This window comes from Mus musculus, chromosome 18 (assembly GCF_000001635.26).
Source record: "Mus musculus strain C57BL/6J chromosome 18, GRCm38.p6 C57BL/6J".
NCBI classification, from domain to species: domain Eukaryota; kingdom Metazoa; phylum Chordata; class Mammalia; order Rodentia; family Muridae; genus Mus; species Mus musculus.
This window is the reverse complement of record NC_000084.6, coordinates 29,384,915-29,529,093: the sequence shown is the minus strand read 5'-3', so window position 1 is coordinate 29,529,093 and position 144,179 is coordinate 29,384,915. Positions and strand designations below refer to the sequence as shown.

The 144,179-nt window shown below is 37.5% G+C and overlaps 3 long non-coding RNA genes across 3 annotated transcripts in view; 2 read left to right on the top strand and 1 right to left on the bottom strand.

Annotated features, from left to right (window-relative positions):
• Gm34136 overlaps nt 1–1,577 on the top strand; it is a 12,209-nt gene extending 10,632 nt beyond the window's left edge. Inside the window, exon 3 of the long non-coding RNA XR_386137.2 lies at nt 1–1,577. This exon is cut by the window's left edge and continues 921 nt beyond it. This is a non-coding gene — a long non-coding RNA (predicted gene, 34136).
• Nucleotides 1,578–32,677: 31,100 nt separating this feature from the next.
• Nucleotides 32,678–132,378, top strand: 4930578E11Rik (RIKEN cDNA 4930578E11 gene). Its single transcript, NR_045391.1, has 8 exons — nt 32,678–33,491; nt 57,159–57,253; nt 77,162–77,368; nt 81,004–81,153; nt 85,105–85,191; nt 88,345–88,438; nt 88,868–89,090; nt 131,909–132,378. It is a non-coding gene; the product is annotated as an RIKEN cDNA 4930578E11 gene (long non-coding RNA).
• Nucleotides 62,987–86,894, bottom strand: 4930527G23Rik (RIKEN cDNA 4930527G23 gene). Its single transcript, NR_045395.1, has 4 exons — nt 86,773–86,894; nt 81,218–81,329; nt 76,830–77,055; nt 62,987–63,107 (listed from the first exon to the last, which is right to left on the bottom strand). It is a non-coding gene; the product is annotated as an RIKEN cDNA 4930527G23 gene (long non-coding RNA).
• Nucleotides 132,379–144,179: the final 11,801 nt, after the last annotated feature.

The window sequence follows — 144,179 nt, the reverse complement described above, 5'->3', positions numbered from 1 at the left end:
AAATTATTTAAAATTTTTAGTATATGTTCTTTATTTCCCTAGTTTTGTTTTCATCTAACTTGGGCCAATTTTGAGCAGTTTTTTGTTATCTATGTCTTCTCTATTTTGTATTTTAAACAAACATTGTATGTACAGTACATAGTGGCTTCACCTAACTTTGCTCTTGGTGAGAATGTGTTTCTTGTTTTCCTGAGGGGGACGTAGTCCTTTACCATGGAATAGCTCTTTTATTTGTCCTTGGCAGGTGTAAGGGAAGGCTGTCAGCCTGGCATCCCTTCAGCAGAATTTATGACTGGAAGATATTAGAATAATCCAAGAGAGTAAAGCCTGTGTTCCTGTATCAGCTCTGTGCACATAACACTAGTAATTAGGGGTCTGATTTGTTTTGATTATCTCAGGTGCACAGCACATGCTCTGTAGCCTGCATATGTTCACTGAGTGGGCAAGAGAGGCATAAACTTGTGGTTCACCCTGAAGTTGAGGACAAGGCCTTTGGGATGTAAAGGAATTCTATTTGTCTTATTTATTCATTTATTTATTACAGTGCACTATATCTAGAGTCCTCACATATGGCACACAATAGGTTCAATCTTTTGTATCACAACCCTCTCCTAAGAAGATAGGCCGTGGATCCAGACTAATTTCCTTCAGATCTCAGCTCTTTTACTTACTAGTCTCATGTCCTGCGGCAAAACTATGATCTTTCCCTGCTTTAGCTGGAGGGACCTAAGACTGGAAGCAGGATATCTCTCACACAATTGTGCTGAGTGGGATGGCACATGCAAATCTTGTAGACAGGTTGAGACATACAAGTATTCAGTTGCTGTTAGATGAACTTAACCTTTCACACAAAATGATTTCTAGTCAGGTCTGAGAGTTGAAAGATATATTAAGCAATTCTAATGAATCTAATGTGATACTTTCAACACTTGATACAACACATCTGCAGTGATAATTTTAAGAAAGACATGCCAGAAACACTTATGGACAAAAGAAAATCAATACAAAGATAGGTGTATTCTATAAGGAAAAGTCATGAACAAAAGGATGTTAATAGTCATTTTGCCAATGGTTTCTAACAACTGAAGCAGACACAGACACACAACACAGTTCGACAGGCAAACAGACCTTACCAATCTAGATGCAGATGTTTGCAGTCAACCATCAGACTGTGCACGGGGACCTCAATGGAGGAGATAGGGAAAGGACTGAAGGAGCCAAAGGGGTTTGAAATCCTATAGGAAGAACAACAATATCAACCAACAAAGATACCCCAGAGCTACCTGGGACTAAACCACCAATCAAGGAATACACATGGAGGGTTCCATGCCTCCAGCTGCATAGGTAGCAGAGGATGGCCTTATCTGGCAACAATGTGGGGGGAGGTCCTTGGTTCTGTGAAGGCTTGATGCCCCAGCATAGGGGAATGCTAGGGCAGTGAAGCAGAAGTGGGTTGGTGAGCACCCTCATAGAAGCAGGGGGGAAAGGGGTAGAATAGGTGGTTTTTGAAGGGGAAACCAGGAAGGGGGTTTGAAATGTAAATAAATAAAATAACCAATAAAAAAAAAAAAAGAAAATGCCTCCTTAAGATCAGGCTATATGCAAGTCTATAAGGAATTTTCTCAATTAATGATCAATGGGCGAGGGCTTATCTGTTGGTAGGTGGTACCTTCCCTGGGCTGATGGTCCTGAGTTCAGTAAGAAAGCAGGATGAGCAAGCCAGTAAACAGCACTCCTCATGGCCTTTGCATTAGCTCTTGCCTCCAGGTTCCTACTCCTCTTGAGTCTCTCTCCTGACTTTCTTTGATGATGAACTATGTTGTAGAAGCATAGGCTGAATAACCCCCCCCCCCCAAAAAAAAAAAAACCCATATGTCATGAATTTGTGTGTCTGGCCTAAAATCCTTTCACATATCAAGTCAAAAGTTTGGAGAATTACTTATAGTAGAACACTGGTTTTTCCAACTCATAAGCTAAGGATATTTTCAGATAGTGTCTCTGTAGCAGAAGTCCCTCTGCTTTGCCATTCTATGTCTTCTTATATTAAAAAAATAAATAATTGTTACATTTTCAGGGTGAGATGCATTTAAGTCCAGAGAAAAACACAAATAAGCAGGAGGCACTAACACCTCGTCTTCTTTCATGGGTAGCTAGCACCTGCTTATCTAGGAGCATAGTTCATGCTAGAGTTGGAAAGTCACATGTAGTCTGCTACAGGCTTAAGGTCCTGAATCAGAAGAGGAGAGAATCACAAGGCCCAAGGTCCACAATAGATAAGACTTTGCATACTGAACCGACAGAATAGGACCTTGTGGAGGGAGTAATAATAGACATCAGGAAGACTGCACTTCTCTAAGGAATGCAGCCAATCAGAGCTACAAGTAGGTCTGTCTTGCTCTCACTATGCTCGGTCTCACTAAGCTCAGCCTCCTTGCTCTTGTGAAAGAAGAATCCCTGCTTTTCATACTAGTGATTCTACTAACACATTTGATACATTTCTGCATTTCTGAATTCCTTTTGCTCGAGGACAACAAAAGCTCACTCCATCATTTGCAGGTCAAACATGGTACTAGAGACAATGAAATACATCTGTGTTCCCAAGCCATGGCCATTCATATTTGCTACCGAATAAACTACATCTCACACTCTCTGAGATAAGATGTTTGTTTTGTATCAACACTATGTGTCCAATATATAAGAATTTAAATGTCTTTACCAAAATGTGTACTTTAAGCCTTCTGGTATTATAAATATGTTCTCTTCCTCTGGAGGCACAGTCAGGATTGTTTGATTTTATTGTCGCGCTTATTAGTGCTGTTGATTCAAACCTTGAGGTCTGGCCACCGTGCTCCGAATGCTCTCCCATGCACCTGCCTTTAATCACGGACAATATGGTTTGTGTTTAGAATCGAATGACTGTCATCATCTAGCAGGGACACTCTCTGTCACAGGGACTTAACAACTCATTTGGGGAACACTCTGAGAGACTCTCAAATTCAATATTCTCTCCAAATTCCTGGCATTTCATTAGCTTTGCCATTCAGGTTCCAAGGCATGACATTCCATGGCATTACTTTTCCAAACATACCATGGGGGAGAAGTGTTTTTATTTTCTTTGTAAAGTGCATATTTTGCATATATAAGCAGCTAAGCCCACTGCAGTTTCTATGTGGAAGTCTGTTCGTAGACAGCTGACATTCAGAATAGACATATCTGAGCTATAAAGTGCACTGGCCTCTGGGAAGCATTGCAAGTATAAATCACACAGTGGTACCAGATTAGGAACTGCTGTTGATCTTCTATGAGGAGCTCAGTTGGTGTTTTGCTCTATTTCTTCCTAGCAGTTGTCCTTGATTTATTAGTGATATTGCTGTGGATGCAAAAAGCCCACATCTGCAATGACCAAATAAGCTCACAGGTAAAGCAATCATTGTTACGATGTATAAATCCCTCCCAAATAGTCTTAAGATGCACCCGAGCTCTGTCCCTATCTGACTGTGAATCTGTCCAGTCTGTCTTTACATTCCTCAAATGTGTTTGCTCTTCACTTTCCCCTTGACCATCACTTTAGGAAATCTGCATCTTCTGCCCTGAAAGTTGACATTTAAAAAAAAAACAATAATTTTCCAAACATACAAGTGAGTCCCCTGAAAGTCATGCTTCCTGAGACACAAGATTAATCATCTCAACCACTATCCTTGAGTATGGTACTCCTATCTCAATCAAAACACAGAAAGAAGAAAATGTATAAGCGAGGAAGAGAAGTTTGGGGAATAATGATATAAATAGGAAGACATGAGGAGGGCAAGGACATTTCTGTAGGGAAAAAGATTAAAAAAAAAGGTGTCAGAGGATGCCCAGAGGAGAAGGCTCATGGGTAGTCTGTGGAGGTGGAAGGGTAGAGGTATTCTATGTCTCTCTAATAGCATTCTTGTTCAATAGGGCTCATTTTCCCAAAATAGAAACTTGTGCAGTTGATGATTCCCCTTCTCCACCTGTGTGTCTGTATCTGTTCATCTATGTATAAGGTCATTGCCACTGAATTCAAGCCCAGGGTGATTCAATTAGGCCAATTTCAAATTAATGGAATGCAAAAAGCCCCATTCTCTGTATCCCCGGTGCCCAGCAGGGGGCATTATTGGTTGCTATGTGATGAATTAGTGAGCTCTCTTCTGTGTGTGTTTATAGGTATGAGGCTGTGGAGGACAGACCATGCTAGTACTAATTATGTTACCTGCAGTTAGAACCAAGAACTGGGACAAGAGCAGTGCTAGGAGGCTTAAATTTTCATAGTGTAAAGAAGGACTGGTTTTGTTCTGGCGAGATATAGTTACTGTGTATTCAGAGAGGATATGGTTTCTTTAATGATTACAAAGGCTATCTTGCAAAAGAGTAGTTTATGCAGCTTTAAAATTCACGATTATAGAACGACTCAAATTTACACGAAAATGAAGTTGGAAATAAAAATGTAAGCACCTTTAAACAATGAAGGAAAGGCAGAACTGAAGATATTTAAGGTGCCTAGCAACACAAAACAAAAGCTTAAACGAAGAAGAATAGATCAGTCTTAATTATACAGCTTCACACACAACTCAGAATTCTGGCTCAAATAAGCGCCATTTAAAAAAGAATAAGACGACAGGAGAAAGGTCCTCCTCTCCCTGAGCCATCCATTGGCCATTGTTATCTTCTTTACTCTAACCACACAAACTTCTGGGTATACTGAGAAAGTGGTTGGTACCTTCTATTAGCCTCTCTTCGGGTCCTTTTCTCAGAGAGCTGTTTAAGTCTTCTTTGGCTCATGACAAACAATGTTGCTACATTTACAAGATTTCTCCTACCATTCTCAGGACAAAGACCATATGAAGCCGGACATTTCAATTAGAGACTCATGATTGTTTAATAATTTCGATAGAGAGCACTTTGATTTCAAAATACATGTGAAAATAGGCGGCTAGAAAGATTGTGTAGTGGTTAAGAGAATTTGCTACTCTTACAGAGCAGCCTGGTTGCTTGTGAACACTTACATGGCAGCTCCCCGCCCACCAGTAAGTCCAGTTCTGAGGAATCTGATGCATTTTGCCTTTCTGGCACTGAAAACAACTGCTAGGCTTATAAATGTAGGCGAAATTTCCATACACATAAAATTAATATTTTCAAATATATGTAAAAATGTAAGGATTGTTACAATTCTTAATCACACTTATTGTTTTCCATAACTTAATAATTATAAGTTGGGTTCTCAAATGCTTCTTTATGAAAAACCGCTGCAAGAGAATATTACAGAATCTTTGCCTTATGTCTAGTTTGAAGAAACTAACACTGAAGTTTTCCAACCATGAAAGATGGATGTAGTCCATTCAAGAGAAAAGGAAAATAAGATAAAACTCTAGCTAAAAGAAAAACTATTATTATTATCATTATTATTATTATTATTATTATTATCATTAAGTATGTGCAGATATGTGGGGTTTTGCACATGAGTTAATTTTCTGTGAATCCCAAAGGGCTCAGATATATTAGATATGGCCTTATAGGTGGTTGTGAGAGGCTGGGTATAGGTGCTGGTAGTGCCTCTGGCCTCTGGCAGAACAATATGTGTTCTTAAATGCTGATCTCTTTCTGCAGCATCCAAGAGAAAGGTTTTTGACAGCGTAAAAATTAAAACCTGGTAAACTGGTACAAATTATATATTTACTGTTAAAAGTTAGAATGAATGCAAGTATCTTTCCTATAATTCCTAGAACTATCTCAACCTGTTTTCTAAGCAATTTTGGATCTAAACCATATTATGCAAGAGAACTTCTAGGAGTTGCTGACATTTTAATTTTTACTTGGTTGAAGAATGTCAAGCACAATGCTTGTAACATACATGTAGATGTGTGGGGATTGCCCAATTTTCTGTTTCTCATTCTTGGAGAAAATGAAAACATAACTCATCATCTGTAACGGAAGCTGTCACCTCTTGCTGAGTGACAGAGAATAAAGTGGAGGCAAGTGATTAATGGAAAGCGGGGTTTATAGCAGTTGCTTTCAGGACACAGGGGATGGAAGTCCAGTAGTTTCTTGGAACTCCTGGGGGGACGAGAGCAGCAGAGAGCACAGATAACTGCAGGCATCCGACCCCCATGCTACCCAACTGGTTCTAGTTTGCTTGTTTTATAGTGAAAGCCAATGCCAGTGATTTCCTTTAAATAAATGATTTCTTGCCAAGAAAAATAATTAGAAAACTGTTGGCCTAAAGATTATGCTTTGGAAATTTAGCCACATATAATAGTAGTCTAAGTCATAAAATCAAATGGAGGATTAAATATATAGAAAAATTCAAAGAGCACTATGAAATAATACTAGATAAAAGAGAATAAGGGTAAAAAAATGCTAAACACATTTTACAAGTGTATACCAGAGAAAAATTATTACAGGAAAATCAGTCTTTTAACAAATGAGAGGAGCCACTAGAAAGCAATTACTTAAAAATTTTGAGATATTAGGCTTATTTAAATCAGTTTAATTATATCATTATAGAAAGATAAATCTGGTACATTGACTTGAACTAAAAACATCCCTTAAAAATTGATAATATTGCAGTAATGCACACCTGCCTCTTTCCCATCATGTCACCTCTAATGGGATAATGGAGTTTAGTTGCATTTTTAAAAAGTGAATCAGTTAAGTTTTAAATGAACAATATCTGGAAAAACAAAAAGTACACTCTGTAGAAACACAGACACACACACACACAAACAAACAAACACACAAAAACAAAACATGTTTTTGCTTTGGAAGTGGCACTATTGTCACAGGCAGTCATACAGAATATTCCTGAAATTCAGATTCAAGACATTCCAGGGTGTGGTACTGAACCCTGTCATCTGAGTCAAGAGCAAGTACAGCCCAGCCCTTGCTGTGCTGCATCAATTTTGTCTGGAATTCAGTCTTTGCTCTCATCGAGAAAGTTATCAAGTGCTGTGTAGCACAGGGCAGTGCATAGAGCAACACACATACTGTCCTTAGTACTGACTCATGTCACTCGGACATAAGTTTATAGTGAGTCCCACCTTTGTGGATGAGGATTACATTATCGAGTAATAAATCTTATTTCACTTGGAAATCCAAGCTCAAGGATAGCACCTCGTCTCTGAAGTTCGAAAACCTAGTGTAAATCTTAAAATATCTGTTTGTGTTTTTTCTTTTTAAATAAATTCTACTTTTTTGTCTTGTCTCCAACAGCATTTTAAGTATTTGGCAAATGTTTAATAAACATGAATTAGTTATTACTGAAATTATATTTTTCCTGATATTAAAGTTTTTGTCTGTTCTTGAATATTTCTTTCAAAAACTGTCATATAATTTAGCTATCATATGTCAAAAATAGAGCTAATTTTAATTCAATGATAAAAGCATCAGTGTAATGAAATAGGTTTTGTGAGTTAAATTAAGTTTCTTGACTGTTTTTGCAGAATACATTTCTATCATTACCTTCCAATGATTATGTTTCTATTTTAATTTTATTCATTTATTCTTCTCTCATACAATATATCCCAACAACAACCTCCACTCCATTCCATGCTCCCAGCACCCCCACCTCTGTATGCCCCAGATTCACTATGCCTCCATTTCCTCCCAGGAAAAGCAGGCCTGACAGTGCTATCAACCTAACTCAGCATAAAGAGATGTACTAAGACTGGCCATATATCCTCATATCAAGGCTGGATGAGGCAAACCAATACGAGAAAATATGTCCCACAAATAGGTAAAAGAGTGAGAGACAACCCTACTCCTGTTGTTAGGAATCCAAGAAAAACACTAAGCTAAAAACCCATAGGATATATAAAGAGGACCTGGTATAGACCCATGCAGGCTGAATACTTGCTAATCCAGTATCTGTGAGCCCATGTGAGACCTGCTTGGTTAATTCTGTGGGCCATGTTTTCGTGGTGTCCTCCACCTCTCTGGTTCCTACAATCCTATCTTCTATTCTTCAATAGAGTTCCCAGACCAACTCTACCTAATGTCTCCTGTTGATCTTCGAATCTGTTCTCATCAGCTCCTGGATGAAGCCTCTGTGATGAGGGTCAGACTAGCCACTGATCCTATAAGTATAGCAGAATATCATTAGGAATTATTGACTGTTTATTTATTTATTTATTTATTTATTTATTATGCTTTTGTTAGTTTGGTTCTACCCTACGTATCTGACCCTAGAAAGGTCTCTTAGTAATGGAGGTTATGGAGCCTGAACCAATCATCTCCTGTAACCAGGCTAGACTCTCAGTGGTGGGACTGGGACAACATATTCTAGCAACATAATCTATAACCCACAGCCTGCCTTGCCTGTAAGTTGTACTGAGGCAATGGTAGCTTAGAACTTGCTGGAATGGCCAATCAATGACTGTTGTAACCTAAAGCACACACCACAAGAAGATCATGCATGTGACTGCCGAGACTGCCAGCATCTGGAAGCTGGTTGGCTCAAAAACTTAGAGTAGCATCAATGAAAACACTAATGAAAGGTGTTAGCGCTCCGAAAAGTAATATCATGATTTCAATCATCTTTTCTTTCTAGGACTTTCTGTTCTTTCTTAGAGGATAAGTTCTCCCTGAGTTACTGAATCCTTGTAGTGACATCAGTGGTCCTTGTAGTAAAGTCACTTTATCTCTGAAATGACATCATCATATTCAGCTAGACTTGCATTCTTGCAAGGAGTGTACCTGGGTTTATTTTTCTAGGTTATAGGATCGGTAAGACCACTGAGGACTCTGAACCACAACAATGACTTTACATGTTGTGTGTGTGTGTGTGTTGATTGTTTTACTTTTCTTTACTTTTTACTTTTGTAAAAATCATAAAAGACATTGTTGGAACAAAACCTGATCAAGCACATTTTATTTAAGGAACACTCTAACTATAGTATGTAAAACTGGATGGAGAAAGGATTGAACATCTCCTGGCAGCTCTCCTGGCTGTTTTGTTGATTCTTTCCACATGAAACATACACATGGTTTTCTTTGGGTTTAGTTTGTAAACCAGTGCAGTTTCCACCTCTTCCCGAGTTTTCCCTTGAAATGCGCCACCTTGTGTGACAGTTCTAATGTATACTGATAGCATCTTGATTTTCAAATGTAAATCTTCAAGATGGGAATCTTGGCTGCTGCCATCAAATTTCCAGCTAAATATATTCATCTGCTTATGTACAAGGCTGCAGCAAAGATGCTCAAAATAAAGTAACACATTTATCTTTCACAGACCGACTCTCCCTAATTGTTTTCTAACAAAGTCAAAAACCTTGTTGGCATATGTGTGCCACTGTGGGTAAGGGCTTTAAGACCATCCTCCTAGCTTCCTGGAAGCCAGTCTCCTCCTGTCTGTCTTCAGAACAAGATGTAGAACTCTCAGCTCTTCCTATACCATGACTGCCTGTATGTTGCCATGTTCCTGCCTTGATGATATTGGACTGAACCTCTGATCCTGTAAGCCAGCCCCAAATAAATATTGCCCTTATAAAGTTGTCTTGGTCATGGTGTCTGTTCATAGCAGTAAAACCCTAACTAAGACACTTCGGAAGCCTTTATTCATCAGAAAGAAGGACTGAACTTAGGAAGATTTCTCTAAGCTGCTCAGATGTTTTAAGTAGCAGAGTCGAGAGGACCTGCGGAGAATCTGTGATGGGCCCTCCCTTCCCTGACACCTATTCCTTTGGGTTGACACATATTCCTACTTTATATTTAAAAACCTCATTCTTCTTTCATTCAGAAAAAGTATATATGTTTGCTATGGTATTATGAACAAAACTGGCATATGACATTACAAGCTCACAGCAATACCAAGCTTTATCTTAAGGCTAAGGATCATGCCTTATCTTATTTATACTTTTATACTTTTATAATACAAAAGGCAGCATTTTCTCATTTTAAAAGACTCTAACATATATCTCTGGAATGAATGAATAAATAATGATGGATAATCAATAAAATTATTTTAATTGATAAGATTATTAGTAAATTTAAATAGTAATTGGTTAGAAACAAAAGCTGAGACTAGTAAAGTGTGATTCACTTCATGAGAAAACACCTGTGGGGGAAATCAGGACCAAGCTCAAAGCAAATTGCCCAGAGAGACCAGAGTGGATTAACCAGGCAAGATAAAGAGTTAATTAGAATCACCCAGTAGAGGCTGCAGTAGCACTATTGGAATATGCAGCATTCAAGGAAAGAGGACACAGAGAGAGGTAAGTGATGAGTTGTAAGAATGTGAAGACTCAAAAACTCAGAAGCTTAATGAGGTTGGAGACACACAGCAGAGGACAAACATCATAATACAAGTTGTCAAAGTCCATGGAACACTTAGTGTGGGATTGGGACAGAAAATATAAGCCATCAGTGAGAGTATACCCTACTATACTTACAGAAGATTAGATTTAAGTTAAGATTTTTTTGTTTGTTTGTTTAAGATATTTAGAAAAAAATAAAACATCACAAATCAGTTTTGATTACAATTATCCAAAGGGTGTTCTGTCCTATCTGCTGAATCACAAACATTTTTCAAGCCTCAATTTCAGACTTGTTTGTAAGAAACAAAGTAAAAATCAATTAGAATTTTAGAATCAATGTTTTAAAATTAATAGTTGGTACAATAGTTTGATTTCAAAGAGATAAAAAATGCAAGTATGGGTTTTATTCTCATAAATCTTAAAGAGCAAGATGAAAACCTAGTGATTTCATTCTCTAAGATATTCAGGTGTGAACTGCCTATAGACAAGGACATTTTTCTTTTAGCTTTTAAAACTTTTATTCTTATTGTATGTATATATGTGTTGTGCCTGTATGTATGTATATGCACTGTATACATCCTGATGTCTGTGGAGGTCATAAAAGGGTGTTGGTTTCCATGGAAATGGAGTCCAAATGGTTGTCAGCCATCCTGAGAGTGCTAGGAATCAATCGTGGATCTCCAGAATGAGGAAAAGTACTATCTATGAAACCCTCAACAATTTTGTTTGGATTTATTGATTTAATTATCATTTAGATTATAGTCCAAAATAGCAGTTCCTACTGATGTCTTTAGACCATCTCTTTCCCAGAAGCATTCAGACTTTAAAAAGAAATTCCAGTCATAGCCAATTTATCAAAAACATCTCTTGTGAGTTGTGAGTTCCTGGGATGTATCCCTCAAGGTGTTTTGGTTTACAGAGATAGGTTAGTCACTTTTATATTATCTGTTTAAATAAAAATACAGTCCTCAGAATAGGTTTGTATGATACACTGTTTTGAGTGTACTCAGGGTGTTTCTTTAGCACACGAACCCACAGTCCTGTTGCCTGTTCCTCATTACACTATATCAAAGGATGCATGACTTTCATTTGATTATTACTAATATATCCATGCTAATTTTGATTATTGTGTTAGACTTCTCTAAAGATACGATATCTCTCTTTGTCAGTAAGGATTTTATGAGATGGTACTTTAATAAATCCATATATATTATATCCTTCATTAAGCCTTCCAAGATTTTACATATATATCCATACAATTGGTATTTTGTGTAACTGGACTTTCTCTGGACTCTTTTGAGAATTTATTTAAAGAAACTCTGTAGGAGGGACCAAGTTTTTGTAATTACTCTAGGTTTCTTTGAAGTTTCCCAAACTGAGAATCATTGCCAGGCTGGGTCTTCACCCCACCTGATCCTAATTATAAAAGTAAATGAGTTGAAGAAAATTTTGCATATTGCAAATTTTGGCTCTCATTTCTGTATTAGACAGAGTGCTTTAATTTGGAACCCAGTATATTTTTCTACTGAAATGCTAAAAGGGTTTTGAAAAAGAAAACCTACTGCATGATTGGAAGTTCACTCAGAAACTGCCCATGTAATTATCCACAGAAACATAGATAGCATGATGCCTCAGGTTCCTCTATGATACCTCTAACAATTTTATAACATGCAGAATAAACAACTGATTTAAATATGTTAGAGCTACATGAATAATGTGCTTAAGTCTGTTAATGCCCATTCAGGACACACTCCTTCCTGAATGTACTCAGAATCTTGATGACTGCTTGTGAAGAATTGTTCTGTAACATTTGAAATGAACTTAATGCTTGTTTTAGTTTGAGATTCTATTATTTCTTTCTAATAAGCAGATAAAGTGTTGACAAAGAAATGAACTTTTCAGTCAACTATGTCTAAGGGAGGGATTGATCAGAGTTATGGATGCGTTGTGGAGTTGCATGCTGTCCTGGTGCCAAATTCCTGTGACAAAACGAAAAGTCCATCCAGCCTTGTGAAACTTAATTTAATAGGAGCAGTGGAAAACAGTGGAACAATAAGCTATATCCTTTTCATATAAAGTGGGTGCTCTTAGCCACATGTTCTTCCTGTGTTTATGCAAGCACCTTGGGCATTTTTAAGCATAGTCTACAACATCCACAGTTAGGACACTCTCAGCCTTCTACCCAGAGCATTGAGAGTTTGAATGCTTTACTCTGACTCTGCCCATAGCATAGAGAGTAATTTTTCTTTTGCTGTTTGTGATTTTCCAAAATGGCACTGAAAGTTGCTCTTTGCAGAATGTTTGTGAAGGAAGAAAAGGGAGGTTATGGGGAAGAGAAAATGTCATCATAACAGAGTCGCAAAGGATACCATATTGCGTGAGGCACTGACATGGTAGATGGGCCTTATTCAACGACGAGTGAAGTGAAACCTAACGACCAGATGGTAGAGCTGAACACAGAAATTCCATATGTGTGATGGCAGCCAGGGACTGCCATTGACATACTTGCTTTCCAGCCAAATGCCTCCGCAGATGCAATTTTACACTTTAACATTGCAATATGGCACTCAAACCCAGAAGAGTTAGCAGAAAGATTCAGAGCAGATTTAAAGGGGCAGGGTTGAAATCCTAGCTTTCCTGTTGGGGTCTAAGTTATGAAGAGGAATTGAGGGGGCTAGTGCTTTTTCAGGTCCTGCCTCAGGTCTGTGTTCTTATTATCTAAAGGGAGGATAAACCTAGTTTTAGTAGTTACAATTATCTATCTACATCTGTCTATCCATCTATCATCTATCTATCTATCTATCTATCTATCTATCTATCTATCTACATATCATCTATCTAATCTATCTATCTATCTATCTATCTATCTATCTATCTATCATCTATCTATCTATCTATCTATCTATCTATCTATCTATCTATCTATCATCTACTTTTTCTCTTTCTCTGTTAGCTCATATTTATATAAGGGATCCTGTCTTTTATGCAGAATGGCTAGAAAACTTGTAAAAGAAAGTTATCCCAGGCTTTTAGGCTGTTAATAGCTATAAAGGTTTTTTGTTTGTTTGTTTGTTTGTTTTTTAATTATTAAGCTGTGGGCTGGAAAGTCAATTTTGCCCTTTTCCACTAAATCTCAGTTGTCTTTCATAAGGCAACACAACCAAAGAAAACTAAAGCAAACTCAATTTTCAAACACAGAATCAGTTGATTCTGAGGGAGAGATTACTTTTATTTTGTGTTAATTTAGGCCATATCTTTTTGTCATGTTCAAGGTTTTGAAAGCAACTGTATAGCCTTGGTCCTATTTCAGCTGTCTTTTGCCATAAATTGTAATATGTTGTTTGGAATAAGAATTGCATTCTGCAATTGCTGCCATCCCTTTCAAATTTACTTCTATTTTCTTAAATTAGCCTTAAAATTCAAATATACAAAACTGTGGCCCACTTAGGGTTTTTTTTCTTTTTAAATTATGTCAATGTTACAGTGATGGTTGCTTACACCCTTATTGTGATATTGTTTACTAGTGATTTCTTCTTGAACATGAATATATATGATTAATATTTCATAAAGACCTAGTATCAGGACTTTTACATCTGATGTCCTCATGATACCAGGGTCATTAAGATATTTTATTAGTCTCCATATAACTGATTAATGATGATAAGACTCATTGGGTCCATAAATTTCCCAACGGATGGACAAGAAATATCAAGAAACGAAGTGTAATTCATTATAGTAGGGATCTGTGGTAGAGTCCAAGGCACAGATCTTTAGTGGATGTTTGAAGTATATTTCTTGCTGCTAGGTAGTAACTTGTCCCTTATACTCCTCATGGAAGCATTGTACCAACCACATCCTTCACACCATAATCCAGTTCATACCTTATTTCCTGAATAGTTGTCATATCACTAATAAGGTAAATTTTCTCTCCTTTTTTATAATTTCATAAAGGCAACTGTTTAAGATTACAACTAACAACAGCCAAGTGTACTCAGAGCATTAGCCTTTAAGGATCACAGTATACTCTTGATACAATAGAAGGCATACATTATCTCACTCATAGCTACACTTCTAAGGAGTGGATGTTATTTCACCTTACTTTTATAGGATATATATATATACTTTTATAGGATATATATAATACTATGCATCTTCTGAAAACTTACAGAAGGCTGAAAAGTGGGGCTGAAAGTTCCATTAGTAGCACACCAGTTATACCAGCATTAGTACCTGAGTTCAGATTACAAGAACCAATATAAAAATGGGATACAACAGTGCACGCCTGTTGCTCAGTGCTGAAGAGCACTAAGCAATGCACACAGGAAGACTTTCAGAGCTCACCAACCTGCCAGCCTAGTTAAATCAATGAGCTGCAAATTTGTGCAAGCACGTATCTTTAAAAATAAATAAGATGGAGAGTGATCAAGCAAGACAACTGCTATTGACCTCTGACTTTGAGATGACTGTGCGTACTCCTGCATCTGAACATACCCAATACACCTACCCATCCATGTTCCTTTCCCTTATACATACGAATAACTAAATAATAAAAAGAATTAGAGGCTGCTCTGTTTATTTATGAAGGAAAAATATCTTAATTACTCTAGTGTTCGGATTAGTCAATATGATCACTATATTCCTAAGTCAATTTCTGCCCAAATTTTTACAGGCAAATATCCAGTTTCTTACTCTCTGCAGGCTAATATTCAAGGCATTTAAAGCTGGAGGAAATGAGACAAACTCTCTGATTTTTGTTGGAACATATCATGCATGGAGATGCGAGGCATCACACAATAGAGATTGATTTTCATATGCTCACACTTGCCTACTGTTTTCTTATTCATCTTGTTTCCAAAATCTACTACCTGCTACTAAAGATTTCTGCCGATGTCTGTGTCAATGGAAAAATCTCCTCTGACCTTTAAGTCCCAGGTAACTGAAATATGCTAACGGTCTTAAAGCCTGCCCACTTCTCCTCCTGGCCTACCAGCAACGTATCCAGGCCTGCCTGCCATCATTTCTCACCCCGAAGAAAGGTAGAAATGAAGGGCAAAGATGCTTTCCATTTGAACACTTTCATTTGCAGTCTCTTTGGTTCTTGTTCAGAAGTTTGTCAGAGCTGTACGTTTACCACCACAGATTGTTTCCTACAGTTTTTCTGCTTCTTTCCACAGCAGTTAGGTTACCTTAACTAGTAACTACATATTGCACCCTTTAAGGAATTCTTTTTGTTATGTTCTTGATTCATATGTCTTAATTTAAGTAGATGGAAAATGCCTTAAAGCATAACCACGCCTCCTTTCTGCACATGCAAGGGACCTTTTGCGTTTTGTGCCTACTTTCATTGAAATGCTATCCAAAGCTTGAAAAAGAGCCAAAGGAGTAAAAATCATGTTCTCTAAAGCCTTTACTTGAAAACTTACACAAGGCCTTTATCCAGGACAGGGTATCCATATCAAACTTTACCTTGTAATTAAAAACCAAGCATTTTTCATATATTTAGAGCATATATACAACTTTCAATTTTTATATATACTGGTTGATTCTCTTTAAATAAAAGAGAGAACTTTGGGGCTGGAGAGATGGCTCAGAGGTTAAAAGAACTGGCTTCCAGAGATTCTGAGAGCCATTCACATCAACTGCATGGTGACTCATAACCATGTATAATGAGATCTGTTGTCCCCTCTGGTTTGCAGGTATACAAGTAGGAAAAGTATTGTATACTTAATAAATAAACAAATCTAAAAAAGATAGAGAGATAACTCCAAGTAGTTTTGCTTTGTAAGACATTAGTGAATTTTATGTTTATGTTATCAATTATATTATGAACATTCCTATTTCAAAATATTTCCAATACATGTCCTTTTTTTTTTTCTTTTTTGTTTGTTTTATTTATTTTTTTGTTTTCCGAGACAAGCTTTCTCTGTATAGCTCTGGCTGTCCTGGAACTCACTTTGTAGACCAGGTTGGCCTCAAACTCAGAAATCCGCCTGTCTCTGCCTCCTAAGTGCTGGGATTAAAGGCTTGCGCCTCCACTACCCCACTTCTTAATACATGTCCTTTCAAAGGCCTTGAAAACAGCACCATCTGATTATTGACTCTTCATTAATGAGTTAGGAAATCTTTCAAGTATGTTTTTTCTATACTTGAATTAAAATCATGTATTTAGCTTCTACAGTTATATTCTTACATTTTAGTGCAGATGAGCTTGAATTTGGAAAGTTTACAGGTTGTTGAATATAGCTGGATGCTAAAGATTATTAACTTTTTAAAAACAAATTTCACAAAATTCCAACATATTTGAATTATAACTGTCTTATACATGCAAATACATTGTAATTTCAATTCACACAATTCAAAAGAATTTTTATTAAAAAGTACATTTGTCATTTGCAGACATACAGTGTGATCTTTTATTTATTCTTTATTATCATCTCTAAAGTATATGCTAGTCAGTGAATAAATTTTCTGTGATCTCAATTATATTAATCTGGATGAGAGCAGATTCATGGCCCATCACTTCTTTTCATTTTAGAATTATTCAATGAGTGCATGATAATGTAAATTTAGACTTTACATACTATGAATTTTCATTCACCTGCAATTGTCGCTGTCACTTTAGTGGTGTACAGTCAGTATGCAGTCTCATGTGCTGTGTAGTATTTCCTTTTCAACTCTGCCCATGCTGGCATTTCCCTTCGCTTCAAAGACATCCTTCCATGCTTCCTTTAGTGCAGTTAGAACCACCATCTTTTCACTTTTGACATTCTGAATTATTTTTCACACTTATTTTGAAGTTAGGGCTGTAGACATAGTTCAGAGGCTAAGAGCATGTCCAGGACCCACATACAAAATGTTACAATTTTCTTTAACTTCATATCCAGAGAACCTGATGCTCTCTTCTGGCTTTGTGGATACTGCACTCATGTGCACATTCTCACCCACAGGTACACATATATTCCTAAAAATATTATCTATGTTGAACTATGAAAGTTAGAAACATAATGCCTATAATCCTATAGGAACCCATAGTAAACACTTCAAGGCATACATTATTATTTCTGTTAAAAAAAGACTGGGAATTCTAATATGACACAAATATGTTACAGATTTTATTACAAATATGTTACAGTCTTATTTTCTAGATTTTTAAAAATTATTGGAACCAATTTGATTGGCGTATTAGATGAATACTGGCTTTCATGGAGGGACAATTATTAGCTGCACAAAATATAAAGGTTGTCAAAGAACAGTGAGACAAAATGGATATCATCAATTTAAAATAATATGCTCAATACAAAGGAAGGATCAGATGTGAAGTAATTACAATTTAAAATCACATTTCCATACCTTCCCTAAAACTACAAAGTACCACTGAGTGAATTCTATTTTTAACAATTAACAAACATTGGGTACACATTAAGGTATCTTTCTTAACTTCTGAGCACACAGTGGTACTTTTCACTTGAATTCCACAGGAAGTCCTCCTTTAATGATGACCATTGAGGGTGTTTTCTTATTTACAATAGTAATTTCTTTACCATACCAATCATACTAATTATAACAAGCAATTTGCTTACTGTTTTGTATGGATTTATTTTAAAACTCAAGTCTTGAATTTAGAAAACATATTTCCTGGCTGGTCTTCACTTTGCACTGAGCAGAGCTCTGCCACTTGGAGTCTTGCTGCTGCAGCACATTTCATTTTTGCTGAGTCTTTTCCTCATTTTGGCCAGTGGCATATATTGGAGTCTTTAAACTATGACTTTTCTGTTCATATAACCATGATGTATAACAAATTGGATCTCAAGCTCAGTGCTTGGACTTGCTTTATTTATTTATTTTGTTCACTAAACTAAACCAATCTAGTGATTATCTGACCTCTACTCAACTTTCAGAAAACTGGATGTATTACTGAAGAAACAGAAATTTGGCAAGGAAATACTTCTTGGTCTGTGCTACCAAGCAAAATTGTATACATTTACAGTTGGGAACAGAGAAGAATAAGAATAATAGTTGCAAGCTCAGCAGGTTTTGTTACCATAGACCACTAGTCATTCTACTTCAAGTCGTTGGCCTTGGCTGACCAAGAGAAGTCATCTTTTCTTCCTCTCTGAAACACCATTTTACAGTGGGATTTTCTAGAATGTATGACTATGAATAATAATTTATTCTATAAATGTAGATATCTTGAAAAAACACCCTAGAGATTATTGTGTTTTCCTTTCATTTATTGAGCTCTGAAAAACTATTCAAGTAAATCTACTATTCTAATTTAATAATAAAAATACCCTAAGCACTTTATGAAGTCTATTAAATGTATTCATGACCACTCTCTGCCTATGAAAACCATGTTATCTTAAGATAATCATGGGTTTAATGTTAGAAATATGGACAGTTTTAATGTATCTACATTGAGGGGTTATTAATAGTTCTTTCTAGGCTTTGGTACCCAGAAGCAAGGATGTCAGACACTTTTGCAAGTGACAGTCTCTCAGGAGAAGAGAAAATAAGACCCTAAAATATGAGATAATAGGTGGATTTTGAAGAATTTGGGGTGGAAGTAAATTTGGAAAAAGAAAAACAACCCTACAACATGCACTATGTAGAAGACAAAAATGGACACAAATGTGTTTTGATGCTTACGAGACAGAACTAGGCAAGCAGAGGTCAAGGATCCTAGAGAACAAAACAGAAATGGAAGGGCTTTGGAGACCATCTGATTCCTGAAATTTAGACAGACAATGAAGAGTCAGTTAAAAGCAAATTTTTAAAATATTTAAATATTAAAATATGACAATAAATGGCACTTAAGGAGAAATTCTCACTTGCCACACACATCTCCAATGGACTTTTTTATTCTGTTGTTCCAAAAAGAGATCAATTTGTCCTAAACTATAGTCCTTGTGACCCTTGGTATGAGAATCATACATTTGAAAGGTTTAGGGATATGTTTAGGTTGAGCTTGCTGTATTGCTGAGACTTGAGTTTTGATGGGGACAACTTCAGATACTGAACAAAACAGAAAAGGAAATTGCAAGAAACAAAAAGTATTCCAAATTGGGGATCTAATATCCCAGGGAACACATTGTCAAGAAAAGTGGCCTCAGTTCAAGATCATGTTCTTCCCAGCCATTTTCTCTCTGCAGAAGCTGTAGCTGAGGGCTGAGGCCACTAATGTTCACTACAGTAATGTGAAGACAAACACTATAATATGGGATTTCAAAGGTTTAATTCTGAAAGTAATCTCATGGCCAAATTTTCACCATTTGCATTTTCTTCTTTCAGGCAAACTTCAGACAGGTTATATATTTAATCCAGTATCAAATAAAAAAGAAGGAAAGACATGACAAAAACAAACAGGAATGCAGAGTGCCAGAGATATGACTCACCACATAAAGGCAACTGATCCTAAACCTGATGACCCAGAATTGATTCCCAGGGTCCTCATGGTTGAAGGAAAGAATTGACTCATGCATATTGTCCTCTGGTCTTTCTGTATTTGCTGTGGCATGCACATCTGTTCACACATCTGTGTACATACTCATGGATAGGTAAACAAATAAATAAATAAACAAGCAAACTTTGAAAACTGAATAAATACCAAAGAAAATAATTTAAAAACTGAATGGGGCTCATTGCCAACATGAAAATAAATTGAAGTCAAAATATTACCTCTATCTTTCCAGTGCAACTGTCCCTTTTCTAAGCACTCTGATTTTGTAACACTGGTTAATCCTAAATTTCCACACAGCACATCACTTAAATCAAATCTGTCTCTGAACATGAATCCATTCATCTGTCAACTCATTTCCTTAGCTGAAATATCTCCAAAATCATCCAAAAACAGATAACATATAAAATATATGAGTGGGCACATATCTAATAAATATCACATCTGCATTAGGTCTTTAGGGTGAGAGATTATCAGGAAGTATGGCTAGAAAAACAGAAAGCTAGGTAGATAGAGGAAAGTCTGCTGATGGTCCTAATGTAACATCATCTTCGAAGTCCTGTAAAGAAATGATGTGCTTCTAGTTAGGACATGAACGCACCGGTTCTCTTCCTCTTAAGCCACTCTAACATTACCAAGTTTAGGTACACATTTTCCTAAAATGCGTCTGAGGATAATTTTGAAGGTTGGAGTCCAAAAGCTATTTAAATTAAGTTCAATTGCATATCCTTATTGCTAATCTGGTTTCTGAAATTGAATCTTTCATAACTATCTGCTTATTGATAATTTCCACTTGAACATTTTTCATTTCCAAATAGGCCTCTGTGATGTAACTCATTATCAATGACCTTGTATCACCCATTCTGTAGACAAACAAGTCACTATTTCTACTATATAAGGATTGAAATTTTTCTAGTTGTTGCAAAAGTGTAGAAAAATCATGGAATAAAAAGTAGAAAATGTATTTAAAATCATTGTGCTGCCAGCTAAGAAATTTTTGTTTAACTTTCTTGAATCTCATTATAAGAATTACAAAATATATTTGAAAATACAATACACCACATACATTCCCAATAGGAAGTGTTATAGCCTCCTTGTTAACTACAGAGATTATCCCTGTGATAGTTTAGGACAACCTTACTTTTTCCTTGTAGAACAGAGTATCCAACTATACCCACTCAGCGAGATGTGGTGTTTTTCTCCTGAAATGCTGTCTACTCCCAGTACATTCCTCTTTTGCCATTGTTATTGCCTTCTTGTAAGCTATGCAGCCATTTGGAGGATGGAGGAATGGGTATGGAATTTACTCACACTTCGAATAGTGCTTTTAACTCACCATTTAACATTTATGATTGCATTAGATCATTTATTACAGTAGTGATTGGGTTCAACAGAGCATTTATGAAAAAAAAAGAAAATTTAAAATAATACAATAGAATCTTCACATTGACCTTGAGATGGTGACATTTCACTGTTGGTCAAACAAAAGTTGTGTTATGAGCTCAAGATGTGACCCAGCCAAAACTTCTTGGGAAATAGTATGTTTCTTCTTTTTAATACATCATCTCTGGTTCTTCGTTTGCAATAAACTCTCTCAGAGAAAGCACACATTCCAGAAAATAAAATGCTCAACCTACAAAATGACACCTCAATTGCTTGTGCACTCAATCATCCTTACAAGTAAAACAAAATTGATCAATAATGTTTGCCGTGGTGTGCCTTATTAAGCTGCTTTTCTTTCTATTCTATCTTCGTAAAGCTTTCTGTTCCCAGAAGGACAAGGATTGAAATAATAACACATATACATCACTGAGAAGGAGCGTACATGGTACTTATGCTAATCCTAATTTATCCCTCCAAAGTGAATAAAATAAGATGAGAAAGCACCCACTTCTCATTCAGGAGACTCTTTTTTCTCAGTAACTCATCTCTCCTCAGATGCATCTATAGGGAGCCGTAGCCATTGACTTGATATCCCAGGTGCTCAGTTTGCCCTTGGTCATTCTATTAAATTTCCCTGGTCATATAGATTGTTCATCAATCTATATAATTCAGTTTCTTTTTCCTTCATTTCTCTCTTTGTCATAGATTTTGTTGGAGACTTACCTATTATTTTGTGCAGTTACCAGAAAATACTTAGTAGGCCACCCAAAGTAATTTTATTCTCTCTCTCTTTTTTTTCATTTTCTTCCTACATCACTTTCTGATACATGCTTTTTCTTCTTCTATTTTTTTTTCAAGACAGGGTTTCTCTGTACATCCCTGACGGTCCTCGAACTCACTTTGTAAACCAGGCTGGCCTCGAACTCATAAATTTGCCTGCATCTGCCTCCTAAGTACTGGGATTAAAGGCGTGCACCACCACTGTCGGCCTTCTTCTATTCTTGACACTTAAAAATTATTTGTACTATTTTATGTGTATGAGTGTTTTAACTGTATGTACACCTGTGTACCACATGCATGCATGGTGCCTAAGGAGATTGTGAGTCTTCATGAAGGTGCTGAAAATCAATCCCTGGTATTGAAGAACAACAAGAAGTACTTTTAACCACAGAGCCTACTCTTTAGCCCCCCTCTTAGTTAGTTTTAAAATTGACAATAATAGCATTAAAAGTTGGTTTGCTACTTGATTATTGAAACTATATTGAATGAGAAGAAATGAAAAATACTATAAATCCCTTCTGTTTTATTATTAACTTTTAGTTTTCTTTCCTCCTAATTTCTCATCTCTTTTTCTTCTCTCTTTCCTTTGGATTTCAAAGCTTCCAAAGTTACTAATCCAAGTGTCAGAGAAGCAGTGAGTGCTGAGGAAACACGGAGCCACCAGGAATCAAGCCACACATGGGAGTATTCCATATTCCCTTTAGCATTGATTTTTAAGCCTTATCAACCTCATCTGACCCCTCAAAGCTTCACATCTCAGGAGGAAAATTGTATTTAATGTGGATTATATTTGGGGGCATTCATGATGTGCTAGGTACTGAAACTGTAGTAATTAATAAAACAACCACCATTTTGATGCTTTTATTCTCATGCAGGAGGAAATAAAAAGAAAGCACTAAGTATCCTTTGAATTGTGTTAACAATGGAGAAGAAAATTTCAAGAAAAATGTGCAGAAAATTCAGAATGAGGCCATGATTTCATATTGTCAGAAAATCCTCTCTGAAAAGGTGAAGGCTGTGCTTGCTTGTAACATGTTTATTAAGAATACTCATGGAACTGGTGTGTTTGAACCATATGTTGTGATTAAGGGACAGGAAAAATATTGAAGAATGATCTCAGAGAACAGTCCTAGAACTTCAGTGATGAGTCTTCGTAGGATCTGTAGAACCCCAGACTTTCTTGTTTTTTCTTCAATAACTACATTAGTTTCTTTTGTGTTGCAGTGATAAAACATCATGAATGCAAGCAATTTTTAAAAAGAAAGAGTTTATTTTGGCTTAAAGACCTAGAAAGAAAGTCCAAAATGTGTACAAAATTAGGCACAGAAGCCAGCATAAGGATCTAAGAGATGATATTCCCAGCTTCATATAGAAAACAGAGACCACTTCCAATGATATATTTTCTCCAGCACATCTGTCCTAAAAGCTTCTCTAAACAGTGTCACTAACTGGTGACCAAGTGATCAAATAAAAAAAATCTACTAGAAGCACCACAGTAACATAAACTTTTTTACAGTTTGACATCTCTGTGATGCTCTAATCTCTCTGTCTTCTTCTTCTTTCTTTGTAAACTTCTTCACTGATAGGCATCTCTGCAATAATGAGACTAGTGAGCTGTCTACACCCTTGCAAACATTGCTTTTAGACCTTCAAAGTTGAATAAATCAATATTTTTTGCTTTATTTATGTGCTGCAGCTATTTTATTATAATGATGCAAAACTGACTAGCATAGAAAATAATAGCATGATAGAGAGTTGGTTCAGTATTGTAATAATACCTAGAGGAATGGTGGTATCTTTTGAATTGACTTATAGGAAGGGATTAGAGGAGTTCAGGGAAACCCTATAACTTTGTATGCAGCGTTTGTGGTCAACTCTAGTGATACCTAAAAAGTTCAGGTGCTGTTGGAAATATAGCTATGCTGATTGGATCTGAGCCTGGTTGCTATGTGTTAATGTCCTAAGTCTGTTGAAGAATAACCTGAAAGCTGAGAGACAATTTATGTGGCATAGGAAACTACAGAATATGAAGCACTCAGTTTTATCATAGATATTATTTGATGTGCTTAGCCAAATCTATAGTTCTTGCGCGCGCCCTGACTAGGCAGCAAGAATGACGCTGCAACAGGATCCTTCTGCACACATTTATTGGGAGAGCTTGATTGCAGAGGTGAAGAGACCCCAAGCCCAGAACTGGTGCTGCTTATATAGGCCTAGGAGAGGCATGTCTCACACCCGGATTGGTTATGCATGGGTTATGCTTACCACCTCATTTGCATGCCTACATCTGATTGGTTAACTTCTCTCTCATCTGATTGGTTAACTTGTCTCTCATCTGATTGGTTAACTTGTTTCTCATCTGATTGGTTAACTTGTCTTTCATCTGATTGGTTAATTTTGGTTAATTCTCAAAACCTCATCTTGACAAAAAAAACCAAACAAACAAACAAAAAAACTTTACTGCCTATGTATGTGTGGTGGCCAGCGGAAGCCAGCACCACCCTGCAATGGCACATGTGGCTTCCCACATATAGTGACAAAAAATAGCTGAAATATTTTTCTACAAAAAATTTCCCTGACACATAAATCATAGAAGGCAACAGCACAAGTATGGGTGCACTAGCATCTAGACTAGTTTGCATGTGACCACTTAAGTCATGACAGAAAGGCTCAGTCTCCCTCTCCCCTCCCATCTATACCAGATATGAGTATTGACTCTGCATTTGCTATTATCATGATTGATGACCATCAGCCATTGTAGTCCAAGCAAAGGGATCATGCAAGCTTGGTTTTACACCTCCAAACTCTGAGATGAATGTAAGTTTTAATTCTACCTGTTATGTACCCTAAGTATGTGTTGTAGGGATGCAAATATGAGTCAAATATAAATCAAATGACCTGAGGAAGCTAGGCAAGCAAACTCTACCTCTGTGTTGTAATAAAAGAAAACTGAAGGAAGGTCCTGGCATGATTCTACTTGTGAGATCTAAAACAAACTCAAAGGCTGTATGTGCTTGAAGCAGAGTAGGAAAAGAATACTTGTTGAAGAGAGGCTGATGACTGTTTGCTCTTTCTTTATCTGTTCAAGACACTATATCACAGAGTATCTTATGCAGAAGAAATTTATTTCTTCCCAAATATGCAATCTGGAGTCTAAACTGGAGTCCAATTTTGATTTCTTCTTGGGGCTCTTTCTAGTTTACAGAGAATTGTTTTCCTCCTGTGTTCTTACTGAAGTTAGAGAGAGAGAGAGAGAGAGAGAGAGAGAGAGAGAGGAGAAAATCACTACCCTTGGCTTTCTCTTCTACCCAATGGTTCTTCTTCTCCAAAGAACAGGAGGTTGGGGGACTTAGGCACAATAGTGTGCCATTAATGTACATATTCTCAGTTACTAAGGTGCTAATAAGTTTGCTACTCTCTTGCTGTTAACCCCATATGTTCTATCCATGTATATAATAGGTGGGCCTTGGTTTTTATTGCTTAAGGATACAAAGGAAAGATTATTTCTTTTTCCTTACCAATTACATGAGCCATGGCTATTTTCCCCTATCAGAAAAGACAGACTAACAAGAGGGAAGTGTAACGTTTATTTGATCAAAGTTTTACATGACACAGGAGAATTCAAACATGCAAACTCAAAGAATGAGGGGAGCTGTCAATTTTTCCTGGCTAGATTCATCAAAGAATAGGCAGCTCTATAGAAGTGTCATCGTATAAAGAGGACATAACTGAGCAATAGTAACCTTGATGGGGGTGAGGAGACAAAGCTTGCCAAATTAGACCATTGTTTGCCTCTAGCAGTAGTCAGGAACTCTCTAGAAAAAGATTCTGGTCTTAAAGTGTGGCCATTCCAATACTATAGATGGAAATTGCAAAAATATTGGTGGCCAGACTGACTTTTAAGCTTTTGTACTAATCTCATTGCTAAGATAAGCTTAACTGTAGCATGTTCAAAACCCAAGTGTGCAACATCCTTATTAACACCACACATAATGAACAGCTACCCAATGCTTTATCTACAGGGATTTTTTTTTCTTATTTCTATGAGGGAAACCTTTGAAATCAGGATGCAATGAAGAATTTGCAAACTACGATTATAACAGTACATGTGATTTTCATATCCTATGTGCATTTTGTGTGTCTTTGTGTGTATGTTTAATATGAAAATAGCTATGACAGAAGCAAACATTTACACATAAGATGACTTGCTGCCCGGGATATTGTGTGATCATTCCAAAATCGTGTTTTCTCAAGGATGTGTTTGGATGAATAAAAACATTCCATGAATATTCAGCTGCTCTCTTTGGATAGAAGTGGCTATGACTCAATTTTGAGAGTTTATATCCATTTCAGTTTTTCCTGCATCTTGAAAGGCTAGCTCCCTCTTCAGAAGAGACCTTGATTTGTAGACTCTTCTTTGGCAAGTTGTAAGCAACTGCAAATTTATCAGTCAGAGAAATAGTTGCATTGTAGATATGTTTCATGCCTTTGAGCAATTTTACAGAGTCAAATATTTTCATTTTTGAGAAATTAGACAATCATTCTTATCTTTGTTTTCTGGTAATCAATCAGATATAGCATGATGCCACAAATATGTTTTATAATTTATAAAGTATATGCCATCTGTCAGATTTTTTAATGTAAAGTGTTTTATGAAAATACAATAGCAGAGCTACTAAACTGGCTTATAAAAGAAATTTATGGTCAATAATCTTTTATTAGTAAAATCAACATATTAGAGATATTTTACTTGAAAACAGCAAATAAAATATTTTCCTGTCCATTTCTTAACCCAATGGACTCACTTCAGGCAAGATGTTTCTGCAGTTCTTTGAATTATTTATCTAGATGGAAAATGACAAAGAATATTAGCCATACTGGTTTCCTGGGGACAGTCCAACGAGTGGTGATTGATACGTGAAATGTTTCTCATGGAATGGTATGTTATTTACACATTGAGGAATCCATACTTAATCATAGTTGGATTTTAGCAGATGAGGCTTTTGGAACGCCTTTGCTTCCAATTTTGGGAAGAAGAATACTTAAAATCTTCAATTTCCTGAAAATGGACAGTTGTACATACTGATAGACTCTCCACAATTTCTTTCTTACTTTCAAAACGAGGTCCTGGAGAAGGAAGTCATCAAGTCCCATGAATTGTACCTAGCTTCATTTTTGTCGCTTTCTGACATTCTCTTTTGCGGGAGGAGTAGGGCTGTACAGACATCTGGGGTCTCCGATCACTCTGCCTATCACTTGGCATCTCCCAGAATGGACCATATTAACATATCCCTGGACAGTAGACATTATCATATGCCTTCATAACATAACTTGCACATGCTGGAAGGCAATTCTGAGAACAGATTTTTTCAACAATGAGCATGCCAAAGATTTGACATGAAAAGTACTTATGCCTAATGTCTGTCATTCTCTCTCTGCCAGTTCATCTTTTCTGGGCTGGCTTTATGCCATATTGGCACCTGAAATGAAGCTAGCGATATTGCTGGATGCTGAAGGTGTGACCGCAAGTTGCACTTATCCTCTAAGCAATTACCATATGGTTTTCAATCCGGTTCTGCATCTCTGTGTATGATGACAGAATAACAGCAAAGACAATGATGCCATTTAATAATGCATTTTATCTTTATGGTCAGTTTTATCCCCATATCTCTGTGCCCTTTACTGAAGTCATATGGGGTACAGGGTAGGTTAGGCAAGCAGCAATGTTCAGACACTTCTTTATGGTGGATGGTTATTATGGATAAAGCAATTCTAAAGCAAGCTTGATGAAGGAAGGAAGTAGATTAGCATATTGAAATAGGATTAGGGAGAAATTTTACGAAAATAAAATTATCCATCAAAGCATGCTTCATCACAAAACTAGCCCTACATACCTGCTTCTAATTCTAATTATCATTCCTGTGGAATATTCATACAATAGAAAAAGAAATGCATTCTGGTGGTATTCTGCCCTCAGAAGTTTTTCTTGAGCTTCTCACAAAACCTGGTTGGAATTCTACCACTGTTGATATTATGAAACAGACCATAGGTTTTGTTTTCTTCTATTTTAACACATGTTAAAATAAAGAACATTGTACCAAATCTAAGATTAAAAAAAGAGTTACATTTGAAGCACTGTTCAAAGTTGACTTTAGACACTAAAGTAAATGACAGCAATGTGTGAATTTCCCAAGACTGTAGAGACTTTATTGCCTCTTCTTCATGATAGACCATGGAAAGAACATATTACCATATGAGAGGGGCTTCAGGGAATACATGTGTGTACCTGTAACATCTCCTTGCAGTCCATTTCATGAGGAAAATCAGAATTAAACTGTCTCTGTGTAACTGTTCAATGGGAACAGAAGGTGTAAGGATACAGACTCATAAGGAGTTGAATCTGAAGACAAGAATGAAGTATGGATACACAGCACACACATGTCCTATCTGAACCAGGAACAAAGCAGTTCTGAATTCCCTTCATGGTTGAAGGCAGATCATATGTGAGAAGGAGTCTCTACTTGGAAAGCTGAATGCAAACCCTGACTTTAATATGGACTCAGAGAAGTTCAGAGAAATGACATAGTCTGAGGAATGTCTAGGACTGAAAATTACTAAGACACATTTTATAATAACGAATGGAAAAATTTAAAGGAAGATCCAACTGAGGTGGGCTCTGATATGTCTCAGTAGGTGAAGCTGTATGTTACCCAAGGTTGATAAACTAAGTTCTTTCCCAGCACCCATATGGCAGAAGAAGAGATCATATAAGTTGTCTTCTGACTTTTAAGTGTACAAAATGGCATGATAACACACACACACACACACACACACACATTCACACACATGATTATAAATAAACTAATTTTTAAAATGAAAAGGGTGATTGAACTGTAAAAAAGAAAATGAATAAAATTTCCATTGCAGAGAGCTATAAAGAAGATCTATAGACTTTCCTCGTGTGACTATGTAGGCAGATGTGATATAATCACTGGTCATATATCCATATGTTTAGGGCAGATTTAGAGTTTTATAGCTGTAATTCTATCACTTACACATGGAAAATGATGTCTGAAAAAAATTAAGATTCTCACACAAAGTTATGCACGTAGTTAGTTGTTGCTAAACCAGACCATAAATCATTGTGAATTCTCCCCCCTGTGGGAAAATGTCCTTCATGTTGGGCTCTTCTAAGCTTCCCCCAAGTTTGCATTTCTGACCTCATTTGCCCTCCAGGTCGCACTGAAGTTCCATGATGTCTGAGCTCCTGGGTCTATTTTTCAGCCACCAAGACACTGTAAATGTTCTTCTTCCGGAAAGTTTTTCCTGTGTATGGATGCTATCATATATCACTGGAAGCAATGAGATTCTCTGGAAGGAAAAGCCCCACTCTGACTGCACAGTCTGGGGTAGGAGAGGATGGAAAGACCTGCAGCTAGGTAACATCTGGACGTGACCATGATATTCACTTATTTACATAGGTAGTTATAATTTATAGCCTGCTTACATCCTGAGAGGACTTGTTCAGCTAGCTAAAAGTTAAAATACTTGGGAAAATCCCATTTTGAAGTTCTTTGATGTGAAAATTATGCTGCAGAAGTTGGCACACTGAGAATTTCTCGTCTGATTTCTGTCTCCATGTCTGAGCCTTTCAGCAGTTCAATTGCTTGATGATTTTTTTTTTTAAAGAAATTTAACTGAACAACTCACTCTTGGAAATGCTTTGATTCTTGTTTGGTTTGTGCTCAGGGCAAAGACTTTCGTTCTGGTTTTCCATCTGTAATCGGAGATTTGCTTTTAGTAAAATGCAAGACGAAATCAATGTCCAGCTGAAAATTAAATGAAGATGAGCATTCCAGATAATTGAAGCACCCCAATTTCTGTAAATAGACCTTATCAAAGAATATGATGTGAACCTGGGGGTTTCTAGCTAGGAAAGGAGTGTAGGGCAGTAACTAGGGAGATCTGGGGATATTATTCTTCCCTACTGATGGCTAAAAAACATGGGGAGAGGGAGAGAGAGAGAGAGAGAGAGAGAGAGAGAGAGAGAGAGAGAGAGAGAGAGAGAGAGAGAGAGAGATTTTAAATGTGAACTAAATTCTATAATTAACATTAAACTGTCTTTCCTTTGAATATCACCAATTTGTGTTCATAAAATGAGGATCATAGTCAGAGATTAGCACACTTTTGTTGTGTTCATAAGGAAGTTTATGAACACAGTGATCTGCAGCCTGAATTCTTTTAGTTCAGTCAATTTATAAAGTTCTGTGCTAATAATACATTGATAAGATTGAAAAATAAAATTTTAACTAAGAAAATCAAATTTAATTCTTTCTTTGACTGTCTAAAATATGGGCAGAAGACAACATTCAGGAATCTTCGAGAAGCAAGCATCATAGTGTTTCTGTGTACCTTTTAGCATACAAAAATCACATGTCACACAATACATACTAAAGAAAGACTTTTAAGCCAAATCCTATATAGAGCCATGTAAAAATCTTCAAATGCTTATTATTGTGCAAAGTTTTATACTTCTTCAAACTTTCATTATCTGGTTAATTTATCACAAATATTTTTATCTGCATAGTAATTTATGGTAAAAGAGAAGCTAAGAAATTGTCCTGCTTCCTCATGTCTGTATTTGGGTTCAAAAAGTGAAAAAACTGTATTTGTCACATTACTGTCCACTTTAATTTATTTGAGTTTGAGATATGGACATTCTTTCCTGTCGTGTGTGTTCTCTTCTCTCACATTCTCTCTCTGTTTCTCTCTTCTTCCTCCTCTCCTCTCCTCCTGCTCCTCCTCCTTCTCCTCCTCCTTCTTTTTCTCTCCTCCTCCTCTTCTTCTTCTTCTTCTTCTTCTTCTTCTTCTTCTTCTTCTTCTTCTTCTTCTTCTTCTTCTTCTTCTTCTTCTTCTTCTTCTTCTTCTTCTTCTCCTCCTCCTCCTTCCTCCTCCTCCTTCTTCCTCCTTCTCCTCCTCCTTCTCCTTCCTCTTCCTCCTCCTCCTCTCCTTCTTTCTCCTTCTCCTTCTTTCTCCTTCTCCTTCTTCTTCCCTCCTCCTTCTTCTTCATTATTATTATTTAATCTTCTTTTTACAATCCAGTCTTTATTCCCCTCCATGTCTGTCCTCTGCCCTCTGACTCATCCCATTCTTCCTCCTCCATTTCCAAGAGGATGTTTCCACACCCCACCCACCCCACCAAACCTCTCCACTCCCTAGGCCTCAAGTCTCCTAAGGGTTAGGTGCTTCTTCTCTGACGGGGGCCAGAGCAGGCAATCCTCCACTAAATATGTGTTGGGGTGGGACCCTCATATCAGCTAGTGTATGCTGCCTGGCTGGTGGCTCAGTGTCTGAGATCTCAGGGATCCAGGTTAGTTGAGACTGCTGGTCTTCCTATGGAGTTATCCTCCTCCTAAGCTTCTTCCAACCTTTCCCTAATTCAACCACAGGGACCCCCAGCTCCTGTTTATGGTTGGATGTAGGTATCTACATCTGTTTTCTAAAGAGGCACGTAGTTAGATCTCCACTGTGTTAGGAAGATATCCACGAACAGATACTAGGCTGGGAAAATACAGTGTAACACTCATACTTAAACGCTTTTGGGGAGTTTTAATTGGCAATTATAGATGCATGTGAATGTCGTTTAGAACAAATAAATCACAGTAATGGAAGCAAGCAACATCTACTTAGTAATCATAAAATTTGAACAGTTTGTAAGGGATATATCTAAATCTACAGGGTCATAGCACTTTCACATGCATGTGTACATGTGAGCATTCGTGCATGTGCCTGTACCTCTGTGTGTGTGTGTGTGTGTGTGTGTGTAGTCTGTTCAATAGTTCTGCACCTTTTTCTTTCTGTCACTAAATGTGTAGTTGATTCTGCTAAGACTAGACCACCTGACAGCTCCAGGGTATTTCTGCCTCTGTATCCCTAGACCTAGGGTTAAAGGTACACGACATGATGAACAGCTTTTCTCTCTTTCTTTCTTTCTTCCTTTCTTTCTTTCTTTCTTTCTTTCTTTCTTTCTTTCTTTCTTCTTTTCTGTTTTTTCTTTTTTTCTTCTTCTTTTTAAAATTAATCATTCCATTCCTTTACATCTCAAATGATGTCACACTTCCCAGATAACCCTCCACAAGCCCCCATCCCACAACCTCCCTTTCATCCCTCCCCTCTGCCTCTATGAGGGTGCTCCCTGATCCACACACCCTCTTCCACCCTAGGGCATCAAACCTCCACGGAACCAAGGGCCTCCCTTCCCAATGATGTCAGACAAGGCCATCTTCTGCTATATACGTATATAGAGCCATGCATCGCTTCCTGTATACTCCTTGGCTTGTGATCTAGTGTCTGGGAACACTGGGTGGTCCAGCCAGTGATGTTGTTCCTCTTATCTTGCGCGCGCTCGACTGGCCAGGAAGAACGACGCTGCAACAGGATCCTTCTGCACACGTTTATTGGGAGAGCTTGATTGTAGAGGCGAAAAGACCCTGAGCCCAGAACTGGTGCTGCTTACATAGGCCTAGGAGAGGCATGTCTCACATCTGATTGGTTAACTTGTCTTGGCAAAAGAACCTTCACTGCCTATGTATGTGTGGTGGCCAGCAGTAGCCAACTGCCACTCTGCAACTGCCACTCTGCAACGGCTTCCCACACTCTTATGGGTTTGCAATTCCTTTAAGCTCCTCCAATCCTTCCGCCAGCTCACCCACCAAGGTCACGGAACTCAGTCTGATGGTTGGCTCCAAGTATCTACATCTGCATTGGTCAGTTGCTGGCTGAACCTCTCAAGGAGCAGCCACACCTGGTTCCTGTCAGCAAGTGCCTTGACAAGTGTCAGCAAGTGTCCGGTTTGGGTTTGACGTCTGCACACAGGATGGATCCCCCGGTGTAACACAGATTTACAGTGCAGGTGCTTGGTATCTGAACTCAGGCTTTCATGCTTTTATAGCTTAACATTTTACCAACCAAGACATCAATGCAGTCCCAGGGACTTAGCCGATTCACTTTACTGATCTACTCAATTTAAAGTCAGACTGAGCATGCCCACAATCATGACTAAGGGATCGGTTTAGAATGTTTTGGAGTCTAACAAAGTAAGAAAACTTAAAGAAACGAAGGAGAAAAACAAGACACAGAGGGAGATGGAGAAACTCAATAGAGTAATCTGTTCGCATAGTAGAAACAAGCTAGATGCCATGCTCCTTATGCCCAGAGACACCAAGCACCTCATACATCCCCGGTGCCCAAGCTACCCTGGCTATCTTGGGTTTTTTTGTTGTTGTTGTTTTTTGTTTTTTGTTTTTTGTTTGTTTTTGTTTTTTCCCTCTGTGTAGCCCTGGCTGTCCTGGAACTCACTATGTAGACCAGGCTGGCCTCAAACTCAGAAATCTGCCTGCCTCTGACTCCTAAGTGTTGGAATTAAAGGGATGCACCACCACTGCCCACCTCCTGGCTAGCTTTAAAGGCAATTTTACATTTACATTTATTAGTTGATGCCTTCCATAAAAAAAAAAATAGTTGTCAAAGTCAGTTTCTTGGATTTCAAAAGGAAAAGAGCTGAAGAGCAATTGTATATCATGATTTTCTCCTTCGATTTTCAGGTAAGCAAAGCTGTTCTGGCTTTATCCACAGCCCTATACCTGTGTAGGTTCTTAACTTTCTGTTTTTCCCTTTCTCGTGTATTAATTACATTTCAATTTGGTCTTGAGAGTTTGATTTTCAACCACTCACATATCTAAATCTGTTTATTCTAGAAAATTTGATGTGAGGAGTGTGTGTGTGTTTGTGTGTTTTTGTGTCTGTTTGTATTTGTATATATTGTGTGAATGTGTATGTTTATGAATGTGTATGCATATATAGGTATGTTTGCATATGTCTCTGTGTGGAAGGCTACTCATATATTTATAGATATGTGGGGGGGGGGGAGAGAATTGCCACACATGACAATGGATAGTAGATGCCAATTTTAGTGTCTTTCTCATTTTTAAACTTTTTTATTAATCATTGTATTTGTTTACATTTCATATGTTAGCCCCCTTTCCACTCTCGGCTCCAAAAACTCTCCACCTCATTCCCCACCAATTTTGCCTTTACGAAGATGCTCTCACACCCACTCACTCCAGCCTCAACCCTACAGCATCCTCTTATGGGCCATCAGGCCTCCACAGGACCAAATGCCTCCTCTGCTTCATATGTAGCAGGAGCCACAGAGTGGGGTATATATATATTGGTTGGGTAGTTAAGCTCTGGAAGTTCTGTGAGGTCTGGATAATTGATACTGTTGTTCTTCCTATGGGGTTCAATACCCTTCCACTCCTTCAGCCTTTACCCTAACTATTCCATTGGGGTCCCTTGGTTCAGATCAATGGTTGTCTATGAGTATCTGCATCTGTCTTGGTCAGGTGCTGGCAGAGCCTTTCAGAGGACATCCATACAAGACTCCTGTCTGGAAGCACATCTTGGCATCAGCAATAGTGTCAGGGTTTTGTGTCCAAGGATGGAATGGATTGCATGGTGGGGCATTCTCTGGATGGTCTTTCCTTCAGTCTCTGCTCCATTTTTTATTTTATTTTTTTGTCCCTGTATTCCCTTTAGACAGGGACAATTCTAGGTCAAAAAGTTTGAGATGTGTGGGTGGCTCCATCCCTCCACTGAGAGCCATGCCTAGCTATTGGAGGTGGTCTCTTCAAGTTCTATCTCCTCATTGTTGAGTGTTTCAGCTAATGTCATTGCCATTCTGCCCTGGGAGCTTCTTGCATCCATGGCATCTGGGTCTTTCTAGTAGATATGCAAGTTCACCATCACACACTGCTACTTATTTCTATTCATCCTCTTGGCCTTCTGGACTTGTCCTGTCCCTCCCCCTTTATACTCTTCCACCTTTCTCCCACTCAGGTCCCTATGTACCTTTGCCTCCCATGATTATTTTGTTCCCCGTTCAAAGTGGGTTTGAAGCATCCACACTTTGGCCTTCTTTCTTGTTAAGCTTCATATGGTCTGAGGGGTGTATCATGATTATTCTGAGATTTGGGGCTAATATTAACTTATGAGTGAGTGCATATCATGTATGTCCTTTTGGGTCTGAGTTTCCTCACTTGGAATATTTTTTAGTTCCATTTGACCCAAAAAGATCATGAAGTTATTGTTTTTAATAGCCTAGTAGTATTCTATTGTATAAATATACTACATTTTTGTATCCATTCTTCCATTGAGGGACATTTTGTATCCATTCTTCCATTTTGCTGGATTGGCTACAGCTTCTGGATGTTATAACTAAGCCTGATATGAACACAGGGAAGCAAATGTTCTTGTTGTGTGTTAGGGCAATATTTGGGTATATGCCCAGTAATGGTATAGTTGGGTTTTCAGGTAGAACTATTTCCAATTTTCTGAGGAAATGCCAGATTGTTTTCTAGAGTGATTGTACTAGCTTCAATCCTACCAGCAATGATAGATTGCTCTTTTGTTTTCTAGAGTGATTGTACTAGCTTCAGTCCTACCAGCAATGATAGATTGCTCTTTCTCCACATCCTTGCCAGCATCTGCTGTTGCATGAGTTTTTTATCTTAGCCATTTTTATTTGTGTACGGTAGAATCTCAGGGTCCTTTTATTTGTATTTCCCTGATGACTAAAGAAGTTAGACAGCTCTTTAGTTGTTTCTTGGCAATTCGATATTCCTCACTTGAGAATTATTTGTTTAGTTCTTTTTTTCCTTTATATTTGTTTTTTTATATATATTTTTTATTACGTATTTTCCTCCATTACATTTCCAAAGCTATCCCAAAATTCCCCCACACCCTCCCCCCCTCCCCACTCCCCTACCCACCCATTCCCATTTTTTGGCCCTGGCGTTCCCCTGTACTGGGGCATATAAAGTTTGCCTGTCCAATGGGCCTCTCTTTCCAGTGATGGCCGACTAGGCCATCTTTTGATACATATGCAGCTAGAGACAAGAGCTCCGGGGTACTGGTTAGTTCATAATGTTGCACCTACAGGGTTGCAGATCTCTTTAGCTCCTTGGATACTTTCTCTAGCTCCTCCATTGGGGGCCCTGTGATCCATCCAATAGTTGACTGTGAGCATCCACTTCTGTGTTTGCTAGGCCCCAGCCTAGTCTCACAAGAGACAGCTATATCAATTGTGTTATTTGGTTTTCTGGAGTCTGACTTCTTAAGTTCTTTGTATATTTTGGATATTAGCCCTTTATTGGGTGTAGGGTTGAAAAGGTTTTTTCCCAATTTGTAAATTGCTGTTTTGTCTTATTGAGTGTCTTTTGCCTTACAGAACATTTTCAGTTTCATGAGTTTTTTTCCTATTTGTCAATTATTGATCTTAAGGACTCAGCCATTGGTGTTCTTTTCAGGCAATTTCCCCTGTGCTAATGTGTTTAAGGCTATTTCTCACTTTCTATTCTATTAGATTCACCATGGCAAAGTAGGCTTCATCCCAGGGATGCTGGGATAGTTCAATATACAGAAATCTATCAATGTAATCCACTATATAAATAAACTCAAAGAAAAAATCACATGATCATTTCATTAGATGCTGAAAAATTCTTTGACAAAATATAACACTCCCTCATGTTAAATGTCTTTGAAAGATCAGGAATTGAAGGCATATAACTAAGGCTAATAAAAACAATATACAGCAAACCAACAGACAACATCAAATTAAATGGAAAATTGAAGTAATCCCACTAAAATAAGGGACAAGGCAAGGCTTCCCACTCTCTCTCTATTCAATATAGTACTTGAAATTCTAGCTAAAGCAATTAGACAACAAAAGGACATCAAAGGAATACAAATTGGAAAGGAATACGTCGTGGTATCACTATTTGAACATAATATGTTAGTATACCTAAGTGACCCCAAAATTCAACCAGAGAACTCCTACAGCTCATACAGAATTTTAGAAAAGTGGCTGGATAAAAATTTAATTCAAACAAATCAGTAGCTTTTCTCTACACAAAAGATAAATGGGCTGAAAAAGAAATTAAGAAAACAATGGCCTTCACAATAATCACAAATAATATAAAGTATCTTGGTCTAAATCTAACAAAGCAAGTGAAAGATCTGTATGACAAGAACTTCAAGTCTCTGAAGAAAGAAATTGAAGAAGACCTCAGGAGATGGAAAGATATCCTATGCTCATGGATTGACAGGATTAGCAGTAAAAATGGCCATCTTGACAAAAGCAATTGACAGATTCATTGCAATCTCTATCAAAATTCCAACTCAATTATTCACAGAGATAGACCAATTCTCAAGTTCATCTAGAATAACAAAAGACCCAGGATAGCTAAAACAATTCTCAACAATAAAAATACCTTCTAGTGGAATAACCATTGCTGACCAAAAGCTCTACTACAGACCAATAGTCATAAAAACTGCATGGTATTGGTACAGAGACAGACAAGTAGATCAATGGAGTAGAATTCAACATCCAGAAATAAACCCACATCTAAGATCACTTGATCTTTGACAAACCAAAACCATCCAGTGGAAAAATGAAAGTATTTTCAATCAATGGTGCTGGTCTAACTGTAATTCTGCATGTAGAAGAATGCAAATTGAACCATTTTTTTTTCTCCTTGTACAACACTAATGTGCAAGTATGTCATGGACTTCCACATAAAACCAAATATGCTGAATTTAGTATCTTTCTCAACTTTTTGTCACCTTATCTTTTGAAGTAGTGTCTCTTGGTGAACCACCAGTTTGGGTAGACTCTTTGGTCAGCAATCTTGAGGGATCTCCCCATTTCTGTATACCCAGTGCTGAGATTACATGCGTGCACTGTGGTTCTCAGTTTTCGTATAAACTCAGGTCAGCTTTTCTTTGGCTACGCTGTGTCCTTGGCCCCTTCCAATTTGTTGTCATAAAATTGCTTTTTCATTTTACCAAACCAGAAAACTTCTACACAGTTTTATAGGGACCGGATATTGTTGGAGTTTTAAGAAAAGTTGACCTCAATATTGAAATCCTGTTGTTTCAAATTATAACTTCTAGAAGAATGAAATATGCCCTCAAAATAAATATCAAGCCCTCTAAGGCCCAGCTGATCAGATCATGAAGGTAAAGAATCTTCTGAATTCACCATCCTATTATCTTCTGCTTATTGTGTCCTGAAGGTAGCAAATGAATACTTTTTTTAGTGGATCCCCACTCAACCTGTACTAGATAGCACTTATACAAGGACTGCTTCCTAGATGAATACCAGAGAGAAAATCGTACAAGCGGGACAATTCCCATTCATGTTCGTCCCAAGCAGAGAAGCTTGTGAGTGCACTCTACAAAAGACGAGGTCATTATAAAGAATCCTATGACTAATCTAGAATCCTGTTAAGCCAGGTATTTGGTATATACTTATTTATTTTACTCTCAAAAATTTATTCAATATTTTGTGTTTGTCTCTTGTGCTAATACTCTTTTGTTTGTTTGTTTTCTTAACACATGGGTAAACAAACCAAAGAATAAATTGCTGTCTTTGGGAAGCACAGCATATCAGACAATCTAGTCTTCCTGCTGTTAAGCTCAACACTGGGACTCACGCTGCTACAAAAATCTTGTTCATTTCATAGATATCATATTTTATTAAGTTTACTAAAGGTAATTATTAACATTTTCTCTGTGAGAGGACAATATATAAAACAGCTTTTAGGTTTGTACCTAAAGAAATTGGAATTGTCTTCTTCTGAAGATTTATATAACTGTTTCATTTTTTATTGTCTAATTATTTTTTAAATATAATATATATATATGTATATATTGATGACTTATGAATTAATACTACTCATGGCCAACTTTAATGTACATCTACTCTTCAAGATTGGCACCTGTACTCTCATGTTTTCATTTCATTCCATGTTATTTTTTCCATTTCATACATAGACATAAACACATGCACAGATACACAGAGACACACACAAACACAGACACAGACATGCACAGAGGCACATAAATACAAACACATAGACATACATGGATATACACAGAGACACATAGGGACACACTGACACACAGAAACACACAACATACACACATGCACAGATATGCATAGATACAGATACATGTATATAGACACACACACGGGCACACAGACATACACACAGACACATGTACACAGATACAGACACAGAGACACAGAGACAGACAAACAAACACTCATACTCACACACAGAAATAATGAAAAACTATAAATACCTAATAAAAATAAATAAAAAACTCCCCAATATCTGAAAAGCCTCCAAATCTAATGATGGCATTGACCATTCAGCTTCATGTAAAACAAACAGGATGGAACACTTAATGTCTACAATAAAACCCAGGATACTTAGATGATCAAAGTCAAGTAAATTGAAATTTGACCTGTTGCATACAGGTTAAAAAAAATATAAGTACTCCCCTCTTCAAATTACCTATAAATATCACAGGAAGTATTGGATCACCATGAACAGAAATGGGATAAAATATTCAATTTGATGAGCAAAACAAAGTTACAAATCAATATTAATTTTCTTTTCGCAACTTACCAAGTAGGGCATTTTGGGACATTCCTGTCATGCCAACACTTAGAAGGAGCTCAAGGGCATCTTCAGTTGCATAGAGGGAAGGAGGCTACCTTGGAATATGTGACAGATAATCTCTCTCTCTCTCTCTCTCTCTCTCTCTCTCTCTCTCTCTCTCTCTGTCTCTCTCTCTCTCTCTCTCTCTCTGTCTCTCTGTCTCTCTGTCTCTGTCTCTCTCTCTCTCTCTCTCTCTCTCTCTCTCTCTCTCTCTCTGTCGTGTTGAATGACTGGAAAGGACTTTAAAGCTACAAGTGAAGACACTCCTCTCCATTAGACATGCCTCATAAGAAATAAATATATGAAATACTTCAGACTAAACTAAAAAGCTTATAACCAGCACAAAAAGTTGGCTATCCTGACACAGTGGTATATAAAAATGATGCAACGTTAACATACCTATCAGTAGGAAAGGGTAAAAGTGATCAGAAACATAGACATTTACGGCAAATAGATGATTCAGAAAGCAGCAAGATCTGAACAACCACATGATGCACGTACTGTGGGAGAGGATATAGTGCTAAGATGCTCCAAGCTGCTGGACATAAGTTATTCGCAAATTATAGTGAAATTCTAGAACTAGTCAAGTTGGAAAATAAGCTTCACTGTAAACAAACAATGTATAACAAACAGAAAATGAGAACTGGAATAAAAACATACTGCTAAGACCAAAAAAAAAAAATCCTTAAAATGTATGAGATGCATTAATACAAAACACAAAGAGACGATGATATCAAAAAAATGAGAAATCTTTAATAATGAATCTAAATTTAAACTTCCTACATCTGAAAACAAGAAAACGTTAATAGGAATTTAGCAAAGGAAATAATAATTACAGCAAATTTACATGCAACCGATGATGAAAAATCAATTAAAATGCAATTCTTTATTTTAAAGAAAAACTTCCAAATATTCAGGTGTATTAAGGGAAAAAGGATGAAGAACTCATGTAAATTAGAACAAGTAGAAAAGAGATGATATAATGGCTTCCACACAAGTAGAAAATGAAAACATCATAAACACCAATTATGACCACATATATCAATAAATTGAACAACTGGAAGAAATGGATAAATTAACCAAATCATAAAACCTTCTAAAACTAAATGTGAGTACTTAACATGAACAGACAAATAATGAGGAAGAAACAGATGTGACTACTCACAGGCAAACCCCTCCTAGCAAAGTACCTCAAGACAAAGAACACAGACTAGGATGTAGCTCCAAACACTTGCTCTCAGTGCTAGCCTGCTGCTGTTCTTCTCATGTTTGCTCCTCCCAGGATTATCATCACTTCTTGAGGTTGAACTTTCTCCTAGAGTCCTTTAATTCTTCCCAGTATGAGAACATGACATTGTCACCATTGTTTAGGCATTGAAGCTTATGTGGAAGTGACAAGACATTTAACACTACAACATGCGTTCAAAATGAAAACAGTGAGCAATTTCTCACACAGGCAGGCATCACATGGATTTTCCACAGGGAAACAATCCTCTTTCCTTGAAACATATCTGACATTTGGCAGTGCTCTAACCTGAAGGACCTTTCTACCATCTATTATAACCCAAACCGGAGTCGACGCTTAGGCCATCCACTTCCCAGCAACAGATACCATGGAGTTTAGAAGATTCATAGGAGCCCTTGACATTAGTTAGTCTTGAGGAAAGGGGGCCATCACTAGACTGAAACAAACAAATAAACAAACAAACAACAAACAAAAACACTCAAAGCCAAAATGGTTGTTCATAATGACATCCATCTATACAGAAAGTTAAAGGAAAGAGCAAGTATGCTCAAGAGTCATAGAAGAAACAGGACATAAATTCAATACCCAGTGGTAAAAATTAACATGCTCAATGGAAAAAAACCCAAAGTGAGATTGAATATAAACAAATTGGAGATATCAGAAGAAAATAATTAAAATAATAACAAATCTAATATCTAACATAGAAATTATCAAAATAAAGTGAAAGTATTTTTAAATATAAGCAGAATAGCTGTAAGTTATAAATTTGGCCAGACAATCAGTAAAGATAAAGAAAATAACCATAACATTAGTCTTTGTTACTTTTTCCAATTAATCTTTTTTAGAAAATTCCTGCAAATTAAGTTATTTTCAATTTCAATGAAAAAATTGTTAGATTAATATTTTTCCCAATGAAATAACTCTCAGCATATATAAAATGATACAATCCATTATATACCTATTAAATGACGATACAATTAATTTAGAAATGAGTAATAACAAAAATAAATGAAAGAAAATAGCAAATATTTTGTGGTTAGATAACATGTATAGAAATAAAAATGGATTTCAAGTCAGGTGTTTTATTATAACTTTATCTGAAGAGAAACAAAATTTCAACATATCAGGGTCTGTTGAATTTAACTTAAAAATTAAGGGAATCTTATAGTGATACCTAGTAATACATAGAAATTTGAGAAAAATGCATTCATAAATGGATAATCAAATTTCAACCTTAAAGGACAAAAGACAAAGTCACAGATATACAAAAGAAATCATAAAGATCATAAGAAAACCTAATGAAAAAAATCATAAGATAATTTAAAGAATAAATAGCCAAAATATTCTTTGAGATATTAATTACAGTGATAGATCATTATCAATTATGAAAAATAAGAAAAGAAGAGAGATGTAATGAAATAATGTCAGTAATACACAAATTACCAACATCAGATAGAACCCAAGAAACAGATTCTACAGATCTTTGGATATATACTTTGAGCACTGCTTAAGATATTTAAGCATTCACTATTAAAAATGCCATCAACTACCCAAAGAAAATGAATAGATGCTCTTCAAAAACACTTGCACTTGCATAGAAATAGTTATTTCATATTATATTTTGTAATGGTCACAACTCAAAGAAGAAAGACATCCACTGAAATACATGGATGTGTTCTGTCAGTGGATTCTCTTCCATTCTAGTAGAAATGTTTGCCAAGATTTAGATGAGATCTGGAATGGTATTTAAGATAACAACAATTAGCTTCATCAAGGAGTTCAAGGTTTTTTTTTTTTAAATACACAAAATGAGCTAAAAATATTAAAAAAAGATTTTAAAAGATTATCAGTGTAGTGCCCAAGAAAATACAAACACAAGACTCATGAAAACGATGAGTCTACTTTAATACTTACTAATGAAATTTAATAAAGTGATAGAAACATTGAAGAGGACTCAAGATGAAATAAGTTGGAACTGGAAAAAAATCCAGTTACTCACTAGATACAACAAAAGAAAGAAAGCCTTACAAATTGAGTGAATTAAAGAAAAGTTAGAATATCAGGGTTGGAAAAGAGAGTAGTAGATCTACACCAAACAAACAAAGAATATCAAAAACTGAAACTATCAAAAACCAGGAAAGAAACATACAGAAAATTCAGGACATTATGTAAAGTCAAACCTTTCAATTTTGGTATAGATAATGGAAAAGAATCTAAAATCAATACCAAAGATTAGATCTTAAACAAGATCATTGATAACTTTGCCAAACTTTTTTTTTAAAAAAAGACAAATTCATACAAGTTCAAGAGGCAGCCAGAAGAGCAAATAGACTATACAAGGAAGAATATATCACAGTTAAACAGCTAAAACACTAATCACAGATATCAAGAAAGAAAATTGAAAGCTGGAAAAAAATTTAAATTTTCACTGCTCTAGAGATGTTGGGACTTGGGAGAATAGAGTTAAAGAATGCGGCAGACTCATGTCTCATGCAAGTGCCAATTTAATTTATTGCATCAGACAATTCATAGTCTGTAGCTTAAGAGCTCTTAGTAATAGTGAATATGAATTCTGAACTGTAGCCAGGTAAGGCTTCCAGTGGTGGGACTGGGTTACATTCATTTGAGTTGTTCAGGTGGTCCCCATGAAGACCACTAAACATCTCAAGCTGATGCTAGAACAAAATACAGCTCTGTCAAAACTGACAAGCAAATCTGATTGCTGATGACAACACACACAGAGCTCACTGATTGCTGGGTGTAGAGAGGTGGGGCTGGTGCAAGGATGGAGGCTTCATCTGTACCTTATAGTCTGTTTGATGTGAGAAGGTACTCTTCAGTGCTTGGTCTTGAGTCTCTTTTTTTCCCTCATATTTGGTTGTCTTATCCAGCCTCAATAGGAGGGTTTTTACCTTGTTTTGTACCTTGTTTTGTCATGTTTGGTCATTGTCTCTTGAGGCAGGATTGTTCCTAAAGATGAAACACATAGGAATGGATCTGCAGGGGAGGGAGGGCTTAGAGGATTGGAGGTAGAGAAAACTGTGGTCAAATGTATTATATTAAAGAAGACTCTATTTTCAAAAGAAAAGAAAAGATTCCATTATTCTAATAACTAAGTAGATATTGTATTAAAACTAACAAGGAGAGATAAATAGGGACATTTCATTATAACCAAGAGGACAGTCAATCTATAACACATTACAATCCTCAACATGTAGGCACCAAGCTCTGAAATACATAATTTCATAAAGAAAAAAATCAACTGTTGTGTTTTACGACATAAATTAGCATCAATCCAGTAACAATAGGTGATTTAAATTACTCATTTCATATCTTTCTCTGGTCTCTGAAAACACATCTGTATGGTACACATCCATCTATGCAGATAAGCATTTATATACATGAAATAAAAGCAAACTAATATGTTAACAAAGAAGTTATATTTCTTGTCTTTATAGAATGATTATTGAAAAATTCATAAGCATAATAAATGGGCAGAATATATTACTGAGTTTAAAAACTGATATGGCATATTATGTTAGATATAGACACTTTAATGAACAAAGGAAAAGGCAATCACTATAATAGAAGCATATACGGTAAACAGAAAAGGCTGTCTAAAATTAGGAATCCATAAAATGAGACTGTAGAGAGGAATCCTCAAACTATGTAATCATGAAAGACAGGAGTATCTGTGAAGAGATATGAAATTAAAGAATGCTTAAAGAAGTGCTGGGTGATTTCAGCGTGGGGGTGTGCACCCTGTTCTTTGTTTAGGTAGTTTTTTGTTTTGTTTTGTTTTTTGTTTTGCTTTGTTTTGTTTTTATAAGTTTCATGATTCCATTAACAGTGAGAAGCCAATTATTTCTTAGACATAAATTATAAGAACTTTTACATCTTTTGGAGTTCTTTAGTGAATACTTAAAGTTGCCCTTCAGAGTTTAGAATCCTTCTCAGGCCTGAAGACTGACTTCACCAAATGTGTTGACTACACATACAGAGACCTGTGAAGACTAGGTATTTAGAGTCAACAGGAGTCTATACCATACACAAATTTAGAACTTATAACCGTATGTAAATAGTAGATATTTTACAAAACAAATTACCAACAAAACTTTATAATTTACTTTTAGACTGATTGTATTTGAGGGAATTGGGAAAAACAGAGAAAGCAAGGATCATACTATATGTCTAAGGAATGATGAATACATGTCTGAGATTGGCACAATGAGGCAAGATTTTCCTATCCAGTTACATTAAAATATTAGTGCAGCAGGATGCCTGTGATTGAACAGGGAAAATGGAAATAGAGCTAAGAGTTGCAGAGACATAGAGCATCTCAGAAAAGAAGGGAAGTCAAGATGTAGGCAGTTGGACATGAAGAAGAACCTGAACCAGTGTGGCTTTAAATAGCCACAGGTAGTTATGATATCATAAAGGATAGAATAATTGGGATAACTTGTCTAATCTAGGTGGGCAGCTTTTATCATTATCAATTCTGAAGTTGGTGTATTGGCATCTTGTGAATTGAGAATTTATTGATACATAAATCTGATTGGTTAATTATAAGCTTCAAGAGTTTTGATTTAATTGAAGACTGGAATGTGGGACGGCCGATTACAGGGTTTTTGGGCTTAGAAGGAAGTAGTGGAGCCAGAGACAAGTGAGCCAAAGCTGGGAATACAGACCTGTTGCTGCCTGGGCTAGCTAGAGACAGAGTCAGCAGGACCATGTTAGGGCAGAGAGTTGTAGCTGACTGTCATTGCGTGGGGCTGGCGTGGCAGCAAAGGGAATTCCAGAACTCCATTCCCCCCTGAGAGTTGGCAGGCAGTAACATGGAAAGTCTGATGGTCATTTTTAATATTTTCCACAACAGGCACAAGAGTTTGGAGGCATGGCCATGAGAATGAATGGAAATCTCCAACTGACTGTGGTAGAATGGTGAAAGACATCTTCAGGATGATACCGCGACCTGGGATAAGGGAGGTGCCCAAGAAAAATGGGATTGACCTTAGCAGGACTCATCCTACAGCAAGGCAGGAACCCCAGTGGAGTGATATACACACCAACCCACCCACAAAACTTGCTTTTTATTTTTTTAGGTATTTATTTCATTTACATTTCCAATGCTATCCCAAAAGTCCCCTCCACGCTCCTCCACACACTCCCCCAACCACCCACTCCCACTTCTTGGCCCTAGCGTTCCCCTGTACTGAGGCATATAAAGTTTGCACAACCAATGGGCCTTTCTTTCCACTGATGGCCGACTAGGCCATCTTCTGATACATATGCAGCTAGAGACATGAGCTCCGGGGTTACTGGTTAGTTAATATTGTTGTTCCATCTATAGGGTTGCAGATCCCTTTAGCTCCTTGGTTACTTTCTCTAGCTCCTCCTTTGGGGGCCCTGTGATCCATCCAATAGCTGACTGTGAGCATCCACTTCTGTGTTTTGCTAGGCCCCGGCATAGTCTCACAAAAGACAGCTAGATCAGGGTCCTTTCAGCAAAATCTTGCTAGTGTATGTAATGGTGTCAGGATTTGGAGGCTGATTATGGGATGGATCCCTGGATATGGCAGTCTCTTGATGGTTCATCCTTTTGTCTCAGCTCCAAACTTTGTCTCTGTAACTCCTTCCATGGGTGTTTTGTTCCCAGTTCTAAGAAGGGGCAAAGTAGTGTCCACACTTTGGTTTTCATTCTTCTTGAGTTTCATGTGTTTAGAAAATTGTTTCTTATATCTTGGGTATTCTAAGTTTCTGGGTTAATATCCACTGATCAGTGAGTACATATTGTGTGAGTTGTTTTGTGATTGGGTTACAAATTGATTCTCTCTATAAGAAATGAAGGCATAGGTCATGGAGCAGAGAGTGAGAGAATGGCCAGTCAATAATCAGCCCATCTTGAGACCCATCCCTATGGCAAACACCAATCACTGATACTATTGATGATACACTGCTATGCTTGCAGACAATAGTCTAACATGGCTGTCCTCTGAGATAGCTGACTAAGACAGATACAGACACCCACAGCCAAACATAGAGCTTGGGGACTCCTTTGAAAGAATAGCAGGAAGAATTGCAGGGCCGGAAACAGAGAGGAACTCTACAGGAAGACCAAAAGAGTCAAAAACCTGGAACCTTGGGGCTCTGGAGATTGAACCACCAATCAAAGAACATACTCAGGCTGGAACTGGGACTCCCTGCACATGTGTAGCAGATGTGATGCTTGGTCTTTATGTGGGTTCTGAACAACTTGAGTGGGAAAAATCCCAAAAACTATTGCCTATATGTGGGATGCATTCTTCTAGCCTGGCTGGCTGCCTTCTCTTGCCTCAGTGGGAAAGGATGCACCTAGCCTTGTAGAGACTTGATGTGGCAGGGTAGAGGACCCAGAGGACCCTTACCTACTCAGAGGAGAAGGGGATGGGGAATAGATTGTGGGAGAGGGTGGTCAGGAAGGAACAGTGAGTGGCATGCAATATGAATAAGTTAAAAAAATATATAAAAAAGATATTGGAGGTAATATTTATCATTGCCCATATTTCCCAGTTTTATTGTAATACAGGTCACTGCTTGGGTGAAATTCTATCCTGCCAGATACTTACTTACTTCTTCCTAAGTTTTGAAAACTCTTACCCACTCCTAAGTCATTAAACAGCAACTTATTAAGCAGTTTAAGAAAGAAAGACCTTGAGCCAGGCCCTGCTGCAGCAGAAGCCCCACCTTGCTGCCTACCAATGGCTGACCAACACAGCTACCATCAGAGCCCAGATACAGCACTTTCAGTTAATGCAACTCAACATCTTCCCCATCTATGAGCTGCTGGAGCACAGGAAGGAACTGGTTATGCAGAAGCAAGCTCCAGAATCGTGTCAGCAGGATAGCTGAGATGAGTTTCAGCAATTGTCCAGTATTTATTGTGCTTCAGAAACCGGACATCTTGAACCAGACTAATGACTTGTTACCATAATTATATGTGTGTAAAGCTCTCTGGGCAAATTATACATACACATCAACATATGCATATTGATATATGTGCATGTACATGTGTACTTAGACACATGCATACAAATATATACACACTATCTATGCAGTTTTCATTACCACTTCAGAGACTGAGTATTTTGCAGTAGAGGTGGTAAAGATAGAGGAACAGAGTGGTGAATGGGAGGTGGAGAAAGAGGTGAAACTGGAGATGTGAAAGTGGTGATAGCTTCAAGAGAAGCCTATAGTGGACAGGGAATGTGGCATTGACCAGTATGGCCAACAGGAAAGAGTGTAGTAGCCTGAAGCTTACACTCTGACTCAGCCCCCAAGCTTGCTGCCCAGCCACATGATACCCTGATTTTGAGCAACGACTGGATGTTCAAGTTGAAGAATGATCATTTCTGGATTATACCTTCTTAAAAGATTTCTAGGGTCCATGCTGCTCCTGGAGGCCACTTTGGTATCTGAGGTCTGATGCCCCAGGCCATGTTTTGTGGATGCCTGAGCCCAAGGTTTGTGTGGATATCCAAAATTCTATAACAGTCAGGGGCTATATTGGTGTCCATAGCGCATGTTACCCCTGTAAGCCATGAAGATGGCTATGATCTGTGCTGGCACCTGAAACCATGTTGACTGCTGTGGCCCATATTGCTACTAAGGGCAACGTCTGGATCTACAGTTGTTCTGAACCTGGGTCTATGTTGATGTCCACTGTCTGTGTTACCACTGAAAATGAGGCAAATATTTGTGAGCTATGCTGCAACATGAAGCCATATAGATGTTCAAGTGACATGCTCCCACTGGTAGTCATATTAATGAGTGGCCTTTTCTTCCCCCTGAGGCCATGGTGATGTTCAGGTCCATGCTGCCACCACAGGCCATGCCTAGGTCCATGGTCCTTATGTGTCAGAGCGCCATGTTGTTGCCCGTGGCCAGTACTGCCAGTAGGACCATGCTGAGTTCTATGGCACTTACTGATGTCCCAGGTTTATGCTTTTTCCAGAAACTGTTTTCAAATCCAAGATCTATGCTCCCAATGACTGGATAAGGCAAGGAAGCTACTTTGCCATGCTATCAATGACTGTAGATTCAGAGTTGAAAAAGAACAACATAGAAGACTTCTGTGACAATACCAATCCCCTCTCATCCTATTCTCTTCCAAAAATGTAACAGCCTAGAAAGCCTCCAAAGGAAATATTAAAATTGTGATGAGAATGATGAAGTGTAGCTCTCTACAATTGATGGCTTCTGGCAGGTGTGCAGGTGGAGAAGGACTCAGTTTTCTTTAAGGGGCTGGACCCTGGGAGTTTGATCATGCTCCAGTGACTATAGGTGCAACAAAATTTGGAATTTTTTCTTTTTTTTTCTTCTTTCTTTTGGGGTGGTCACAAGGTGAGTGTTGGTGACAGACCTGGGAATACTGGGAATACAATGCAATGCTATTTGAGTTTATATTCTGAAATTCCCAAATAAACAATAAATATATTGTAAAAAGAAGACCTTACAATTAGGTCATTTGATAAAAATTCTAATTCATAAGGGATTGTGTAAGCTTTATGCTCTACAGTTACTTCTACTCCTAAGTGAACCCATCAAGATTAACTCTCTCTGATAGCCTAATAAATAAATGCATGAATCAGAGGAGCTCTGTGTAGAAGCATTTCTCCTTGTATTCATTCTAATTCATTTTACCAAATGTGACTTGGTTATGTACAGTTTTTCAAATGGTTGACACATACTGATATGTCTTCCTTTGATATTCACAAATGGACCACAGAAAAACACCTGTTGTGTTCAGAAGACAGAATCAAAGGAAGACATATCATAACTTCCTGATTAGATTAATTATTCAGTTGAAACTGCTGGTCTTATCTGTTGTATTACCTGTTTACAAGAGTGGCGTTTTTCTTATAGAGAACTCGGTGTGTATGTGAAAGGGGCTGCATTAGTTCCTTTTCTGTGCTGTGATAAAATACCATGACCAAAGCAACAACAGGAGGAAACATTTGTTGGGATTGTACAGTTTCAGAAAGATGAAAGTCCATGATGGTGGAGAAACCGTGGAAACAAGTGGCAGATGTGGTATTTGGAGCAAAAAGCTGAGGGACATGTCTTGAACAAAAAGCAGAAAGCAGAAGGAGCAAACAGAAGTGGGGTAAAGGTTTTCACCTGAAGGCAAGTTCTCAGTGACATGCTTCCTTCAACAAGACTACAATACATAAACATGCATGCTAGGTTTGATAAACAGTCTCTGGTCAAATCTGAACTTACTTTTGCAGAAAAGTTAGGCATCAGAAGAAGGTTAGGGCATCTTACTACTGTTTGCTGGACAAACAAGAAATTCTTCTCAGACCACACAGAGGTGAAAGATAAAACATAAATGTAAATGGTTAAAACTGAACAGAGGGGTCAGGTGTTCTGACAAACATGAAAATGCAACTGACACTTGCTATTTTTTTTCATTAGATTCCCATAGAAATCTGATTCATTCTGTCTTTATCTGTCTCTATCTTATGTCTGTCTGTCTGTCTGTCTGTCTGTCTGTCTGTCTGCCTGCCTGCATTTCTTTGTCTGTCTCTATATCTGTCCCTCCCTCCCTTTCTCCACCTGCACACACATGGTTCTGTTCTTGTGAGCTACATTCTGTTTTTCATCAATAGAGATGAGTCAAGAAGAACTACTATCCACCACTACTGTTTTTTTTTGTTTGTTTGTTTGCTTGCTTGTTTTGTTTAGGTTTTAATTATGGCTCTTAGTACAGGGTAAGTTTCCTGCTCTGTTTCACACCCACGTTAAGTAAAATACCAATGATGCCATGTACAATTGCAGAAGGACCTCCCCAGAGGACATCCAAGACTTCCCATGATGGCTGTGACTTCTGAAGAGAATGGGAATAAAGGACCTCTCTCTTTTTCAGTGGCTTGGTAGCTTTAGAATAGTATTATTATAAAGAATGCATGAGTGGGTGGTCCTGTCACATCAGATGAAAGCAGCAGATCTTTGTCCTTTCTCTACCCCTAAATTTACAGATCACTTTAAGGCTGATGTATTCTTTCAGTCATGCTCAGGAGTGAACTTGCTTAATTTGGTAAATTGAAGGCACTAACTGCTAAAAGAAATCTCAAAGTATGAAGTATATCCATAAGTTTTCGCTCATAGACTTGTACTTTCCATGTATATCTATCCAATGACCCCATTCAAGTCACTTCCTAATCATTTGTTATTCAGTTTTTCATCTAAGTAAATTTGTAATTGATGTGTGTGTGTGTGTGTGTGTGTGTGTGTGTGTGTGTGTGAGAGAGAGAGAGAGAGAGGGTAGGGAGGGAGAGAAATGGGTATAGGACCCACAGAAATATACTTAAGCATTTTTGCTCTACGAATAAAATAAAATGCAATGTTTTGAAATAGATTTTCACTCCTGTGTCCTTTTAGCTAGTAGTGCAACATTGAGAAAGATAATGGACATCAAAGTTCAAAGGTAAAATTGACAGTTGCTGATGCTTAAAATTTTTACTTGGTTGTTAGATGCAGATAAAATGATAAAAATCTCCCCGTGTGAATAGGGAATTTAGAATTTTATGTTTAAAGAAAGAACATATGAATTAGCAGAACAGTGTAAGCGTCTTCTAGTTTTTTTTTTTTAGAAGACTGTTGTGTGGCCCAGATGAGCCCATTAAAGCCGAGGGGTAGAAGCAATTGTAGAAACCAGTTCAAGGTTATCAGCACTTGATTTTCTTAAGAAGTATGTCGTCTTTGGCAGGCACTGAGGTGCTTCCCATCAGAGGTATTCAAGCTGAGTGATGACGGTCGATAATCACCGGTCTCTTTTGACACTGCATCAGTGATACACAAAGCATCCGCATGAAATCAGTTTTCCTATTTTCCTTGATAATAATTACAATTGTGTTCAAATCTCTGGGCTGGCACAATCAGAATCAACATCCCTAGAATTCAAGTGTTCCCTCCACTCTTTTATTTTCTTAGCTAACATAACTTCTTATTTTGAAGAAGAGGGGGAAAAAAGCCCAAAGGTACCATACACATCAAAATTCTCTTGAAATATAACATTTTGATGAGTTAAGAAGTAAAGCAGTAAGAAATAAGTATGGATTAAATGTCTCTTAAAAAAATGGGTGTTAAAAATTGATGGAACAGTACCTAGCACAACACACTAAGGACTTTGCCAAGTCTCTAGCGTTTGAAATATTCTTTGTTACACTTGACAAAGTCGACCCCACTGAGTGTCTCAAAAGATATTGCCACCACAGGCTGGCACAGCTACCCATAAATACACAGTGTGAGTTTTCAAACAGATTCTTCCATTCAGAAACAAAACATAGTCCAAGTCTGAGTGATGGAGGGTTTCCTGGACATCTTCCAACCAGAGAAAACAAATCTGGAATGCTGTAGCTATTGTCCTTAATAAGCTAGCAATCCAGGCTTTGCGTTTATGCAGTCCATTGTTGTGTGCCTATTGTGGTGGTTGCTGTGATGTTGATGTTGTGTTACCCTAAAGGAATCTTTTCATTGTTATGCCCTATTCTAAAAAAACAAAAAGATTCACAGCATTGCTTGGGTGACTTCTTAACCTCTTTCTGACTTTCATTTGCCACTTCTCCACTAGATCTTTCTAATATCTTCCCTATTCTCTTATTCTATCAGCCCCCTCCCCCATCTCCAGTTCATACTGTTCACACTTTTTCATGTGGAGACAAAACACTTCTTCATTTTACCCTTCTCTTTCTTAGTTACTACAACTATGGGCAAGTCCAGCGGAATCTTCAAATCTGCCATATGGAGAGGAGGCTGTAAGGATGGGCAACTAAGGTCTGAGATGAGCCATGAGCTGTCTCTTTGTATTTGGAGACTGTGGAGCCATTATTTTCAGCTCTCACCCTCCCTGAGAAACAAACTCGTGTATACTACAGTTAGTATGAACATTTGGTTCTGTGTAAAATCAAGTTTATTCTAATGGATTTGTCATTAGGATAGATATATGTTTGGGAGACCCAGAAGTGTGGGACCATGAAAGGCAGTCTGTGTTCTGGTCAAGTAAGGTTTACTCCAGAGACCCAGTAGAAAATCCTACAAGGGACAGAACTGTGAGCTATGCCCCCAGACACAAATGCTTGACATCAGGAGCCTTCAACTCCATCACTCTGTGGCTATCAGCCACGTAGGCTATCCAGACTTCACCCTCACAGTTACCTGGCAATAGCCAGGTATGCTCCTCCCTACAGTTACCCTGCAACAGCAAGGTTGCCCAGCCCACTATAAAAGGGGATGCATGGTCCCTCCTCTCCCTCTTGCCTCTCTTGCTTCTCTTGTTTTCTCTCTAGCCCTCTTGCTCCCTCTCTCCCCATCCCTTCTCGCCTCTCTCCATGTGGCCATGGCTGCCCATTGCCTCTCTTCTTCTTCTTCTTCTTCTTCTTCTTCTTCTTCTTCTTCTTCTTCTTCTTCTTCTTCTTCTTCTTCTTCTTCTTCTTCTTCCTTCTTCTTCTTCTTCTTTCTTCTTCTTCTTCTTTTCTTCTTCTTCTTTCTTCTTCTTTTCTTCTTCTTCTTCTTCTTCTTCTTCTTCTTCTTCTTCTTCTTCTTCTTCTTCTTCTTCTTCTTCTTCTTCTTCTTCTCCTTCTCCTTCTCCTTCTCCTTCTTCCCCTACTCCCTTCTCCCTTCTCCCCTTCCCCTTCTCCCTTCCCCTTCTCCCTTCCCCTTCCTCCTCCTCCTCCTTCCTCTCTGTCTCTCTGTCTCTCTGTCTCTCTGTCTCTCTCTCTCTCTCTCTCTCTCTCTCTCTCTCTCTGTCTCTCTCTCTCTCTCTCTCTCTGCTTTTCTACAATAAAGCTCTAAAACCATGGACTGTCTCTTCTCATTGAGATCCGCCATGCTGGAGCAATTGGTGCTTGAGCAATGGAGGGAGCTTCCCTCTAAGGAGCCACAGGTCTAATCTCCTACCAGGAGGTCTTCCTGTGTTCCAGCCTTGGCTGCCAGCCAACTCAAGCTGCCAGCTGAGCTAGCAGCCCAAGCTAGCCAGACTCTCTCATCCCTGTGGTAGTGGTAACCTGCTAGAGTTCTCCCCCTACATTCCCCTTCAGTCCCCCTGCCAGAGTTCGTTTGAGGGCCTGTTTTAAGAGCCTGCTCTTCTGAGACATACAGCAGTCTGGGATGTCCAAGAGAGAGAACCAGTCTTCCTGGGCCACTGTGATGCCTAGAGACACCAAAACCAGCTCTCCCACAGTACCCAACAGTTGGTGGTACTCAAGAGTCAGAGCAGAGAATGCACCTTCCTCAAACCCTGGAGTAGGCAGGCAGTGCAGCCTGTGAGGCCTGACACCCATCCCGGGAGATTCTGTTGGGTCCCGTGGCAGTCTTCCTGAGAGATTGGTGGGACATAGGTCTCTCCTACGTCTTTATTTCCATTTGCCTGGTGCCCCACACAGAAGAAATGGTTGGAAACACTTCTGGGATGGCTGAGTTATCTCTCTCCTACTATTGCCTATTGCCTGGGAATTATGAGTCAAGGGAACCACCAGGCTGCCGATAAATCTAAAGATTGGCCATGCTAGTTGTTAGCATGCACTACATTTATGAACATGAAGATCAGGCAAATAGGCACATTGTTCCTGAGAGGATGACAGTAGCTGATGATGCCACTTGTGCTAAAGTATGATCAGAATTCAGGTCTGAGGGGTACTAGAGTGTAAAAAGGATATGAGACACCTAGGTATACACACAGTGCTCACTAGTCACATATGCTACAGTACATGGCTTTCTGAGAGGCAACTGGTGACACATGAACAGCAGGTTGTGTAGACCTAGTGTGAATAGAAATGCAGTGTACCCACAAGTAATTTCGTACTGATTACATAGGAAACAATGTTTTTGAAGGCTATGTAATTATAATTAATTTTAACTTTGAAAATATTTTTAAAAACTATTTTATTCTTCTCAAACTTTAATTCATGTATATACTTTATGTAGAGCATATTCCTTCTCAGAGATACTGTCTGCACTTGGCTCATCCCTGACCACTGCTGCTGTTCTTCATTCAATGCTACTTTACTTCCTCTTTCATGAAATGCATGTATGTGTGTATTAATATGCCATATATATATATATATACATATATATATATAATTTATGTATGTACATGAAATCTAGGGGTAATAAATATTAGAATACTTATCATATATTAAATGTACATGTTAAACACTCTTGGCTCCACCATAGAAAGGCCTGCAGTTCACACCATGTTAAAGAACAAAGAGTATAGAAAGAAAGAGATCACACATGATGAAAAAACTTTCTGAGACAAAACGTGTTTCAGTTCAAAGACCTGAATATGTTTGTTCCCAAAGAGTGGGGGTTTGCTACTGTGTCAGTGAAAGAGCTCTGCACAGGACACTTGGGGTTGATGGTAGGCTATAAGAGGACTGGACTTTCTTTTATTGATACTTATTAGTTATTATTGGTATATTCAAGTAAAAATATCCCTGGAAAGAGAGACACAGGTATAGTGTTCAGTATCCTAGTCCCAAAGGAAGGCCAAATCATGCAAACACACAGCTGAGCACAACGAGACAGAAGTGGAAAGCTGGTACAACCAGAGACCATAAAGGATGTAGAGAATCCATGCCAAGGCATGGCTGATGGTACATTGCAGTGAAATCCTCGGTCAGCAGTAAACTTGGATTTTGAAAAAACAAAACAAAACAAAACAAACAAACAACAACAACAACAAAGAAAAACCAACCAACCAACCAACCAACCAACCAACCAACTAAACTCTTAAGAGTTTTAAAAAGTTGAATTCCTCTACATGATAACAACCAGTTGTGCCAGCACCAATTGTTGAAAATGCTGTCTTTCTTCCACTGGATGGTTTTAGCTCCCTTGTCAAAGATCAAGTGACCATACGTGTGTGGGTTCATCTCTGGGTCTTCAATTCTATTCCATTGGTCTACTTGTCTGTCAGTATACCAGTACCATGCAGTTTTTATCACAATTGCTCTGTAGTACAGCTTTAGGTCAGGCATGGTGATTCCACCAGAGGTTCTTTTATCCTTGAGAAGAGTTTTTGCTATCCTAGGTTTTTTGTTATTCCAGATGAATTTGAAGATTGCTCTTTCTAATTCGTTGAAGAATTGAGTTGAAATTTTAATGGGGATTGCATTGAATCTGTAGATTGCTTTTGGCAAGATAACCATTTTTACAATGTTGATCCTGCCAATCCATGAGCATAGGAGATCTTTCCATCTTCTGAGATCTTCTTTAATTTCTTTCTTTATTGACTTGAAGTTTTTATCATACAGATCTTTCACTTCCTTAGTTAGAGTCACCCCAAGATATTTTATATTATTTGTGACTATTGAGAAGGGTGTTGTTTCCCTAATTTCTTTCTCAGCCTGTTTATTCTTTGTGTAGAGAAAGGCCATCCACTATGCCCCTCCTTAGAATTGGAAACAAAACACCCATGGAAGAGTTACAAAGACAAAGTTTGGAGCTGAGACGAAAGGATGGACCATCTAGAGACTGCCATATCCAGAGATCCACCCCATAATCAGCTTCCAAACGCTGACACCATTGCATACACTAGCAAGATTTTATCGAAAGGACCCAGATGTAGCTGTCTCTTGTGAGACTATGCCGGGGCCTAGCAAACACAGAAGTGGATGCTCACAGTCAGCTATTGGATGGATCACAGGGCTCCCAATGGAGGAGCTAGAGAAAGTACCCAAGGAGCTAAAGGGATCTGCAACCCTATAGGTGGAACAACATTATGAACTAACCAGTACCCCGGAGCTCTTGACTCTAGCTGCATATGTATCAAAAGATGGCCTAGTCGGCCATCACTGGAAAGAGAGGCCCATTGGACACGCAAACTTTATATGCCCCAGTACAGGGGAACACCAGGGCCAAAAAATGGAATGGGTGGGTAGGGAAGTTGGGGGGAGGGTATGGGGGACTTTTGGGATAGCATTGGAAATGTAATTGAGGAAAATATGTAATAAAAAATATTTAAAAAATATGAAAAGACAAAAAAAAGTTGAATTCCAGAGACAAACATGTTTTATCATGGTAAAGGTCCAAAGAAGTTATGAATAAATAATTTTTGTGTTTGTCTCAGCTATTTGAATTGTCATTTTTCTATTAGCTGCTCATTAGTGTATTGATTCTTAAATAAAATATAATATGTAAAAATAAAGTAGTATAGGTAATGCAGTTAATAGAAAAATTTCAATATCTGGATAGGCATTGTGATGTACAGCTATAATCCTAGGATTCAGATGCTAAGGTTGTAAGATAAGGGATTCAGAGGATGTAAAGCCATCTTGTGTATAGTGTAAGACTGCATGCTAAATAAATAGATTAAATGAATGCATGAGTGAATGAATGAATGAATGAATGAATAAACAAACTTTCCATGTATGGATGTGTTTGTGGCAAGATATTTACTTTATTTTATTTTTTGTCAGTGCCACTGTAGACTAAGAATTAGACACATCATCTTATAAGCCTCCATGAGGGTCGGTATTGCTGCCTTAAAATCCTGGGTCTTCAGCAAACACAGGTAAGTTTTAGCTCAAGTAGAGGGTCCATGATCCCAGACTAAAAAATTGCAGTCAAGGTGGGGACCTACTGTGTGCATGTAAAGCACTCTCTGAGTAGGAACCAACTGTGTGGGCTTCCTCGTGTCTTTTCTTTTATACCTGTTGCTACATGAAATATATACTTGGACTCACTTATTTCCTCAAAGGGCTTGAGCAACTGAGCATGACAACCTTCAAGAGAAAGTGCCACTCACTTGCTAAGAAACCATGTATGAAAAATCGGATGGTTTTCTTTGACTGGATGGAGTTTGTACTTCAAACACTTGAAATATACTTAGTATTTCAGGAATTGTAGAAATTTTTGAGAAAGAAAAGCAGGGGGAGTGATAAGTGAAGGTATCTTGGATCTATGAAGCTCCAGTTGTGTGAGAGAAAGGTTTGCCATGCAGTGTTTTTCTGTGTTGAATTTGAAATACTGAGGATCAAAGTGTCAGAGAGTACCCAGTACTCGGGAGAATGTTCTACTACAGAAACGTTTACACCCTTGTATGGAATGTTCTATGGAAGTATTCATGTGGTCTTTCTTTTGCATCAACCAGAAACATGTTTTCACAGAAAACAAAGCAGAACACAGTCTACCTGCAAGCAAGCCAAATCAGACAGATCCAGAATAAAACCAGTGCCATTTAAATACATCATCCTAACAGTCAGCCACCTCCACCTTCCTTCCGTTTCCACTCATGCTGAAAATGAGGAAGAATGAAGCAGTTTGACAATTTTCTTTAAATGTAACCAGAGAAAAGAAACTCAAATATACAGGTGTAAAAGCAAAATAGAACAAAACAAAATTCAAGGCCATCTTTTCCCACGCACTCATTTACAAATGGAGAGACTCAGACTCTCTGAGGGAAAGACAAAAGGGAGATAAGTGATCGCACAGTATGATGCTCAGCGGCGCAATGCCCTATGGGATCATTTCCTGGGGCCTGGCAAGTGTGAGAGTCTGAATCTTTACAGTCTGGGAAAGGACGAGGTGCAGATCTGTAAACTGTAATTGGGCAGACTCAGACAGCTCTCAATTTAGCTGTTGCTCCACAAGCAAGCAGAGGCCTCCTCTGTTGACACTGATGATGGAGATGTTAGCAGAGGGTAGTGAGAGGCACTTGGCTGCCTCCCCTGGAGACCAGGCAGGGCATGCCTTCCTGGGTACTGGGAGGAAAATTCGGCTCATTAAAAACAGAAAGTTTTCTCTGACATTTTTCAACCCTCTCTACACGATTCCTCCCTTGTCTTCATTTCTCAGCCTGACCTTTTCCTCTCACCTTTGCCCCAAGGGTCAACGGAGCTTCATGGTTGATACAGATTTTTTTAACAGCAGCAATTTCAACCCAGTAAGAAGTGTCCCCAAAGCACAGAAGGTATCAGACTAAAGTGCCTCTCCAACAACTTGATACGCAGGCTAATTCACAAAGGCATAGAGGAAGGGATGTGTTGTTTTGTTCTTGACTTTTTCAAAATCTAGACATTCCCGTGGCCCTGCCTCACCCTTTGGCTTTTTACAAATAATCACCTTTAAAATGTGATGTTTCAGAATCACACTCACGTATCTGTCTTCGTAGTTTGGCCAGTGTAATTATCTTTGCACATAACTCTCGGTATAAAGTTCAAGTGACTCAAGGACTCAGCTCTCTGCTTCAGTTCCTTTAATATGCTTCAAGTTTATTACAGAAAATTTCAACATAATAGAAAGTGCAGATTATAGAACAAGCAACTTCCACAGACTCTTCAATCCTGTTAAACACTGACCAGTGCTATCTAACCCTGCTGCATCTCTAGTCAACTTCTAATCAGTCATCATCACACTTCCTGGAAATCTCAAATATTACATGTTTTTACTTGTAAATATACCAATATGTACATCTGAAATGTAAAGGGATTAGAAACACGTAAATTAAAGAACACATATATATTCCCTGACTAAAACTAACAAGTCCTCTTTCTAACCAGACATCTCGATTATGTTAAAAATAATATTTAACATTATATTTGTTGAGTTAAATTTAAGAAAAGTCTATTTCTTGTGGTTTTTGATTTCTTCTTACTTCTTGTTTGATCTATCCATCCTTCACATCTTCTATTTATGGAAAATTGTTTCTAAATAAGCACCCAGGAAGATGACTTAATAGGCAAAAGCAGTGATCATACAAGTCTGATAGTAAAGTCCAGAACCCAGGACACATATAAAAATTCTAATACAGTGCCATGTAACAGTAATCCCAGTTGTTTTCTTATCATGAGATGGAAGGTGGCCACAAGGGAATTACCCTGGGGTGTACAGCACAAGAACAGAACTAAGGTTTAATAACATGCTTTCCAAAGTCACCTTACCTTCATAGAAGTATAAGGGATATGTCATTATGTACACACACATACACACACAGACACACTCACACAAACACAGACACACAAATATACAAATATATATATATACATACATATATAATATCCTTGTAGAATGTCTGGTACTCTGGATTTTTCCTAATACAGTTCCCAAATGTGATATCTTATTTTCTCTGTTTCATTCTTTCTTTAATTGATGAAATTTTAGACAGATTTTCTTTCTTTGTCTTTCCTGATTTACTTACTGCATCTTCACTCTAAAAAAGTCCATTTCTGAGAAGACCATATTCAACGTGACTCCCCTATTTCAGCTCCAGAATATAGAGAAGATACTATTAAGTCAGGGTTAATCTTTGGATAGCGATAGTTGTAGCTGGGGAAGAGCATTTCCATCAGAAAGTTTATAAAATGTAGCTACATTTCTATTGAAAGTTGGCTTTTTATTTCCTCCATGTATTGAGCACTTCATGACCAGGATTGTTTTAAATTTTACTAGATAACATTAAGTTATTGTATCTAAACCTTAACTTCCCATTTCACACAAAGACCTCTTTTGTCAATGTGTTGTTTTCTGAAAAACAAACAAGCAAACAACCAACCAGACTAAACTGATAAGTAAGGCCTCCGATGGAAAGCTTCCAGAAGGATTCCATTTTAAAATGTTAATATCTGTGGTGATATGAATAAGAATAGGCTCATATAGGAGTTACAGAGACAAAGTTTGGAGCTGAGATGAAAGGATGGACCATGTAGAGACTGCCATATCCAGGGATCCACCCCATAATCAGCATCCAAACGCTGACACCATTGCATACACTAGCAAGATTTTATTGAAAGGACCCAGATGTAGCTGTCTCTTGTGAGACTATGCCGGGGCCTAGCAAACACAGAAGTGGATGCTCACAGTCAGCTAATGGATGGATCATAGGGCTCCCAATGGAGGAGCTAGAGAAAGTAGCCAAGGAGCTAAAGGGATCTGCAACCCTATAGGTGGAACAACATTATGAACTAACCAGTACCCCGGAGCTCTTGACTCTAGCTGCATATATATCAAAAGATGGCCTAGTCGGCCATCACTGGAAAGAGAGGCCCATTGGACTTGCAAACTTTATATGCCCCAGTACAGGGGAACACCAGGGCCAAAAAGGGGGAGTGGGTGGGCAGGGGAGTGGGGGTGGGTGGATATGGGGGACTTTTGGTATAGCATTGGAAATGTAAATGAGCTAAATACCTAATAAAAAATGGAAAAAAAAAGAATAGGCTCATATATTTGAACCTTTAGGCATCAGAGAGTGGCACTACTTGAGAAAGTTTAGGAGATTTCGTCTTATTGGTGTCATTGTGGCCTTGTTGGAGGAAGTGAGTGACCGAGGGAAGACTGAGCTTTCAAAAGCCCAAGCCAGGCCCAGGGGCTCTCTTTCTTTGCTGCCTGCAGATTCAGATATAGATATCACAGCTGCTTCCGCAAGGCCACATCTGCCTGTGTACTGCCATGATGCTTGCCATGATGGTAATGAACAAAACGTTTGAACCTGTAATCAGGACTTATTTAATTCTTTATTTTATGAGTTGCTATGGCCATGGTTTCTCTTCCTAATCATACAACACTAAGACAGAGATCGGTACCAGGATTAGAGCTATTGCAGCAACAGGACAGTCCTGACTATGCTGCTTATTGGCTGAATGTGGAAATTGGACTTTGGGTCAGGAAAGTGGGTAAATATTTTAGTGGTCATACTAGTAGAATCAAGGAACACAGTGGCGCAGAAGGCAATGTAGATTATGATGGCATAGCTAAAAGCATTCCAGAGGGGTAAGACTGTTCTTGTGATAGTTTAGTGAAGAATGTGGCTGCTTTCTACCCTTGTCAAAAAAAAATCTGCTTGAGGCTAAATTGAAAAGTTTCGAATTATTGACACTGGCAGAGAATTCAAGACAGTCTAGTAGTCTGCCGTGCAGCTTCATTAGTGGCTACTCTTCGGTAGGTCTGTAATGAAAAGGAGCAAGCTGTGCAAGGAAAAAAAAATACAAAATGTACAGTTTGAGAAGGAAATGAACAGCAGAAAGTATAATGGAGTTAAGACTGGTGGTGCTCAAAGGATAAAAAGTTTCCAGAAAAGTCTGATGTTAAATAGAATAATGGGAGTGGTAAACCCAGGGCAAGAATCCACTCAACTAAGCTTCCAACTCCTGAAAAATAAGAAAAGAAAATGTCAAGCAGTGAGGGAAACCAGCATAACCAGAAAGCTGATGCAGATGTAGCTGAGTGAGGGAGCCATGTTTCAGCCCCAGCAAGTAGCTGAACTTAGCAGGCTCAGCCAAATAGTTCTGGATTTACCATCAAAGGTACAAGAAAGGTGTTGTAGACACTCCCTCTACAGCTAAGGAAAGGCTCTGAGGCTAGGCATGTGTCAAGGGTATTCATTTATGGAGGCCCAGAGAGGCCATTACATGAAGCTGTAAAGGTGAAGCCTGAATTTCACTTGAAACCCCAAGGTGCTGGAGTTGCCCCAAGTCATGGGATACCTGCCAAGAAGAGCTTCAGACTGCATGTAGAACCAGGTCAAGAGAGAGAAGTGTGTTACACTTAACAAAACTGCAATTAGATGGTGCTCTGAAGAGTCACTTTTTTTTATCAGACATAGATGTGAAATTTAAAGTATGTCCTCCTGGTTTTTAGTCTTACTTTGGTCCAGTATTTTCTTGCTGCATCTTTGTTCTTCCACTTTGGAATGGCATGTATATTCTGTGGTATTATATATTACAAAGTGGTGATATACTTTTTATTCTGATTTACAGAGGGTTATAATTAAGACATTGCTATGAGTCTCAGGAGAGACTTTGAACTTTTAAACAGTGCTGAGATTACTACAGATTATTTGGAATTGTAGTTGAACTGAATGCAGCTTTGCATTATTTTATGGCTACAAGCCTAAGGACTCGGGGAGGAGCATATGATTATTTGAATAAAATGGCACAGTCATCAGACAGTGGCACTACTTGAGAAGGATTATATGGTGTGTCCTTGTTAGAGTCATTGTAGTCTTATTGAAGTATAGCATCAGGGGTGGACTTTGAGGTTTCAAAAGACCAAGCCAGGCCCAGTGTCTCTCTCTTCATGCGACCTGTAGATCTGAATGTAGAATGCTCAGCTACCATGTCTGCCTCTATGCTGCCATGCTACCTACCATGATGATAAACTCAGCCTCTGAAACTGTTAACAAGCCTCAGCTCTATGCTTTCTTTTATAAGTCTTGTTATGCTCACGGTGTCTCTTCACAACAATAGAGAACTGGTGAAGATAACACCAAAGAGGAATATGCCACATCTAGGATATTAATTATACTGCAGCTGAAGTTGAAAATTCTTTACTCCATTTTCATCCATCCAATCATGTGACAGATCCTACTTTAATGGTTCTTACTCAGCGGTGATGTTGAATCGCAAATGTCCATTCCTGTAATGGTTTGGAATCTAAAACCAAAAGACACAGATATCACACATATGAATCTAGAAACAACTGCATGTTCAGTGTTAAATTACACATATAGAGGCAAGCATGACAGCTAAGTAGCATGGGGTGAATATTTGTTTTTAATGTACCCTAGATACAGTGCCTAAATCACAGTCTCCACCACACTGCCATCAAGGCTTCCTCATACCTCAATTCAATATACCTCTTTCTTTGAATAGTTACACTAATATTGGCTTTTAATAATCAATTATTTGGCTAGCGTTTCACCTTCATGTAAATGGAATTGAACACTTTGTCTTTCATGTATCTAAATGAATTTCTGCAGTATTTTGTCTGTTCAAATAATTCTAGGTATTTATTGTGTGCACATTTCTAATGTAGTTGAATAATTTTATAATTACACAATATATCTATTTTATTATTGATGTATAATACAGCTTTCTAGTGTTTGGTGATTAAAAGAAATATGGTTCCTTTAAAACATTGAAGACACATTGCTAAAGACACAATTGTATTTTTATTTATATGTTGATCCTAGAACAAAATTTACATCATTGGGATCTAAGAGATGGCACAATGGGTGAGTTCAAACTGTAACCTATATGGGAAGGACAGAGATGACTCCAACATGATGACTTCTTGCATAATGCATGTGCCAAGACATATGGCCTGCCTCCCAACAAGCCAAAATCCATAAATGTTTTTAAACCTCATTATGTGTAAGACACATCCAACCTCATGTGTACCTGCTTCTGCTGGGAGGGATCCACAGCAGGTGCATCTACCTCAAGCAGCACACTGTGTGTTCTGAGCTATTTCAGGGCCTCACCTGCATTTCAAAATCTGACCTTACTTTTCAGGTGTCCTTCAGAGGTTTCTATTGCCTTCCAGAGGTGGTAATTTTCTCTTTTGAAAGTCTAGTAGAGCTAAAATTTCATGTTCTTGGGCAACATGGTTATTACCTCTAATGAGTTGTCTATTCAAGACTTCCACTCATTTTCTGTCATACTGTCTTTTGTTTTTATTGATGATTTAAACACTTTCTATTAAATTTTGAGATGCGTTACTACTTAATGTAAGTAAAAATTACAAGTACCAACAAACAAATGGTGTTTCACCATACATCTTTGTTTAATTTTTAAATGGTCAAACTTAGTTGATTAGTTACCTATTACCCTAAAACAAAAGATTGTTTCTCAGTGACAAAAAACTGTTTTGCCTAATTATTTGCATAACATTACATTTTATCTTTGTAGTATTCTATCAAGTAGTTTATTGATGCTGTTCCTTTGTAATCATTTACTTATAAATAGAAAATGACTACCAGAGTCTGATATTCATTTTTGACACTGAAAATGATTTTATATTTCATTCCTTCATTCATCTTCATCCCCAGTTAGATAGTCTAACACCAGGCATCCAGGTGACCACTGATGAATAAGCATAGTATATTTCCACACTAGAAGCATGAATACGTAGAAATCACTAGCATTTGTTTAAAGTAGACTTACAGAAACATATATTTTGTTAGACAATAAATCAGACAAAAACAAAAGGGAGAAATTTATAGTAAGTTGTGCCTAATGCTATTACTAGATACTTGTGGGCTGTGAATTAATTTTGATTCCCTGGACCAATGCATTTATGTGAATAAAAAATAAAATAGCAATTTTCTTACACTATTTAAAAATAAGATAACATCACACCCAGAAAAAATAGTCTAATGAAAGTGGCATTAAAGTTTTAGGGGATATCATTAATCTAACCAATAATTCATCAAATTGCTAGTGCTATAACTACAGTGGATCTTGGTAGCAGATGATTTTTAAAGTATGAGATCTATATTTAAATGAGTCACGTAAGAACTTTCTGCTAGCTACTCATTGAACTGTAAATCTTTTCCTCTTCCACTTATGACACAATGATGTGTTGTAACTATATCACCACAGTTTATTATGACTCGTGAGGGTTTGTTACTCCTCACAGAAATTGTGTGGGAACATCAAAAGAAAGAAAGTCCAAGGTTGGTAAACTGCTCCGTATTAGAAAATCAACAATTTAAACATAAGTTCTAAAGTTGAAATACAGTTTTTCCCCATTATTTCAGATTTAAAGAAGGGAGCACCATTTAGGAAGAAACTAAGAACTTTTTTTTTTTGATGTTTTCTTATGTGCCTAATAACAAAACATGCAAACCTTGATTTTTATGAAAAATTAGATGTTATCCAATGTACTTCTCCTTTTTGTGGTAGAGAAAATAGGATATTAAAATACAAAGGCATATATACTATTCATAGTGCTAAGCTCCCAGAAACCTTATATCCTAGCAACTGTTTTTGGACAACAGGAAATGATGATGAGCTGGAACACCAAAGTCACATTGGTAGCTGTGAGTCAGAACTGCAGCCATCACAGTAATAAGGTCCCATCCTTTATTGGTCATGGACTGCCTCGTCATATGGTCCATTATGTTGACTCATACAAAGCACGATACTGAAAAAAATAAAAGTATTTATTGCTTTTTGGAGTTGTATCTACAATTAGGAATGACAATGACTTGTGCAAAGACAGTTACAAAGAGTGTAATCCAAGGACTTGGAAACCATGAAGAAATTGTTGATGTTCAAATCTCAGAGAATCATGCAAGTAAGAAAAGTAGAACCATCAGGCTTCAGAGTGAATCTTTTAGAAATATGAAGCATAATATTAACACACAATGGTGGGATATTAATAAAAGGAAGGGAAGCAGTAGTAACAGAATACTAAGAATAAAGTCAAAGCAGTTAAATCAGACATAGGTGACCAATGAAACGATCATTTAGCTGTCTTGGAAATTTGGGAAACAAAATATAAAATACATGAAAAAATTGCCATTTCTGAATATTATCATTGGAGCTATGAGCAATTCTGAATCAGTATAAGATCAGAACATAAAGCGAGGGAAACTGTGATCTTAGTGAAAAGAGTGACTTTGTGATTCTAATGATCTTATTAATTTATAATTATGTTTTGTTTATTTACATTTTTAGTAACTGACTTTAGTGTTCAATTTTGTTCCCTTTTTAAATTGTGTTTTTGGTCCAAAACTTTTGTTCACATTTCTTGGCTAACATCTCTTTTAAATGTTGATGTTGTCAGTAGCTCTTGGTTACCATGTATCTTTCAAGCCACAAACTATATAAATGTTAATCTTTTAAAAAGACCTTCAAGGTGGCTCTCTGTCTTCTATAATGAAAGGTAGTTAGCTCAATCCCAGAATTGTCCTATAAAGCACTCTCAATGGGTGAGCCAAATCTAATATTAGTGAATTATAATCATCTCTTAATGACATATAAATCTTTTGGTTTTAAAATACCATTTTAAAGTTGTCATTAAACTAAGATATATTTTCCCTTCTTAAGACATTTAATGACTCAGGGTGGAATTGACCCAGTTGGAAGATTGATAAAGAATCAACTTATTTATGTCTCCTTAATGAACATTAAATGTCTTTCTGAAGTGATGAAGTAAGGATACTAAACTGGAGATCCGAAGACAGAAAAGAAAATGAACATTGTACTGCATGTTTATCTGGACCCCAGAACAATGTGTGATGAGTTTCAGGAGTGGTTAATCTCATGGGCAACTCTGCAGGGTTTGTAAACCCTACAAAACAAGAATGGACCTCTAATATCAGTGAAAACACAATGATCTCAAAACCCAGAATTTGGACATTACTCAATGACTTCAAATATTTTCTCAGTATCACCCCCTGAGTCATAGGGGATAAGGGCTGTCTCAACTCCTTCTATGGTATCTTGTCCTATTTCTTTCCTCAATGCATGCATCTATCTCTGCTTTCCCATATGTAGAATCTGTTTATTCCATCTCATGCATGCTTCTCCATCTTCCATCCAATTTAAATACCAAAAAAAAAAAAAAAAAAAGCAATCTGGTGGCAGTGATCACAAAATCTGCCTTTCTTTGTTTTGTATTCACTTTTCACTATCATCAGTAAATTCCAGAATCTCCAGTTTACTGAAGCTTTCAGGCCTCATTTCTCTCTATTATGAATATTCCACCTGACTCCAGAATCCAGATTACTTTTCCCTATATCATACTGTTATTCACACATGGGTGGATTTGACTTAACAATGAACCCTCATGAGGATAGGAAAACAGACTTAGATCTCAAGATCAAAGGAGACCCGTTTATTCTGGTCATCTTGAAGGGCCAATTGGTCCAATTTTCTATCCTCAACTTTTCAGTTATTGTTCTTCCTGCATCTACAATGAGCTTCTTTAACTCCAAAGTATTCTATGTTCCACAAATCACAAAACTCTGCAGGTGTGTTTTTCTTTGTCTACAGAGGTAAAGGAGGAAGATAAATATGACAACAGGAGAGCCATAACATAGCAGTGGAGAGGATAAAATCTCTATTCATTGAGACTTTTTTAGAAATGGCACCAGTAGAGAATAATTACACAATTACCCCCATATATATATTCATATCATAATGAAAAAAATGAGAGAACGACGTAATCTAGCATGAATCTCTCCCATATAATTTGATTCACAGGAATATGTTTTTGAAATTTTAGGGATGTTACCTCCAAAGTTTGCAGGGAACTTTGCAGGATGGAAGCTCTTGTAGGAGCAGATATTCACTGTGCAAACAGTCTGTCTTCTCAAAGACACAGCAGTATTGTTTATATGATATTTCCACTGGCTAGACAAAGATACCACCCAGTGAATGGCAAGCTTGTCTACTTTGGAAACTGGCTAGAGAAGTTCATCTCATCTGCAAAGCACCATTCACAGCATCAGCAGACTGATGCTTCCTTAAATAACCATTCCTGTAGCCTGAACAAACTGACATACACAGTGAGCTCACAGCTGGAATATTACTAGACTATGGGAAAATGGGTTCACACTAAAATATTCTATAATCCAGGATTTAAGAAATCAGCTGTGTGTAAGCCAGTAATATTTTTTGCAGGAATAGAAACACTGACTAAGACAAATTGGTACCAGGAGTGTGGTATTCCTGTGGCAACCGGACCATGTTTTAGTGACCATGTTTTAGGGAGGACTGTGGCAGGACTTTGAAACTTTGGGCTAGAAGAGTCATTGGATGTTAAAAACTCTGAAGGATATTCTGTAGGAGCTTAAAAGATAATGAGAACAGTGCAAATGGTAGAGGCCTGGCTTGTGGAAATTCAGAGGGAACATTAAAGACTCTTATCAGGACCATGTTGTTTTGATTGTGAAGATTCTGTGGTTTTGGTTAGCTGGGGCTGAAGTCTCAGCTGTGATTAGCAAGATACCAGAACTACTAAAGCAAACCTTTGAGTTACTGGGACTATTGATGCTGGTTAGCTGAAACTAAAATTTAGTGGTGCTTAAGAAGAGACCTGCATCATTGAGGTGAAATCTTCTGGATAGTATTCTTTGATAGCTGTGTTCCAGAGTTAGCCAAGGTTTTTATTTCATGCTGTGGCTGAACTTAGTAATATGTAAGAGTCACCCAGGTGGTACTGGTTTTGAAGGCATGAAGGGGTCATGAAGAGCCTCTCGTCACTATGAGAGGTCATGGAATACCATTGGTGTAGGTGCAGCCTCAGTTGCAATTGATGGCCCGGGACTGAAGGGTCATGCAAAGGAATTGGGCTTGGCACCATGAAGAGAGCCTATGAGAGGCTCTTGGTGAAGCCTAGTTGCAGCAGAAGACAGCAGACAGAATTGTTTTGGAGATGACAGTACCACGAGATGATCACCAAGAATAGCAGCAGCAGCAGTGGAGTACAGGCATCTGGAGCCTAGAAGACAAAGTGTGTGCAATAAAGGGCATAGTTGTAGAAGTGACCCAAGTCCTAGGAGGAATCCAGAAAATCATGAGTGGATCCCAGACATTGGATGGTTGGAGTTTGATTTTGCTTTTGATTGTGACTCTGCCTTGATATTTTTCCCTCTTGAAGGAAGAAAGTATTTTAGTGGAGTCCACAGTTAAGAGACTTTTAACTGTAAAAAGAAACTTTGAGTTTTAAGAGATTGGATTTTTAAAAGGGTTTGGAATTTTTATATTTATTTATTTATTTATTTATTTATTTATTTATTTGGGTATTTATTTCATTTACATTTCCAATGCTATCCCAAAAGTCCCCACACGCTCCCCTACCCACTCCCCCACCCACCCACTCCCACTTCTTGGCCCTGTCGTTCCCCTGTACTGAGGCATATAAAGTTTGCACGACCAATGGGACTCTCCACTGATGGCCGACTAGGCCATCTTCTGATTCATATGCAGCTAGAGACACGAGCTCCACGGGGTACTGGTTAGTTCATATTGTTGTTCTACCTATAAGATTGCAGATCCCTTTAGCTCCTTGGGTACTTTCTCTAGCTCCTTCATTGGAGTCCCTGTGATCCATCCAATAGCTGACTGTGAGCATCCACTTCTGGGTTTGCTAGGCCCTGGCATATTCTCACAAGAGACAGCTCTATCTGGGTCCTTTCAGCAAAATCTTGCTAGTGCATGCAATGGTGTCAGTGTTTGGAAGCTGATTATGGGATTGATCCCCGGATATGGCAGTCTCTAGATGGTCCATCCTTTCGTCACAGCTCCAAATTTTGTCTCTGTAACTCCTTCCATCGGTGTTTTGTTCCCAATTCTAAGAAGGGCAAAGTGTCCACACTTTGGTCTTCGTTCTTCTTGAGTTTCATGCGTTTAGCAAATTGTATCCTATATCTTGGGTATGCTATGTTTCTGGGCTAATATCCACTTATCACTGAGTACATATTTTGTGAGTTCCTTTGTGATTGGGTTACCTCACTCAGGATGATGCCCTCCAGGTCCATCCATTTGCCTAGGAATTTCATAAATTCATTCTTTTTAATAGCTGAGTAATACTTTGCAAAGACTATGGGACTTTTAAAGTTATTTAGATCTTGGGAATGGATAAGTAAGTAAGGGTTGAGGCTTAATAGTGATGTGTTCATGTGTCAAGTTGATAAGGGGTCAATTTTACTGGCTTATTTTGTGTGTCAACTTGACACAAGCTGAAGTTGTCACAGAGAAAGGAGCTCCAGTTGGGAAAATGCCTGCATGAGATTCAGCTTATTAATGATCACGGGAAGGGAAATTGTGGGTGGTGGCATCCCTGGGCTGGTAGTCCTGGGTTCTATAAGAAAACAAGCTTACCAAGCCGGGGGAAGCAAGCCAGTAAGTCACATCCCTCCATGACCTCTCCATCAGTTCCTGCTTCCTGACCTGCTTGAGTTCTCGACCTGACTTTCTTTGATGATGAACAACAATATTGAAGTGTAAGCTGAATAAACCCTTTCCCCCACTGCCCCTACAAAAAGAAAGAAATCAGTTGTGAAAATGATTGCAATGCTAAGATTTGTCACCTCAGCCAATTCCATGTCAATAGTATGCACAGTATTGGCAAACAGAAATCTTCCCAGGTATGCTTAATGGGTAGATACAATTAAATGGTAATTAAAAATTGAGTGGTAAAATGCTAATAAATTTGATTCTGAAGTTGCTTTATCAACTTGAGCAAGCTAAATACTTGCTAAAACAAGGACAATGCTTTATGAAGTGCAAAATGAACACATTTTCCTGGAACTCTTTAAGGTGATCATCCACCCAACTTCATCTTGAATGATCATCTCTGAGTGAAAATAGTTGAGTGAATTTTAATGAGGTTTTAAAAAATGTTGGGATTCTGAGTTAAGTGTTTCCAGAAAGGACAGAGCTATCAGTGTGGCTCTAAATTCTTAGTATAGTTCTCAAGTGGTTACAGGGGGAAAGATTCAGCTGCAATGCAGTTTTTAGGATATAAACCTCAAATTGATGGAGGCAATTGCTTGCTTGATTTGGTTGATACTCAGCCAAAATCTATGAGCTCACATTCATCGGTATTAACTATATTTACTATTACCAGACTGGAATTTGAATCATTCACTGTGTAGTGCTAATAATAATGCTATACGACTAGGGGATGCTTCTTCAACATTATTTCCACCTAATTTATAATCAAGATGTTCAATTAATAATCTCAGCACTTTACGCAGTGTTAAGTCAGCTGAAAAATATGTGATTTTTCCACTTTTCATTTTTTACAATGCCGAGGAATGCATGATAATGAGACAAAATGGGGTGCCAGGAAAGCAACAACAGTTGGCAGAATAATGGGAAAAAACGAGGATTTTAAGAAAAGGGCTGAACTGTTGATTGAGCTTTGTAAAATATGTCAATGTACAGAACTGTTGCAAATATAAAGCAGCTATGTCTATAGCTCAGGTAATTATTAAAGATTGCTTTCTAAAGAGCACTGATGAAGAAATTGATAAGAGATGACTTCGTTATCTGATATCTCTGCAGCATCTTCTAGAGAATGTCTAAGACTCTTCCAATGGCTTTGCTTTCTCACATTTACCAGCAATATTGTTATTTTCTTTTCCCTTTCCTCTCTCATATTATTTTTTATACCTTACATTAAGATAATTAGCAAATATTAATTCAGGTTGACTTAACTGCTTAACAATTTGATCAATATTTATAAGATATAAAGAATGTTTCCCTTACTGTTAAAGGGTTAAAAAGAAGCAATTTAATGAAATGAAATAATTATTACTATTGACTGATCTCTTTTGTGTGAGTTATTTTTTTTTAATTCTTAGAATCTTAGAAGGTAGCTACAGACACAATTCTCCAAAGCCAGGATTCAGAGAAGTTATATTTGAACTGTGTTTTCAACCAGACTAGATCAGAGAATCAGCTTTCAATATAGAGATAATATCTTTTCCAGGGAGCTTTTCTGAGATTAGTTTGATTGAATTATTCAGACAAGAGAGAACTGTAAACCTACAAAGGGACTTGAAGGCTGGATGCCACACATACCATAACATCACCAGCAACAAGAACAACTAAAATACATATAGGCGTTAGATGGAAAAAAAAAGTTACACTGCCCACATTGTACTTCTTTCAAATATTGAGTGATGCCAAATGAAATGGCCCACTGCTGGCCTGCTACTACTTAACTCAGTATTAATACAGCAGAATTTATCTCATCCCCACCATTTAGATTTATGTAGGGAATCTTCCACTTGCCTGGGTGATTGATCAGGATTCCTTAGAGATTGAATAGAAGTCTGCAGTAGGGGCTAAGGGGAAGGTGTTCATGGACTGGCGGCCAATATGAAGCACATTTCAGCCTTCCCCTGATGGGGATTTGGGTCTCTGAGAACATACAGGATAAAACTTGGAAGGAGCAAGCCAAGGAAAAGAAGTCTGATAAAAATCAGATAAAAATCATTAAAGAAGGGATGTGGGGCACAGCAGTCAAAGATAAATGCTCCCAACTATACTTTGTCTGTTCTCTGTTTCAAACAATGTCTGAGCAGAAGGCTACTACATCACGATGACTGAATTAGGAATAAAGCGCTAGGCATTTCGCAACCCTGCACTTCTTGGGTGATCCAGAAACCCCTTTGTCTTTCTGATCTAGTTTTAGCATACTGTTTGATTTATCAGGAACTTTTGAGGCATGGCTATTACTTCATATGGTGAACAAGCAACTGAACGAATTGTATCTAATCACCAGAGTTGAATATTTTATTTATTTTTATTTATAAAATACTGCTTGAATTTCGGAGATTTATTTTTTGCAACATATCTAGAGAGGCAGAATAAAGTTTTGGATAACGGTTAGTCAAATTCTCCACTTATTTCACACTGTGTAAGCTGAGGCAGAGTCAGATCTAGTGATGTCCATGTGGTGAGGCAGAACAGTGACGTCTTTTCCTAAGAGACCCAGTGTAACACATGACAGGTAAGTAAGTCAAAAGCGAATTCTTTAGGAATGCAGGGAGTAGTGGGGGTTTTCATTAAGTATTTCCTGTTAGAGCCAAATCAGATTCCTACATAAATGGCTTTCAACTGAGTTGCTGCAAACTTCCCCTAGCTAAGGAGCTAGATACTCCATGAGGCAACCAACAGATATCCCGAGTCTGTTGAGAACATTCTGGTGCCACCCCTAATGAAGTGAATCCACATCTCTGACAGAAAGGAAATATGATGTTTGTTCTTTGATTAGAAATCACACTTATAAAATATTTTCTCCCGTTATTGGTAAAGAATGGAGGCTCACATGTGTCAAGGTCCACCTGTAGAGGTGAGAGAACGTCAGGTGCTTATCCTCTTCCACCTTGCTTGAGACAAGATGTCTTGTTCACTGTTTCATAATGGTGCTAAATGACTTTGGAGTCTCAGAAAGTCCTCTCTTCTCAGCCTCCATCTCCTGGGAGGAGCATAGGAGGATTATGGACACTTGCGCTAAAGCATTTTGGCTTTTGAGGATTCAAGCAAAGGTGAGGAGGTCAGACTTTCATGGCAAGCACTTTACCCAGCAGACTTCCTTGCCAGACCAATAAGAGTTTCTTAAAAGACAACTATCATGAAGGGAGGAAGGTGGGGCAGTAGAAATTGAAAGGTGATCTCCACCATGTGCAAGGTCAAGTTCCCTGAACAGTGTTTATAACAGACTGACCATAAAGAGATCCCCAACTCTACATGAAGATTGTCAAAAGATTACTGTGTTTTCAGATCTCTTCATCAACATCACCAAAACCTTAGACTGAACCTTTTATACATTTAGTCTTAGACAGTTTTTATAGTCTTACTAGATTCTTCATGAGTTGCAAATATCCACAGGAGCTAAATCTTTTAGCATTTCTCAGCTCCCAGCCCCAGGCATTGCTTATTAAGAAGCTGGGATCATATAGTCAACTAAGGTTAAAAATATAAGAAAAGGGGAAATGGAGGAGGAGGCAAATATTGAGAAATGGTATCTGAAGCTATGGGAATGAATCTTCAGGGCCATGTTATTTTGTCTGTAATAATTCTGACCTCTAAAAGATGCCAGGGTGTAGTAGGTGTATCAGAGGTTACAATTCTTTCCTCCCAATTGTTCCGGGTGACATTAAATATCACAAATGCTTTAAATTAACTTCTTCCCCTCAATACATAAAAATACTTAACAATTGCTTATGAAATGCACGCCTTGACATACTGAAGGATTATTCAAAATCTTTTTGTATTTGAGATAATGACTTTCAAACACTTTTCATCTGTGTCAATCAAATGCAAATACTCTGTTCATTACTGCAAAGGTATTAGTAATGAATATGTAAAAATTTTAGGAAGGAATATGTAAAAATAAAATGAGGGAAAGCATACTATCTGAATGTGAAGTCCCACTGCATCTATGAGGCCTCAAGCAGATTTTAATTAGGAAACTAAACCTTGCCTGGTCCTTTGTTTTCATAAAATACCATGGTTGATGGAGGTACCAGAGGAAAAGATAATAACCAAGGCAAGCCAAATGACCAATAAGGCTCCATCAGCCTGTCATAAATGCTATTCATCTATGGTCTGACTTTGCATACCACTCTATTAACTGTCTCATTTGTCACCTAAGACCTTATAGTTACCACATCTCAGAGGACACCTTTGTTAACCTTTGCCTCTGGAGTCTCTCCTCCCCATCAGTGTTTCTGTATTCACTCCTTTCGTTGATTGGCATGATGTTCTATAATTCCAGCACTAGGGAGGAAAAAGAAGTTTTCCTAATAGAAGATCACTGGAATTTGATGACACCCAGTCTAGTTGAAGTGGTATTGTACAATTTCTTGAGACACTCAATCTTAAAAGTTAATGGTGAGAGCTAATATAAGAAACAGTGTTACTCTTTGGTCTCCACATGAATTTACATACAGGTATATAATTACCAAGGAACATATATGCAAGCTACTATATACAGACACGGGTAAACACACACACACACACATTTTATTAGTAGTTCCTATTTGTTGTAATAAATCTAAAACATGTTTCTCTTCCAGGAAGTCCTTCATAGCTTCCCTATATTGTAACAATCTACACAAGGGTCCTTCTGGCTTGCATTCCATGCTTGCCCATAGCATTGAATCTTCTTATTTTCCTCATTTAACAAGTCATACTTTTAAAATGTAAAATCTTAAATACTTACCAGTTTTATAATGTATATCTCTGTTAGGATGTGACCTAATCATTTACTGCTAATCTTTCATGCTTGGAGTAAATCTTTATTAAATAAGTGAAAGTACTGATTCATTCACCATTTCATATATTTAACTTCTAATCTGGAAAGGTAAGATAATAAACACATAAAATGGTTGTTACAACGAAAATAAGTACTATAAAGTCTAAAGAGACTTGCCCACCTGCATATCTAACTTATTTGTTGGCTTTATGTTTTGGAGAGGTGCTATGAATGCCTCAGAAGTATCACTATATTACTGAACTGAAATTCATCAATTGCCTTAAGTCCAAGATCTTATACATTATATGTGTGCGATCTGGGACATAAGGAATTAGATTATCGACACTTCATCATTTTGTCTTTTTGCTTTCCTTAAGCATGGAAGTTTAGAAAGCATTTTATGTACATTTATTTTTTGCTTCTTTATTTAATTCTCTCCTATAGTTTTAGTGCTAGAGATATAGAACATGATGTGTCAATATAATAATGTCTAATTTTCTTCCTGTCATTATGATCCTTTCTAAATAATTTTTCTTGTGGTAATGAAATCATTTATATTGAGACTATATATCTTAGACAATGCATAAAACAGCTTTAAAAACCTTTACTAAATCTGCAGTATTTAGCTATGAATAAATACATTGTTGTTTACTGGCATAACATCTTTAGATGTGCAAGAGGACCACAATATTTGATATGGCATTTAAAAGTCTACCTAACAAAGTGCACAGGAAGTCAGGGTATTTCAAAATGAAAATGAACATAATTTTTTTGGTTTGATATTGATATTTGATTTTTGTCCATATGCCATGGCAACGAGTCTCCTTTCTACCTATGAAGTTTTTTAAAATATTTTTATTAGGTATTTTCCTCATTTACATTTCTAATACTATCCCAAAAGTCCCCCATACCCCCCCCCCACTCCCCTACCCACTCACTCCCACTTCTAGGCCCTGGCATTCCCCTATACTGAGGCATATAAAGTTTGCAAGTCCAATGGGCCAATGGGCCTCTCTTTCCACTGATGGCCGACTAGGCCATCTTCTGATTCATATGCAGCTAGAGACAAGAGCTCCAGGGGGTACTGGTTAGTTCATATTGTTGTTCTACCTATAGGGTTGCAGATCCCTTTAGCTCCTTGGATACTTTCTCTAGCTCCTCCATTGGGGAACCCTGTGATCCATCCAATAGCTGACTGTGAGCATCCACTTCTGTGTTTGCTAGGCCCCAGCATAGTCTCACAAGAGACAGCTCTATCTGGGTCCTTTCAGCAAAATCTTGTTAGTGTATGCAATGGTGTCAGCGTTTGGAGGCTGATTATGGGATGGATCCCCAGATATGGCAGTCTCTAGATGGTCCATTCTTTTGTCTCAGCTCCAAACTTTGTCTCTGTAACTCCTTCCATGGTTGTTTTGTTCCCAATTCTAAGAAGGGGCAAAGTGTCCATACTTTGGTCTTCGTTCTTCTTGAGTTTCATGCGTTTAACAAATTGTATCTTATATCTTGGGTATCTGAATACTTTTGTTTATTTTAATATTCTTATATGTATGGATGTTCGTTTTGCATATGTGTCTGTGTACCACATTTGTTCATGCTGTTCATGGAGTCTTGAAGAGGGTGGAAGATCCCATGGGACTTAAGATACAAACCGTTTTGAACTGCCAGGTAGGAAACTGGGTCCTCTGGAATTGTAGCCAGTGCCCTTAACTTTGCTTCATCTCTGCAGCTCATGTATTGGAACACTGAGAGCATTTTTTGTCGATTCAAGAGACCAGGCTCCACTCTCAGAGTTCAGGACTTGATTAGCATGACCTACATAGCATTTCTCATAGTTTCTGGATGGTTCAGAGGGAACATTCTTGGACAGTTCTTGCCCTGTTTAGAGAGAGAGAGAGAAAGAGAGAGAGAGATCTATTAAATATTATATTATGTTTTTATGTTTGGCCTGTTCTATTAAAATACCTAGTTTTTTTTTCCCCAGGGATTAATTGGAAGTTACAAGTTCCAGCGAAGCCTGTTCTTGAGGAAACACAGTCTTTGTGGACTCACAAGAGGATGTATTCAACTTCCCAGCTCACTGATTTGACAGTAAAGGATTCTTGGGTGGCATTTCAGAGCATAGAGATGACCCTAGAACACCTCTGCTCCCAACCCTGCCCCTACCCCCTGCTGAAGCCTCTGTTTCAAAGTAAGTGAAACTTTCTGCATAGCTCTGCTCTTCTGTTCCTTGTACCTCCTGACATAACTTGATTATTTACTCACAGGAAAGTTTTGACAAGGAAGAATAATGCAAAAAAAACCTCATGGTTTCTTGCACTTTCCTGGTTTGAGTTTCAGTAATACAAACATATTATTATGTTTCAAAGGTCTTTGATTGGACTTTTACCAACCCCAAAGGAAGTAAAGATGAATGTCAAGTATAGGGTTAGAGACTCAGGAACAAATAAAGTAAATGGCATTGTCTTGGATTATGTCAGTCTGGCATTAGACACTGTTTCAATTAAATTTTAGTATTCCATGTAAATTTTAAGGTTAGTTAGAAAATGAGTGAATGGTGTAAATATGTTTCTTTTCAGGACCAGTCCCTGAATGTGGATTAGTAGGAAAGTTAAAATAAAAAGTTTTATAAGTCCAAGTACTTCTTCAAAACCTATAGAGAAAGAGCAGTCTTTCTTTGATACTTAGCAAGTACTGTAGAACTAATTCTATCTCAAACTGAGCTTTTGTGTCTAAAAAACTCAGGATACAAATTATCTCTGACTTACCTTTACAGGGATCATGGGTATTTATCCCAGGCTGCAATGTGTGGTCTTTTACTTGCATGAGCACTCTTAAGAAGAGAGACAAAGTGGAATTTTAAAAGTAGAGCTTCAAAGCCTAAATAGCAAAGCAAACAGAAAGCCATTTGATTTGGCCACTTCTGTATCTTACGGATCAGGCTATTGATCCATCACACATAGATTAACTCCGATGCTCTGCTACTCATTGTCTGAGATAATCTTGTATTTGCTTGTACCACTCCACCTGGTTTCTTGGACAACAATGCCCAGGAAATGAGGGAGGCTGTGGCAAAGCCCTGGATAAAGAGAGGCATCACTCCAAGTTTCTCCTAGCTCCCTGTCATCACTGCTTTTCTTCTTTCCACCTTTCATTTCTCTGTTTGCAAAAGAAAAGAATTAATACAGGAGAAGTTTTAGGTATGAAGCAGGTTTCATTGACTGTGGTGTTTTTGTTTTTTTTTTTCTCAACCTATTCTCAGCTAAGTGGCAGGTCACTGGGAAACTAACTATATGCTAAGTTACTCTTTTGGTAAAGGCTTATTGAGGGTGAGGATTAATATTTGGTAACTGCTGAAAAGCAGGCATCTTATATATGCTCACTTCATAAGCCCTTCAAGGCTGTGTATTCCCATCATTGGATTGAATAACAATTTTAAACGTCCAGGACGATAATTCATACATTGAATGAACCAAGCCGGGATGCTTCACTGTGTGCCTCTTTTGCTACTTCCACTATCTTTTCTTCTTGTGCCTCCAGAATGGCTTCACAGAACATCACACTTAGGTACTTTCTCACTGTTTTAGCATGCTCCAGTAATCACTCCCACATCCTTGTATTTGTTATTGTACCGGAAATGCCGCCACATCCTTATCATTCACACCTCCTTCCCTTGGCTGGCCATGGGCTGCATTTTTCCAAGTGTGAAAGGACTAGCCATGTGAGTGAACACACGCAATTTATATCTGTTATAAATGCAATAGTCACAACTACATGTGTCCAAATTTGGAGATTTGTTCTTTCAGGCTCATAGTTTATTAACTGGGGATCTATCAGGCTACCGGATGACCATTTTGGGACCATGTAAGAAGTTTTTGTGACTATTCCTTAATACAGAAGGTAGTATCACTTACCGATTGAAGTTTTTTGTTTGTTTGTTTGGTTGGTTTGGTTTTTTTTGTTGTTGTTGTTTTTTTTTTTTTTTTAATGTCATTAGATGATTAACCCATAACTCTCTGGGTAGTGCAGATATACCTCCCTTTGCTTATACAATTGCATACTATGACTATGTCTCAGAAATAATATGTAACAAGACATCTTCTGGTATGTCGGAGGACCTAAATTTAATCCATAGGAGTAAAATGAAATAACAAAACAAAGCAATGAAAATAAAGGTAACAGAGTCTGAGACCATTTCTTGTTCCTCAATTTAGTTGATATTTGATTGGCACATTACCCTGGATGTCTATACATTGTATAAACATATATAAAATGATTCTATACAGTTTTTATGCAAATGGTCCATCTGTTCATATGCTAAGAACCAAAAAAGATAATGCTTATGCCCCTAAAAACTTACATACTATATGATTAAAGTACACTATTAGAGGTAAAGTAAGGAATAACAGAATGAAGGTAGACTAGATTATCTACTTTTGGTCTGCTGGGCCCTGGAATGGGCATTTATTAATGGGTATTCTCTTGGGAGTATGGAACAGACTTGTAGAACAGGAAAGAGAGCATTCTATGTACAGAGAATGAGAGAGAATTAGAGAAAGGTTCAGAAGTGTTTACTGTAGAGGAAAAATAGAGAAATAAAGAGGAGAAAACATGGAAAGCAGTTGATGAAACAAAATGGCAGATTTTCAGATGTGTGTGAATATGTCCTGGGAGGTCTGTGAAATAAAATGTTTATCTTGCTCTTTTTTTTTCTCTAATTGAAATAATAAACTATTAGAATGGTGTGTGTGTGTGTGTGTGTGTGTGTGTGTGTGTGTGTGTGTTAGTTGAAGGGGAATTGATAAATTTAGATGTGTGTGAATATGTCCTGGGAGGTCTGTGAAATAAAATGTTTATCTTGCTCTTTTTTTTCTCTAATTGAAATAATAAACTATTAGAATGGTGTGTGTGTGTGTGTGTGTGTGTGTGTGTGTGTGTGTGTGTGTGTGTTAGTTGAAGGGGAATTGATAAATTCAGTTGCATGTTTCAAAAGATGGTTTTGATTTCTTCAAAGAGCATTAGCAAATGGTCTGTGGAAGGAACAGTGGAGCTGGACAGGAAGCAATTTCATTAGTTGGCTTGGTGATGTGTAGGGTGGAGAAATGGAAGAAAGTTCAACCCAAATTTAGGACATGCTAAGGTTAAATTAATGAATGTCAGGTTATTCGTCTGTCTGTCTGTTTATGTATTTATTTATGTCAAATTAACACAAACTTTAGTAATCTGGGACAAGGGAAATGCAAAAGAGAAAGTCCTCTATAAGATTGATCAAAGATTATGGATTTAGGGGTGTTTTTTGACTACTAAGCGATGTGGGAGTACTGGTGTGAGAAGAAAAAGCCCTGGCAGAGTGGTCCTGGCCTGTATAAGAAAGACCTAAAGAGATCTGCAACCCTGTAGATGCAAAAACATTATGAACTAACCAGTATCCCGGATGGCCTAGTCAGCCATCACTGGAAAGAGAGGCCCATTGAACTTGCAAACTTTATATGCCCCAGTACAGGGGAACGCCAGGGCCAAACAATGGGAATGGGTGGGTAGGGAAGTGGGGGGGAGGGTGTGGGGGACTTTTGGATAGCATTGGAAATGTAATTGAGGAAAATACGTAATAAAAAAAATATTAAAAAGAAGAATTCAAGCTTGAATAGATGGGTATGACAAAGCAAACATAAAATAATGCAATGTATAAATTAAAACACAACACTAATTACATTAATAAAATAATCTAATCTAAGCATACCAATCATAATATAGGTTGTCAGAACATAATTTATAGAATAATTAAAGTATATGATGTTTACACAAAATTCTGTTTTTGTAATGTAGTGATGTAGCTACTTGGATGTACCTACTTTAAAAATAAAATGATATGCAAGTTTAAAAAAGAAAGAAAGAAAGAAAGAAAGAAAGAAAGAAAGAAAGAAAGAAAGAAAGAAAGAAAGAAAGAAAGAAAGAAAGACAGGAAAGCCAGCCAAGGTAAAAATCCAGTAATCAATGTTCTTCCCTGATCCCTGCTTTAATTTCTGTCTGCAGGTCCTACCTTGGTTTCTTCGCATGATGCACAATAAACTGACATAAACCACTTCTTTCCAAGCTGTGTTTGGTCATCATTCCATAAAATCAGCAGAAGCAAGCTGGTATATTGAGGAAAACTAAAAACAGAAGTTAAAGCTGGATAAGAAACAATCTCTAGTATAGAAGAGAAGTGTATTCCTTCTGAACTTATGGAAATCTATTTTTTAAAGCAAAGCATCTTAGATTATAAAGTTTTTTTTTGTTTTTTGTTTTTGTTTTTTGTTTTTTTTTTTTGTTTTTGGTTTTTGGTTTTTTTTCCAGAGGACAAATATTAACACTTGGTTGTCAAACTAAAGATCAGCTATGGCTGAAAGAGAACTTGGTAGAACAGAGGAAATTTCAGACACTAATAATGACTAGAAAGAAAACAGAAACTGAGAACAGGACTTTATCTTTAGGTTCTATAGAAATATAATTGGGCAGAAATTGATAGAAGATGAAAACCAAATGCTGTCAAAATTATTTTATAAAGCTGATGACACAAAAGGAAACCTTTTATCATCAAGGAAATGATGGAATTTAATTGGTGAGAGAAAACTTGCAGAGTTAAAGCACAGCTCTGGATACAAGAAAGGTAGTGAGGATTCATGAACAATTATGAGACACTATGTAAGCTAGATGAAGGAACATTAAGGAAATAAAAAGGAAGACAATATAGGCAGAAGTATGTTACATGATGAGATGATGAGATGACAAGTGTGGAATTTTTTTTTCTTTTTTTTTTAAGGAAATTGAATCGGCGTTATGATCTGTGTACAAAGAATTGAAGAATGGGCTTTGTGTATTTCATAAGGAAGCAACATGTATTATCACAAGGCCATTTTTTTGTTAATAAATATAACTGATATATTCAGGGTGTAGTGACTCTCTCTAGTCATATCCAGGAAGGAAACAAGTTTCATAGAGTCTGGGCATCTTGTAGAATTCTCACTTATAAGAAATGGTTGTGAAGGAAATTTGCAAATGTATGCTTATATGAGAGAATCATGAAAGTTACATAGAGTCAGGACAGAAATGATGAGGTAGGTGATTGTGGTGGCAGAGGCTGGAGAACCTGCATGTCTGACTAATGGGATATGGGTGGCCAGGAGTCGTAATCTGAGATGAGATGTTGGATTTTATATTTCAGGAGTACTGGAGATGGCAGGGTCTGGATTTTAAAAGGATGGGTCATCCTATATGAGACTACGATCGTTCCACATGAGAAGTAATTTAGAAGATAGTGTCTGATCTAGTCAGCTGATCTGAAACTCTCTAAGGTTAAAGGTGGCCTGTGTAAGCGGTCAGCTAGACCTGCTCCTGAGGCGATCGGCTTATTGATTTTTATTCATATTATTTCATGACATTTTATTCTATATTGTTTGCCTATCTTTCTTTTTTTTTAGTCGTATATAATTTTGTGATGTGTTGTCATCTCAGAAAAATAAGTATCTCTCATTTTGAAGTAGTCTTAAAGTAGCCAAAGAAAATTCTTAGTTTATGTAAAAAAAAAAAAATGCTAACAAAAAATAACAAGGAGAAGTTGTAATTACGCTTACCCAGTAATAAGTGAGTACATGGACAAAGGAATGGGTATCATTAGAATTTAAAAATGAAAGGAGTTGCATGAATTTTAATGCATTTATTTATATACAGAATAACTCAAACCTCAAAGATAAATTACTCAGGATTACATGGCTTATTAGGGAATTAAATGAGACAAGATCCAAATACTTTGGCCAATTCAGTTTCTACAGAAGCTCCTTAAAATACATGGTCTGTAGTATCAAATATAGTAAAAGGTACAGAAATAGAGTTAAAGTTAGAACTTTATTGTTGTTGATTAGATAATCTAATGTGTAAACTACGGAGGACTAGTCCAGTTTTTCCTCAATATTTTGAATTGTATCCATTCCTGTTTTATCTACTTTCACAACAGAAATGCATTAAGCCATCATGTAAGTTTGTGATTTTGCTAAATGCATTAATATCTAGGAATCCAAAAGGTGAATCAAAGTGTTATTTTACACTATAAGTTGAGGAAATGCATGTTCACATGGAGTTGTTACTGGAAATCGGGGAAAATGGGTACATAGCATATGGAGGGGTACAGTGTGAGTTTGCACAATCAATGCCTAGGAGATTTCACCTGTGCTCTGTGTTCCTCATTCACATCACATAACCATGAAGACCTGATATTAGATAGTACCAAAGTATCTGTCCCCAGTTAAGACAAGAATACTAGTCTGTGCTAAATACCAGGACAACTATTTCTCAGTTAATTTCAAAGAGTCTATCAAGCCTGATACTTAAACACCAATTGCCATAAATTGCAAACTCCTTGTTCGCCATGCTATTGCCAACACATAGATCCTGAACTTGATTTTGCTCATTTGTTTTTAATTTAAAAGATATGAGAACTCACTCATGTCATTCTTTGCTTCCCAGCTTAAGAGTTCCCAAGCATACAGTAAACTCTAGAATCCAAAGGACTAATCAGTTGTAACCAAAACCCATGGTTAAGCTTTGGTTTTGTTAGAAAAGAATGACACCGAATGCAAGCTGTCAAGGCAAAGAAACACAAGCAAATGTGAATTCAAAAATAATGGCTTGGGAGTATTTTGAAGTTCCATGAGAATGCATTATTCAGACTGGTTGAGACCAGGGTGTTTATGTTTCAGATTTGGCAATATTTACAAAGACACAGCAAGACATACGACAGTGATGATTTTTTTAAACATAAAGATCATTGTGTTTCCTAGGAAGACAATGTGCTGAAGTCATTTTGACAATCTCACATATGCTACACATTTCAAAGTGTGAGGTATTTCACTTTTCGTGCTATGTTAATGCAAAAAGTTCACACTTTAAAGCATTTTGGATATCAGGTTTACTGGATAATGTATTCACACACTGCAATGTCTTTGATAAAAAATGTTTACAATAGTTATCAAGTATGGAAGAGAGATGAATTATCATTCTACCACTGAGTTCTGTTCCTTTCATCTTCCTTTCAGCTACCTCACAGACATGTCTGAGAAAACAAACATTTAATAAGTGTTATCTCTCTTATAGTCTCTGGATCCTAGAACACGCTACAGAAGAAAGTGTTCTAATCGGCTGAATAGCATTGATATAGTCATAATATCTTGCATTTAAAATGAAAATTATAGATAATATTAAACATGATCCTTAAATATTTATAATTTAACTTAAATGGTAAGATAATCATAGAAATAATACTTACAATTAGTAAAATTAATAAATATCTGAAATATTTGACGAGCATTTTAAACCCTACATCTGAAATGATGATCATCATGCATATCAGTGAACAGGAAATTGTGAAAATTAGGGTTAAATTAGTCTTAAATTTTTTTATAGCTAGTAAATATCATAGTAATTATTCACTTTAAAAATCACCATTTTAAAAAAAGATACTCATGACTCAGAGAATGTTGTGACTTTTCCCTTAATATCTACAGTATCAGATAGGTTTAACAAAGCAAGGCTAAAGTGGCTCGTATCAAAGGAGAACAACCAAGTTATAATCAATAGAACATAATGCCCTAAGTTTCTTTAATTCATTCTTAATGGCTTTCCTATATAAATGTGTCCCTCTGACTAAAACAAATTTACTCTTCAAACTTAGTCCACTTGAATCTTGTATGAACATTAAAGCCATTTGATTAACATGAGGTACTTTGTTTCTGATGTTGCCTGAAAGAGAAATCTATCTTTAGCAGTTACCTAAGGAGAATAAGACACATTCTCTACCTTCTTAGTCTTGCACCTAGATATTTTCTTAAAACAAAAGTGCAAAGATGCTCCCAGGAGTCTCAGAAGGATCTTTTATATTGCTTTTTGCTCCAGAGCAAGAGTTGTGTGTTTGACATGAGTATTTGGCATTGTGCAACTTTGTCAAGCTTCAGAAAAGAATGAGAAGTTGGAAAGTAGAAGGTAAGTAGAATGTCTTTATCACAATCCACTTAAACTGAAGTCCATTGCCATAGCTCTAGGCTCATCAGGAGCCACTCCTTTGCATCAATGAAGAAAGGGAAGGTAACAATGTGTCTTCTAGAATCACAACACGCAGTGACTACCAGTGGGTATGAGCATGTCAGACAGAGTCATGAAAAGAACCAATCAAAGCAGTCAATTCCGCTAAGAGTTCCATACCACTGAGGCACACCTTATTCTGACATTTAGGACAAGTCTTCATACCCTAACAAAATGGAAGGTTTGATGGGCAGTTAACTAAAATGTGTAAATTAAGCAGCATTTTTACTAAAAGAGGTAAGGAAACTATATGTAACCCACAGCATGTGAAACAAAATCTGCATAGAGTAGTAACAGGTCGTGAGTATAACAAGGTACTCAAAGGATGTAAATGCAAAATTGATTTTCTATTTTCAATAACATATAGGTAAGTTGCAACTTTTCCAGTCCCTAAAAACCACGATACATAGGACTATATATGCAAGGTATATATACACACACACAGACACACACAGACACACACAGACACACACAGACACACACACACACACACACACACACACACACCATACCATAAAATGAATCACTATAGCAACAGAAATGCTAATGTGAACAGAAGAAAGCTTATGAACTACAAGCAACTACGAATTGCTGAGAATGGAAGAAATAATCTCCCCCCCACACACCCACAAAATACACCAAATGTCTACCCAATATCAAATGATTAGCCTTGAAAACATACATACAACTAACAAACAGGTTGAGCATGTTGTATTTAGAAATTACAGACACACAGACATGCACATGTACACACATGCACAGCCATGCATAAACATCCACACACATGTACACATATATGCACACACTTGTGACAAAAATTAAAGGAAAAGAAAAACCTGTGAATTTGACAGGGAGCAAGGGAAGAGTGTCTGAGTGCGTTTGGAGGGACTTAAGGGAAGGAGAAAATGATACAATTATGTTGCTTTCCAAAAATATTTTAAAATGCACAAATATAAAGCTTATTTTATACTTCTCCTTAAGTTTTACTAAATGTACATATAAATAATATTTATGTATTATCCAAACATTAAATAGAGCTATTTTTAAGACACAGTGCCTAAATGAATAACTTCCTACCCTCTCCTGATACAAGAACTTTCCTTCCAGAGGTCTTCCAGAAAGCACAGTAAACACAATTTAGAATTGTCTGTTTTGACATACAATAACTTGCTGCTGAATCCCTTGAGTGAAACTTCATTCCTTTGCTAGATTTTAAGTTCCTTGGTAACACAGCTATGTTTCACTTTAATTTTGCTCCATTGCAGTGACTTATTGAGTTTTAGGGGTATTGAGGAAATGTAAGGAGCTGACTGCTGTGGAATTATTGAATCTTGCAAATCTTTAGTCCAAAAGAAGAATTCATCTGAATTTCTGGAGAATTGGGAAATATTAGAACCATGATATAGTGTGTAACTGAGATTTCTATTCAGAGATGAATGTTGACATAAGATCTTATGTAACCGAGGATTATATCAAACTCACTATGTTGTTGAGACTGCCTTCATCAATTCAGAATCTTCCTGCTATCATAACAGAAGTCAGGATTGTAGCATGTGCCATCATGCCGAAAAACCCTCTTCTTTTTTGATGGGTTTCAGTGTGGTATGGATTCTGCACAAAATTCTGCCCTTTGTTTCTTTATGTGATTCCTAACATTCTGAATTCCTTCAGTGTCTTAAATTGAATCGCTATTGCTATGGTAGATCATAGTCTATTCACATAGTCCTAAACACCATGACCATAGTGTTTATGGCTTCCTGAAATAACTAAAATAAAAGTTGTAGAAAGAGAAAGCTCCACTTTCTACTTTATAAAACATTTATACCAAGTATCTCAACACATCCTGGAGGAGCCTTCTGATTATCCCCTAACAACATGCCTGTGCAGACCCCTCAGGCCCGTCAGGTCTTTGAGATGACAAGATGAATTTCTGACACTTTCTTTACAAAAATGGAGAGAGTCACTGAGAACTTGTCAAGGACACATGACCAGTCCTTCAAAATGTCACAACTGCATTAGAAATACTGTCACACTATCGGCAGTACACGACAGAGTCCCTCAGCTACCAATGAGGGTGCTATAGAGACATCTGGAAACATCTGGGTGTGTTAATTCAGAACTTGGGGATAGAAATTCTGGCATGGTGGTAAAATCTAGGGGTACTCTGGAACATTGCAGTCATAGGAAAGGTCTCAGCAGAAGAAGAATTCTGTCACCAAAACTGAGGTAGAAAATAGGAACATTTTTTTGAAAGCAAAAGCAAATCCCTATATGGGGATATATATCTTTAATAACAAGTGATGGTGTTCCTTTCTTCTGTATTCATTGTAAGGCAGAGTTATTATTCCTTTGTCCAGAATTCACCCCTAAACCCCTTAAGCTTCACATAAGGTAAAGAGGAAAGCTATATAATGATGGGAAGTTCAAGGCTGAGCCTCAAGGGAGTATCCAAATTCTTCCACCCATCCTGAAATTCTACTCACTATTATTTCCTTTCAGAATAATGAGTGTAGAATCCAAGTCTTTTTAGAGTAACCCTTTATGAGTATCCAAGAATATATTTTTAGCAATGTAAAATATAGGTAATCACAATTGTCTAGGTTTATAAGATCATGTTGGCTTCCATGGCTAGACTCCATCATGACTTGCTCAATTTCTTACACATTTATATTTTTAGCATTTATAGGATCTCACTGTTGATTATCGAGGATTCTGTTGATTTCTACACAGGAATTCTGAGGTATAAGCTGGTCAAGGCATAACAAATCTTGAGCCACTTCTAAGTCAGACTAAAGAACACAGTCAAAGCAAATGCCTAAGTGTTTTTCTCAACTAGACACTAGAACCTTAGCTCTGCTCACATCTATAATAGTAAATGACAATTATAAACAATGGTTGCTAGACATTGATTTATTTCACACATGTGCCAAGAGGTTGTTTTTGATATGCCCCTCAACTCTGTTTTTTAAAAATTATTTTTGCTATCATTTCTATTCATCTCCTTTAATAACAGCAAGGTTGTAATATTCTCTCTATAATTAATTTTACCTATAGGGAAAATGCATCATAAAACATATACTGACATGGATGCAGTCTGGTCTCCCGACCAAGAGAATTATACACTTTGAGAAATGGGTATGAAGCACTGGTAAGTATACTAGGAAGGAGTTTCTCAGAGATGATCTAAATCCTACTTTGCCTATGGACATGGAACAAGTCACTGTAGCTAGAAGCTTGATTTTGAGAAACAGTGAAAGTTGTCTTGCAGATCAGGTAAACTGGGCCATGAAATCATGTGGCTTGCAGCTGGGAGATCAAAAATTAAATTTCAGTGGGTGAATCCTGACTCACCAGAACATTGCAAGATTAGATTAAATGTTCCCAAAGGTGAACTGAGAGTGGAAATATTGGGAAATACTGTCATGATGAGTTCTGGCCTCTCTTCTTTACTAATGACTATTTTCTCTACATTCTTCTCTCCCTTCTTCCAATTTAGATGTGCTTCAGTGTTTAAGAAACACTCAGTGACAGTCAGTGGGTTTTTTAGTAAAACATTGTTTGTCTATCCTTCTCTTAGAGTGGCTCCTAGAATTCATGACAGCAGGACTTGGGAGAATCCAGTGCTGTGGGGCTCTGGCTTCTAATTCTCTGTTATACATGATGGCTGATAAAAATAGTCCTGAAACTGGCAGACCATAATTTTAACTCTATTTATTATGTGGAAATACACAAGCATGAAAAATATGGAGATGAAGACAGTGTCAAAAACAGTGGAAAGTTCTTTTCATGTCACTCATCAGGTAAAGACCCACATGTCTATTGTCTTCTTATAAATATTTAATCATCTCAGTATCTCTCACTCATTTCATCCCTACTGTTAGGCAGAAAGCCAGATATTTTATGTTTAGAATTTTCATTAGTTTATTATTAAAAGTTAATATTTGTATAGTGATTATACATGTGTTTCTATGTATGGGGTAAATTTTCTACTGAATTAGATTATTTTGTTTAGACTTTGGTCAGCTTTCTTGCATTCCTGTGCTTATACACATCTGAGCATATGGAATTGGCAAGGGTTTGATGTTTTACTCAACCATCACTGTACACATTGGCCTACACAATTTCAGAGATATGCAACATGGCCACGGGTTGGATGCCCCTGTATCAGACACTAAGAAACTTCCACTGAGAAGCATCAGTAGCTGCAATGTCTACATTTCCATAAACCTCAGTTCACACAGCATGACAGAGAACCAGAAAATGCAAACCTCAACCAGACCAAGGAGAGACAGTCTCAGCATAATAAAGTCTGGAAGCCTAGTAGAATACACAAATGAGATCATACATCATTCCAGGTGGTGTGTAAGCTTCCCATTGGCTATAGAAAGAGCAGGTTTCCATCTTCACGGTCCTCTGAGGTACAGACATCATTGAACACATAATTGAAAGTGAAGGAGGCCAGGGTTTCTTACAGTAAGTCAGAAAGAAGCATAAAACACTCACGGAAAATTGTTTCTAAACTCTTCCTAAGTGGAGAAATGCTCTAATAAATCCCAACAACTTTGGCTTCCCCTGGGAGGTGAGCTTGCACACTTTCTCCTCCAGAGCTACTTCATACCTCCCATTACCCCCATTCTTGGTGCTAATGAACTTGAGATACCTAGACAGCGGAAAACGAAACAAAACATTAACTTTGGTCTTTTAGAGTTGGCAAAGGTCTAAAGCAATAATCCTCGACATTTATCTCTTTACCTTTTATTGTCTGGCACTTTGTGAAATTATCTAGTCAGTTAATCTCCCTAATGCCTTTGTGAGTAAGGTTAAATAATGTAGTTTCTAAAATAGATATATACAAATTTTATCTTGGTAGGTTAAGTGATGTAGCTTATGGGCCACTGATTGTCATTTCCTCTGCACACATTTATTTTTGTTGTATAGCCTCTGAAGAGCTCCACAGAGGGATAGTGGTTCAGGGTAGCCACTGTTTGTTCCAAGTAAATTGTTTGGAAATATTTTATTTTATCTTTAAATGTACTTTTAACTATAATTGGTTTTAGCTTTAAGTAAGTTTATATTTCTGTAAATAGTGATCTGGAAAAAGCTATGAAATCTTAAGTTTAGATGGATTTTGAAATTGAAAGACTGTACATTTTGTTTCTGAAATACATCTATTTTTCTGAAGTGATGCTTTTAAAATACAGGGTAAGTGGGACTTACTAAATTAAAAGGAGTTTAAATTTATGTTAATATTTTTAATTTTATCTCAAATACTACAGGTTATACAATATGATAATTATAAAAGAGACACAGTGCCTTGATGTCACAAACTGTCTTCTTTGTTATCTGCTTTCTTAAAATTTCTTTTGTTTTTGTGATTATACTACAATCACATTATTTTTCCCCTTCCTCCAAAACCTCTCATACACTACTTTGAGTACTTGTTCAAATTCATGCCCCCAGTTTTATTAATTGTTTTATATACATATACACACATACACATTTTAAAATATAATCAGCTCAGTCTATATGCTTCTCCTGTGTGTTTTTCAGGACTGACCACTTTGTATGAAATAGCCAGTAGGTGTGCTTTTCTCTGAGAGAAGACTATTTCTCTCACTTTCAGCATTCTTTATTTGCCTCTAGTTTGTTGTTTAGGGTTCAAGCTTTCTTTACTTGTCTACTTTGGCATGTCTATTGGTGTCCTCCTTCAGCTCAAGTTAAGGTAGTCATTTGGGTGAGAATTCATGGATGTAGTTGCTGGTATTACAATGGGACACAGTCACATTGCAAACTCCTTCATCTTCTGCCACTTCCATTGCATTCCCTGAGCTTTAGGTGTGATTTTTTTGTTTGTTTTTTATTGCTTGTTGTTGGTTTGTTTTTAAAGATATATCCACCGGAACTGGCCTCCAAAACTCTGTATTTTGATTGCATGGTTTTCTATAACTGGTCATTGACATTTGTAAAAAGATGCTTCCTTGATTAAGGGTGAAGGCTACACTTACCTGTGAATATAAGGACAGATATTTAGAGTGTAGTTGTGGATTATGTTGGTTTAGTTAAGTGGTATTTGTACATTCTTCTCCAAGATCCTTGACTTCTCTTCCTCTGGGTAGCTGGGTAGGTTTTTCCAGTACCATTGATGGTTTCTTGTTTAGTGAGTCTTAAGTCCATTTAAAGAGGTGCTGCTTAAAACCAAGGTATGTGTGTTATTAATGTACCCCAAGTGTTAGTATACCATGCTGGTCATTGTTTTGGTTCATAAGTGTCATAGTTGAGTGTGATAGTTGGCTGCTTGCCACGGTATAGGTAGACACCATGAAAGCTAGTCCTCAGGAAGGAGCCAATCAGGTCAATTCTAACTCAGGTTCCTCAGGGTATTAGGTCTGAAATTCATGTGGTGTTTTCAGCAACAGGGAGTAACCTTTCACTTCTTGTCTCTAGCATATTATGCAATAGTTCACATAGGCACCTATAACACTTGCTGAGTCTGTTGATATATATCTTTCCTCTCTACAAACTCTCTTTGTTATCTTAGCCACACATACCTGGAAAGAAATGCATGCATGTAACTAGACTTTGACATTGCTTTGACATTGCCTTTTTTTTTTTTTTTTTTTTTTTTTGGTCAAACATTATTCCCATTTTTGACTCTTTCTACCTTAATCAACAGTTTCTCTGGGTGAATTCACATGGACATTCTAGAAATCTCATGGTGACAAGAGCATCTTGTCTTCTGTACAATGCAAGATTGTTTTTCCTGATTCAGCCATGTGTCTAACTACTCATGAGTTCAAAAAATGAATCTAGATCCACCAACATTAATCTTTAAGAGAAAAATATCTTTAACACTTTGTGTAACACTTGATGTACTAGCATTCAAATTTCTTCTTACCATTGTCCTGTCTTTCTTCTGTTTTATAATTTCCAAGTGAAACTGTCCATATGGCCTGTCTTTCTTATGCATGTGCAAATGAATTTATTTCAGGGACCTATGCTCCTCATTTTCAGTTATACCTGAATCTTTGCTTAGCAGCAATATTTCTTTAATACTAACTTACATTCCTGAGAAATGGCTTCTCTATTGAATAATCATGAAAAAGTACCCTTGCTTTGAGGAAAGCAAAACATTTATTTCAACTATGCTTTGGTCAAAATATTTCTGGAGACATTTTCTGAGTCTCCTAAAAAATGACCTTATTTACCTCACTGATGCAACCCTGAATTTTTGTAAGGCATATTTATTATGAGGCTGGCTAAACACCACTGGGGACCTAGAAACATAACACAATAATTTTTGCTCTTTCTCTTCTTTAAGCATGTCACCCCATTGCCTCTTCTTTGGTTAAATCATTTTATAAGACCATACCTTATGGTTACACTTCGGTGATGGAATTTACACACCATCTGTTTTGTTCTTGTTCATCTCAGTTCTTACATTATCTGCCTGTCTTAGATTTTAAAAAACAGATTTCCATTTCTCTGTATTTGCCATTTCTTCCAACCCTATGTAAATTATGATGAATGTGGACAGCCCTATCATCTAAACAGAGATAACTATGGAGAAAAAAAAGGTGTGTGGTCTAAGAAATAAAAGTTCAGCCTGTTCTTGACATAAATGTCAAGATGAGCTAAGTGTTGCCCTTGCGACAGATAATTAGGGAAAACTGTCAGGCCTTCAGCTTAATCCTCTGTACATCTGCTCAAAGTCAGCTCTGGAAACTCTGGGATCTAGGGAGACAATCTTTTGTAATTAGCCAAGGCCACAATAATCCATAAAAACATCTGATCAAATCGATTTCCAGTCCATCAGGTGATGCCTGTCAACCACAAGCTTGGAGATCATCCCAGAGCTGTGACTTCCTGTGAGCGAAACTCTAGGGTCATTTAGAGGTTCCTTTGCCTTGTAAATATAAAATCATTTCACTTTTTGACAGCTTCTTCTTCCTGTAGGGCATAAGGGGAGAGGGCAGTTAAGAAACAAACGGAATGTCTGAGGCATTTACTGACAGTTACATCAAGGAGGCAGAATCTACAGACAATTTTATATGATCTGTGTTCTGCAAGGTGTGGTCAGCCCTAAGAGGAGTTCATGAAAGTAGAAACCTCCATTGTTCCAGCTTTTGAGATTTAGGCCTCTGTACTGGCTAGTTTTGTGTCAACTTGACACAGCTGGACTTATCACAGAGAAAGGAGCTTCAGTTGAGGAAATGCTTCCATGAGATCCAACTGTAAGGCATTTTCTCAATTAGTGATCAAGGGGGAAAGGCTCCTTGTGGGTGGTGCCATCTCTGGGCTGGTAGTGTTGGTTCTATAAGAGAGCAGGCTGAGCAAGCCAGGGGAGGCAAGCCAATAAAGAACATCCCTCCATGGCCTCTGCATCAGCTCCTGCTTCCTGACCTGCTTGAGTTCTGGTGGTCCTGACTTCTTTGGTGATGAACAGCTGCATGGAAGTGTAAGCTGAATAAACCCTTTCCTCCTCAACTTGCTTCTTGGTCATGATGTTTGTGCAGCAATAGAAACCCTGACTAAGACAAATTGGTACCAGCAGAGTGGGGCATTCCTGTGACAACCTGACCATGTTTTGGGGAGGACTGTGGAAGGACTTTAGAACTTTGGGCTTGAAGATCCATTTGTTGATAAGAGCTCTGTCAGATGTTGTGTAGGAGCTTGGAAGATAATGTTGAGAACAATGCAGAAGATGGAGGTCTGGTTTGTGAAATTTCAAAGGGAAAATTAAAGACTTTTCAGGGCCATTGCTGTTTTGATTGTGAAGATTCTGTAGTTCTGGTTAGCTGGGGCTGAAGAATCCGCTGTGGTTAACAAGATACCAGAACTACTAAAGCAAAACTTTGCATTACTGGGACTATTACTGCTGGTTAGCTGGAGCTAAGAAATTAGCGGTGATTAAGAAGAGACCAGCATCATTGAGGTGACATCTTCTGGGAAGTATTTTCTGAAAGCATAAAAAGGCTGTGTTCCAGAGATAGCCAAGGTTGTACTCCTGCTGCAGCGGGACTTGGTAATATGTAAGGGTCACCCAAGTGGTACTGGTTTTGAAGGCATGAAGGGGTCACGCAGAGCAGCCGAGGCTCGGCACTGTGAGAGGCCATGGAAGGCCATTGGTGAAGGTGCAGCCTCAGTTGCAATTGAAGGCACAGGACTGAAGGGGTCATGCAGTGTTTTGGAGATGCCAGTATCATGAGATGACCACCAAGAGCAGCAGCAGCAGCGGAGTTCAGGCATCTGGATCCTAGAGGACGATGCCTGTGCTACAAAGGGCATGGCTGGAGGAGTGACCCAAGCCCTTGGAGGAGCCCAGAAGATCGTGAGTTGGATCCCAGACATTGGATGGTTGGAGATTGATTTTCGCTTTGATTGTGACTGTGCCCTGATATTTTCCCTCTTGAAGGAAGAAACTGTTTTAGTGGAGCCCACAGTTAAGAGACTTTTAATTGTAAAAAGACTTTGGATTTTAAAAGAGATGGAAATTTTAAAGAGATTGAAAATTTAAGAATATGTAAAGACTGTGGGACTCTTAAAGTTATTTAGATCTTGGGGATGAATAAGAATGTAAGGGTTGAGGCTTACTAGTGATGTGTCTGTGTGTCAAGTTGACAAGGAGTCAATTGTACTGGCTAGTTTTGTGTCAACTTGACACAGCTGGACTTATCACAGAGAAAGGAGCTTCAGTTGAGGAAATGCTTCCATGAGATCCAACTGTAAGGCATTTTCTCAATTAGTGATCAAGGGGGAAAGGCCCCTTGTGGGTGGTGCCATCTCTGGGCTAGTAGTCTTGGGTTCTATAAGAGAGCAGGCTGAGCAAGCCAGGGGAGGCAAGCCAATAAAGAACATCCCTTCATGGCCTCTGCATCAGCTCCTGTTTCCTGACCTGCTTGAGTTCCGGTCCTGACTTCTTTGGTGATGAACAGCAACATGGAAGTGTAAGCCAAATAAACCCTTTCCTCAACTTGCTTCTTGGTCATGATGTTTGTGCAGGAATAAAAACCCTGACTAAGACAGCCTCTATCTAGTCTATGGTAAGTACATTGGACCATGTTTTGTTTCATCACTTCTCTGAGTTAAATTCCATTTCTGTCTTTTACCTCCAACCTTTTTCAAACTATACTTTATAAGTAATCAAATGCAGATATTCAAATTCTCTTTCTCAATTTTAGTATTTAAAAATTAATCAGTCAACTCAGTTGTGTATACACTCTCATGTTGCAGTGTCCATGTTAATGTCTGCACTAAAATTTAAGCCATCACAATGCTTTCTTTGTTTCACTTGAGTCTTGCTTTAATGCCCATACTCATGGTATTAAAGGCATCCTCTTTCCAATATAATGTCCATTCATTTAAGAATTCCAGTTGTAAATCTTCTGTGATAGTAAATCTTGATGGTCAACTTACCTGTGTTGAGAAATGCCTAGGATAGTATTGTCGCTTATTCTTGGCTATGCCATTGAAAGTGCTGCCTGTGAGGGCATTGAACTTAAAAGAGTCACTGTTTTGGAAGCTGAGAAGATAAACATTCAGGAGCATGTACAGTGTAATTGCTTTTTAGGTTTAAGACAAATGATACATGTTAGTAATTGACTTTTCATAGTGAGGCAGACAAACACAGGGAATAGTATAATAGTCTTGAATACTATTTGGTTTGGGCTATTTCTTTACCCTCTATGCTGTGCACATAATCTAGCAATATCTTCCTCTTTCAGACCCTCTCCTTCATTAGGCTACACATCCATACCTGTCTGATTAATAATAAGTTTTTCTGACTCTAACAATATAGACATTTAGAAAATTTCTATTTATATATATGTTTTCAATATATCCATATATTAAGATGTTCAAAAGGCCAGTTTAACCTGAACTATGTTTTGGTTCATAAAGACTAAGATAAAACTGTGTCCTTCAAGTGAATGTTGAAATATTTGTCACTTTATATCTTCACAAAATTAAAAATGCATACAATTAAAAACATGATTATGGGAAGGGACAAGTGCAGTATTACAGCACATCAATATGTGACTAAATCTTTCAGTCAATATAGAGAACAGTCCTCATTATAACCATTAGGAATCAGCTCCTTCTCCCTTGAGACACTCTACTGAGGCTCTACAGTAATTTCACTCATATGACCTGCTGTCAATCTTAATAGTATATCCCTCTGTAATCTGTCCTTTTTCTACTTTTGCAAATCTGTCTGAACTCTTTTTTCAGTTATTTGTCTACGAGGTTAAGGACCTAGAAACATCAGACCTAAACCTTGACTCCTGGTAGCAATAATGTTCTTATATAAAATGTGCCTCTGTTTTGTTTATATCCTACTGTTTTATGGTATTTTCCGTTAAAAGGTAATTAAATGTCAATTTGGACTGATTGACTTGAAAGTGCCCTCCCTGATGGCTAGCTTGTACACAGAAAGATGTAGCTCTGTTGGCTGCTGGCAGCCAAAAGCTTTCACCAGTCCTATCCAGGTGTGTACACCACAAATTAGAATAATAACCAGCCTTGCTATATATGCCCATTGGTGCAATGGTAACCCAAATGTTATTGGGATGACCGACAGCTTTCTAATTAGACCTAAGGCCTGTTCCACAGGAGGGAACTCATGCCTAGTATCAAAAACTTGGCTAAGAAACTGCAGCTGGGAGATTACAGGCCCAAACCCTTATCTTGACAAAGAAGCACAGTATCAAATTTCCTTCTCAATATTTATCCTTTACTAGACTAGTGCAACTTCCATTTCATTATAGCGGCTTCTTCATCTAACAAAGGGCAGTTAATACAGAGATATTTCAACATATGAAAGTGAAGAGAATAAGTATATTATGTTCATCTGTAAATGTGACATTTTTATGATAGGCCCTCACTAAAAAGACGCTGAAAATATTACTGAGGAGATGAGGTAGAGAAATCACAAGATTTTGAGGTTGGGAAATATTGACACAAAATAATGTTTTCTTGGCTTGATCATGTCATGTCCACAGGAACTTAGATCTGTTGTGATTGTGTGCACAAGACATGCAGAAGACCAAGTCTATTGCACTACAACATGGAGCAGGAAGGTACTCGTGATGGCTCAATTCTAGCTTTTGGGAATTTATGACTATTGGGGGGTGAGAGAGTCAACAGGTTATAGATAACCTTCATTGTATTGGTGGTGATACACTTCCCTGTGTGTATGAACAGTATTGGTTTTACTCAGAGAGTTATCAAAAGAATCAGGAGATGCACAGCAGAAGGAAGAAGAATATGAGAAAACATCATGAAAAAGGAAGAAGAATGTAGCTGGAGAAAGTGGATGGAGGTAGAGAGTATGAGGCATGGACATGACCTAAATAAGGTAGGCATTGGTGTACAGAGTTGCTAAGAACACTATGTACAAGTAAGAGGGAAATGAAAATTCAAGTAGAAGATAGGTGACTAGGGAATGGACTTCTACTGTGGCAGGAGAAATGGAGTTCATATTCAGGCTGTGGTTCTGCACGGTTAGCTGCTTTTTACAGCCTTTACAGTAAGAACTACTAGAGGAAGCCCAGAAAGACCTGAAATGTGTGCAGTTTGCTTCACAGAGAGTTCCATACAGAGCTGGGCCCAGGAAGGCCTCATTCATGTAAAGCATGATACACTTAAATACTTTCATATATACATGCACATACAGAAGTACTTACACTTACAACAATAGGAAAGCTGCTTTAAAGATAACTCAATTTTTTTTCTAACCTCTGCTGCACCAGCTGTTTTTTTGGTGTCAACTTGACACAAGCTGGAGTTATCACAGAGAAAGGAGTCTCAGCTAAGGAAATGGGTCCATGAGATCCAGCTGTAAGGCATTTCTTCAATTAGTGATCAAGAGGGGAGGGCCCCTTGTGGGTGGTGCCATTCCTGGGCTGCTAGTCTTGGGTTTTATAAGAGAGCCGGCTGAGCAAGCCAGGAGAAACAAGCCAGTGAGTCACATCCCTCTGTATCAGTACCTGCTTCTTGCTCTGTGTGACTTCCTTTGGTGATGAACTGCAGTGTGAATGTGTAAGCTAAATAAACCCTTTCCTCTACAACTTGCTTCTTGGTCATGATATTTTGAGCAAGAATAGAAAACCTCACCAAGACACCTGCCCATCACAGGCCAGAGTATAAAAGTTTAAATGACTGTGACCAACGATCCCTTGAGAATGACCCATTTTCCTGTGTTTATGTTACCACAAGATCATCTTCCAAACAGTTTTCTTAGATTTGTGTTTCCGCTCAGCTGCCAAGGGATTCAGAGTCCAAGGCATCTTTGGTTCCAGGGCTCCAGCTACAGCTCTAGCTGACAATGGATCTAGCTAGACATTTTCCATACAGCGATGATATTACAGGCCTGCAGAATGCAAGCTTTCTAGAGCCATGGAGGCTTACACTCCTTCCAAGGAAGATTTGATTGTGTCAGCTACTGTGTGGCAGTAAATGAAAGAATGAAGTGGGGAGACAAAAGAAATGATGCCTGACTTTATGTTTATTTCTGTCCTTCCCTCCCTCCTTCCCCCCTCTTTCCACATGTGTGTGTGTGTTGTGTGTGTGTGTGTGTGTGTGTGTGTGTGTAAATGTACATTTATATGTGGCCCATAAGAGGGTGTTGAATCCTCTGGAGCTATAGTGATAACTGCTTTTAAAACATTCTACATGGTTTCTGAAAATTTAACTTCTGTTCTCTGCTAAAACAGAAATTTCTCGTAGCCAGTGAACTGTCTGTCTGTGAATCTGAAATTTTGAAGAACATTAACAATACTGATTGTAAGTTAGAATATTTATAGATATATTAAATACATTTTGCATTTGGTAGATGGAAAACACACTTCTGAGACCAGAGGAAGACAGGTACGGCTTTAAAGAGGTGTGTTTAGATGTCAAATTAGGCAGGGTTAGACTTGGGATGTATTATCTTGATTGTCAACTTGATTGAACAGAGAAGGATCTATGGGATTAGTAAGACAAATACTTCTTGAGCCTCGTAAACTTCATCTATTCAGTGAATCTCATAAATTGACTTTCTTCCCTAGACGAATATTTAATTTTGGAAGAAATGGCCATTGGCTATTGTTGCTATTTCTTTGGGTAGATGACCTTTAAATTTCGATACAGACGATACTGACTGGATATTTGGTTATGGCTTGAATGTATAATGCAAAAGAATACTCTTATTCATTTTTTAAAGTTGATTGGACTTTACCTATGTGAAGTGGAAATGTTTTTGTTTCTTTGGAAACTCAGTTGTGTTATGTGATGTGTTTCTGGAAACTGCCTTATGAGAGGAAATTTTTGCAAAAGCAGGCATGTGGCAGGATGTTTTGCTAAGAACAGACATGTGTGTTTTTCTGGAGATGGCCTGGAAAAGGAGCATATGATGTTTTGTTACAGCAGATGCTTAAAAAACCATGTAATAGTTGGAAAGGATATAAATATATTCTAATGGACAGTGGGTAATGCTGGATGGTATTGATATTCTTTGCCACTCTCTACTGATCATCGTTGGGCTTTGCTGATGTTGGTCTTCACTGATGATGCCAGGTGGTATTGGTATACCCTACCATTCTTTGTTGGTCACGATTTGTCATGAATTTACAGAGAGAATTATACCAAAATCTTCTGGTGGTGTTCTGGCAGCTTCTTGTTGCTTCTGTGGACTCTGGCCAATTGGCAGAGCCTTGTAGTTTCTAATGGACTGACTTACTTTTGGTGATCTGTGAATGGTGTTTGTGAGTCCTGGCATTTTTTTTTTTTTTTTTTTTTTTTTTTTTTTTTTTTTTTTTTTTGGGTTGTGAATGGTGTTGTGAGTGGATCTGGCTGCCACTGCTGACTTGAGTGAACAGCACTGATGAAATCCTGACAATGCAGATTGGATTTGCTCCAAAGAACTATTTCTAAGCAGGTCCACATCCTCCTTTGATCTGTTAACTTTTCCTTTTCTCTACCTCTGATGGGTGGTAGGCTAAAAGTGATGTTAACACATTTAAGAACCCTTATTAAAAGTAGATTTTGAAAAATCTAAGCTTATAGCTATGAAATTATTAAAAGAATTCTCCTCTTACTTTATAATACACTCTTTTACAATCAATTCACTATATTTCTCTAACTATCAATTTCTGTAATTTGCCTTCTGAAATATCACCCTTGTGAAGTATAGTCACGGGTCAGTATTAAGAGCAGAATTTTGTCTTTAATTCAAGCATTTCCTATATCTCTTTATAGCAAATTTCCCCAGTAAAATCATATATCCATATGCTGTTCTTGCCAACCTCTGATATGTACACAGTTCCATGCTACTTAATATAAATCACAAACATACAATTTACCCATAACCACTCAAACCAATCTGGCTCTTATTTGACTAAAATAAGTTAATTTTACACGTAAGTAGCTATTTATACCATCTTTTTAAAGTTACACTTACTTAATATCAGTTTGTCAGCATAATTTGTGGTATGTTAATATTTTTTATAAATTTGCAAACTTCATTTAGGATTCAGGAATGTTAATTTTTGAATTGGGAGATTTCTTACATTAAGAGAGATAGAAAACCATACTTTCATATGAAATAAATCTTGTACACTATACTGGGATTTGGACATACTGTCTAACTAATCTGCTGCTCAGAGTGCTCCTATCTGCTCACATTGGAGACTGTAAAGATATGTCTCTTGAACCTGGTTGAGACAGCTATGTGGACAGAAAGATTTCCAGTCACAACTTCTGAAATACGCACACTAACTCAAGAGTTCTCAGTTTCTTTCCCTTTCATTCTCTGACACATTCAATTGATGTTAGAATATTATATTTTAACTTTTATTATATCTTAAAATAAAATATCTGACCTCAAGTGTCACCAACTCCAATATATTTGGGTAGAGACATAAATGAAGGCATTTATATACACATAAATTCATATACACTTGCAGTTTTCATTTCATAACATTGTCCATTCTTGTTTCTTAACTTTCAATTTTACTCTACTTTGATTTCTTTTGGATACAAGGCCCCAAGAGCAAGGTGCATGACTCAGGTATCCATGGTATTTTTGTCACAAAAAACAAAACAAAACAAAACAAACAAACAAAAAAACCCAGCTTTCTTGGAATTTCTTTCTGTTATTTGTTCTCAGCTCTTTTCTACTTATATTCTTTGGACCTCCTTGTACTTTGACATTATGACCCTTAACATCAACTCAGGGGAAAACAGATTTACAGTTCAGCAGACAGATAGCGTGGTACATCCATACAAACTACACGACTTTGCGAGTTTCCATGTTTGTAAACATGTATGGAACTCATGTTATTAAATAAAGTTAAGGACATTTTAAACATTTTACTTCATCCTTCCACAATTGACTCCCTTTGTACTCCAGTTCCAAATGATCACTAAATAATTTGCTGAATATATAGATTTGCTTTTATATTCTATATTTTATAAGAACTTAATAATGCAACTGGTGTTTTTTATCTCGCTTGTTGTACTCAGCACAAAAATTTAATTTATTCATATTTTATAAATGTACTTAGCTAAATTATTTTTATTTTGGAGTTTGAGTTCACTGTGTACACGTAAAATTTATTCATATTTTCATCACCGGTAGTTCTTTATGTGATCTCTATCTTGTTCCTGATGTAAATTACTCTGCTATGAGCAATTATGCACACATCTTTTTAAACTGCAAAGCTTTTTGATTTATAAGGAGACTATTCAGAGTGGAATATATGGGTTACAATAAAGATCTTTGTTTACATTGTTAAGAAACTACCATACTTTTCATCTAAGAGCTTATGTTGTTTTATGACATGTGGGCAATGTGTGTTGAGTTCCAGTTTCTCTATGATTAGGCCAGAAAATTTTAATATTGCCATTGAAATGTCTGTAGTTGTACCTCATTGTGAGTAGAATTTGAACTTTTCTGATTTGCCATAATATCCACATTTTTTGAAAAGTTGAAGCCAAGTTTTAATTTAAAAAGTGTCTTCCTAAATTGAGATTATTTTGAACTTTTGATACAAATCTGTGACTAACACAACTAATGTTCAAATATCCCCTTGGTCTTTATTGGCTTAGATCTGCACTTCTCAATCTTTAGGTTTTAATCCCTTTGGGGATCAAATGGCCCTTGAATAGAGATCCCACATAACCATCAGAAAACACAAATATTCACAGTATGACTTACAACAGTAGCAAAATTGCCATTATGAAGTAGAAACAAAGTTAATTTTATGATTGTTGTTACCACAACATGAAGAACTATATTAAAAGTTCATAGCATTAGGAAGATCTAGAACCACTGTTTTAGATCCTCTTAAATTTCTCATGCATAAAACATCCATAGTTTTGAAGTATTCTAATGAGAGCAAGTTTGGGCATTAGTTTGGGCATTACATTGACTTCCCATCTCAGGCATTACTCTCCTTGTTTTCTGATACTAGATTGTGAGAGTAGAAGGGAAGGAAGGAAAGGAGGAAGAAGAATGAAAAGGAAGGAAAAAGGAACTGAGGAGCAGAATAAGGAAGGATGAAGAAAGAAGTAGTTGAAAGAAGAAAGGAAAAATGAAGGGTGGAAGTGAAGCACAAAGGAAGGAAAGAAGAAAGGGAGAAAGAAAGAAAAGAAAGGGAAACGAAATGCAGGAGAAAAGGAATAAGGAAGGATGGGAGAGAAAAAGAAGAAAAAGAGAAGGAAGAAGAGAGGGAGAGATACAGACATGTAAGACTGACAGAAGAGATGTAAGACTGACAGAATGTTGAAGGGGGGTCAGCATTTCATGTATTTTAATGTTGCCCATAATATCTTTCTTTCTTTCTTTTTAATTAATTAATTTATTTATTTTTAATTTTTTTTAGTCTGTAGCTTTATTTATTTATTTTATTTTTTTTATTACATATTTTCCTCAATTACATTTCCAATGCTATCCCAAAAGTCCCCCATACCATCCCCCCCACTTCCCTACCCACTCATTCCCATTTTTTTTTTGGCCCTGGCATTCCCCTGTACTGGGGCATATACAGTTTGCGTGTCCAATGGGCCTCTCTTTCCAGTGATGGCCGACTAGGCCATCTTTTGATACATATGCAGCTAGAGTCAAGAGCTCCGGGGTACTGGTTAGTTCATATTGTTGTTCCACCTATAGGGTTGCAGATCCCTTTAGCTCCTTGGCTACTTTCTCTAGCTCCTCCATTGGGAGCCCTGTGATCCATCCAATAACTGACTGTGAGCATCCACTTCTGTGTTTGCTAGGCCCTGGCATAGTCTCACAAGAGACAGCTACATCTGGGTCCTTTCAATAAAATCTTGCTAGTGTATGCAATGGTGTCAGTGTTTGGAAGCTGATTCTGGGGTGGATCCCTGGATATGGTAGTCTCTACATGGCCATGATATCTTTCTTATGAACTTTATTTTTATGATGAGAAGACCAGACTCTAGTAAATGCTACAGGGTCTATATGCAGACACTCTGTCCTCCAAAAAGCAGATCACATTGTGTGTGTGTGTGTGTGTGTGTGTGTGTGTGTGTGTGTACACATATTAATTCAGCTATAGGCTGCCTTTACCTATTTGGAAGAATTTCAGAGGGAAAGAGCGTGAATAACCTCAAGAAACAGGAACACAGTACACCTTTCTCCCATGTGCTTGCTGGGAGAAGGCAAGCTGGTGGTGGGCCCCTTCCATTCTGTGGATGGCCTCCCTTCTCTGTCCAAGAGTGGAGCTTTGTGTCGTCCAGCAGAAGGTTTCATTAATTGACAGTTACAGTCACCAATGCCATGGTCTTGGATTTGATGATGACTGGTGATCTTAGAAAGCGTGAGAACTGGAACTTTCTTTGACTTTCACCTAGGCTTTCTGAACTCTTCCTTTCCTTTGGTGAAATTCAATGCTAGAGCTTTGTAAGATGACTTCAAAACAAGCACTGTGCCTACTTTTGATATCAAGGAGAATTCGAGAGGAACACAAATCCATTTCTTATTGTTTTGAAATCCCACAGATATGCAATATTTCTCAAGAGTAAAGAGGAACTTCTTTAGAATCAGCGATAGAACACGGACTGGGCTTTCTTGTGTATGAAGAAATCCACAAGCTTTATTAGAATCCCCAAAGCTGATACAAAGTCAGTTTCCTTCTTCTGAAGTGACTTCTCCTTGGGTCACATGCATGGATTCCATTATTCTCTCAATAATTTGCTGTTGTATAAACTCTCAGTTCAACTTTCACTTCAACCCAAAAGCTTCAGAGATTTTGGAAGATTTCTGTTTTCTTCTTTTGTGATTTTTCATAAAGGAATTTGGAGTAAATTCTATTCTATTTTCAAGGACAATTTTGAATTTAAAAGTAAAGTAATTTTTGCTATATTTCCATCTTTCTTTTCTCAACATGGTAGCCCATATACTCTCCATTCTCAGTATCTGCCTCTCTGTCTCTACCTTTCTTTTGTCTTTCTTTCTTTCCAGAATCTGGACTCTCACCATAGCACACTTACCAGACTTAAATGTCTACATTCTGTCTTAGTTTATGATTTTTGTTTAGAATTTGCTTTCTCTGAGACCATATGATTTCTCTTTAAAATATGTTGAATTCACTGTGGATTTACAAGAAAGCTGAGGATACAACAGCTCATCTTTAAACCACCACAACACAAGTACCACAAGGTTCAAATTTACTTAAGCACACAGACATTGTCCTACTTTGCAGACTTTTTTCGTATGCATTTTAATTGAGAACACATTTCTTTGAGGACATCCCTTTGCTAACTCATATTATTGTAACAGCTTTGCACTGTATTCTTACCAAAAGAATCCTGCATTCTCCATAACGTCTTCCTCTAGTTCCAGAGTTATGTGGCATCCCTCACAGAGATGATATGCTGAGAGACAGCAAAGAAGCAGTAGCCAGATTCCATTACCATTGAAAGGATTTACTCCAAAGAAACAGAATTGTTTAATCTTACAGTATTTCATTATTTGACCAGCTTTATCTGAAAGCAGATACCAGGTTCTCAGCAGGATCATCTTTCCACATTTCCCATTTTATATTTAGGCTCATGAGCTAGGTAGGATGTTAGCATGTTCAGTCTGCAATATATTTTGGACGTTGATTTACAGGTGGGAGTCAGATATGGATTCATCTATCTTTGTTCTAAACATCTCATGTCTTCTATCTCTTTGTTCATTCTGGATGCTTCTATCCAAGCTTCCACTATCAGACTCAGAACCAGAACCACAATCGTAATTTTACTTAGCTCCTCAAAGCATTACCGAGGTACCAAATGACAAGCAATCAACTCTCAGATGTAAGCCTTGGATTATAGTAACTTAATGAAGTTAAGTAAGGATCAAAGTGGAATGGGGTGAGAGTTGTGTTATGTACATAAAGAGTATAAAAAGTATAAGAAACGGTGTCACATACATAAAGTGTATACATACGTATACAGCACAAGCATGTCGCCCAGCTACCATTTCTGGGTTAAATATTCTTTAATTTCCAAAACAAAGGTGGCAGGCTTCAGATTTTTACCTCTAAGAACCAAGTCTTTCTTACAGTCTATTCTAAGGAGCCAGTACCCCTGAAATTTGGATTTTGCTATGACACAGGGTTGACACATATGCAGCTTAAATTTAGCCTAAGTTTAAACCAAGCATTTCAGGTTAAGCTATCTTTCTTTCTATTTCTAAGATAAATAAAAGCAAAACCTGAAATGTGTGTCTTCTTTACCATATCCTGATAAGAAAGACTTTCTGAGAGAACGTTTCATCTCATTTCAAATACAAACCAAAGAATATTGCTTAAGATTAAGAAAAAGGAAAAGTAAACACACTGTTTTCATTACAGTACCTTGACTTCTATCTATGTTTCCAACTGAGGCTCACTCAAAATTATTGGGCTAATTTGATAATAAATTACTCTAAATGTATTTGTATCGTTTCACAGGAGTTTAACCATTGCCTTAACATATGAGCACATTATAAATGTTAAAGAAAATATTATATATAATTTAAATTCTTGATAAACATCAATGTTTACCACAGGACAAATACTTAGGAAATATCATTTAGAATTTGGTAATCTGATGCTCTAATAAATATACTCTTGCCTTTGAAGACAACTTTTAAAATTCTTTGTTGTTGTATTGGTATATGCCCTTCTGAAAACAATTTTCATAATGAACAAATGATAGCATTGGAAATGTAGGCAAATGTAATGCTTGTACTCAGGGGTTTTACTGATTGGCAATTATATTCTGTGTCAGGAATTGCACTAGGTTTTGAGGTCATGATAAAACATACAGATCATGTCCCTATGCTCCTGAAATATAGAGTGCTATGTGAATGTCAGAATTGTACAACATTTCCAGTCTATAGTTATAAATGCTCCCAGACAATGTGAAACACTCAAGTAACAGCTAATGTACACCTTACTTGGGTCAAAAAACCCAAATAAATTAGCATTGGAATTTAGACTACATAGGTGTATCTAAAATTATAAGACGATTCAATGCAATCCCCATCAAAATTCCAACTCAATTCTTCAACGAATTAGAAGGAGCAATTTGCAAATTCATCTGGAATAACAACAAACCTAGGATAGCAAAAAGTCTTCTCAAGGAAAAAAGAACCTCTGGTGGAATCACCATGCCTGACCTAAAGCTTTACTACAGAGCAATTGTGATAAAAACTGCATGGTACTGGTATAGAGACAGACAAGTAGACCAATGGAATAGAATTGAAGACCCAGAAATGAACCCACACACCTACGGTCACTTGATCTTCGACAAGGGAGCTAAAACCATCCAGTGGAAGAAAGACAGCATTTTCAACAATTGGTGCTGGCACAACTGGTTGTTATCGTGTAGAAGAATGCGAATCGATCCATACTTATCTCCTTGTACTAAGGTCAAATCTAAGTGGATCAAGGCACTTCACATAAAACCAGAGACACTGAAACTTATAGAGAAGAAAGTGGGGAAAAGCCTTGAAGATATGGGCACAGGGGGAAAATTCCTGAACAGAACAGCAATGGCTTGTACTGTAAGATCAAGAATTGACAAATGGGACCTAATGAAACTCCAAAGTTTCTGCAAGGCAAAAGACACCGTCAATAAGACAAAAAGACCACCAACAGATTGGGAAAGGATCTTTACCTATCCTAAATCAGATAGGGGACTAATATCCAACATATATAAAGAACTCAAGAAGGTGGACTTCAGAAAATCAAATAACCTCATTAAAAAATGGGGCTCAGAACTGAACAAAGAATTCTCACCTGAGGAATACCGAATGGCAGAGAAGCACCTGAAAAAATGTTCAACATCCTTAATCATCAGGGAAATGCAAATCAAAACAACCCTGAGATTCCACCTCACACCAGTCAGAATGGCTAAGATCAAAAATTCAGGTGACAGCAGATGCTGGCGTGGATGTGGAGAAAGAGAAACACTACTCCATTGTTGGTGGGATTGCAGGCTTGTACAACCACTCTGGAAATCAGTCTAGCGGTTCCTCAGAAAATTGGACATAGTACTACCGGAGGATCCAGCAATACCTCTCCTGGGCATATATCCAGAAGATGCCCCAACTGGTAAGAAGGAGACATGCTCCACTATGTTCATAGCAGCCTTATTTATAATAGCCAGAAGCTGGAAAGAACCCAGATGCCCCTCAACAGAGGAATGGATACAGAAAATGTGGTACATCTACACAATGGAGTACTACTCAGCTATTAAAAAGAATGAATTTATGAAATTCCTAGCCAAATGGATGGACCTGGAGGGCATCATCCTGAGTGAGGTAACACATTCACAAATGAACTCACACAATATGTACTCACTGATAAGTGGATATTAGCCCCAAACCTAGGATACCCAAGATATAAGATACAATTTTCTAAACACATGAAACTCAAGAAGAATGAAGACTGAAGTGTGGACACTATGCCCCTCCTTAGAATTGGGAACAAAACACCCATGGAAGGAGTTACAGAGACAAAGTGTGGAGCTGAGATGAAAGGATGGACCATGTAGAGACTGCCATATCCAGGGATCCACCCCATAATCAGCATCCAAACACTGACACCATTGCATACACTAGCAAGATTTTATCGAAAGGACCCAGATGTAGCTGTCTCTTGTGAGACTATGCCGGGGCCTAGCAAACACAGAAGTGGATGCTCACAGTCAGCTAATGGATGGATCACAGGGCTCCCAATGGAGGAGCTAGAGAAAGTAGCCAAGGAGCTAAAGGGATCTGCAACCCTATAGGTGGAACAACATTATGAACTAACCAGTAGCCCGGAGCTCTTGACTCTAGCTGCATATGTATCAAAAGATGGCCTAGTCGGCCATCACTGGAAAGAGAGGCCCATTGGACTTGCAAACTTTATATGCCCCAGTACAGGGGAATGCCAGGGCTAAAAAGGGGGAGTGAGTGGGTAGGGGATTGGGGGTGGGTGGGTATGGGGGACTTTTGGTATAGCATTGGAAATGTAAATGAGCTAAATACCTAATAAAAAATGGAAAAAAATTAAAAAAATAAATAAAACTATAAGACAAGGCATGTTACAACATGGAAAAAGATAAAATCAGACTAAGAAGGACAAGAGATTTAGTGTATGGAGAATAGGAAAGAAGACTAGAAGAAAATTATGATATAGTAGTAGATGATAAAGAGGTAAACATGATCAAGACATGTATATATGCACAAATGGTTTTTTCTATAAGTTTATAAAACTAATGTATGCTAAAATATGATAATGTCTATATATGAGAAAGGGTTTAGCTTTGTTTCAATATTGGAAAAGTAGTGGTAGATCCGCTACCTAGTTAATCAACTACTTCACGTGTACCTCGTCATCATTCCTATTGAATCAATCACAGTGAACAGAGGGTAGAAATCTCTATGAAAGACATCTGTGTTCTTGGAAAGAAAATAAAGTTATTTTAAAAGTCAAATCATTAAATTAATTTTGTGTTTAAATCTAGGAATTAAGCTAGTAAATCGTGGTTAAAGTAATTTATTTCCAAATTGTGAAAAAGGAATTGCATCTTTATACCAAGTCTTAATTATTATAGAACACATCCATGCTTATACAAGTAGTGGCCAGTAACCGTGGAATGGCCAACTTGCCATGATGTCTTTTCTGGACAATAACTCATTCCTGTTTATTTTATATCCTACCCTTGCTCCAGGTGCTCCAAGATAGTGCCAAGTGAAAGTCATGTGTCAGATCAGAAATGGAGAGACCAGAGTTCTAGAATAAGCAAAGGAAGGAAGGAAGGAAGGAAGGGAGGGAGGGAGGGAGGGAGGGAGGGAGGGAAGAAAGAAGAAAAAGAGAAAGAGAGAAAGAGAGAAAGAAAGAAAGAAAGAAAGAAAGAAAGAAAGAAAGAAAGAGAAAGAAAGAAAGAAAGGGAAAGAGGGAAAGGGAAAAGGGGGAAGGGAAAAGGGGGAAGGGAAAAAGGGAAAATGGAAAAAGGGAAAAAGGGAAAAAGGAAAAGGAAAAGGAAAAGGAAGGAAGATGAAAAGCAAGCAAGCAAAAGAAAGTCTGTGTCTCAGGGATGCTGCCATTCTGATACTGGCACAGAAAGCTCCCTGGTAAACATAGATAATTGAAAAATAAAGCTTAAATTCTAAATCCCATGTCAGTGCCAGTAGAACTGTGAAAATTTGATGACAGAAATGATATAGTACATTCTGGAATGGTATTTGACGAACAGCAACGGACATCTGAAACAAGCAAATCAGAGCAAAGCCATGGTTAAAAGCACTGCATTCTTTTTTTTTTTTTTTTTTTAATGAGTTATTTTATTTATTTATGTTCCTGGTGCTGCTTCCCCTTCTGACCACCCCACAGTTTCTCACCCCATTCCCCCTCCCCTTGACTCAAAGAGAGTGTCCCTCACAACCCCTCACCCCATATCCCCTTCCCTCAAGTCTCTTGATGGTTAGGCATATCTTCTCCCAATGAGACAGACCAGGCAGTCCTTTCCTGTATATATGCTGGGGACCTCAGACCAGCCCCTGTATGCTGTCTGGTTGGGCTCAGTCTCTGGGATTTCCCAGGTGTCTGGGTTAGTTGAGACTGCTGGTCTTCCTATGGGGTTGCCTTCCACTTCAGCACCTTCAATCCTCCCCCTAATTCCTCAATGGGGGGGGGGGGTCCCAGACTTCAGTCTAATGGTTGGGTGTAAGTATCTGCATCTGTATCAGCTAGTAAGGCCTCTCAGAGAATAACCATGTTAGTCTCCTGTCTGTAAACACACCATAGCATCAGTAATAGTGTCAGGCCTTGGTGTTCCTCCTGCCCCCATGAGATATAGCCTATGTTAGGGCGGTCACTGGACAGCCTTTCCTTCAGTCTCTTCTCCATTTTTGTCCCAGGACTTCTTCTTTAAAAAAGAAGAATTTCTTAAAGGAAGCAGGTGTGCCCTTCAAATAGGCCTTTAGTACTTTTTTAGTACTTTAGCTTTGATGGAGAGAGGAAAAAGATTAGAGGAGAGAGAGAGAGAGAGAGAGAGAGAGAGAGAGAGAGAGAGAGAGAGAGAGAGAGAGATCTTCTCCTTTTTTGACCTTGCAGAGTTTCAGAAGTTGAAAATTATTGCACAGGTTGGAACATGCTCTGTTCTCTTTCCAGATGTTCCAAACACATAGAACACATTGTAAGTGAAATGGAAATGAAATTAGCAGCTTGTTTTGTGCAACATGAACTTTTCTCTGGTTCTTGCTCACTCTTGATGGTGCAGGCTCTTTGATAAATCAGTCCTTATGTCTCATTGCCATGCACAGAAAGGAAATATAAATGTCAGCAACAGTCCCCACTGCCATTAGAACAAATCAAGCCCTCATCTGCCAAGGCAGTAGTTAACTTTTTTAGATGTCTCTTGGAGAGTATAGAGTTCTGAGGGAAGGTCACACAAAATGCTTCTAACATCTAGCCACTAAAATGGTGTTTCAGCAATTATCATGGTGATGGGATGGCTCCTGCATTGCTGGAAGAGGCAGTCCTTTCCCACACAATTCTCAGCACTGTTCAGTTAGCAGTTAAAGCGAGACTCACAAAGATGAAAAGAATTGATTTTTTTTTTTTTTTGGAAAACTTTATGGGGAAACTTAATTTGAAAGCAAGACTTTTTGTTCAGTCAGCTGAGATAGACATAGGAGGAGGAGGGAAATAGAGAGAAAGAGAGCGAAAGACAGAGAAAGAGAGAGGCCAAGGGAGAGACAGAGACACAGAGATATAGAGACAGAAAGAGACAGAGAGACAGAGATAGAGAACAGAGAAATAGAGACACAGAAACAGTTTGAGAGAGAAAGAGAGACAGACGGAGATAGACAGAGACAGACAGACGGGGAGAGGCAGAAACAGAGACAAAAAGAGAAAGACAGAAACAAAGACAGATACACAGAGAGAGAGAGAGATAGCGAGAACAGAGAAATAGAGATACAGAGACAGACAGACAGAGAGAGAGAGAGAGAGAGAGAGAGAGAGAGAGAGAGAGAGAGAGGAAGTCAGCAGCAGTGAGCTGAGTTTGCAGATGTGTTGCCTGCACAGCATCTAGAGATGCGGGCAGAGTGAAGATCTGCTGAGCAGCAAACAGTTCCAGGACAGTAAAGGCTGTTTTAAGGTCACAGAAATCAGTGGTATGCAGTGCAGTGGCAACAGCAAATATTCAGGGGAAATGGTGCTCAAGAAAGACTGAAGGTCAGCATTTCTTGGAAAAAATGGAAAGTGAATGTGTTCCTTTATGAATTTGCATTTCATGAATAATGCTTTGTAGGTGACCCCATCTTGCAATCCAATACAGAGCCTCGATCCTTAATCACTCCGATCTGTGTCTCCCAGTACACAGCCTCTAAGTGATAAGAAAAGATGAGTTTTCTGTAGGTATGCCAATGCCAAAATCACTCTGGGCCTCCTTGGCAAGAAAAGTATCTGTAAAATAAATAAATAAATAAATAAATAAATAAATGGTGCTTGAGTTTGCATGAGCCAAATGCTGAGGAAGGTGGGCAATCCTGGGATATTTTTTCAGTCTGCCCTTGGTGGCAGGTAGGGTAGGTCTGCACAGTGGCTTTTCATCAGCATTGCACCCATAACTCCTGTCAGATAGAATCTGTATTTAGGCACATCTAAGGAAGACCCTAGTCAAAAACACAGAGTTAATTCTTTAAAATAGGATGCTAGAGGTCCAGGCTCTAGGAGAAAGTGGGGAATAGCCCTACCTTGGAAGCTTAAACAGGGCTCACAATTTCTGATAGTATCCTCTTAGCCATTACAATACTGTTTTAAATGTTCACAAGTCCATTAATTCTTGGCAAGAACAGTATTCAATATCCACCTTTTTGCTGATAATCTGTATGTCTTCACATCATTTTGCCTGTAGCAATTTGCTTAACATGGTCTCTTTGAAAACATTGTTTTTTAATTATGTGTATGCATATGTATACACATGCACTTTTATGTAAGTCTCTCCAAAGACCAGAAGAGGACATGAATCCCCTGGAGCTAGAATTGCTACTGGTTGTGAGCTGCCTGACTTGGGTGTCCAGTATCAAACTCAGGTCCTTTGCAAGAGCAGTCCATGCTCTTAACCTCTGAGCCATCTTCCCAGGCCCTGTTATGATCTTTCTATTGTTGGTATAGAGTACTGGTAACACTTTGAAAAACTATAAATTTTTTACATGACAATGTGTTTTTTTTTTTCATCTGAGACACACATTTTTTGTAATACACAAAAGAATACAAAACGTGATGATCTATTCCTAAGACTTCCCCTACAGGCTTAGGGATCTGTGAATTCCAGAGACTTTTACCATGGATATAAAGCTGCTACTTTCCACTTTCTTTTGAAACCAAGACTGCTCACATAATAAAGTTTTCTTGGGAGTTTTGTAGTCATCCTAAAGGATATTGCTTTTCTTAGAGTGGCTTTTCTTTCTGAACACTGTCTTCATAAAATGAAATATGGAAACATCACCTGCCCCCCCAACCGCTGCTTACCCCCCATAAGTGATTGTGTGTAGTTATTGTTGCAGTACCATTAAATATTTGGACTTTGTGATTTAATTTTTCATATAGCTTCATCTACAATTTGAACAGCAAGATGTTTATCTTGTTGGTTGCTGTAATGTCCAGGTTTCAGCCCTCTGCAATTTAAATTGAAATCAGTCACCTTCATGTAAGTTGTCATTTATGTCTACAGTAACTTTTTTTGTTTCTTTGTTTGTTTTGGTGCTAGTTTTTGTTGTTGTTGTTCTTCTTCTTTTTGTTGTTTTTCTTTTTTTTCTTCCTCCTTATTTATTTATTTATTTATTTATTTATTTATTTATTTATAGTTCAGATTTATTCCCATGCCCCCTCATCCACCATACCTCCTCCCTATCCCCTATCTCCACTAGGATGTCCCCAACCCCCACCCCCACCTAATTTCTAAACTCCCTGGAGCCTCCAGTATCTTAAGGGTTAGGTGTATCATCTCTGATTGTACACAGACCAAGCAGTCCTCTGCTGTGTATGTGTTGGGAGCCTCATATCAGCAGATGTATGCTGCCTGTTTGGTGGTCCAGTGTTTGATAGATCCTCAGAAGTCTAGATTAATTGAGACTGCTTTTCCTCTTACAGGGTCACACTCCTCCTCCTTAGCTTCTTTTAGCCTTTCTCTAATGCAACCACAGGGGTCAGCAGCTCTATATATTGGTTGGGTGCAAATAACTGCATCTGACTCTTTTTTTTTTTTTTTTGGTTGGCATTTGTTCTTTTTAAAATATTTTTGTGTTTTTATGATTCTTTTTTAATTTATTTTTTTAATTAGGGTTTTTCTTCATTTACATTTCAAATGCTATACCAAAAGTCCCCCCTCCCCCACTCCCCTACCTACCCACTCCCACTTCTTGGCCCTGGTGTTCCCCTGTACTGAGACATATAAAGTTTGCAAGACCAAGAGGCCCCTCTTCCCAATGATGGCCAACTAGGCTATCTTCTGATACATATGCACCTAGAGACACGAGCTCCAGGGGTACTGGTTAGTTCATATTGTTGTTCCACCTATAGGGTTGCAGACCCCTTTAGCTCCTTGGGTACTTGATCTAGCTTCTCCACTGGGGCCCTGTGTTCCATCCAATAGCTGACTGTGAGCATCCACTTCTGTGTTTGCCAGGCCCCGGCATAGCCTCACAAGAGACAGCTATAAAAAATTCAGGTGACAACAGATGCTGGCAAGGATGTGGAGAAAGAGGAACACTCCTCCATTGTTGGTAAGATTGCAAGCTTGTACAACCACTCTGGAAATCAGTCTGGCGGTTCCTCAGAAAATTGGACATAACTGGAGGATTCTGCAATACCTCTCCTGGGCATATATCCAGAAGATGTTCCAACTGGTAAGAAAGACACATACTCCACTATGTTCATAGCAGCCTTATTTATAATAGCCAGAAGCTGGAAAGAACCCAGATGTCCCTCAACAGAGGAATGGATACAGAAAGTGTGGTACATTTACAAAATGGATTACTACTCAGCTATTAAAAAGAATAAATTTATGAAATTTCTAGGCAAATGGATGGACCTGGAGGGCATCATCCTGAGTGAGGTAACCCAATCACAAAAGAACTCACACGATATGTACTCACTGATAAGTTGATATTAGCCCAGAAACTTAGAATATCCAAGATACAAGATACAATTTGTAAAACACATGAAACTCAAGAAGAATGATGAAGACTGATGTTTGGACACTTTGCCCCTTCTTAGAATTGGGGACAAAACACCCATGGAGTTACAGAGACAAAGTTTGGAGATGAGATGAAAGGATGGACCACCTAGAGACTGCCATAACTGGGGATCCATCCTATAATCAGCCTCCAAATGCTGACACCATTGAATATTTTTTATTATAATTTTTAGACAAATGGATGGTTTTGTAGATTTATTAGATGTATTTTTATTTACATTTCAAATGTTATCCCCTTTCCTAGTTTCCCCTATGAAAATCCCCTATCCCCTCCCCACACCCCCTGCTCCCCAACCTACAGACTCCCATTCACAGTCCTGGCATTCCCCTATACTGGGGCATAGAACCTTCACTGGACCTAGGACCTCTCTTCCTATTGATGACCAATTAGGCCATTCTCTGCTACATATGCAGATAGAGACACGAGCTCTGGGGGTACTGGTTAGTTCATAATCATGTTCCTCCTATGGGGCTTCAGACCCCTTCTGGGCTAATATCCATTTATCAGTGAGTACATACTATGTGTGTTCTTTTGTGATTGGGTTACCTCAGGCAAGATAACAAAATTGAAGACCAAGAAGTGAACTCACACACCTATGGTCACTTGATCTTTCTCAAGAGAGCTAAAACCATCCAATGGATAGAAGACAGTATCTTCAACAAATGGTGCTGTCTCAACTGGTGGTTAGCATGTAGAAGAACACAATATGATCCGTTCTTATCTCCTTGTACAAAGCTCAAATCTAAATGGATCAAAGAACTCCACATAAAACCAGAGACACTGAAACTTATTAAGGAGAAAGTGAGGAAGACCCTCGAAGATATGGGCACAGAGGAAAGTTTTCTGAACAGAACATCATTGCCTTGTGCTGTATAATCAAAATTCTTACAGGGACCTCATAAAATTGCAAAGCAACACTGTGAATAAGACCAAAAAGCAACCAACAGATTGGGAAAATATCTTTACCAGTCCTAAATCTGATAGAGGATTAATATCCAATATATAGAAATAACTCAAGTTGGACTCCAGAAAACCAAGTAACCCTATTAAAAATGGGGTACAGAGCTAAACAAAGAATTCTCAACTGAGGGATACCGAATGGCCGAGAAGCACCTAAAAAAGTGTTCAATATCCTTAATTATCAGGGAAATGCAAATCAAAACAAACCTGAGATTCCACCTCACACCAGTCAGAATGGCTAAAGATCAAAAACTCAGATGACAGGAGATGATGTCGAGGATGTGGAGAAAGAGAACACTCCTCCATTTCTGGTGGGATTGTAAGCTGGCACAACCACTCTGGAAATCAATTTGGTGGTTCCTCAGAAAATTGGTCATAGTTCTACTGTAAAATCCAGCAATACCTCTCCTGGGCATATACCCAGAAGATGCCCCAATGTAATAAGGACACATGCTCCACTATGCTCATAGCAGCTTTATTTATAATAACCAGAAGCTGGAAAGAACCCAGATGTCCCTTAACAGAGAAATGGATATAGAAAACGTGGTACAATTACACAATGGAGTACTACTCAGCTATCAAAAACAATGAATTTATAAATTTTTAGACAAATGGATGGTTTTGTAGGATATCATCTTGTGTGAGGTAACTCAATCGTATCTGACTCTTTCAGCTGCTTGTTGGGACTTCAGGAGTGCGGTCATGCTAGGTCCCTTTTTCTGAATGCCCAATAGCCTCAGTAATAGTGGCAGACCTTGGGACCTCCCCTTGATCTAGATCCCACTTTGATCTTGTCTCTGGAACTTCTTTCCCTTAGGATCTTCCCTGTAATTCTTCCAGACAAGAACAATTTTGGATCAGAGATTTGACTGTGGGATGTCAACCCCCTACCTCATTTGATATCCTGTCTTCCTGTTGGCAGTGGGCTCTATAAGTCCCTCCTCCTACTGTGGGCATTTTATCTAAGTTCCTGAGAATCTCTCATCTCCCAGGTCTCTGGTGCTTTCTAGAATGTCCTCTCAACCTCCTTCCTCCTGTTTCCATTCTTGAAGCTGGCCCTCAGGGCTTCAGTCTTCTTCCCTTACCCAATACCAGATCAGGTTCTCCTTTTCTGCCCCACCACCCCCATTCACTTTCCCTCCCAGGTCCCTCCTTCCCTCACCACTTGTGATTACTTTCTTCTCTCTCCCAAGTAGGACTGAGGTGTCCTCACTTGGGCTCTTCAGCTTTTTCACCTTTTTTGGGTTCTGTGAACTGTATCTTGGGTAATCTGATTTTTTTTTTTTTTTTTTTTTTTTTTTTTTGGCTAATATCCACTTATCAGTAATGCATGTTGTTTTGGGTCTGAGTTACCGCACTCAGGATGATATTTTGTAGTTCCATCCATTTGCCTGTAAAACTCAGGATGTCCTCTATCTTAATAGCTGAGTAGTATTCCATTGTGTAAATGAACCATATTTTCTGTATCCATTCTTCTGTCATGGGACATCTGGGTTGCTTCTAGCTTTTGGCTATCACAAATAAAGCCACTATGAATGTAGTGGAACACATGCTCCTGTGGCATGGTGTGACACCTTATGGGTATAGTAGCAAGACTGGTATTGCTGCATTTTCAGGAAGATCTATTTCCAATTTTCTGATAGATTTTCAGATAGATTTCCAGAGTGGTTGCACCAATTTGCAATCTCCCCAGCAATGGAGAGTATTGTTTAATTTCTAGCTGGCTTTAAATTTGACTCTGTCTCCTGAGTGTGGGTAACAGGTGTATGCCAGAGTGCTTAGCTCATGTTTATAGTCTTCGTCAAAGAGGTTTCATCAAACCTTTTCTTCACTGTACAGTCCATAGTCATGTATGATATATGATATATATATATATATGTATGTATATATAATACACCTATTATGTATAATATATACATAGTAATAAGTTGTATCACTTTTCATACTATGTACTTGACTCATTATCAGTTTTGTTAGACGGAGGGTTCATAGTTCCATTTTTCTAAGAATAAATCTTCTAGTGCATTTTCCCCTTTCCTTATCTTCACTAACTCCTAACAGCTCATGTGGTTTCTGGTTTCATTTACTTTATTTGCTCTCAGTTTGTTTTTCTCTTTTAATATTTGAAATGCTGCATCTAATGTATTAATTGGAAATCCTTGTTTTGTTCTAAAATATAAATTTGTTTAATGTTCAGCAGTATAATAGATACTCTCTAAACATTTTTAATGTGTTATTTTAAATTTGTGTCTCAGAGTCTGAGATAATGTTTGCCTCATGAAGACATGAAATCATCCCTAGAACCTACCGCCCTGTGAAGGGTGTGGTGGCAAGATCCTGTGATTCCATTTTTTTGTTATTTTGTGAGGCCCAAATAATAAGTGAGTCCCTGGGGCTTGCTGGCCAACCAGCTTAGCCTACTCGGTGATTTCCATCCATTGAGAGGGTACCTCCTATTTTTAATTAAATGATTAAAATAAATAAAGAAAACACCAAAAGCAAAAGATAATATGGGAAATTCCTGAAAAAAAGTGTACAGTTCATTCCTGTATTTTAGCCTCCACAGGCATAAGTTCATATGTGCATGCACATCAACACACACACACACACACACACACACACACACACTCACGAATATATATACGAATATATATATTGCCCTTACAGAGGAGTTCTTGTTTTTTTTTTTTAACTTTTTCCAATTTTTAATTAGGTATTTTCTTCATTTGCATTTCAAATGTCATCCCAAAAGTCCCCTATACCTGCTCCCCACCCTGCTCTCCTACCCACCCACTCACACTTCTTGAACCTGGTGTTACCCTGTACTGGGACATATAAAGTTTGCAAGACCAAGGGGCCTCTCTTCATAATGATGGCCAACTATGCCACCTTCTATTACATATGCAGCTATAGACACGAGGTCTGGGGGTACTGGTTAGTTCGTATTGTAGTTCCACCTATAGGGTTGCAGACCCCTTCAGCTCCTTGGGTACTTTCTCTAGCTCCTCCATTGGGGATCCTGTGTTCCAGCCAATAGCTGACTGTGAGCATCCACTTCTGTGTTTGCCAGGTACTGGCATAGCCTCTATCAGATAGACATGTCTGATATAGACAGCTATATCAGAGCCCTTTCAGCAAAATTTTGCTGGCGTATGCAAAAGTGTCTGCATTTGGTGGCTGATAATGGGATGGATCCCCTGGTGGGACAGTCTCTGGATGGTCCATCCTTTCATCTCAGCTCCAAACTTTGAGCCTGGTGGTTTCTCAGAAAGTTGGACATAGTACTACTGGAGGATCCAGCAATAACTCTCCTGGGCCTATACCCAGAAGATGTTCCAACTGGTAATAAGAACACATGTTCCACTATGTTCATAGCAGCTTTATAATAGCCAGAAGCTGGAAAGAACCCAGATGTCCCTCAACAGAGGAATGGATACAGAAAGGGTGGAGTACTACTCAGCTATTAAAAGGAATGAATTTATGAAATTCCTAGGCAAATGGATGGATCTGGAGGGTATCATCCTGAGTGAGGTAACCCAATCACAAAAGAACTTACATGATATGAGTTTTTCTTTAATCCTCATATTTCAAGAATTCTGTGTAATGAGATATTTTCATTTATTTCTTTGAAATTAATTTTGGGTTTGGTTCCACTTTGATATGAATTTACATTTTATGACTTTACTTACCTTAAATATGCTGGAGCTTGTTATTATGCAAAATACACAGAGATGCTTTATTATCAAAAATCTTATGTTTATGAATATGTACATGCTTAAAGCACAGAGGGAGGAAAGGAGGGAAGAGAAAGAACAAAGATAGAGAGAGTAGGAAAGAAAGAGAGGAAGAAAGAGAGAAAAAAGAAAGAGAAAGAAAGAAAGAAAGGAAAGAGAGAAAGAGAGAGAGAAAGAGAGAGAGAAAGAAAGAGAGAAAGAAAGAATACCTTGAGAAAACCCAAGCATGTGTTACATTTACTCAGTGCTTTGTTTCTTTTTTTTCAACAAACATTTATTTTTATTTTTTATTAGATATTTTATTTACATTTCAAATGTTATCCCCTTTCCTGGGTTCCCCTCTGAAAAACCCCTATCTCATTCCCCCTCATCTTGCTCACTAACCCACCCACTCCCACTTCTTTGTCCTGGCATTCCCCTACATTGCTGCATTAAGCCTTCTCAGGAGCAAGGGCCTCTCCTCCCATTGATGTCCAATAAAGCCATCCTCTGCTACATATGCAGCTGGAGCCATGGATCCCTCCATGTGTGCTCTTTGGTGGTTTAGTTCCTGGGAGATCAGAGGGTACTGATTGGTTCATATTGTTGTTCCTCCTATGGGGTTGCAAGCCTCTTCAGCTCCTTTGGTCCTCTCTCTAGGTCCTCCATTGGGGACCTTGTGCTCAGTCCAATGGCTGGCACCTCTGTATTTGTCAGGTACTAGCAGAGCCTCTCAAGAGACAGCTATATCAGGCTCTTGTCAGCAAGCACTTGTTGGCATCCACAATCGTGCTTTTTTTTCTTAAAGGAACAAAGAATCCTGATTCTGGGCTTTTCTTTTTCTTTTCTTTTTAAACTTTATTTTACATTTTTTAAAAATTAGATATCTTCTTTATTTACACTTCAAATGTTATCCCCTTTCCTAGTTTCCCCTCTGAAAATCCCCTATCCCCTCCCTTCTTCCCCTGCTCACCAACCCACCCACTCCCATTCCTAGTCTTGGCATTCCCCTATATTGAGGCATAGAGCCTTCACATGACCAAGGGCCTCTTCTCCCATTGATAACCAACTAGGCCATCCTCTGCTACATATACAGCTAGGGCCACAAGTTCCACAATGTGTTTTTTTTTTTTTTTTTTTTTTTTTTTGATTGGTGGTATAGTTCCCAGGAACTCTGGGGGTACTGGTTAGTTCATATTGATGTTCCTTCCATGGGGCTTTTCATCAGAACCATAATGAACATAAAGGCCTGCACAGAAGGAAATAATGGAAACCCAGACAGAGAGGCTTGACAGAATGTGTAAGATTCTGACCAACCTCACTGGCTATGTGTCAACATGTAGCCTTGCACTGGCCCTTATTAATCCTGGGCTTGTGATGGTCTATAATGTTAGTCTAAGAAAAAAAAATGGATACGACTTGTTACCCCCTTGGTTGCCATGGTCAGCTCAGGTCCAAAGTGGTTGCTTTCTTCGAGTCTGTGTTCCAGAGCCTGGCCGGACCAGGGCACTTCACGACTAGACCACTTTGATCCTAAGTTATTTGTTCAACCATGGTTGACAAAAGGTAACTGAGACTTTCTATTGTTTGGAAAACAAATGGATCTCTTGGCTGTTTTCATAAAGATCGACAGGGACTTAAAATAGCTTGAGGTTAATATTATCAATCTTTCTAAAAGAGATTTTCAGAACATATTCTTTATCCCAGCATTGGATCAATCTCACCAATGACATATTTTTAAACTACAGTAAAGCAAAACAACTTATCCTTGAAAAAGTTCGAAATATATAGATTTTCATTTCCTGTGTTTTTATTTATTTATATACTTGTTTACTTACGTTTTTATTTATGAATATCAACCTCTGAGATAACAAGGTATGGTTTTAATGCAGACCGAACATGTTTAGAGCTCTACAGACATTTAATCTTTATCTTTGTACTGGGAATTTGGATGATTTGAGAATTGTGATCCAGTAGTAGGATGGTGTAATACATGGAACTTTAACACTAAGTGGACAGGAATTGAATGGAGAAATCTGCTACTGACTCTTGCAAGAAGGACTCTCTCCTCTCTCTCTCTCTCTCTCTCTCTCTCTATATATATATATATATATATATATATATGTGTGTGTGTGTGTGTGTGTGTGTGTGTGTGTGTGTGTGTATACACACATATATATGTATATATATATCAAGGAGAACTAATAATTAAATTTAACTTTAGGCTTTCAATAAAGTAAATATTGAGAATATATGAGGGGGTCTACTTTAAAATTGCAAACTAATCATGGAAACAAGACTAGGGGGAACCCAGAAGCATGATAGACATAACAAAACAAAACAAAATAAAACAAAACAAAGCAAAACAAAAATTAGTCTGTCCTACTGACAACCTCTTCTTTGTTGTTGTTATTTCTTTTTATGAATCACTGAAGTCCCCCTCTCCCATTTGTCTTATCTGAGCCCATGTAAAAATGATCCACAGAATTTCTTATGTTGTAAAACTTTTGGAATAATAACGTCATTAATTTTAGTTTTATTTTTTAAATTAAAATATAATTATTGATTATATTATACAAATTATATAATTTCTTTCTTCCCTCTCCTCAGTCATCCATGTACTCACTTATTACCTCTCATCTTTATCTTTAACTTTGATTGATAAATATATCTATACACACATATAGTAATCTATCAATGCACACACACATGCACATACACACACATGCATGTGTTCATAAATATATAAATATATCTGACTCAGTCTAGTTATTGCTACTTGTATGAATATGATATATACTTCAGGATAAACTACTTAGTTTTGGATAAACTGGTTTGTGTTTTAGATAAAGTGGTTTTCTATTTACATAACTATTTATTGTTATAAGTAGAGAGAGTGCTTCGAAAAATCAGCCATTGTATACTTACCCTCCTTGCATAGCTCATAATCCCAAATTGTAATTACTCCTGTGCATGTATGTTAGAGGGTGTGAGTCTCCAAGTGTATATGTAAATGTTTGTATGTGTATATGAATATGCAAGTGTGTTTGTGTGTGTGTGTTTGTGTAGGTTTTCACAGCAGATACATGGTAATTGTAGTCATGTTATCTGAACCTCTATTTGAGTCGAGAGAAGAGTCTAATACCATTTTACCTTAGAAGATACTATAGTACCTCCAAATTTGACTAAGTCAACTGTTTATATTGATGACATATTGAAACATGGAACATGGCAGGAGTCTCTATGAGCTATAGCCACATTGATGAGAACCTCTTGTTATTGATTTAAAGAAAGAGCTAGGCCAAGAGAGTTCTCTAAAAAGCAATTCCATTAAAATAGAGACATCTTAGAGAGAGAAAGACAGAGAGAGAGACAGAGAGAGAGAGAGATTATTATTATAACAGCAGAGTGTGAAGATGTCTACAAACATTTTCACCCCTCATCAAAGAAACTTTTTCATGCAACAGATGGAGACCACTCCAGAAAGCCACAACCAATGAAAATGCAGAGTTGTGGAGTCAAGTCCCAGTGGATAGATCTAAAATCACTACCCCACTTTGTGGCTCAGGGAACATTGTTGAAGAAGAGATTGAATAGTTGAAAAAGCCAGAACAAGGAAGACAACAACAAACATATAAAAGTGGACAGCGAAAGCCCACAAGGCCTCAACCCTACAAGTAGAACTGCAGGCAAGAGAATAAAGCTGGAAGCAGGAGAGCATTTATTGCCTGTCCATTGCCAAAGGCTCAGCCCTGAAAACATATATGCATATATAACATTATATAGACTCAGTATATATGTGAGTCATATTTAGGTATTTTTAGGACTGTGTATGTATATGAAAGTACACACACAATAATAATTAATGGAAAAGGAAGTCATGAATTTGAAGGAGAGGCATTTATGGGCAGCTGCTTAGTGGAGGTTCAGGCAGGGAGAAATGTAATTAAAATACAATATAAAAAATAAATGTAAGTAAAATATCTTAATATGTACATTTTTAAAAGAATGTAAAGCGTGTGAAAATTTTTGATATGAAGTGGATCTATCCTGTACACATGAATATTTGGATACATATATTTCTGTATAAAAATATAGTCAGAGCAAGTATTCTTATCAAGTGTGAGACAAATGCACAGGGAAATTTGAAAGCATCAATCTATCTATACCTTAAGGGCAGATTGAATCTCAGTACAAATGTCATTTAAGATAAATTTATTTTAATACTTTGAGTATTATAGTGTCGTCCTAAGTGAAAAGGGGTCATGGAATTATAATATCTGATGGCATTTATGGGGAAAGTTCTGTGAAAATGACGTTATTAAATTTGAAGATTAAATTAGGATTCCTTTTTTCAAATACCTCAGGGATTTCTCTTTTGTTTTTTACTATTAGCATATACATTTGTATAATGTATATTGTCAATTCAACATGGAGGGCTTTTGTCAAAGTGCTGTTTGTCCTAACATGTGAAGGGAGAGTCAATTGATCTGTCCCTCCTTCCACACCATAGGAGCAAGATTCTCGTAATTTTCAATTCTGCCTGGCTTTTAGAGTTGAACTTTTCTGAGCCTCAATTTTCTCATCTGCAGATGAGGTAATTGAGTACCATGGCCTCTAAAAACCATACTTCACACTTAAAGTAAGTTAGATATAGAGAATACAGCGGTAGAAAGTAGGACACCAAGAATCATTCACGGTCCAATAGGGAGAGACACCATTTGTTCGTAGCACCTTGTGCTGCAAGAGAAGGTAGAGCTGAAGCAAGGAGGGCAAGCCAGAGCTCCAGGACCAATGCAGTCATCAATTATGTAATGTTTCTCTGGTGTCAGGTTGCACAGTTTGACAGGAATTCACAATTTAGCATCAGAATGGTGCATACTCTAAGTTGGAATGTCTTTGTTCTGGGAACAATTGAATTGTATTGCACTAAATGATTAAAATATTTTCTAAATATAAGGCCTGGTGACCAAAATATTTGGGCAACAAAACTGTCTATCCCTTTCATTCTCAAGATAATATTAAGTTAAGACAGTTAAGTGACAGGTGAGCCTAACTCCTCAGGAGGTGTCTAAACTTTATGTGGCATATTTGAATCTGTGAAACTTAGGATCCATGAAAATCGTGGTTTAAAGAATTGAATAATACTCTTGACCCCAGAATCCTCTTGAGCTACTATTCTAGAATGAGCTAAGAACCTCTGTTTTTAGTTTCATTTCCAAAGGGGTTTCATAAAACCAAGATCTGTCAACCAAGTTGACTCCAGACCAAGTACAGTAGTTCCCTGATAACTATAGTATAGTATACACTTCAGATTCTATGTAAAGCAAATGAGAAGTGAAAACATACCAGTTCCTACAGATGAATCAGGAAAGAACAGGGCTCTGGGTTCCTTTCAGTGTTGACCTCAAATGCCATGTTAAGTGTCTGTTTTAAATTGCAATCTCAATAAGGAAAGGAATTTGGAAGGCATTTCTAGGGCCTTTATAGGTGTTTGAGTTCCAGTATAATTTCTGTTTGACAGAGGATACATCCTTTTTGTGCCCGGGAGTTTTTTCAATACTTAGAAAAATGTTTCAGCGAACATAATATTTTATTTTCTGTGTCTATGCCAGGCAACTACTGGGTGCTCATAGAAGCCAGATACTATGTTCTCTCAAATAAAACTGTATGCTCAACTACACTGCAATTGCTCTCTCCCTCTAACCATATGATGCCCTTACCCAAACAAGACCCTCTCCTGAAAATCAATATCAATTCTCCAAAACCAAACAGCAAGTGGTACTTGCTGTTTATGTTTAAAGAGTGTGGCAGAGTAATTCTGTTTCTTGTCTCCACCTAGGGACTTTGAGGAGGGTATACATAAAACAATTGCAGGTGGATAAAAACAAGGCTGTGTCTTTGATTCTTTGACAGTGATCTTGAAATAAATGTTGAAAGGTGGCATAGTCCTTTGTTAAACCATTGTTGGTTTAGTGGGGATAGTCAACAAGGGCTATCCTTTACTTGAGATCTGCATTGTGGCTCAAAATTTTATGTAATAATAAAGTTTAGCTTTCACCTACAGGAACAATTTGGTCACACACAAACTAACTTGGAAATGCCATTTTCAGTAAGGTAATGTTACTTTTTAGTTTTTTTTTTTTTAATATTCAGTTTGAGAATGTGGGCATAAGTAAATATCTGAAAGCATTTGTTTGAATGAATGCATGAAAGCATGCATGAGTGAGTGAAGAAGACAGTACACACTCTGAGGAATGTGGAGCCTAGGGTACCTGTTCTTATGCTTTTTTTTTCTATTTGTTATGCCTTATTTATGTAATAGTTGATTTTCCTTTTTAGGTTCTTCTTTCTTGAGGATTCATTAAGCATATGGTAGTACATATACATTATAGATTTATGTACTTTCAAAGTAAAGAATGGCTAAAGGTCCTTACATAGTCTACATTCTCACATGGGGCCAACATTGCAGATAATGCCCTGAAAACATAATGATAGTGTCAGATAGATTTGTTAGTATCATCAACTTAAAAGAATAGGATTGTGTAGGCATAATGAAGACTAATATTGAATATTAAACTAAAACTGTCATATACAGGGTCCAAAGTTAATAGTTGTCCAATGAATAATTAGCATTCAGAAGGTTGAGGGATAGGATCCCTGTGCTTTGTTTTTTTTTTTTTTTCCATTTTTTATTAGGTATTTAGCTCATTTACATTTCCAATGCTATACCAAAGGTCCCCCATACCCACCCACCCCTACTCCCCTACCCACCCACTCCCCCTTTTTGGCCCTGGCATTACCCTGTACTGGGGCATATAAAGTTTGCGTGTCCAATGGGCCTCTCTTTCCAGTGATGGCCGACTAGGCCATCTTTTGATACATATGCAGCTAGAGTCAAGAGCTCCGGGATACTGGTTAGTTCATTATGTTGTTCCACCTATAGGGTTGCAGATCCCTTTAGCTCCTTGGCTACTTTCTCTAGCTCCTCCATTGGGAGCCCTGTGATCCATCCATTAGCTGACTGTGAGCATCCACTTCTGTGTTTGCTAGGCCCCGGCATAGTCTCACAAGAGACAGCTACATCTGGGTCCTTTCGATAAAATCTTGCTAGTGTATGCAATGGTGTCAGCGTTTGGATGCTGATTATGGGGTGGATCCCTGGATATGGCAGTCTCTACATGGACCATCCTTTCATCTCAGCTCCAAACTTTGTCTCTGTAACTCCTTCCCAGGGTGTTTTGTTCCCACTTCTAAGGAGGGGCATAGTGTCCACACTTCAGTCTTCATTTTTCTTGAGTTTCATGTGTTTAGGAAATTGTATCTTATATCTTGGGTATCCTAGGTTTTGGGCTAATATCCACTTATCAGTGAGTATATATTGTGTGAGTTCCTTTGTGAATGTGTTACCTCACTCAGGATGATGCCCTCCAGGTCCATCCATTTGGCTAGGAATTTCATAAATTCATTCTTTTTAATAGCTGAGTAGTACTCCATTGTGTAGATGTACCACATTTTCTGTATCCATTCCTCTGTTGAGGGGCATCTGGGTTCTTTCCAGCTTCTGGCTATTATAAATAAGGCTGCTATGAACATAGTAGAGCATGTGTCCTTCTTACCAGTTGGGGCATCTTCTGGATATATGCCCAGGAGAGGTAGACTGACCTCTGCTGCATAGCAAGCTCAAGGATAGCCAGGACTGCATAGAGAGACCCTGCCTCAAACTAAACCAAACCAAACCAAACCAAACCAAACCAAACCAAACCAAACCAAACCAAACCAAACCAAAACAAAACAAACCAAAACAAACCAAAACAAACCAAAACAAACCAATCAAACCAAATTAACACAAAACAAAACAAAACGAAAAGAAGCAAAGTGAAGCAAAACAAAGCAAAGCAAAGCAATCTAAACCAAACCAGGCCAAGCCAAGCCAAGCCAAGCCAAGCCAAGCCAAGCCAAACCAAACCAAACCAAACCAAACCAAACCAGACCAATGAACAATCATTAAATAAATGCCCATGTGCAGACTGTGTGTGTGTGGAAATAAAGTTTGGTTTCCAACAGCCAAGTGATTAATTCTGATGCAGGTCAAGCAACTGCAACCTTGATCAAACCACTGTAACCTCACCTCTAATACTGGATATCAAAATGACAAAATATGACGCAGTCTCACTACCATATATGCACATATATAACAAGTAAGAAAAAGTCTAACAGTAACTAAACGCAAATCACAATTTGACATTATTTCCATAGTTCCTTATAGTATTATCAGTTGCTATCTATATTAATGAGGTAGCAATTGTGTAAGTCTATAATTAAACAAAACCTTTTACAAATCCATTTTAATAACATTTTGTAGAAAAGTAAATTTTCTGGTCTTTAAGCTTCTTCTTTAGCACTTTCTCTATATAAATACTTAGCATTTAGAAGCTTCATTCTAATAGGCACACTAAATATGTTTCTGAAGAAAACAAATTAGCAAAGTATATACAATCCAGATGCACTGAGCTGGAAGGACTCAACATTTGATTCACAAACTTTCCAAGAAATACATGCATACATTTCAGGTTAGAAATTTTGGTATACATAGTAGCATCTTTCTCTACAGTAACCTTTAAATAAAATTCATCATTTGCTTCGATTATGAAAAGAACTTCTAATCTGTATTATGTGCAGTCCCTGATTCTATAAACAATAGACACCACAGATATTTCTATAATACAATATTACTGTCAGAGAAACATTGAAATATCTTTCAAAATTACAGTAGTTATTAGATCAAAGGCTACATGCTGTTGTACATGCAATATTTATAAACTACATCACAAATTGGACTTTTATGATATATAACAGATGTTGTAAAATATAGTTTTTATATAATCTTCATTACAGTATATCATTTAAAATTATTATTCTGAGAAAGAATCAAAGCTTTTACCAAATTGTTAGTGGAGTTCATGAAATAAAACTTTTAAGAATCTCAGGAATGAAGATTTGAAATAGAAAAAAAATTGTGATTTAATTATATTTTGCAAATGAGTAAATATCTGAGATAGCCCTAAGATTTCACCAAATGTAGATTATTTTAGAGTTTTAGGGAAAATGAGACGAGATAGGCCATAGTTCTAGATGAAAACCCACTACTATTATTCTGCGAAAGGAGCCTAGCAATAACATGACATCAGTGACATTGCTACATCCTTAGATCAGTGCACCAATCAACCCTCATCAAAGATGTTTCTTCTCACGGTAGTTCGCACAAGTAGATGATTTGTATAGATAGATGGATAGACAGACAGACAGATACACACACAGAAAGAGAGACAGACACAGAGACAGACAGAGACAGACAGAGAAGGAGAGAGAGAGAGACAAAGACAGACAAATAGTGCCAGAGACAAATTGAAGGACAGAAACAGAGAGATAGTGAGAGAGATATAGTGAGAGAGGGAGAGGACAGAGAAAGAAAGAAAGAAAGAAAGAAAGAAAGAGAGGGAGAGGGAGAGAGAGAAGGAAGGAAGGGAGGGAGGGAGGAAGGAAGAAAGGAAAGAGAGAGAGAAAGAGAGAGAGAGAAAGAGAGAGAGAGAAAGAAGGAAAGAAAGGCAAGCAGGCTGAATTTGGAGAATGCTGCCATAAACGAGATATTCTTATCAAAACTTTCCTCTCAAGTATCAGCTTTCTATGAGAGAGAGAGGCAGAAAGATTGTAAGAGCCCAAATTGTTAGAAAATCTCAAGGAAATGCTGTCTTCCAGATACAAATCTGACATACAGATGAATTCACAGAGATTGTGACAAGACATAGGAGACTTGCACACGTTCAAATGAGTGATGAGAAGAAGACACAAAAATATACCCCTAGACAAGAGTTACTTTGCAGTTAAAACCTGCTGGAAGAGGGAAAAAAATCAGATTTCGCCAATGGAGTGTGCATAACCCACGCTTGAAGAGTTTTAGTTGAATTTTCTTTTGTTTTTGATTTTTTTTTTTTTTTGGTATTTTTGGTCCTTTGTTTATTTGTTTTTTATTGTTTCTGCATTTTCTTTGATGTTTATTTTTTCTTAATTGGGGTTTTTCACTTTGATTTTGAGATTATAAAATAATTATGTCATTTTTCCTCTTTCCTTTCCTCTCTCCAAACCCTCCAATATACACGACCGCTCTCTCTTTAAGCTCATGGCCTTTTTTAAATTACTGTCATCACATGAATATATGTGATACACATACTCATCTATTCTAAATATAAGCTGCTCAATCTGTATAATGATACTTATATGTATCTTCTCAGAACTGACAATTTGCTATGCTCTGTCCTACAGAACACTGCTCCTCATACTCTTAGCGTCCCCTAGTTGTATGCAGTTCTTTGTACAGGGTTGGGACTTTGGGTCCTTTTCCCCATTCTCTGTGGCATATTTAGTCATGTGGTCTGTGTTCACCTCATGTTCAGGCAGTCATGTTGGTGAGACTTTCAGTATGTACCATCTGAAAATGCTAGAAGACACAATCTCACAGAAAATTCCTTGAGCCTCTGGTTCTTATTGGAAGGTGTTTGTCTTTTTTTGGAGACAGAAGGAATGAACATAGGTAGGGAGGGAGGTGGGAAAGATTTGTGAGTACTTAGGGGTGAAGATATGATAAAAGTACATTTTCTGAAAAATATTAATAAAAAAGATTTTTAAACAACTGATCATATATTCTGGCAAAGCAATCTGCACATTGCTTCTAAATGTTCTATTATTTTTCAAAAAGCTAAAACCTGGAATTCTGTTCTATTATAAAAACTACACCAGTTCATCATACTCAAAATATTTCAAGTGAAAAATAAACACAGAAGTGATTCATACTCCCCGATATTATATAAACCTTTTGGTTAGAAATTTTGTTTCCATTTAACTGTTTTCTTCCCTGTGGGTTGCATAACCTGCTCTCTTATAGAACCCAGAACAAGGAGCCAAGAAATGGTGCTGCCCATTATAGCTACTCTTCTTAGTGACTATCACACTGAGCTCTCAGCATTTCATGTTTTTTTTTTTCTCTAGCTTGGGTCAAGTTGATAACAACTAGCCAGAACAATATATACTAGCTTATAGCTCAAGTTATTCTCCATCTATCCATATATTTGAGGCTGGCTTTGAATCATTTCTCCTGACACCACTTCCAGAATGCTGATATTACAAGCAGATAGCACCTAGTCTAGTTTTTTTGAGGTGGTGAAGGCAGGGCTTCATGTATGTTCAACAAGCTGTCTACCAGTTAAGTTATATATCCAATCCAGAATTGTATATTTGTCAAAGAAATTGTCCAATTGCTATTATTTTTTATCAATCTTTATTACTAGGAAATAAATACATAAAGTAATATAATCTATAAGGTACTATAAAATTATTTTCAAATATCTTTAAGCTGCAAAAGTTAATATTAATGGGATATATAGTTATTATAGAGATTTTAATAAGATAAATGATCAAAGCATACATGTGATAAAGTTGTTGAAAACCTTATCTTTCATAAATTGAGTATGTTGTTTGCAATATATAATTTAATTTGTATTAAGTAGCAATCACAGTTTCCTTCTTAATCATAGGAGCATTTTGGAGGGATTTTTCCAGTCTTTCCCATTGAGATTTATAGGTTGTTTATACTACCATTGTATATGGGCTGGCTCTGAGACTTTATTCATGATCAAATGTAAATTTGATATATGCAACCCCCATCCTGAATTAATCTTCTTGAATTGTCACTTTAAATCACTCCTATCACCAAAGAAAATATCCCAAATTAAATTACTGAATTATTGAAGACAGTAGAGAAACACATGTCCTGACACAACATAGAGGGGTTGATTTTAGTCTGTCTTTCTACCAAAGCTTAATTGTGGCCATGAATATGAATAAATAAAGCTGACATAAGGACCCCTTATAGAATAATTCAAAATAACCATTTCTGTTTTTCCTTTGGACCCTTGGGATTTAGAGAATTATGTGCATAAAGCCTATATATATTATAGTATTTATTGAAGAAATGATATGATTTCCATTTGCATGGTTATCAATTATTTTTGACCTTGAAGAATTAAGTTGGTTGCTGCCTGTGAAATTGGAAGTGCTGTCTCTAGTATTCTAGCTTTACAGGAGCATAGACAAGCTTTAGATCTGTGTTGGAGTTTCTTATTCTATAAATGCACTAGAACTCTTGGAAATTCTTCTACAGATTTCATCCGGTGAACATGCCCAGCAAAAAGGACCCAAAAGAGGGTATATGGCAAAAAAGAAACAGATTGCTAAAGTAGAAAGAAGAGAAACATGCATATTTTAGGAGTGAAACATGAAGGATGATATCAACTTGGAGTTGGTAACACTGATTTTGTTGAACGATTTCTTCTATATCTTTGACAGCTCATGTTGGTAGACTTAGTAGAGTAATGGCTATTTATCTTGAGGTGATGTAACAGAAACCACCAGACTGCCTCTACCTGATGTAGTATGAGGTAAAAATGGACAAAACCTAAATGCTATCTACACTGGGGAAGGTTTCTAGAAGATGCACGGCCCAAATGTGATCTCTAATGTTCACCAAGTGGATAAACAGAAGACTTTGAGGATAAAGATTTGCTTCTAGAAAGTTTTTTGAAGTAATTTCTGTCTATAGTAAACAGGGAACAAATAAAGGAGCTAAATTACAAAAGAGAAGTTAAATGGTCTCCGAGAAGGTATGGGGGGTAGATATATAACTTTTGGCTTAATAATCCAAGCAATAATAGTATTTATCCAAAAAACGGGGAAATACTTTAAGTTTTTTCTACTAGATTCACAAAACTGATTTTTATATAAATTCTAGAAGAGGGCATACACACACACACACACACACACAGACCTATACACACACACCTTTTTAAACTCAGAGTTTTCTCCTATGTCTGAAAGCAACAAGCCAAGCAAGTTCAACACAGAATTTGCAGTGAAATGAAAATAGATTATGTACAACACAAAAGAAAACATAGTTATGAAAGGCCATTTTAGTATTTCTTAGACCGACAATGGGCTCAACAGAAAACTAGCTAAGAAAATGTGAGAAGGAAGGAACAGGTCACTGTGTCCAGAACAGCTAATGACTCTGGAAAGGCCAGAATGATGATTGCTGCAAAGCAGAAAGACACAGTGATGCTTTGGTGGTTTTTTTTTTTTTTTTTTTTTCTTCTCTTTGCTTTAATCTCTTTTTTTTTAAGTCTGAATGCTCTAAGATTAATACCAGAATAAATAGCCTTATGTTCTGACTTTTTTGGGGATAAAATCTTAGGTCTTAAATAATGAAGCTATTTTCCTTTAGAAAAAAAAAAAGACATTTGAAAGCTATAAAATATCCTTTTTTAAGGGGACTCATTACTTTGCTATTGCAAAGGGAAAAAAGGCTCCTTTTGGATTGCTTTTTTGAAAATTAAAAGATCACAGAATTGAAAGTATTCTCAAAAGGCTAGGGTACTTTAAACTCAACTTCCAGCAATATTGAAGGCCTTGAGTTTTCAGCTTACATTTCTACCTCATTAGAATATATTTGCATCCAGCAACTGAACAATGGTCTGCACCAGACACTACTTATGTCCTCTCCTACTGTCCCATCAATGCCACAGGGAATGACCAAGGTTGATTTGTGCTACCCCAAAAATGATAATAGCATGACCTGTCACTGCAGCTTCTTCTTCAGTGTCAGCATGAATGTAGGTAGAGACATGAAGACACAGGGTGTAAGAGGCAGAGCACCTTCAGTTACCGCTAAAGAAATGGAAAAAAAGTAAACTATCTGTTTAAACGTATCCCATCAAGTTTCCCTAAGGGCGGATTTGCTGTATGCTCTCTTTTGCTTTTATTCCCAGTCTCTCATCACTAATTCCAGGTATGCCCAAGCTGGAGACCATTCGAGCTCTGAATGCAGCACTGTGCATTTGGATATGACACTGTCATGTCACAGTATAAAACACTGGGCACTCCTTGATCAAAGTCTACACATCCAGTTTTCTTCACAACTCCTTGGACCTAGAATACTTGCTTCTGTCTGTATAAGCCTGATGTTGAAGTGCTAGCCCTGGTCATCCATTTAACATAGTTTCTGGGTTGGCTGTGATTTTTCATGAATTTCTCTTCCTGTTTCTGAACTGGGGTTGGAAAGGAAGGTGTTCTTGTATTGGAAAAACCTGTGTTTCTCAAGGCACAACAACACAGCACTTAAAATATTCTGCTTTCACTCAATGTAGGTTTGTGTTAGCTGATTCCTTTTCACACACTTGAAAATACCACCCGGGACTCTGTTTCAACAGCATGGTCATAGTTGCCTGGGTACTCTCGCTTTCTATCATATACCATACACTGGGAATAATCTCAAACTCTGAGTGTTGTCTATATAGTGTGCCTTCCTCCCCTTTCTTTATTAGAATTCTTTTTTTGTTTGTTTGTTTGTTTTTTGTTGTGTTGTTGTTGTTGTTTGAGACACGGATTCTCTGTATAGCCCTGGCTGTCCTGGAACTCACTTTGTAGAACAGGCTGGCCTTGAACTCAGAAATCCGCCTTCCTCTGGCTCCCAAGTGCTGGGATTAAAGGAGTGCACTACCACACCCTGCTAGAATTCTTTTAATGTGTCTTACCCCTCCTGCTTAGTGTAAGATTCTCTTTCCTGTTTGAGTAACCAAATGCTCCGTTGACATACTATACTCATGGTATTCAACCCAGGACTTGTGAAATTTGACACTTGGGGAGGCAGTTTTAAAACCCTACATAAAGCAGAACACTATATGATCTGAGCTTGTGTCCTAAATGAGAATCCTTCTGCACTGCTGTGCTCTACCTAGAGGTCTTTGCTAGGAAGCGACATGGCTCCTTTGCTTCTATGTTGCCAACTCTTCATATTTGGTCTTTTGTTTTTCCTTTTAATAATTTTTTCCACCCAATACATTTTGATCATGTTTTCTCTTCACCCACCTTCCCAGATCCTCCACACTTCCCTATATATCCAGCTTGAAAAGGCCAAACCTCTATGAAGTGGAATCCATACCTGAGATTCTCAATGTAGACAAGAACCTGGACCAAGGGGAAAACCTGCTAAAGGAACATAGACATAACATGATTCCTGATAACATGTTGCTATGCTCATAGATCAGTGCTCCACTCAGCTCTGATCAGAGAAACTTGCTTTTGAAGTTTAGGTGGGAATTAATACAGAGACAGACCTACAACTGGATAATGTGTGGAAAGTGAGAGACTTTGGAATATACATTCCTCAATGGAATGTCTTTCTCAAACTTACTTTTCTTTATCTTGAACCATGGTGCACAACATGTTATATCATGCCATAGCTGATTAATATAAATCAATTGCTTAATTGGTGTTAGCCACTTTTATCTTTCCTCAGGGAAGATGTTCCCACTCTCTTGTACCCAGAAGAAATCATTGCATATTTACTGTAAAATAGAATAGGCAGGACATTGGTTTTCTCTGTTGTAATTACTTAGTACCTTAATGTAGACTTTCTACATGTTCTGCATATTTTTATATAGTAATAGGAATGGAGTTGTAGCTTCCAACCTTCTGAAATTGACAATTCAAGACTTTCTTCTTTCTTAAATTGTGCAACAATAGCAGCAAGAATAGATGCTCAAATCCTATTCCTTATCACTTGTTATATGAAGTAGGCTTGGGAGCTCCTTCTAATCAGCTTTAAAGTAGATTTATTAGAACTTCTCTCTTAGGTTTCTCTCTCAGTAGACATGCTTGGCAGAATGGGTAGCAGCTGATCCCCGATTTCCTAGAATGGATAAAGGTACACTTGTCTTTACTTTAGCATTTCCTTACATGAATTTATTCCCAGTTTAATTTGTTATGTGGCTATAATCTAATTTCCAGTCATTTGCTTTTTATCACTGGTGTAGATAATCAGAAGTTGTGGAGACATAAAGAGACATGACAGTCCTGTGGTTTTTATTAAAACATTTTTATTATTGTATTTTCCCATAGATTTTCACTAAGTCCCTAGAACCATAGTGAATGATATTAACTAAAGAAACGGGTTACTATATAAGATTAAAGGAGAATTACTACAATAAAACACAAACTTCTAAAAAAGAAAATTGCATGATTTATTTTCTTTTACTGTGTCTTACAGATAATATCCATATTGCAACAGAAAAATAATAATCTTCATTGGACAATATACTATTGTGTTATTAGCAGGTTTCAATTTTGGAACCAAGTTAATTGCCCACTCAGGGCATTCTGATGTGGCATGGGAATATTTTGAGACAGAGTTTAACTTTAAAACTTCTTTTTCTCCAGTCCAGGAGACTTCCAGTGGACTTTTGTTTAAGTGCATGAGGACTCAGCACAGACAAGGAAAAATGGTTTGTTTACACTGCAATAGAAGGAATGATTTTTTTTCTCTCTCTCTCTCCATGTCTTCTTGAACCTGAAAACAATGAGATGACTAAGGAAAACATCTCAGTCCATTGAACAAAATTAATATGTATTTTTATCACCCTCAATTTCTAACAGATTGCAAGAAATGACTGCATGAAAAGTCATTGCATCTCTAAAGAACAGAGAAAAGCAGTAGTAGGCCCTGGTGAATTATTAGATATGCTTGAACAGAACTGGTTTTATAAAGCTTTTAATATCTACTTCTATGTTGCAAGACATCTAGTACATTGTATAAATGCAATACATGAGCCAAGCAACAATGATATACTCAAGAAAATATGATAAGGCACAGGTTGAAGAATAATTATACTCTTAATATAATAATAATAATAATAATAATAATAATAAATAATTATAATTGCAAAAATGAGGAATTCTTTTGGAGATATTAAAAGCTGTTTGTATAAGTATACATTTTGCAAGTAAGAGCCATCTCCATCTCAGCACTTGATGTTTGTGATGGTTTGTATATCCTTGGACTAGGGAGTGGCACCATCTGGAGGTGTGGCCTTGTTGGAATAGGTGTGACCTGGTTGGAATGGGTGTGTCACTGTGGGTGTGGGCATAAGATCCTCACCCTAGTTGGCTGGAAGTCAGTCTTCCACTATTAGCCTTTGGATGAAGACATAGAACTCTCAGCTCCTCCTGCGCCATGCCAGCCTGGATACTGCCATGCTCCCACCTTGATGATAATGGACTGAACCTCTGAACCTGTAAGCCAGCTCTGATTTAATGTTTTTTATAAGACTTTCCTTGGTCATGGTGTCTGTTAACAGCAGTAAAACCCTAACTAAGACAATGTTCTTAACTTCCTTAAAGATAATGAGTTTATAACACATTTTTGAGTAAAAGTGTTCTCAATCGAGGCAAATTGGTCAGGGTCCCTATGAGTCCTCATCACATTTAACCTCAACTGGCCTTTTGGACTTCAACAGTTACAATAAACTTGAGCAGATTTTGACTCAATTCTATCGTTTCAGATCTATATACCCCATAGATTTTAGGATATGCATGCTTTTGTTCATCTCTTTTTGTTGTGTTTGTTTTTTCCCGTTTTCTGCTTTTGTCTTTAAGTCTTTAAATGAAAGCCTAACAGCATGGGCGTGGCTTATCGCCAGGTTTGGCACTCTAGCTTTATTGCACGATTTCCAGCATTTTTCCAGAAGAGAATTTAGATTGCAGATGTGGACTTCCTTTTAAAAGTGGAATATGTAAATAGTTTTGGATAATTTGATATGCTAAAATAAAGTCTCCCGTGGAGCTGTTCATTTTTATGATAAGCATATTATGAACAATTCACCATCTAATCCACTGTACTCTACCTGTATCTCCACCTGCTGGAACTATTCTTTTCTGTTTATTTTCTGAGATTGCAATTTAATTACATTTCTCCTTTCTCTTTTCTTCCTCCAAATCCTCCCATAGCCTCCATCTCCCTCAAATTCAGAACTTCTTGTTTTATTAATTGCCAATGCATACATGTATGTATTTATCAATACATATTTATTCCAAAATACATACATCTAAGTCTGTATAACGTTACTTCTTTCCTCCCCACTCCTCCCTACTCCTCTCCTCCCCTGCTGGCCCTCTCCTCTGTCCTTCCCTCTCTTCTCCTCCTCTCCTCTTGCCTCCTCCCTTGTTCCTCATTCATTGTTGTATTACCCTATTTTATGTTGCACTGATTTCTTTTTTCCCTCTATTTTTCTTTTTGTTACTTGGACATTAATGTTGAAGTTTCATTTGATCAGTCATTCAGAGGTCCCAGAAACCTCTGCTCTTTGCTTAAGTACAGTCGTACTATTTAGAAATGAAGAGTGTGTAGTGAACAAGTGGAAGCCAGCATGGAGTTGAGTCATACCCACTAAAAATATGCTTACATTATGACATTAGGGAATTACGATTTTATGACAGTGGCAAGCTAGCTTTTGAAAATTTTCATCATCATCAAAAATTTTATTTATGGCAACAGATCCTTAGTACTCTGTCAATGAGGAAAATTTTGGCAGTGATGAGAATTTCTAATTTGTCCAAGGCTATGTTTTTTTTTTTTTCCTCAAACATTATGCCAAGCATTGGTGCTCATTGGATCTATCAGAAAAATATATGACTGTAGATTTTTCTACTGCTTCAGTCTCCTGGTCACAAGCTCTTAGAAGAACCTCTGTGGCCAGTGTTGCCCTGAATTTGAATACATGGCCCCACATTAGGTCCAGAGTAATCACTGTGATAGAAGGGATCAGTTAGAGACACCCTGGTTGTCAGTGTACTCTGTTCTTCTAATGTTAAAGAACCTTTACTCTCAATTTTGCTGTCAAAATTATAGTGTTTGATTGTTCCCATTTAGTTTAAGGTTATTCTGCCCTAAGGAGAATGAAAATGAATGAAGTAGGAACATGGGAAGATGCTCCGTAATCTGAGACCACAGGCTGTGTTTGTAAAACTGAAGGGAGCAGTTGCCTCCAGCACTCTGTGGTCCATGAGGCTTTTTGACACAGATCCTTCGTCTACATATAGTTCTTGAGCAGGTTATGTTTAAAGGCTTATGCAGCTTTTAATGGGTAATCTGGCTGGAGCCTTCCATAAACTGCACTTTATAAATAATAAATATGCATGTATGCATGAAAAACCAATTAATGAAAAAAAGAGGCCAGGAATTTGCAAGAGCATAAGAATGAATGGATATATAGGAGGCTTTGGAAGGACAAAAGGAGAGAGGAGGGAGAATATATAAATATATCATAATTTCAAAAGCTAGTAGAAATAATAAAACATACAAATCAACTTTAATAAAAAATAAAGGAAGTATTGTTTTTCACAAAGAATTTTTCTCTTTTCTTCCTCTTCCTTCTTGGATTGGGGTTTTTATTTATTTTGCATTTTGTTTCATTGAAAGTTTGATTATGTAATTCAGGCTAACCTTGTATTTACAAATTCTTGCCTCAGCCTTTGAAATGCTAGAGTCACGTGTGAGTACCACCATGTCTGTATGAATAAAATTTGTATGCATGTCAAATGGCTCATTTAGTGAATAATTATCTAAAGGTAATTGTTTTAATTCACTATAGCTAATGGGAAGTACATTTTTTAGATGCCAATTTATTCCTGTGTGTTAGAGAGAAAACTGAGATACTAGAAAATATCATGGAGGTCACAGGACAATTTCCCCTAATTTATAAAGTCTGAGATGCTTCGTTGGTACCTGAACAAAACAGACTTGTACTAAATTGATCTTAATTTCAAACCTATTATTTATATTTGGATTGAATCTATGGCATTCCTGTGCATCATTCACTCAAAACACAATCATATTTTGATTATTATAGATTATTTTTGGCCTGAATATTTTACCTAAAAACTTTCCTTTTGTATCATAGAGAAGTCATTTTCTTCCTATGTTCTTATTCCAATCAAAACCCAAACATGTAGCTTTTCAGCAATTGTCTGATCAGCAGCTTTTGGAAGAGAAAGGATTGAGTCCATGAAGTACTATTCCAGTCTGATTTTACTGTTAATAATCCTTAGTTTTCTCTCCAGGAGGAAAGCTGGTCCTGTGGTACTCCTTTGATGGATTCATTTTTCCAGACCTTTGCATTATTGGGTATCATTCTGTGACCTTATCTACCATCTTGCTAGGTTTTCTCAAAAATATAAAATAATTAATATGGCCCAAATTTCAGATGTGATCTGATGTCTGTGGATTCAGGAGAGCAATATTCATTATACTGCTGACATCTATACAGCAATGAACCCCAAGCTCCTGTCATTGTGACATTCTGTTTCTAGAACTTTCTACATGGACACGTTGTAAAGCAGGTTTCCCTCCTCACATTTTATTTGATTGACTGTTTTAGGCATCAATTTAAAGCATAAAATGTATCACTGATTAGTTTTATTTTATTGATGATGGATTGTTTTATCCTGAATAATGTTGATTTAGAGTCATAAAACATTTTTGGTGAACATCTGTATATTGCCTTCAAAGGCAGATGTTAAGTAACCCAATATAGAAAAAAAAATTTCTGAAAAGGAACTACTACATGACATTTTAAATAGGGCTGATGAAAAGTTTTGCTATAATTTATAAATGCAGATGTCTGAGTCATCATATACCTTTTTTTTTCTCATTTAGCAAAACAGACAAACAAACAAAAGACTCTGCAGGACACTGAGAATGGATGACAAACACTGCTTATACCTCAGAGTTCACTTTCCAACAGATTTACTCATAAAATGTTTTAAATGCTTGTTTTCAAGTGATAAAATAAAAACTGACTCAAATGGACTCTATTCATTACTCTCTTATCCCATAAAATTTTAATGCAAGAAACACCACCTCTAACTCCAGGTCCCCATTTCCTGTTGAGAGTGAGCATCATACTTTGTCAACTGTTGTCACCTTTAAAAAAATAATTACTAATAGAATGCTACATTTATTTATTATATCTAAAACAAATGTCGAATGATTTTATAATATATAGCATCATATCTTTTTAGTAGCCTAGATTTTTGTTTGACATCAGTACACTTTACATTCATTAGCGTATCCACAGTCTGGCTTCATACTTTTACCGGAGTAGAAAAGTGGTGTCTTGAGGCAGGGAGATGACTGTGCTTGTTTTCTATATGATTCTCTTTCTTTCTTAGTGTAATCCAAATTAATCCTAAAATAATTAGAACAAATACTTTTAATTTTCTTTACCTCTCTCTGTTATAGGTTTATTTGATGTTAATCAAGGATCAAACAAGCAATCAGCTAACAAACTAACTAACCAACTACTGACCCACACACCCAACAATCTAGCTAGCCAATGAACTGCACAATTATTCAACTAACCACCTAAGAAATCAATCAAACAACTTAGCTATGCAGCTAACAAATGAACTACCCAATCAGCCACCTGTGGTCAGTCAATTAACCAATCAGCTAGTGATTCAACTAAATAACAGCCAACCAGTCAACCAACCAACCAACCAAACTGCCAATGAACCAAGCAACCAACCAGTCAGTCAGTCAACCAATTAACGCACAAGCCAACTCTCAAGAAATTAGCAACAACATCTGAGCCTGTATGGAGGCAGTATTTCTCTGTTAATTTGTGGACAGTTTTTAGTTGCTTTTTGACCAATACTGAAGTGAAACAAAGGAGAACAAGACAACTGTGAAAATATGTAGAAGAGTCTATAATTAGTCCATGGGTCTCTATTTCTTTACCTTGTAAGCATAATAATCTCTGTATGCAAGGTTGTGTTCTAAGACATCAGACTAAGCTCTACATTGCAAATTTTGAGGAAATTAACCTGCATAGATTCAGAGCACTCTACTTTTCCAATAATTAGCAAATTACTCAAAATGAAAGTCAATAAATTCCCTTATAGAAATATTCATAAGCATCAGGCAAATGATCCTAGTGAGACATATAAAGCAAAGACAACCAAAAAGGAGGGGAAAAAAGCATGTGATGATAAGACACAAGTGGAGAGACTGTAGACCTTACTGTGAAGCAGAGCTGAGTGCCATCTATCGACACACTAGGAGTCTCTGCAATACTTCAAAAACTACTTGACTGAATCCTCTGGGAGCAAGACTTCTTGGCTCATGTGAAATTTGCCCCTGTGTATTGATGCAGCAGATAAGTGTTATCAGTGTGATTATCTTTATTTGAACTAACTCATTCTCTCCCTTTCACTGTGCTACCCACTTTGCCAAGAAACCTCACTTTCAATTACACATACATCATAACGTTTACACATTAGTTTCACTTGCCTCTGGTTAATAACTCACCATATATTCAAACATCCATCAACATAAAATCAGTGTAAGAACTTTTATGAATCCCTTTATCATCAGCACATTTGAAATGCTTATATAATCCACTCTGGATTCATATAGGAACTTGGTTAATAGCCCTTAAAGTTACTATAAACCCTGGTTGCTTTCAATCATTGGAATATTATTCATGTTTTCAGACTGAGCACATTTTTGGTAATTGTTAAGGTTTAAAACCACTGGAATATAGATGACATTATCCTTAAAATGTAGAAAACTTATATATTTTTTCAAAGTCAGGGAGTCTCTACAGAGTTCTGTCCTGTAAACACTAATGACATTTTATATCCATCTTGATTGTAGTTTGAAATTGTAGATTCAGATATTCAATGAGGTATTTTTCTATCTATTATCTATCTATCTATCTATCTATCTATCTATCTATCTATCCTCTCTCTCTTTCTCTCTCTCTCTCTCTCTCTCTCTCTCAAATATTTTTTATCTTGGATCTCTTTTAAAATATCATTTATTTATTTTTATTTATATGAGCACACTGTAACTGTCATCAGATACAAACCATAAGAGTACATCAGAACCCATTACAGATGGTTGTGAGCCACCATGTGGTTGTTGGGAATTGAACTCAGGACCTCTGGAAGAGCAGTCAGGGCTCTTTACCACTGAACGATCTTCCTTTGTTTGTTTGTTTCTTCCTTTCTGTCTGTCTGTCTTTCTTTCTTTCTTTCTTTCTTTCTTTCTTTCTTTCTTTCTTTCTTTCTTCCTTCCTTCCTTCCTTCCTTCCTTCCTTTCTTTCTTTCTTTCTTTCTTTCTTTCTTTCTTTCTTTCTTTCTCTTCAGTATTATAGTTTGGAACCAGAGCTTTGCTCATATCAAGCAAGTACTCCTCTTTTTATTGGTTATTTTATTTATTTACATTTCAAATGTTATCCCCCTCCCAGTTTCATCTCCAAGAACCCCCATCCCATTCCCCTTCCCATGCTTCTATGAGGGTGCTCCCCCACCCACCCACTCATACCTCACCACTCTGGCATTCCCCTACACTGCGACATCAAGCCTTCACAGGACCAAGGGCCTCTCCTCCCATTGATTTCATTTAAGGCCATCCTCTACTACAAATGCTACTAGGCCCATGGGTCCCTACATGTGTACTCTTTGGTTGATGGTTGACTCCCTGTGAGCTCTGGGGGTGGGGCGGGGGAGTCTGGTTGGTTGATATTGTTGTAAGCAAGTACTCTTAAAGGTTAATAAGAGTAGATCGAAAGAAAATGAGGGCTGAACAATAAGATGCTTTACCTACTTCATTTGCATCTGAACCTGTCCTGCAATGACACTAGCTGTTTTGCCTGAGATTCAATACTGATGTATTTGAAAATGTTTTGAGCTATCTAGAAATAATTACCTTCACTGAAAACAGCAATAAATATGACAACAATGATGCCAAATGCATTTCAGATGTTGTAATTCTTCTGCTGGTTTCAAAACTTTTCACTATCTGTGAACTAGTCAAGGACCAAGATACAGTTTGCCAAAGTCTGATCCCTATAATTAAGTTACAATATTTTCTGCCCAGCTTCATCCACATCTTCAAGACAACAGTTAGAAATTGTGTGGGAAGGGATAGAATCACATCATATGATCACACTACTCCCTTTATTCATTCTCCAGAAAGGTGCCATAGACACTGCTGAGCCACAGTGTGCCTGCTTAAAATAACTTCTATCATACAGAAAGAGAAGTTGATACTGGGTCCATTTCCCCAAGGACTTTGTAAATTAATCATACAGCTATGAACCAGTCATTACTATAGTTCATAAATATACTCAATGACTGACCTTAACTAGTGTGATTACCATGGACAAGTTACAACTTAGGTCTGATGTCAAGTTGCACATCCAACTCTATAATGTCCTACTTTGTTTTGGTGAGTCTGTGCCTTTCAGTTCTAGTGACTAGAACAGTGATGCTCACACTTTTTATGCTACAGTCCTTTAATATTATTGCACATGTTGTTGTGACAGACCCCAAACATAAAATTAATTTATTGCTTATCATAACTGTAATTTTGCTACTGTTATAAATTTTAATGTAAGTATCTACTATTCAGGATATCTGATATGCATCCACCAATGGGGTCATGGCCTATAAATTGAGAACTGCTGGACCAGAGCAATGATCTGGGCCAATATCTGCAGGTTTGAAGAGATTAAATGAGACAGTAAGACTCATGTCAT